Source organism: Acipenser ruthenus, chromosome 17 (genome assembly GCF_902713425.1).
Source record: "Acipenser ruthenus chromosome 17, fAciRut3.2 maternal haplotype, whole genome shotgun sequence".
NCBI lineage: Eukaryota > Metazoa > Chordata > Actinopteri > Acipenseriformes > Acipenseridae > Acipenser > Acipenser ruthenus.
The window spans coordinates 2,719,376-2,855,959 of record NC_081205.1 but is presented as its reverse complement, the minus strand read 5'-3'; the positions used below and the strand labels follow the sequence as shown (position 1 = coordinate 2,855,959).

Genomic DNA, 136,584 nt, shown 5'->3' with positions numbered 1-136,584 from the left:
TTTCGTAAGGGGAGTTGCATCAAGGTCTCGCTCTGAGCCATGTGGCATCAATTGAACTTATTGGTGTCATTCTTGGGAGTACTTCTTGGGTCCTGTTTGTTCCTTTGTTATATGTATTTATACAGCATATCCAGTACCAGTCACAATATCACACTTCATTTGGATTTGCTGGTCAAGCTTTACATTCTATGATAGTGTCCCCTCAGACAAACTTAACTTTAGAAACAGCAAAATATTTTTTCTGCCAAAAAAAAAAAAAAGGCAGGGCAGGGCTCACATAGTTTGAGATGTAAGTAAAGTATTTCTGTCCTCAGACAGAGACTTTTGCCAGTAGATTTCACTTCCTGTTCCTAGACAGCTGATGATCATGGCCAGAGCCCTCCTCATCATCTCCATTATTTATCTCCCTGCTTCCAAACCACGAACCCCCTGTGTCTCGTGGTAATGGATTGCACAGGCGGAACACTTTCAAACTATGAAACCACTGACCAGGTCCATTGTACATTTTATTATACCTATCAAACCTTTTAATGGATTATGATTCCACGACCAGTAGTGTACTATCCTTACATCCTGGTGTATAACATTGGTGCTGTGGGATATTCCTCCAATAACACCTCCCTCAAGCCCACCCTGCTCTCATCGCTCCTAGCAGGACCACCCATCCTGGCACCAATCTAGTGGCACCCAGATTTGTGATCTGCAGGGAGAGGCTGAGGGTTTGGATCCGGCCTCTGTGATCTGTGATCATTCTCGCGGCAGGGGCCTTTTCTGCGTTGACAGTAATTACGCGCTGCCTCTGACAAAGCCAGCTATGCAATTTCCTAACACAAATCATGACTTTCACACAAGAGGCTGAACAGGGACCCTGACTGATGCCAGGCCCCGGCTTGGGGAGCTTTTTAAGGACAAACCTGGTGGGGACAGATCGCTCCTTGTGGGGGAAATGCCAGCTCTATATGTGTGTGTGTACCGACAGAAGCACTCGAGAATGAGCTGAGTTTTAAAAAGACACACCCATAGCTTCAATGAGCGCCTTCCTGTTCAGCACTGGTGATTACCTCACTCCCCAGTGCCTGCCGAAAGGTTATGAACAAAAACTGTAAATACAGGCGTGATGCCATAACGCTGACAAGAATGAGCACGCTCTCTCAGACTTTGTGATTATCTGGTGTGTTATTGGAACAGCTTTGTAATTGGCTATCAGCAAAAAAAAAAAAAAAGAATTCTAGTTCAAACATCTGTCAAAGAACATCATATAGCACCAGATAGCTGTTTAGTGCCCTCATTAGAAAGATTGTTTACATCTTGGGTCATGGGCTTCAGCATGGTTAATAGACTCTTTAAGCATGCCATCAGACTTTATCTTTTAGTTTAGGGATAAAACAAGGAAAAGCATGTTGCTTTGAAGAGAAATGTTGGCTGGAGACGCTAAATCAGGATATCAAAGGAGCCGGGCTGAAACCCACTTTATTTTCACAGGCTGGGTGCGTTTCCAATGCTCACATGACATTCATATTTCATTCACAGCTCTTAACCTTGCAGGAATAGATTTCTTTGTAAAATGCACAATTCCACAGAAGTGATAAAGTAGCTCAGTGCTGGGTTGCAGTGTGGAATGTAGTGGGTTTCAGCAGCCTAGCAGTTAGAGCTGCAGTGAGGGTGGTTGAAGCCCTAGTTAAGGAACAATGAAACGAGATCCCGGAAGCTAGCTGTGGGAGGGAAAGTGTAAAACATGTCAAAGTCATCTGTAATGCCCTGTGTGTTTGCATGGACCCAGGAAGGAGTATGGATATGATAAGGATGTGTACTGTAGGAAGCACTAGTTCACCTTCATGGGACGGACTTGGCTCCATCTCAATGCTTCTGTTTTATATCAGGGTTTCGTGATAATTAGGTATTTTATTGGTATTGGAGTACCCATCCGAATATAGCATGAGATTCCTGCATTGTATTTAACGCATGGAAAATATTGTTAATGTCCCTCTCCTAGATTAGAGCAGAGATCTGCATGAACCCCTGGCTGTCCTCTACATCTCCTGGTCATGTCTGGCACGTGTCGCTTTTAATTTAGGACTGACCCGTTTTATTAACTTCTCTTTATTAATTTCCATGGTTATGGCTTTTGTTATTCCACAACAAAATATTTTTATGAGAAACTTGACAATGTAAAGCCCAGCTCTATAAAACAGAGATGTTCCATGATGTCATGCACAGGTGTGCAGGGGAGTGGTGTGCCGCTGTTGTCCAGTTTTTTCCATGGCTGTGTGCGACCTTTTCAGTAACAAGAAAAGAAAACTGTCACTGGGCATTTTCTGGATGAGCGGAGCGTGCTGACCCATCCCAACTTTGGCACTCCCCCTCGCACTGAAGTCATAGCCAGGGGAGGCATGAAACACACACAGGAAGCCTACTCATGTCTTCACTATTATTATTGGTTTAAAAATAGATCTTCCCGGAAAGGCACCAGGCACTAAGCAGAGCTAGAGTTAACCCTTCTGCTTTCTGTGCAAGGACTTGCGCCATGTTGGGTTTTACTTGTGGAGACATGAATGCAGAAGCCATTTTGCGGTTGCACCTGCTGTAGTGTGCAGTGTGGATATGTGTTTCTCATTAGCTTTTTATTCACTTGTTTTGCTAGAGGCAGACAAGGTTCTCTCCACACTCAATCCTAAGCCATGCAGGGCAGAGACTTTTGATCTCTTTAAATACCCAGACATCTCCGAGCTGAGATATTCTCGTCCTTCACACTCTCAAAACTGCACTGCAGTGTGTGATTATTTCTAAGATATTATAGTACCATTTTTTTTTTTTTAAATTGAGAATATTTCAATACTAGGAAATGCTCATGCACTGTATTATATTAAGGGGTCCTATTACAGTACAGTATGTGCCCGTTATCAGTTTCACAATAATAATAATCATTTAAAAAGTGAAATCCCACAAGTGTATTAATGTGCTTTATGAATTCTAAGCTGTGAGATAAGTTTAATAACCCCTATCGCATGTAATACATTTCATTTTTAATATCCGCTAAATCGGAACAGGAAAGCGATTGTGCTGCTAATTGCACCTATTTCATGTCAATTAGGAAATCACGGTATTACAGGAGGTTGATTCCCAGGCCTGTGCTTCTTGTAGGCACTCTGTTCTGCATGACACAGCTACCTGCTATTGTCTCGCCCTCTGACTGCAATTCCTGTATTACAGCAGCTCATTTCAACACTAGAAACAGGAGGGAGTGTTTTAAGTTGCCACTTTGTAAAGTGGCTTACAGCACACAGCAGTGGTGAGGGTCCAGGGAATTAACCAGTGAGTGTGTTGGTTATTTCATTCTATTTATTATTATTATTATTATTATTATTATTATTATTATTATTATTATTATTATTATTATTATTATTATACTGTAGTTTAAATCTCCAAGAAAATGACATGGTTAACTGCTCAGTGTTAAAAATAAAAGTGTGTATTACACACTCCGCTTCCGAATAGATAACTTTGTCTCCATTCCTGGAATGACCAGCAGACATTCCAAGTGAACCGGACTCCTTCTTGCTTTGTGAGGAGAGGAGGATCACTGAAGCTGACTTACAGAAGGTCTGATTACTTTACTATCAGACCCCATTTCCATATTATTTTCGATGCTTTGTAGAGAAGCAGAGGAGGTATGGGGCAAACTTAATCCATCATTAACTTCACTTCTAAAGTGGTCAGATTGCCTGCAAGAAAACCAATCAGAGACAAAACACCTGTGTGCACCAAGTGTGCAATTACTACTGCATAGAGCCACCTGTAGGAATACTGTAACTGCTCAGTGCTTTTATTGCCACCCATGTTTCACCCCATTAGGAATCACATATGATTTCAGTTCTTTGAAACTGAGATCCACTTTGACACACTATGCTAATTATTTCTCTTTGTTCTAAAAACTGAATGCAGCTTGAAGGCTAAAGGAAAAGCCCAGTCTTTAAATGGTTAAGTGTTTCTTGTGTGACCTGAATATCTGTGAAGCCGAAGCCTGTGTGAGCTCAGCATGTCTGTTAGAACCGGCAGCGCTGAGCCTCAGGGACTGGGCTCAGGCACCTGTGCACTGTGTGAGGTACTGACTGATCTGAAAATCCAACACATTTGAAAAAACTATCATATTCCACAGTGTAGCAAAAATGTCTGTAGTTCCTGAAACTACAGGTCACTTGAGTACTGTAGTATTCTTGGCATCCCCAGCAGGCAAGCTATAGTGTTTATTCAAATGGGCTGCCTTGCAGGATGCTGGCTGACCTTTGAGATGAGACAGATGTGTTAACAACCCCCCCCCCCCCCCCCCCCAGGCCTGCCAAATGCTGGGACTCTGGTTTGAAAGGGCCGCACAGGGTGGTATGAGCCGGGCAGGGGGCTTCCGGAACTCTCAGGACTCGGGTTCAAAAATACAGCAACTGAAATACTTTGCAAAAAAAGTAGTGTTCAAAGATAAAATTAAGTTTTTAAATGGTTTTGTCCATTTAGTAATTTAAGAAAAAACCTGTTCAGATGGATGTGAGTGTTGGTCAAGGAGACCATAGTAGTTAGCTGAGGATGATTAATCCTTGCTCGTTATAAAAAAGGTATATATACTATAGGACAGTAGGCCAAAATGCTATAGCTGTGGAATAATATAGTATATTAGAGTACAAGTGTTTTTTGTTATCTCCATTCCTAAAGAATCCCATGTACTGTACATTGACAGCACTTTACACCAGTGATGTTAATCCCACTGGTGTTTCCTCCCAGCATTGGTGTTTTATTTACCCTCTGATTAACAACATTAAGTAAAAAACAACTTTCCTTTTTTTGTGGGTGTTACTGGCAAGACTTCTACATTATCACTTATCTTTACAGTCTGTCATATTGAACAAGAAGAGCTGTATTCTGCAGTCAGTAGCAAGTTCACCCCTCTGCTTTGCTGGCATGACCTCTGAGTCTGTCCCGTCATTAAGAGCTTTTGCCCACTGGGGCTTGTTTGATGGGGGCTTGATCAGTGACATGGGATTGTCAAATATTCCAATTGCAAAACACCCATCAATTCCAAACACATAAATAGAATTGTTGTTGCCATTTCATGTTGCGTCTTTAGCAAAATCTGGTCACCCTGTGGAGTCTATTCAGGATAACCGCAATCCTCACGCCACCCAGTCTTGTGACGTCAGGCTGTGGCTCAGCTCTCCCAGACTTCACTTCTGTATTGGGTGCACGAGGACTAAGGGAACAGAACATTTTTATGATAACCGCTGGGCGAATAACAACGTCAGGATGGTATCCGCAACCTGTTACTTCTACTTTCTGAAGCCTGGGGTGCAGGCCAAGACACATTGTTGTGTTCATAGGTGGTTTCTGTGTGCTAATGCAGGCAGGACAGCTTTAGTAGGGCGGTGGTGTTTTAGTGCACTAGCCAGTGTTGAGGTGGGGAGACCCTTTGGGAGGAAGTGGCTGTAGTGTTACTGGGAGCCAGTTTAAGGTGTTAAGATGCTGCCATCGTCATTGCCCAACAAGTAGACGTCATCGCCCCTTTCAATTTCCACCATCCAGCTTTTTTGCATTGTTTTCCTTAGCACGGTGTACTATATATATATATATATATATATATATATATATATATATATATATATATATATATATAATGCATAAAGTATAAGAATTTAAACTGCACTGCTAAGCTAGCATCTCGCCCAGTCAGGAAGCAGTTAAAGAGAAAGTTGCTCCAGAAACAGTATCAGGCAGTGGCCTGGCAGTACCTTCTCAAGCCAGCCCACTTGCGTCAGGTGATCAGGTGGAGATCTTTCCCTTCACAGATGTAGCAGAGCGTGAAATAAAACAGAAACATCCAAATAATGTCCACAAATAATTATAATTAAAATCCCATATACGTCCCCTAATTGAGTGTATCAGTCTCAATACTGTCTCCTTTCATTTTCCGAGGCCAGTTAAAGAGGCTTTCGCAATGCTAACTGCTCCCCTGGGTATCTGCCTTAACTTTCTTCTACATTTTTCACTCAGCAGCGGAGCCAGGCATTAGACACTGCAGCTATTTCTCTCTGTCTGTGGCTGCTGCTGCACCTTAAAACATTCTCTGCTGTGGGGCTAATTACGTTGAAACCATTAAAACAGTCCCATCCAGCCTCTGAGGAAAGGTTATGTGGTGTGCCAGAATCAGACTTATTTACAGAGACCCGATCCTGTAATCAAAGCTGCTCTATTTTTCACCGGGGCAGTCCTGTCTGTGAGACAATAAGTAAACCCTCCCTATATCAGACCATCGTAAAATTGCTTAAAATAGTTTACTGCTGTATAACATTGCAAAATCCTTGTAAACTGTAGTTACACATTGTGAGCTAACAGATTGATAAGCATGGTGCACAAGGCAGACACATTTATAGTACAAGGATTGGAACAAAAGTAGAAACACCTGCAAAATGGCTTCGCTCTTTGCTGGACTGATTCATTTGTTTTGCAAACTACTTCCCTGACAAATACTCTGCATTATATTAAAGCTGCAGGTTTTAGTCATGATAGGCAACACTCAGACTTTGAGGGCTGATAGTAGACGATTGTGCCAGAGAAAATAGGGTGGGTAGTGTTCGAATTAAGATACAAACTGAATGGCTGTGCCCTGTAGAGCTGTAGAGGGGAACATGTACAGAGCTTGCTGTGCCTTTTCTTCTTTACCAGCACGGCTTTTACAGCAGATAGATGGTCACTCCAGTAAAAAATAAATTAAATCCCTTTCAACAAACACATGGCTGGCGCGTATGGAAAAAAAAGAGAAACATCTGGAACAGGTTTCAAAAAGAAGGCAGGGATTCTATGATACAGGGAGAGTGTGTGTCACTGCTCGCTGATATATGAAACATCTCTACTTAGAATGGATGCTGTTTTTAATATATCGGAACTGAATCATAATTGTATCACGAATATGATTCATACACTAACATGGTGTATGGTTCGGGGAAGAAAAAAAAAATGTTTCCTAGAAGCTACAATGCTACCGGCTTATCTTATGCTGCAAGAACACATTGCTCTTTAATTCTTTCCCAACAGATCTGTATGGAAGTGTTTTAATGAATAGCTGGATATGTGTAGCTCACTGAAATGATTAGAGAGTGGGTTAGAAACTAGAGTGTGTGAAAGGTAAGCGATTTCAATTTGTGGTTATACAGTAAGTCTGAGCTGCAGTGTGGGCTGTCAAGAGAAAACTTGATTTAGACAACTCCATGCCAAGAGCAGAGTAGATTTCAGAGTGCTATAATGTGTTAAACATCCAGCAGGTGGCGTAGGTGTACATTATACTGGCGATGTTGATGTGTTGGTTCTAAATCTTCTTTTACCTGGCTTAGAGCTTATATTGAGCTTCAATGGATATGCTAAGTACCAGCACTAAACAGCCTTCCTCCTTTCTTTCAAGCTTGATATCCATCCCATGCAGGCTGCATTTCATCTGCATGTTTGTGGAGGGGGTGAGGGGACTGGGGGGAGGTGGGTGCAGTGCCAGACTGGGTCAGGATCCAATTTCACTTCCCTGGAAGTTTTGCAAGTCTGATTTACATTTCATAGGATAGCTCTGTCAGGTTATGGAAAAAACTGAGAAAGGGTGACAGTGGGTGGGCTGATGTGGAAAAAGTTTAAATAGCGTGACGGAGTAATTAATAATATAGAGACCATTTTGCTCACTGGTGCTTATACTGCTTTTTACTTTGAGTTCTGGGACCTGTTGGCACCAGCAGATGTATAGATCTATTTTCATATTTTCTGCATAAGGGCGTATTTTACCAGTCTTCTCTGTCTTTGTAGACAATCAAATCACACATCAGAACACAAGTGTTCAATACATGTGCTTTATTATTAAATGCATTAAAAATAATATTTAAAAAGAGAATAGTAAACTTACAACATCAGTCATCAGAGTGCTATTATGGGGTCTTTAGTAGGATTCGAGGTCGCTTTAAAACAAGGGCTGTTACAAACTGTCCTAGTGTTTTATATCCAGTAGTCCTAATACATCAGCAAAAAGAAGCATACAGGAAAATCAGGGGTGGAAAGAGGCAATCTCTTCCTGCAAAAATGCAAACACACAACTACACACGTTATACAAAACACAAACTTTCCAACATAATCCAAAACAAAAAAAGAAATCATTTAAATCACTCAGAATACACATCAATGCATTAGTAAACATGTCAAACTCTCCTGAAGAATTACCACCAAATACCAAACACCAAACACGTGCAAAACAGAAAACAAACAGAAACACACTATGCAAATGAACCCAAGTGTAATCTTGCCTAGTCTACCACACACTCAGCGTGCAATTATATAGTACAGGAAGCTAAACCACTTAACACTTTCCTTCTGTGTATCGTCTCCTATCAATTAACAATCTGTTGATGCTGTGAATTTATGTTCCAGACTGTTTCAAATCAGCCAGGAGAATCTTAAAGATTAATTTTTGTGTAATCTTTTTATAATAAACCAATGACTTGCACATTTCTCTTATTATCTCTATAGCTACAGACACAGATTTATTTGAACCAAAACACTCAGAAGAACAGCAGTAAGTCATGCAGAGGATTTGTATAATTTGACTGAAGCCTCTTCTGTCCCGGTTCAAATCATCGCCGAACTTGCTGGTGGGCTGGTAACAGGTTCTGAGTTGTCATCTGTTCAGAAATTGTCAATACAGGGGTGTAAAGGGTTAACTGGCAGTGGCAGTTAGGATACAAACCCAACACCGTGCCCACCTCCTGCATGCTTTACCTCTGCTTCACCCTCATTATCTGAATCAATAACCCTGAATAAACTAACACAGAATAGGTTAAAGAAATATCATCTTTCCAACTGGAAATATCTGAAATTCCTCAGCGAAACCATAAAAAAAAACATCTTAAATTTGATCTGATTTTCAAAGCACATTTTAACTGGGTGATTCATGTTTTCCATGCAGAGAGCAGTACGTGTATCTCTCTCTCTCTCTCTCTCTCTCTCTCTCTCTCTCTCTCTCTCTCTCTCTCTCTGCTGAGGAAGCGGGGTGGTCTTATTCCTGTTTTTATAAAAAAAAAAAAAAAAGGTGCATTTCTTACAAAAGAAAAAAAGGTTTCTGTGAAAGACACGCTGCTCACTGTTTTCATAGGCCAGGCTTGGTTTGGAGGGCGTTTGCAGGAATGTCTGAAAGAACTAGTGGCCTGCAATTCCCATTGTGCTTGCAGGAGGGCGCTGTAGAAAAAGCAGTGATGTGCAAGTAAAATGTTTTTCTCAAACAAGATATAAGGCTGGTTTCACAGCCCCTGGTTACTGGGCTAGGACTACCTGACCTTGCCTGAAGCGAGTATTCTGTGAAACCAGTTAATATGCTTTTAATATAAAGAATTATATATGCTACAGGATCTATATATTTCATTAGTTGGTCCAGACTATATGATCATATACCAGGATCATGTACTCTAAGGGACCAGTGCTAATGTTGCTTGTATCAATAAGAGACAAGACAAAACCTAGGGCAGAATGTCATAGCGGTTTGGGTTTTAAACAAGCATTTAATTGAGTGTCTTCATCAACGGTGTGAGGATTCCCAGCCCCTTCATTATTGGATAGCATGTATTTGAAGAAACGCCTAGCAATGGATGTTGTACAGTAACTATGACAGGAGAACAAAAAAAAATCTTTATCATACCCAATCAGACAGATGTCCTACACCACAGGGATACATTCCCAAAGCTAGTACTGCATACCTCTCCATTAACACATTTCTTTTTTGCAGAAAGGAGAAACACGCCCACTAATGTTACAAAACCAGAAATAAACAACTGAGACGTAGGTACATTTGGTGAGTCATCCTAAGTGGTTTCTTTTGAACTGTATTGTGTTTTTTCCTTGAATGATGATTTGAGGAAATAGCTTTCAGAATGGGAATGTTGTATCACAAGTAAATGTTGTATCACAAGTAAATAAATTTACCGCCATTGCCGTTACTGTCTCATGATGTAATGCTTAGTAAGGGCATGCTGCGTTTTACAGATGAAGGAAAAAAAGAAAATGAGAAAATAACGGTCTTAAAAAATATCAAAATAACTATCTCACTGCTATAACACACACAAACACAGCTGTTTTACATCACAAAAATCCTCCACTGTCCTGCTACTTTCTGGATGACCTGCAGGACACACTGTGTGTTTTATGGTTATTTTAGTGTGTGTGTGTGTGTGTGTGTGTGTGTGTGTGTGTGTGTGTGTATATATTTATATATACAGTATATACAGTATATACAGTATATATATATATATATATATATATATATATATATACAGTATATACAGTATATATATATATATATATATATATATATATATATATATATATATATATATATATATATATATATATATAAACTTTTGAAAACCAAAAAGGCAAACATGGTAAAGCATTGTCAAAAAAACAAGATGATAAACCATTCTGATGCATGGCATGGAAAACTGCAAAATTACAATGCAAAAATACTATGGTAAACTTTTATAAGGGGTTAGAAAAAAAATAAAATAAAACACATACTATATTTGGACCATCTCAGTAACAATTTAAAATATTCACTTCTAATTGCATTTCATTATGATTTTTTGGCGTTCATTTCAGTTACCAATATAAGCTAGTATGATATAATTATTAATAATATTCCGTGATAATGCACAGCTAATATTTTTATGTCACTAGGGTCTCATGTTGACAGGAATATTTGAAAGTGTCAGAATGCAGTCTGCTCAAGTTTTCTCGCTGCCAATTTACAAACGTTTGCCAGAAGAAACACTTTGTAATACTTATTAAAGTGCTCAGTAAAAATATGAAGGTGTGTGAAGGTTCAGGTTATTGACTGGCACTGTATCAGCGTTTTTATTTGGTTGGAGATCATGACATCAGTTTAAAGACTGGGAGAAAAACAGTCGTATTTTTAATAATAATAATGGAAAAAAAATGCACGCCAAATGATGTGATGGTCTTCGGCTCAATCAATGATCTTATAAAATAATGCTGACTGTTTTGTTTTTATTTTATAATCACGCAGGGGTGATTTCTGATTTATTGACCCTTATTAACCTCATTAAGTGCAATAAAAAATACATTGGACTGAATTCCAATATTCAACAAGGTAAGTTTAGATCATTAAAATAGCTCCCAGTAAGGGACACAGAGTGGATCACCTGGTAAAGGCACAGTCGTATGCCAGGGGGAAGTAGGTTCATGTCCTGGCTGTGCGAAGCTGCTTATGTTCTCTAGGGATCCCACAGGGAGCATCGCTTTCCCTGTAGCTCTCCAGTGAGTTTGGGAGGCAAAATCGGGAACTGTTTCTCCTCACCACGCTACAGCAGACCTGACTGAACAGGTGCCAGGTGAGCTCAGGCAGACACCTGCAGGGCTGGGCTAGGTTGCCGGTTCTAAGTCAAGGCCCATATCGCTCTACAGCTAAAACCACCTGGGGTGCTTAAACAAACTGGATGGCTTACAGTTATTTGACACTGTGGAGTCTGAAGAAGACTTTGGGATACTTTAGTACACTAAAGTACTTTAGGTAACTGTTTTTTTCAGTGGGTCTCTTTATCTCTCTCGGAAAACTAGCAGGTGGAACCTTTTTGGCAACATTTAATCCCGTGCAGTCTCCAAATGATTTACACAGCTGTGAGCAGAGAAGGAAATGTATTCAATAAACCAACAGGCGGGACTGTGGCGGGTGAAATGCACCTCTCGCGCTGGCAAACAATTGCAAAGCAGCTTTCACTTCTAATGATCCCATTTTAGCAGTCAAACTGAGGACCGTGAAAACTGGTTAAAGAAGATCGTTTGAACACTGTTTTGAGTTTCAGTCCGTTGACGTAAGTCCCATGAAATTTCCTTACCTCAGTCACCATTCCATGTAATTTATCCACAGCCTTTCACTTGCAAGCTTGGCTTTAATGGGGTCAGCTTCGCTCCCAATGCATGCTAGTTCAAATCACTTATCCATCACACAATTGGAGAAAAATCCGGAGTGTTTCTTGAGAGAGGCTAACATTTTGATACAATCACCTATTTTCCTTAATAACTTAATAACTGAGTCAAGGGAAAATAATCTAATCACAGTGTTTGCTAATACAGTGATTTTTCATGCATTCAAAGCAAGCAGCAATACAAGGTGCAGGGACTACCTTTAGGCAAATGCAACAATTATAATGTGATGAGCAAAAGCCCTAAATATAGTATTTGCTTCACTTGTCCCCATCAATGATATCCTAGTCAATTTATACTTTTTAATGCCAAGTGCTTGTTAACTTTTGCAACTGCTGTTACCAAAGGAATAATGTTTTGCAAGCTGACAGCATCGCCGCATGAATAAATAGCGCCAGGAATATCACAGTAACCCTAAATATAAATGCGATTTCTAAGACAATGCTGCTGCATTACCATTGCATGTGTTTCATCTGGGAAGAGCTTTTGGAAGTCTTCTCTTCATATCCGCTGAGCTGTGATTGTAACCTTTTTGTAGTCCCCAAGCCCACACGTTTTGAATAGGCAACACCAGGAAGCAGTGCCTGCTCCAGAGGGTCTCAATGACAGTTCAATGCTTTTTAAGGTTTTCTCTGTGGTTGACCAGGGGCAGCGGGTGAACTGACCCATTACAGTCAGCTATTTTAAGCCCTGAAGCTACTCTGTGAGTGGGGGCATTAGCACTGGCCCGGGCGCCTTGGTTTAGAGATTTATAGCTGCCTGGCAGCTCTTTGCTGTATGGAAAACCTGCCCGCGGTGCCCAGACTGAGCGGCTGTTACTCAGCCTGTCATGTCTCAATATACTTGGCTTCTTGGATTGACACAGCTTCTCTGAAAAGAAAAAGAAACCATTAAAAAATGACTATGCAATCATTTCATACTATAAAAATATGGGCTACATTTGTTTCGAATTATTCCTATTAAAATGTTATGTGAGAATTATTATTTATTTTTTCATTTAAATAATACTAATGACAATAATAATAATAATAATAATAATAATAATAATAATAATAATAATAATAATAATAATAATAATAATAATGACAAAAATAAAATAATGAATAACAGCAATATTTATTTTATTTTTGGTTTGTTTGAAAAATCTCAGCCCGTTCAGTGTACCGCCAACAGAGCGCTGTTGTGCTGACAGGAAGGAGCCTGAAGTCATGTCCTGTGCCTTGGTGCTGTCCTGGTTTGGAGAGTGCCCCTTTTACCTTACTCTGGTACAGCAACTCTCTGCAGGAGAGCTAGATGTGTTCATTGAACGTACTTGAGTTCAGACATGGTTCCTAGCCCTTATCTCCAAATACCTAGACACCATGCTTAAAATAGGCAGGCAGGTGTACTGAGAGCTAAATATCTGACAGACAAATTAATAGCAGGGACATACCTTATCATTAATTTGTTTTAAAAAAAAAAGTATATTGTATTATATATATATAAAAAAACACTTTTAATGTGACATATTAATTTCTTAACACTGTGTAGTTCTTGCGTTAATGTTCCAGAAGGAGTTGCACGTTCTTTTAATGCTGCAGATTTTCTTCCCAAATCCTCTGCGAGCTGAGCTGAGCTGGGATTTGAACTCAGAATCCCCTGATCACTTTGGCTCTTGGTTCATTTGTATAGACCGCTAAACCACACGGGGGTCTGTTCGATTGATTTAACCAGCTGTAGAAATACATACCACTAAATACATCATTTAAATAAGGCCCTTTCTGTACCAAAGTTATGAAAGTTAAACATCTCACAGCGTTATGCGAGTCTCTTAAGCGTATTTCTGTCTGTAAAAATGTGTAAAACGCTAGGATGAGGGGTTACTATTTTAATGATTTAAACAACTGAGGTATTTGGATCCGCCATCGTGCCTGCCAAACTCTTATACAAGTCTGGTTCTAATTATTAATTTCTGTTCTTAGTTAACTTGATAGTATCCAATAATGCAGTGAGATTGAGCCTTGACCCTTGAGCCTTAGGCTCTGTGCTTATAACAGTAACATCAGGGGGAATTAGGCGTCCACTTCTTTTAAGAAAATAAATTGCATATTTTGTGCAAGTGATTGTTAAAAAACAAAAGCGTAGTAGTGAACAGATTACGTGCCGAGCGATAGCCTAAGCACAATTAGGGGGGTTGCATTCCTCATGTTGCTATAAATACCAGCCAGTTTCCTCTCTCTGTCTGCGAATCTCATTAGGACAGTGGAAAATGTCTTGACTGCGAAACTGAGCCTGAGACGCACTGCCTCAATCAGGGGCTCAGGCTAGGGGGTTGGGTTGGGTTGGGTTGGGGGGTGGTGCACGCGACCCTGCTTCTTCTCTCTAACTCTCAATGCACTCCTCTTCAGCTACATCTCTCTCCCTTCAGTTCTCCAACCAGCCCTCCTTTCCACCTCAGCTGCACTCTCTCCCTCTCTAACCCAGCTTATCCTACGCTGAGTCCCGATTCGGAAAACAAACCCTCTTCTGCAAGTAAGAGCCCAACAGCTGAATCCTGATGGCGTTTGCGTCTGATTCCTCTCCACAGAGAACAGCTCTGGGAATGCAGTAGCTATTTGCAAGAGCTGTACTCTGTCCTGGAACTTCTAGGTTTTAGACTATTGGTGTAAATCCTTTGGAAAGTGGCATGCATGCAGACAGTATATAGTAGGTTGCAGACCTGCCCAGCTTTTCTTAGGCCCATTCCAAATTCTGACGCCACCTGACTGCTGAGTATCCATCACAGAGGTTATACAGTCACTGGAATGGACAGCTCACCCTGCCATCTTACAAACTCTTGCCCAAAGGGAAGCAGTTTATTCTCTGATTGATGTTGTGCAAACCAGTAGTTGCACTGCGATTGTCAACCATGCTGGTTTTGTAACCAGGGTTTACGGACTTGATCTGGGCTGGCATTCCAGTAAGTGATGGCTCAATTTTGTAAGCAGACACCAGGGGATTATATGTTAGTAAAATAAAACACCCAGCAAATACCAGTAAGGAATTCTGGTTTCCCAGTTCGGCTTGTGTCCCGTGACAGGATCCCTCCCCATGGCTGTGGTGTGTTTCCTTTGTTTTCTGGCCACCCCTAAGTCAGCACTTTCAAGCTGCCTGCTTTCATTTGTGCTGCTGTGTAAAGGGGAAGAATCATTATTATTTGGGCCTTTTCAAGGAGGGTTTTATAAAAAGATTTCCATTAGTTTCTTATTAAGTCATAACAGAATAAAGTCTTTCTTAAGAACATTACATACAAAATTAAAAATAAACTCTTGGGGAAGGAAAGCCAACTAGTTCCACTTTGTAAATTAATTGGCCTAAGGGAAGTGTAATGTAGGGAAGTGTACTCTTCATGTAAATCTGAAATTATTAGGTTAATGAATTCCAGATGTCTTTAATTAAATAAGTCAGACGAAAGGAGAGTTAAGTCAATAAAAAAAAAAATCTACTAAAGCAACACAATGGAGCATAAGAATTAAACAGTTTTATTTTGTACGTTGGTTTGACATAGTTATACATACAGTACATGCTGCAGTGTGGAGTAGTGGTTAGGGCTCTGGACTCTTGACCGGAGGGTTGTGGGTTCAATCCCCAGTGGGGGACACTGCCATTGTACCCTTGAGCAAGGTACTTTACCTAGATTGCTCCAGTAAAAACCCAACTGTATAAATGGGTAATTGTATGTAAAAATAATGTGATATCTGTATACTGTGATATCTTTTAACAATTGTAAGTCGCCCTGGATAAGGACGTCTGCTAAGAAATAAATAATAATAATAATAATAATAATAGCTATGCTACAGGATTATATTTTACTGTAAATTAAAAAATAACGCCACTATATCCAAGGGAAACTGGAGCCAGTAGGATACTCATTATTCACTAGAAAAAGTTTGAAAATTGATGACAAAATGATGACAAAACTATGAAATTAGAATTGATAAACAGATAACTCACTACTCTCAGCCTTTCGTTCAAGTTAACTGAAAAAAATACATATTATCCGAACAGAGAGTTGATCAATGTCAATAACTTTTATAGTCTCTGTAAACTACGGCGAGATAAATATGATAATTTATGTCAGATTTATTTCCACTATATCAAAAACTTTTTATTTTTGTTTATATTAAAAAAAAAATAATAGTAATAATTCATTTTAGACTGACAGACAGATACTGCGGATTAAGAGTTTGAAAACTCCAGATTCCGTAGTGGAACGTGTTGCATGCGGAGCTGGAATTAGGAATGTTCTAAATGCTACATATGCACAGAACGGTTCAGCCCTGTGGTTTTCTGACATGGGTAATGGATTGCATGGCTGGACAGAATGCACGAATGGCTTGGTTTTCGCTAATGCTTTTTTTATTGGCATGAGTAATTGAGTCATTTCAAGTGATATTTAGAATGGAAAGTCTGAACTGTGCGGATGGGGCTTGTGTGACATGGATCAATATGTACATGCAATGTAGTTATATATATATACAGCACATGCTGCATAACAGATTCCAAATGCTGCTCTGGCTCCAGGTGGGCATTCATGCAGTCTGTTAATAGCTGAGCTAGAAGGTGCACTGTGATCTGCACGTCTGCTAAGACATACCTAGTTTATACAGTGTTCCCTCATTAGTTCGCTATTGGGTTGTGGTACATCTATACTTAATAGTCAACATGGTCTGGACGCAAATTAAACTAATTTGTGAAATAATTTAATTTGCGGATTAATCAAATTCGCGAATTATCTGAATTTGTGAAATATATTAATTTATGAGTTAAACAAATTTGTAACTTTTTTTATTTCACTGTATTTTGGCTAATCGGGGGGAAAAAATCAACAGGACATGAATTATAACACTGCTGGAATAGCTGTAAATGTGATTGTTTTATATACCCTTAACGTCTCCTTTATTCTGAGGGGTGTCTCCTCATTTGAAGGAAGTTTAAGAGAAGAAATTGAAATGCTGTAGGACACAATTTAAAAAGTTCCTAAGCCCAAAGGTTTCACATGGGTTGTTTTGTATTTCTTGGTTATATGTCTGCACTTAGACTCCAGAAAGGGCCTGCATCTCTTTAAGAACAGGTTTGCCCCATTAATGTTAAGGACGGGGTGGTGATGTCTCCGGTGATTAAATCGCCCCTTTGTGTTGTGAGGTCTGCAGCTGGCGTGAGAGCAGAGTGCTGGCTCTCCATGTCTGGAGGGCCTGCTCAGTGGTTTTGACTCTACACCCCCCGGGATGCCATCCTGAATCGTTTCAGCCCAGCTCACTCGTTTTGCACTAATTAAGATGTCAGCTCCATTCCTCAATTGCTGCTCGGGCTCCGATAACGAGCGCAGGGGTGTCGTGCGAGCAGGTGCTTGTGAATCCCATCGCATCCGCGGGGGCCTGTTGCTCCGTCGCACGAGCGTTTCGCTGAGGGGAAACCTCGCTCGTTTTGAGCCAGATACGTGCAAGCAGACATTTGTGCTGCACATTGCACTTGCCAATTGCTGTCCTCCCCAGGCCATGACTGGAGAAGTTCAAAGGAGCTGCTTGGTAATGAAGTAGCAATCACATTGATTTGGAAAATTGAGTCCTTTAGTCATCATCAGCTGAACAGATACACAGCAGACTGGAGCTCTCAGCGAAACCTCATTCCTTCTCCATGATCCATTGTTAACTTTTCTTAGATGTTTATATCCATGCTGTGTGCTGGGCATCCTTCTTATTATGCAAACACAATGAAAAATAAATATTTCCATCTCTGAGTGTTTGTTTTGAACTAGGAGAGGTAATTACGTCTAGGTAGGTTGAGATAGGTGGATAGGCTGACCCTCAATGACGTCTTCTCTTAAACCCACACTGAAGAGCTTCATATGCCATTTTAATATTATTGCCAATTATTTTGTTTTTGGTGTTTTTTGTTTTTTTTTCACTTAATTTACTTAACAAGTTTGCAATTGTTGTGAGACAGCCTTAACTTGCTTGATTCAATACAGAGTTTTTGTTCAATATTACTTGCTTTTATGGGAAAATAAACACAGGCTTTTTCCAGTTTATTGGATCAGTTTGAAGAGAACAAATGAATGAAGGCTTGTGGTGAGTGGAGTGTGGGACAGGGCCAGGTTGTGACCAGAGAAGAGTACAGGAAGGGGAGTGTGGTGGAATATAACCCAGTTCTGGCTCTCTTCACATGAGAGCCGTTTGTCTTGTGCTGAGTGACGCGCAGCATTGCCCGATCACTTGCTGTTTAAAGCAGATGCAGTTGAACTAATGGAACAATCTTTCATTTACACTTCTGTTTCCTCTTTTGCACCCTGTGTCAATAAACAGAGCCGTTCTGTTTAGGCTTTTCACCTCCCTCAATAACAGCAGTGAATTGAGTCAAGAGATCCTGGGTTTGAATCCTGCAGCTACTTTGTTTCCATTTTAGTATTCGCACATGAAACCATGTGTGTCTGTTTTCATCACAATCCCAAAGACTAACCACAGAAAAAGCACAGACTCAAATTTCCTACATTTGAATGTGAGCTTCGCATGCGATGGATGTGTGATTGTGTGAGATCGGCAGACATGACGTCATGGCAAAATGTTCACAGTTGTTCGCTCCAAAAGCAAATCCCGGGCCACCTAGGGAAAAATAGGGTGATCATCAATAACATAAAAAAAGATGTGTGTATATATATATATATATATATATATATATATATATATATATATATATATATATATATATATAATTTAACATTCTTTTAGTATAGCAAAATATGACAAATGCGTGACCTAGTGCTGTAGGATGCTGTAGGAAGTTGACTGGTGACACAGTGGGATTCACTTTTACTTCTGGTTCAGAATTTAACCAGTAGCCTTGCATGGTGTCAGGGGGCAACTGTGCTGAATTCTATCCCACGGTATACTTCAACAAAGAGTTATAGCTTTAGTATGAACATAACTTAACCCCTATTTTATTTTTAAGGTTTTACTTTGATATTACTGAAGGAGGGTACAAAGTCTAATTTCCAGGAAAGTCCTGGGACATGAGGCATTAAAAAAGCAAAAGGGAACATCTCAGTCATGCTGGAGTGTTGATTTCAAAACATCAGTGTGTTTTTCAGTAGCTCAGAAGCTATGTCGCGTGTTCTTTATTTCATGTGACGGATGCAATTTTGCAACAAAACCCTGATCCGGAATTTGAGGAGAGGTTTGGCCAATCTGTCCTTGAGTTACCACCGCAAAACAAAAACATTTAAATTCCACTAATGTGGAGTATTTATGCTGAGTAAACTATCACTCTTCAGGGTTTCATCTAAAGCCCTCTGAGCCGTGCCCCAGTCATGCAGGGCTTTATTCAAACCATTTGTGAGTGCGGTCGGCAGTGGGGGTGGGTGGGTGGGAGATCAGATAGCCCGGAGAGAAAGGCTGGGACTCTGAGAGTAAGAGGTATTGGCATCAGGATCCTAAACCACACGCAGCTTGCGTGATTGTGGCATTCCTGTAGCCCCGCTCCCCCCTCTCCTGGATCCCCAGCTTCAGCAAGCACCTGCACGCGCAGGTAGGCTGACCTAGTGACCTCTGACCTGGAGGGCAGCCTCAGTCGGGCTGCTTGGCACAGCGAGTGGTAGAGGCTCCAGGAGGCAAATACAAAAATAATCCCAGACACTGTATCAAAGCAACAGCAGCAGGAGCAGCCCGGATGTGTCTGGAATGTTATTCTCTATCTATATTTTATATTTGTATTTTACAGTCTACAGGTCTAATAATCTTTCCAGCAGAGAGAACACATTTGCCTGGCATTCTGGGTGGAGAATGTTAGGAGTGTTCTGCGCGGTAACACCCTTATAAAGGTTTACTGAAGTAATATACCATAGAAAAGTGGTAATGCATTTTTAATGCCACAGTCAATCCTTGAAAAGCACAGTAAAGTCATGGTAAAAGAATGGGTAACTACAACATACTGTGCAGATTTACTATTGAGGGTAACTAGATGGAAGCTGATGAGAAACATTATGAGGGCTGCTGCCCAGCTCACATATGGAAATAAGTTAAAAGTAGTGATAGTGAAATGCAGTCGGTGGCTAGACTATGCATTTGAGTAGCTTAGTGTTGACAGCCCTGGGATGCAGTACAGTGGTTACAGCACTTGGCTGAAGTGTGGAAAGTATGCGTGAACAGGGTAATGGGGATCAACACACATTTTTAATCCAACTAAATAAGAGTTTAGCCGGCACAGCTTACCTTATTTACCTGAAAGATCACAAAGTGATACGGTACTGTCTGCTATCATTCTGTGTTCGACACAGTTTCTGTTTATTCAGACTAGTTTTGACCGAGAGGTGTGCAAGTTACACCTGGACTGAGGGGTGAAATTCTCAACCAAAAAAATGCAGGTACTCATATGCGCAGCCGGTACACAATACATTTATGAATACAAAATAAGCCTTAAAAAATAACTGATAAAATATAACCAATTCATCATAAACAAGGAAGCTGAAAATACTGAAAGCTTTGTCCCCTTCTACATGTATCACTCAGTCATGTACTATAATATAAAACTTAAGTTAAACCTTAAATGACAAGCATTAAGAAATGTTACACTATGCAGTAACTGCTGTAGAGAGGGATTTTTGTTTCACGGTATCCTAAAAAAGGGGGGCGGGTGATACAAAATTTGTATAAAGAAAACAACTGTGCTGTGAACAAATGATACAAAAAGGTCTAAGTCAAACAATGTGTAATACGGGCTGAAATACCCCTGAAGTACCAGGCTCTACTCTTAAAAAAATGACTTGGCCATTTCTCCATAGTATTCTCTGAATTTTTTTTACAGATTATTATCGTGCAATATATTCTGCGTGCTTCTCTGTTGTGTTTCTGTGTAGATGAATTATACCATGATCTATTCCGGTAAAAATATTTGTATAGTTCAGGCAGAAACAGTATAAAAGCAGACATCAGGTTTTTTTTTTGGTTTGTTTGCTTTTTCACATCCCTGACATTGTGGTTCCTACACAATAACAAATATCTGTGGTTTACATATGCCTTTACATGCAAGTGCAAACTCAGATTTTACTTAAATAAACTGTAGAAAAGGGGGCATTGCACATTTACAGTCCTCATATCAGAAAATACTAAACAACAAAACTTTGATCACTGTACTTAACATTTACCTTGCAGGATGGGCCCGTTTTTGGAAAACGAAAAAGCACACCTGCATCTGTGTCCCGATTCTGACTCGCTTGCCAAATCTGAAGCAGCATTTTACTTTGTTGATCCTGTTTTTTTATGTTAATCCCTACTGTCCCACAAATTACTTTCCATTTTATAAATCAGTGCAAAACAAAGCATGTTGTAATAATTATTTCTAATATTTATCAACTGTGTCATTTATGGCAGACACTGACATGAATTTTTGCCTTCAAATTCATGTGCAGCAATGGTCTCCGAATTTAAGAAAATAATAATTACTCCAGGCCGCTGTTTTCACATCTCACTGCTAAAGTCTTCTCTCGTTGTTCAACCAATGAGCACTGACACAAAGCGAAAGAGGCAGATTTGTGACACGTGCCAAAATGAAATCTAATCAGAATGAAAGCTCGGCCAATCAACATACAGTGATTATACTGACTTTAATGGTGGCCAATAGCAGCTACGAGACAGAGAAGCAGTATGAGGAAACAGAATGCAAGCAGCATGAACTGTGCTGAATGAAAGCACATTTGAGAAACGTTGCGCTAGTGTGAATGAACGGAATGCAAGCGTGTTGGATGAAAAGCAGATGAAATGAGTCCCGGTACCCAGTACCGGCATTAAAATAAGACCCGATAGAGAGTACCGGTGAGTACCGGCAGAATTTCACCCCTGCCTGGACCCCATTTCAAGCAGAGACCTCATCAGATAAAGGGCCTCACCTCTATCATACTGCAATCCTTACATCAAAATCAGCATTCTTATGTAACACTGCAGTCCTTTATAAGATGAGGTTTGGGTTACTGATTTGGGTTTTGCACTGCAGTCCTGAAAAGCTGGACTCTATTCCTTGTTGGATTCGGAAACAACTTTGCTACGTAAGAATCCGGTTTACCTGTCTGATGCGGGCGCTTTGTCAGATCCGATCACCTGCCTGAGAGGTTCACTTGTGTGGGTGCTGAACTCTGTCCCCCTACCCTGGTTTGTAATGCAAATTTAATTTAATACTGAGCTTTTTCATCACGCTATGCAAGAACCTCAATAAATCCATCTCTATTTTTCTACACTTTAATGATTTACACTGATTGGAGTTTAAATTATTCCCATGTGTGCCCCCTATAAATCTGTTGGGTGCAGTTACTGCTCGCTCTCCCAAGTTGCTTTGAACTCCTCAACGTTGCCTGACAGAGAAGGGAACTGCCATATGGCGTAATTTCCTCTTCAGCGCATCTGTATTGCTGTCATTACAAAGGCCCTGCCAATTTTCCTCAGGAATCTCGCACTCTTTCCACGTTTTCCTTTGAAACAGCGCCTGACACGACAGAACACGCGATGCAGTCACACATCGGTGTAACCCGAGGAGCTACACACTACGCCACGCCACGCGATGCAGTCACACTACACAAACTTCTCCACGCCAAACCACAAAGTCCCGGTTATCGTTGGTATTGCGCCTAATTCTTTCATGTCTGAAGGTGCTTCTCAACTGCAGCGTGCTGGAAACTGTTGCAGACTGATCCAAATTACAGCACAGCAACCAGGAATGAAAAGGCCCCCGTCAAACTGCAAGGTTTTGAAATTGTTTACAGGAAACACTTCCAATTTTTTTTTTTGGGAGAACATTCCAAGCAGTCATAGTATTGTAGAAAGAGAGGCCCCCAAAAGGTGATCTTCCAGTTAGCAAGCAATAGGGCAGACTCAGTGGGGAACTGTTAAAGTTTGCTAGCCATTCCGGTTCCAGAATTCTACACTTTGAATGTGTCCAGTCTGGGCTACTAGATTATTTCGTGGTATCACCTGACAAACATATTTTTTCACTATAAATTTGGCTATAAGAATCCACATCGGGCTGCTGATCAAATCTAATTGATATCTGAGATTTGTTATGTATGAGGTTCATTTTTATAAGGTAACACTTTTCATCAGGTGTCACTAATTAAACACTAATCACACTGTGTAGTTAGATAGTAATTATATTGTAAATACAAAACAACGGGTGTAAATACAACCTAATAATGAAAGATATTTGCAGCTGCTTGAAATCTGCATTTTAAACACGCAGTTGCATTGTAACTACACAACCATCTGTGTACTTACTGTGTTATCACTGTGCCATTACAGTGCAATTACGACACACTTCATGTAAAACTTTAATATTACACTGCATTTTGAGGTAGATTCTAGCCCCTCGGACCCCTTGCTCAGAATCTTAACTGCTCACTACCAGCATCTATTCTTGTTTTGGCCCTTGAATGAGGCAGCCTTAGAGCAATTTGAATGTAACAAGTAGTATATAATTGAGGCCTGGCCTGATTTTGGAGTCAATCTTCTGAAGCCAGTGAAACTGCGAGAATAGGTGAAATTTGCTGGCAAGCTTGGGTGCAACATATTCTGGAGCTCCCAGTTCAAATAAGGACAGACAACAACACTTACTTAGAAATCACATTGTTAACACTGCTGTATATTAAAAAAAATATTAATAACAAAACACTTGTAGAGGTGCCAGCCTCTGTTAAAAGGAGCCAGCTGTTGTACATTTAAATGTCTGTCACTCTCTAAACACTTTCAAATGTGGGCCTTGTTCCAATGTATTTTTGATCATGTTTAGTGGGGGAATTACATAAATAATAGGTCACACCTGGGGGGAAAAGTCCAGTTGCATTGATATAAGGTTCGAGGATCAGGCTCTTGTTGGCATCTGGCTGGTATTTAAAAGGACCAGACAGTTAACTCCCAGACACAAGAGGGAGCAATGAGGCTTGATACTACCATCTAGTGAGAGCCATGGGAGGTGCATATCATAACTTGCATAATAGGCATGAATATTGTTTTTAGTGTTGAAACCTGTGTCCAGCGAGTTCCCTGACTTTTTGTCCAAAAAATATTTGTATTAAATATTTGCTCACCGTGGAACAATGCTAAGTATGTAACATATACTCCAGTACTGCAATACTGTATACAAAATGACTGTTAAGAGCAGTATTATTTTAAAGTATTTAACAAGTTGGGGAACTTATGACACCTCGTTTTCAAGAGGGTTGGAAACAACATGTATTGAAGAAATTGACATAGCCTGTACACACAAACAATTCTCATAAGAACAAACAGTATAAACAGTACTGTACACAAGCTTCAATAAGGTACCAACTAACTGGAAATGATTGAACGCCTATGGTAGGTAATGGCCCAGATAGCACAAGCTCAGAGTTGGCAGGATGACATGGGGCTCTTCTGCATTCAAACACCTGTGTTTAAAGATCAGGGTGGTGCTGCCACCAAGTGGCCTTATAGTGTACTTACTAATGAATTTTATATATGATTCGTCTGAAAGCAGGTCTGATTTCAGTAAGGAACACAGTATCCATCAAGTCCGCTGTGGAGATGTACAGTAACAGGGCACTCTTTCTTTCTTTTTAAATAGCCTCAGCTGTTACTAAAGACACATGACAGCCATTGCAATTAGGTTCATCTAGCCTCATCTCCTTGCAAAGCTACAGAAACCATGAGGATCCCGATTTTTAAATTTTGAATATGAAAAATGGGTTATCCGTTTATACAATCAGTACATACTATTGTATAATAGGCTTGTGGTGTAACCAGTTTACATTAGCAATAGATACAGAGCATGCATTCAGTGTCTCGATTATGTAATAGTTCTTCTTTGTGCAGATCTGGAAGCTGAATCACTTGTGGAACTTAAACTGTGCCTGACCTACTCCCCCTAGTGGCAAATGTAGTTTATAACAGACATTATATTGTGCAGGTTTTAAGGTTGGTTTTTTTCCTCATGGCAACTGTGTCTCACAGTTAAGTTCAGTTTTCCACTATAACAGCATTCTTCTATGTCTTTTATAGTAGAGCAGTCTTAGGAATTTTTAAAGTTTTTTTTTTTTTTTTACTGGTAATTAGGTCCATTGCATGTCCACAGCTTTTTGTCAATCACTTATTTGATGGGCAATGTTCAGATCCCTTAGAATCTGTGTGATTATAAGAGGTACTTATCACTTAATTAATAATTCTTTAGGAGTGAGAGTGGTGCTTAGATGTAGCTTATTCCCTCTTCTGTGCTCCAAATAATCAGATGGTTCCCGCTGGCAAATGATGGCAAACGGGACAGCAGTGTGGAGTAGTGGTTTGGACTCTGGACTCTTGACTGGAGGGTGGGGGACACTGCTGCTGTACCCTTGAGAAAGGTACTTTACCTAGATTGCTTCAGTAAAAACCCAACTGTATAAATGGGTAATTGTATGTAAAAATAATGTGATATCTTGTAACAATTGTAAGTAGCCCTGGATATGGACGTCTGCTAAGAAATAAATAATAATGCTGCATCTGAAGAGGTCACACACTGACTAATTTCCTGATGTGCGATCCCAGAATAAAGGGGCTTTGATAACAATGTATTTTCCTCCAAATTATTCACAGAAGACATTGCAAATGAGCAGTTTTCAGTAACATGCAGTTACTTTGTGTTTAGGTATAATGCATCACACATAAATATATATATATATATATATATATATATATATATATATATATATATATATATATATATATATATAAATGACATACCAGGTGAATAAGGAAACACCTGCTACAAAGATAAATGCACACAAGGGGGTGCTCTGTCTCACACAAATACAGTGCTTGCAAAAGAAAAACGTATGCTGTTGGTTTAGCCCTCTCCCACACAGTTCAATAGCTCTGCCTGCCGCCTTTTAGATTCTTATAAAATGTAAACACTCTGCCCCTTGTGTTTGTCTCAAATCTAAACAAGCTGTTGAAGAGAGTTCTGGATGCCAATCTTTTTTTTTTTTTACAGCACTGCTGGCTAGGAAAGCCTCACAAGGCTCACAAGTGTGTCACACAGAGCACAGCCCGACCATATTAGGTGAAGGCAAAGAGATGTAGCCTGAATTGAATTGATTTCTGTCCTTACAGTCCTGTTAAACAGGAAGCTGCTCTTTTTTTTTAGGAAAGACCTTACCAAGTTGTTATTGCTATTAGACAATGTGGTTTCCTAATTGTATTGCATTGGTAGTACAGAATAAATGAGTAATGGTGAGGACTGAAGATACCATTAATATCACCCTAGCGAGCGCTTGTCAATTTGATGGATATGTCATCTCAATTGAAATGTCACATTTGAGGGGCCTGGTATTAGGCAGTGTGCCACCACTGGGAAACTGAAGAAATGAAACCAGATTCTGCACGATGTGTATTCCTCTCACTGTGAAAGAGAATGTTTTTACAATGGACTTTTGAATCAGCCTTTATTTGGCAATAAATCCCTTTCAAAATAAAAATAGCCAGAGTTACAAAAAATCACATTGGGAATCCAATAGATCTTTCTTGATTATTGGGAGCCCTATCTGACATAACATATATATAAGTATAAAAATGCCATTCCAACACACCTGACACAGCATGGTGCAAAAACTTCACATGCATGGCATGTGGGCTTTCAAAGGGATTATGAAGTATTATGCACATACTGTAATGAATGACCCCTACTGGCCGAATAGGCGCATTGTACGTGTGCATAAAGACATTGACTACAAATACTGTACGAGTTGTATTATTCTGCAGACCACCACATTGAGTGACGTTATAGTTTTAGGGGCATGGGGGATTGGTTTCTATGGCCACCATTCACTTTTGAGATTTTAGTCTCCCTGGTTACCACGAGCCTCTAGGGCTGCACATTACTGATTCCTCTACTACTATATAGTGAGTGCGGCGCTTTATACGCTTCAGAACTCGAGGCGGTGTAGTGAGAGAATGTGAGCTGAAGCATGCAGTCAGATCGGGGAGGCACTGAGACCGAAAGAGTCAGTCAGAGCTGTGCTCTTTGAGTGTAAACCCGCAACAACACCACCATCAGAAACAAGTTCTGCAAACTGAAATATTTGGCAGAAGAATTCAAAACAAAAAAAAGTTAAGACTAAAGTTATTTAAACTCGAATTCCAGACACATCCAAACAGCACTTCTTCTCCAAGCAAATATACCAAGAAAGGGGCTGTTTGTTTGTTTGGAAACTGACCGGGGTTGCAACAAACAAAGCGAGAAAACAATTACTGTAAACATACGGTATTTGAATATAGGGGAAAGATACCGGATCCTGACTGGACATGTGTTGCGTTCTTTGCCCTGTTATAATTAACCTTACAAAGCGAGCATTTTAATTATGCTTTTGTAAGGGGGAAGACAGCGTCTTTAAACTTTAAAATACAGCCAGTCCGCAAGGAACAACACCATGGATACCTCAAACAGCGTGAACTACACCGCAACGAACTGGAAACCGGAGTCGGTGATAATCCCCTTGGTGTTCTCGCTCATATTTTTGGTCGGGACGATCGGCAACAGCCTGGTCCTGGCGGTGCTGTTCCGAAGCGGGCAGATGAATAATAACACCACCAACTTGTTCATCCTTAACCTTGGGGTTGCCGACCTCTGCTTCATCATTTTCTGTGTCCCGTTCCAAGCCACCATCTACACCATGGACGAGTGGGTGTTCGGTCCATTCGTCTGCAAGGCTGTCCACTTCTTCATTTATCTGACCATGTACGCCAGCATCTTCACGCTGGCAACGGTCTCTCTAGACAGGTCAGTAGCCTACCTACCTGAATCACGCACTAAAGTCCCAGTGCTATTCTAGTAAAAGTGGTAGTTTAGGGCTGGTACGTGAAGCGATCTGAAAAGACATAAGCCCGATACATGCTGCTGCAAGGGAGCCGTCTCTTTTGTACAGCGGTATCGGTGCTATACTTCAGTGCGGAAGGTCCTCCGCTTGTGAGAACCCCCTATCTGCGGCAATCGAGATCGTGCAACATCCCACCGCTGCAGAGTGGTGCAAGCAGTTTGTAAAGACAAAAGTTTATATATTAATGTGAACAAACAAGACTGTTCGTATGGTCTGCTAATTTTAAGTAAGGCATCCAGAAAACTAAACTGGAAAAATATGTAACAACAGACTCCAGTAATTCATATTTCATTGTAAAATTGAGTAGGGATTCTGTCAACTATAATAATATTGACAAAACTGCCTGTGGATATTCGTACACAGAATAAATTCTGTGAGACGGATTCCTTCACAGAAAATTAATTACACATGAAAAAAAGACTATACTGGACATGTGTTCATTGGTGTTCGTTACAGACAAAAGATACATTTTTATAATTAGTTAATAGTTCCCGACTAGTGATTATTTATGCATTACATTGCATACCCAGTTTTGATTTTCTGAGGTATTGGCGATAACTAAATATAAACCCCTATACAGTTTCTAAAAAGTGTCTGTGTGTACAGTACTGGTCACTCACCTCACTCTATCACAACCGGTCTGGTGATCCAGTGCACTTGTATAAAAACTGTGCAATTCATGGTGGAATCATAATTCATCAGTCATGCAATGGCAACACATGCATAGTCAATGCAGAACTACTCTTACTAGCAATATCTGTGTCTCCTATTAACAGAGCTTCACATTCCTTTATTTTATCTTTCTGTTCTCCAGGTACCTGGCGATCCGTTATCCCCTTCGCTCAAGGGAACTCCGTACTCCCAAAAATGCGCTGACCTCCATCTGCATCATCTGGGGGCTGTCCATCATCTTCTCTGGCCCCTACCTTACCTACTACAAGCAGATCGACATGAACGGGACGATCGCCTGCATTCCGGTCTGGAGAGTCCCGCAGCGCAAGATCATGGATATCTGCACGTTCGTCTTCGGGTACCTGATCCCGGTCCTCATCCTCAGTCTGACGTACGCACGGACCATCCGCTACCTGTGGACGGCCGTGGACCCCCTGGAAGACATGTCTGAGTCCAAGAGGGCCAAGCGGAAGGTCACCAAGATGATCATCATCGTGACTGTGCTCTTCTGCCTGTGCTGGCTGCCCCACCACCTGGTCATCCTCTGCCTTTGGTACGGCTACTTCCCTCTCAACCAGGCCACCTACGCCTTTCGCATCCTCTCCCACCTGATCTCCTACGCCAACTCCTGCCTGAACCCCATCGTCTACGCGCTGGTGTCCAAGCACTTTCGTAAGGGCTTCAAGAAGGTCTTCAGCTGCATCTTGCGCAAGAAGGTCACCAACAAGGTCCACGTCGTCCAGGTGGCCCACACTGTCAGCACGGTAGAAGCTGTCTCCACGGAGCTGTCCCACATCAACAAGCCCCAGCCCAGCAGCTCCAGCTGCAACCAGAGCAACGGGAGGCAGTGGGGTGCAGGGGAACAAACCAGCAACCACAACAAGTCCCCAAACACCTTCATCACCTTCAATGTGACATAGGCTACCCTGTCCCGACTCCCTGCCTTTAAACAGGCGCTGAGGAGCTTACCTTTTCGGGATGCACAGAGAAGTGGCCGAACAGGTCATTGTTCTGGTCTGGTTTCATTGTTGTAGTTTTACCAGCGAATGTATTCAGACTAGCCGAGATGCTTAATGTCTTTTCAAGTAGTGCTCAGACCCAGTTTCACAGCAGGATGGTGTTGTTTAAACTTGCCAATGCACAGTAAAGTGTGCTGTTCAAAAGGCATACTTCTAAAAGTTTACTTAGTAAACCATTATAAACTATGGTACATGCATAGTATAACCATGAGTAAACATGAGGAAACTGACAAATTACTCTGCAAATTTACTCTGGTAAACTTTTATAAGGCTTTGTCATTACCTTCTATCCAGTATAGATCAATTACAATGTACAATTATTTTAGAAATGTAGTAAAGACAAATAATTAAAAAAAAAAAAAAAAAACATAGCTCTCATAGCCCGTATATTGTAAACACTTAAAACAAAATATCTTGAGAATTAATTTCTTCAGTAATTGCATTTTAAAGGGAAGTTTAATGTAACTGTATGCATTATTTACAATATTTGGCCACCAGGTGGTGCCAAGCATTGGGCAAAACTCTATTCATTCGGTAACCATGAACATTTAAAGGGGGAGCCATTTTAGCCTCACAGCATTCTTTAGACTTTGCTAGGTGTGTGTTTCCAAAGTGGTGTTATGTAAACATGATGTAGGTATGCTAACGTGGTGTGTGTATGTATCTATAGGATAAGGCTAGCACTGGCTTCCAGTCCGATTCAGGATAGATTTAAAGGTGTTGCTTTTAACTTATAAGGCATTAAATGGCCTTGCACCGTTGTATTTAAATGATATTTTAATACCATATATTTCTAGATGGCCACTCAGATCACAGAATTCCACAGGTGGTAGAGCATTCAGTTATAGGGCCCAAAACTCTGGAATGATCTGGAAGGGAAGTTTCTTATAAAGTTGCTTATAAAACAAGATTAAAAACACACTTTTATAATGGAGTGTTTTTATGCTAAAATGATGTTCCTTTTATTCTCTGCCTTGTTTTACTGTTCTATGTGTTTCTTTTGTATTTATTGCTTTTCTTGCATTCTGTTATTAATATTTTCAATGTTTTTATTCATGTGAAGCGCTTTGCGGCAATTTTTATTGTGAACGCCTCTATATTAAAAATAAAGATTATTATTATTATTATTATTATTATTATTATTATTATTATTATTATTATTATTATTATTATTATTATTATTATATATCCTGCTGGCTCACAATGCATCCCCTGAAATGTATAATCCTGATGTTCAGAGAGTGGTAGCATTTCTCCCCTTATCATTCCCGCCACTTACGTTGGAAAAGGGTGCGTTTTGGGGGTTTGTCTCCGATTCCAATTGTGATTTATTTTTCAGTTTAGAGAAAGCAGGATCACACTATGGGCTAGATTCTCAAAAGCTATTTACACCAAATTGTTATTACCACATTGTTATCAGAAACACTGACACGATAGTGTTACCAAACCATACAATAATAACCCTGCCATTTCAGAATGGCAACTGGTGTTTTTTTTTTTTTTTTTTTTAATCACAGAACAACATTGAGCTAATAACAGTTTGTAGAAAAAATAATATGAATGCTACTTAACCCTAAAACGTAACACTGCGGAGCTCTCCACAGTATTTCTGTTGTATTTAGTGATGCTAATAAGGGGGTGGATTCAAACAGAGCCCCCTCTTACACTCAAACCCCATCTAGAGTGCGACGGTCAAATGACTTGAGGTCAAAGGCTTTGCTTGTTTCCACGGTTATTATCTTCACAAGTGAGGCTCAATTTTACTCCCAACATGCCGACTCCAGCCATAATATTCAATAGAGATTTATTGAATTCCCAATACACCCAAAACATCTTGACTTCCTCCACTAGTTGTGAAAGAGTGACCGGTCAATAGAGAAGCAGTTCTTGGGAGGATTTCATTTCTCAGTGTTGGTCTGTAGGAGGAATTCAAGGGGGCTATGGAGAAAGCAGGTAATGTCAGTTTGAATGGGTTAAATTGAATTTGTGTGTGTGTGCGCCTGTGTGTGTGTGTGTGTGTGTGTCACATCTTAGTAAGCTTCTGGAGTGCTGCTTTTTGTGTGCATGCTGAGCATTTCAATGCTTTGCATCAACCACAATGGAACAACTTTAGCATTAAAAGCAAACAGAAAACAGAAAAAATGGGGACTGAAAGCAGACTGCATCCGTCTCCGTACATCAATTGTAATTATTGTTTTTGGAAAAAAATTGAATTGGACGTTAAAAATGTGGGGCTTGGATTGGAACTTATTTGCTTGGTCCCTTCCTGCTCCGCGAAGCAGTAAACCTGTCACAATGAACCGAATTAAAAAGAATGCATCTGGCAGAAGTATTTGTCTGAACCTGCAATAATTCTATCAGCTGTAATAACAGCCATGCACTTGGTTTAATTATGGTTCACAGGAGAATAATCCTTTCTCTTGCAAAAACAAGTCAGTGACCATTTAAAATGTGATGTTTTGTTTTTTGTTTTTTTTTTCGAAATGATCACAGGATTTGCTTGAAATCACTAGCTGATCCTTAATTAATACATTCAATGACAAATCTTTTGACTAAAAGTATTTCTCAATGTCTTTAATGTCTAGTGTAGGAAATGGAAGTACTTGAAGCTGCAAAACATTCTATCCCTATGGTAACCATGGATAACAACACAGAAGGGAAAGGTATAAAGTAAATGTGTCTAATTATATTCAAGTATCCCTGTGTGAAAATAATATATACAGCAACGGTGTATAACAGCTGTGCTTTGTTTTTATATTCTGTGAACTCAGAGGTAAACATTTCAAATTCTAAAATAAACAACAATCCTGGTGGTTTATTACGATTCAGAATGTTTATCTACTTGTACATTACACCTAATGACTGCATCTTATATACATGCTAAGTGTCATCCTCTTAGAGCTATTATGTTACAAGTGCTGTGGATTTTTCTTTTTAAGGTCTTGGAAAAAGTCATTGCTGCTTCTACCCATTCACAGCATGGACAGCTTTCCCACTGCGCTATGAATGGGAGTCTTTTGGGCCATATTCAAGTAATAAAATGAATGTATATTTCTGGAAAAGGCACAAAAATCATAAAACTAATTATATGTAACTCTGCAATCTAGACTTAATGAGAATAATGAGTGAGCATGGGTAAGGATTGTAAAGAATAATGAGGTCTGGTAAAGCATATTAATAAACATGGCAAACACAGGGAAAGAGAGGTAAAATTGCAAAAATAACTTTTATAGGGACACAAAATGTGAGACAAAAAAACAAAAATAAAATTCAAGTAAACCAGTAACCCCATACAATTTGTATAGGGTTTCAGACTTGGAGTAGCAGCTCTCAATTATTAGGAAACCATAGAAACCATTAAAAACCATCCAGTCATATCTGAGCATTGGAACCCATGGCAGCACTTGCACAAGACAGGCAGTAGACAAAGTGTGTGTTGCCATGGTGCTCTTTAAAAGTTGTGTGTCAGTTTCGAAGACAAATGCTTTTTCCACGTACATTATAGCTCTTAGCTGCATAACAGAGGTGCAAACTCATGCTGTGTTCAATGGAAAGAACAAACCAGCATTTGCTCTCCTGCTTCACTGGGTCCATTACCTTAATGGATGTTATTTATAAAAATGAGACGTTGGAGGTGCAGTTCCGTGGTTTGAGTTGTACAGCTTAAATTAGGTCATTGCACCCTGCCCAGAAACCAGTAATACATTTTATTGTCAGAATGACATTCATCTTTACACATTGATCTCTCAGCCTGTCTATTCCTTTGCATTTGGTGCTGGGCAGAATATCACCTGATAGGTTTCTAAGAGAAAAGTCCCCCTGGTTGAATCATCTTGAGTCTTACTTTTTCTTGAGATGCAAAGAGAACAGAGGAACATTTTCATGTATATCAGACAGATCTGTTCTTTTCCATGTTGATTACAAGAAAAAAAAAAACATTTCTAGAACCCCTGAATTCATTTTATGAAACTTTTATATACATCATAATGTTTGTAAGTAGTATCTCATGTGATAAAAGTACATGTTTAAAAAAACCTGCCAAACTACAGAGGTTCTGACCCATTGATCGGTACTGGGTTAACGGTCGGAACCTTTGTCGGCCAATCAGAGATCAGAATTTTTTAAGGCAAGTTTGTAATAAGGAAGGGGAAGTGTCAGCTCCTGTCCAGTGATTACACAAATCAAAGGAGATCCATGCGTCAGGAAGTGGGAAGGAGCCTTACACATAATAAGATGATCTCTGCAAGTCGTGATCGTTCTCCTTATTTCCTGACTTGAATGCAGTTACGCAATGTGAAGAACTCTACTAAACAATTCCAAACCAAGCAGATAAGTGAGTATCTGACCCAGTAAGCATGTGATGTGAATTTTTGCTTCATTACTGTGCAAAACTTTAAACTTGAGGAAGGCTTCAACAAAGCGCCAATGACATGGTGTTCCTTAATGAGGTACAATGAGATTCTTTTCTTTTTTTTTAAAGCTCACTATAGAACTATAAAATTCAACAGAATGCCTTTCAGTCTTTGGCAAACCCTTGATCTTATCATGCAACTATTCCTACAGTCTGTGTTCCGACATACCTGTTGCTGTCCAAGGTCCTGACTTGTCCTGTACTTTGTACCTGGACTTTCTCCATTCTGCTGGGGATTCTGAAGGAAGCATTGCATTGGCTCTGGCACTCCCGTGGGTTTTGGAAGCAAAATCAGCAGGGATTGATTCTTCTCATCATGCAACAGTGGACCCTATCGGCCAGGCACCATGTGAGCTCAGGTGGACATCTACAAGGCTGACCTTTGTTCTCCAGAGGCCAGTAGCTGGCTGACATCTGTTGGGTCTAAAAGAGGAAACTGGCTGAACCTGTACTGGAGCTGTGCAGGGAATTGCTGCGTTGAGGGGAAAAAATTAATAAATAATTGGACACTGTAAATTGAGAATTTAGCCCTGTATGTTACAGTACAATTGGTCGCTTAAAAAAAAATGGGACTGCTGCTTTTTTCCTAGACAGTTTTCATTCTTTTCTCAATTTGCCATTGTCCATGAGAGAATCGAAAACTGTATTTTGAAAGCTTGCCTCAATACTGATTTATTGATTCATTGTTGTTCTTGTTGAAGTATGAAGATCTACTGTTGGTTTTATATGAAGTTGTTATTAACAAGAGTTAATCAGACATGGTTTTATTCTGATGCTCTTGTATACAGTAAAAAGCAATATTGAACAACAAAGCTTTATTACAGAACACAGCAAAACCATTTCAAATAACCTACTGTATTAACCATGGATAAAAGCAGCCTACACATATTGTACAATATGAAAAAGCTTTGCGAGGTCTTTGAACTTTTAATGGATTTTTGATTGTTGTCTGCTGTGTAGGCCATTGTTCAAGGATTGAGGAGCCCGAGTCATATAGGCCAGTAAAAACTATATTTGACATTACAGTTCCATTCTTCATGAAAGACTGCAGCACTTCAGATGTTTCAATGAAGGGCCCAAGATGTCGTTATAGCAGAATAGTGGAAAAACATCAAGAAGACCACTCTCCCAATGGTTTGGCTCCAAGGCACAAGCTTTTTGCATTGCACTAAAAAACTCTGACTATTTTTCCAAGCAACCCCTTGTCATTAAAAGTACAGGCACTCTATTCCTCCACTTTGTCTCCGGGAAGAGCTTTCTCTTCCATTTCCCTTGATTGCTGTATGTGTCGGACTGAGCCTTTGTTTTCCACAAACCTAGGATGTGGGCTGTACAACTCTTGAGTCTCCTACCCAGGCTTCTAAACCCCTTTAGTGGAAGAAGATGCACTTACTATAGCTATTCATAGTCGATTTAATGTAAATAAATCTACTACAAAGGGTATGCATGGTTTGTTTTTTGAAAGGAGGTTTGTAGTCTTGAAACACAGTGTACCTTTTCTTCCCTTTGTTATATTGTTTATTCATTTATTATAGAAGTATACTATTACTTGTTATACAGTAGTAGACTAAAATGTGAGCATGACATATGCTGACATTATAACAATGTTCAATAATTATGAGTTCACGTGTGATAGAGGCCTAATTATTATTTTATTTCTTAGCAGACGCCCTTATCCAGTGTGACTTACAATTGTTACAAGATCTCACATTATACATTATTTCACATTATACAGATATCACATTATTTTACATACAATTACCCATTTATACAGTTGGGTTTTTACTGGAGCAATCTAGGTAAAGTACCTTGCTCAAGGGTACAACAGCAGTGTCCCCCACTGGGGATTGAACCCACAACCCTTTGGTCAAGAGTCCAGAGCCCTAACCACTACTCCACACTGCTCCACACTGCTGCCCTAATGTATGCACCAGGAATGTTTATCATCTATTGTCAACTAAACTGAACTGCCAACGTAAAGGATGTCTGCCCAAGTTTATATTGAACCTTGAATCCATAGTGTGAGTAAAACCTAGTCAAGCACTGCAGAAACACAATGGAGTGCTATACTGTTTTATTAATTTATCACTAGACATTGAGCAAGCAGCGACCCTGTACTGTACTCACTCAGACGGGACAAAGCCTAGAGATCAAAATGGCAGTGACAGGAAGCTTGACTGTGTTACAAAGCTTCCCAATCAGCATACACAATTTCACCAAGGCAACACATCACCCTGTCATTCCATCACAACAATGTTGCTGCTCCAGAGAAGAGACAGGAGGTACTGCAGGAGAATGGATTTCAAACCCAAAGCTGACAGCAGTAGCTATATTTACTCCCGCTGTCTGCTTTGATTCCCCGAATGGTAGAGTGACACACCTTATCATTACATCTCTTCTTGTTGAAAGCTGAAGAAATTTACATTTTATTACATTTCTTTGAATTATAGAAAAACATAAAACATTTTAACGTTTCCTGGAACAGTGGGAATGTTACAAATATTGAAGCTTTAAAACACACACACACCAACACACACACACACACACACACACACACATATATATATATATATATATATATATATATATATATATAGAGAGAGAGAGAGAGAGAGAGAGAGAGAGAGAGAGAGAGAGAGAGTGATGTTTAAGCTGCCACAATTTTTTATTTTTTTATTTTTCTAGTATTTCATGTGAAAAAAGCATGGTATTTTTACAGTTCTGCCAATTAATTAAAAACTATTTGGTCTGATTACATCATGCATTATATATAGATTACAATGGTAATGTTAATTATAATGATTCTCGCAGCTAATCCTAGAGCTACCAAAGCGTATAGCTTCTGGCACAAGAAGCACTTGACTTTTTATTTTATTATTTCGGTGCCCAGCTGCTGAATATATAAAGGTAACCTAGACATCAGGAGATGTCACATTGACAATGTCACACTGAAAATGACATACTGCACTCACACTCTAATGCCTTCATTTCCAGTGCTTGGCATATCTGGTAAATACTGATCAACTTGGGGATGAGCAAATTACATTGCTCATAATGTGCTCTTGTGTTTTTACTACTCTATGATCAATTACATATGCATTTGACACTTTGATTTACCATTTGAAATTATACATTATTAGGATTACCAGGCAGGATCAAACAAAGGGACATATTTTCAGAGCTATTTACTTCAAAACATCATTTGTGTAATTTTTTTCTGGAAGGAGAAAAACACCAAATACAATTTAAAGCAAATAAGAAACAACTTAATGTCTATTTTCAAGACCCTTTATATACAAAATGAATGTACAAGCTGAATTGTTTAATTCTCGTTTGGAAATTGTCATTAACACATTTAATTCAACTTCATTCAAGCCCCTGATTTAAGAGAATGCCTGTTAAATTGAGTGTTATATTGTAAACTCAACATTTATTACATGACATTTTTGCCTATATAAACAATCAATATAAAAATAGACTATTTTTCTTTATTCACATGTAACAGGATGGAGCATCTTAACCACACTACAAAAGAGCTGAGCTCGTCTGCATTCGTGGTTTAGGAGCTGCTTTTAAACTCAGACAGTGGAGAGCACAGAATGCATAATGGCTGGGGTCTGGGGGGGGGGGTGGATAGAGTAAAGCAACATTTGTTCATTTGTTCTCCATTAAACAATTCATTGTATTTTCATTTAATGGTAAGTGGTACTGTGCTACTATTCAAATTCTCTGAGATTGAAAGACCTTAGACCTTAGAAAAATAATCTGCGCTCCATTGACTTTCTACTCTTCCTTGAAATTTGTGATAGTAACAGGATGATCCTTTTTCGTTATATGTAGAATATCATGAACTTTGGCAAAAGTGGCATCTCTGGTGGCTGTACTATTGTAGGAAAGCATGTGAATATTTTGTGTTTTCGTGCTTGTCAGATAAACAAAATCAAAAGGTGGTAAATGTGTTACCATACCTATTCCATATCTCATTGCAGTCTCACTGTGCTTGCTTATATTACGCAGTGCACTTTTGTGGTTGCTGAGTGCAATGCTTTCACACACAGGTGTCTGCCTGTTTGAACCTTTTTGACACATCATTGCTTTTTTTTCTAAAAGTTTCAACCCTGCATGTGTTTTGATCGAGTGATTTATATTCAGCAGGGCTTGGCATGAACTGCTTTTCTGCTACACTAATTGTACCAGAAACTTTTCCTTTTAGCTGAAATTTACAACAATTAAGGGATACACAAACAGTGATGTGTATAATTACTGTTGAATACAATCTAATCATTTTGATAATGAGCACATCAGTGCTAATGCACTGTGAATAAAAAGAAGTATGTTTAGTTGGTTAAACTTGAAGCTGTGCCATCACTGCTTCCCTCCCACCCTCTTGATACTGGAATGTGTTGTTTGTTGAATTCACTACACTGATTATGCTAAGAGACCCTGGAATGCTATGCTTTGCATTAGAAACCTCAGAACTTTCATCCACCAATCAAGAAGCACCATTCCAGGGCACTAGTAGATGAATAGTGACAGTATAACACTTTTTCGGAGCCCCGCGACTTACTCTTTAAGTGCACTTATACTCTGGCAGGATGGTGGTCAAGTTCTTGAACAGGGCTGTGGAATCCATACAAATTGATGCTTTGGGGTTAACAACAAATGGATCGGCAATGAGATTCTTGATTGCTGTATCCAATTGAATCAACGACCAGTGATTCCACAAAGCAGTTTTGTTCTGTATATGGAAAGCCTACATGCCTACATGTCACCCCCATGATTCAACAGAATCTGTCTGTTTGAATCTTTTATTCCAAAAGTTCATTACCATACAATGTAAATTAACAAATTTCTAAACAACAACTTGGCAGTCTGATAATAATTCTATAATAATGATAATAACAAGGTGGCTCTCTCGAGCATCCTCACCGAATAAAAGGAACGGGAATTAGAATGAGTTCCACAGGCTTGTTTTTATCATTTTAATGCATCACTTCAAGCTGCAAATAAGGCATTTCTGATTCCAAACAGCTCTGGTCAAGAAGACAGGAGTGGAAGCTGAGATGGTGCCATTTGCATTCAGCAGATTATAGGAAGCAAACATCTGAATGTTAAAGTATCTTTGAAGTTATTGTGTTAAATGTGGAGGGAATGACAATGTAATTCCACAATCATAGATGTGCTTCATAAGAGCACTCACAATAATATTATGTTAAGCCTAGACAATGTCATTTTATTATTATTATTATTATTATTATTATTAGTAATAATAATAATAATAATAATAATAATAATAATAATAATAATAATAATAATAATAATAATATTCTTCTTCTTCTTCTTCTTCTTCTTCTTCTTCTTATTTTCAAATATATTTATACTGTACATACAAATCCATCCGTTTACAACTGTGATGTAAATGTGAGGGTGTGCACCAAGCCATATTGAATCTAAATGAAACTTCTCTAATTTACACATTTCCAAATCTTTGTATCTTCTGCAGAGTCTTTTCATTGCTGATCAAGGGAGGCCACTTAATAGAACACCAGAGGCAGCAGGTTACAAAATCCAGCTGGGATTTTGTAACCTACTGTCAATTTGACAGTGTTTCAATGGGGCAGATGTGTTCAAATTGACACTGTGTGAGCTTCATCAATCAAAGGGACTACCAGACTGAGATGCAACAGCATTGGGTACACAGGCTTTCCTGCTTGTATCAGCCCATAGTTTAGAATTGTGCTGATACCTTCTCTTGTGCACAGCCTTCTTCAACTCATACCAAAGATTCTCAATGGGATTTAGATCGGGACTTTGACTTGGCCATTCTAAAACCTTGATTTTATTCTTCTTTAACCATTCTGAAGTATATTTTGATGTGTGCTTTGGATCGTTGTGTTGGAACGTCCAGTTGTGCTTTAAACCAAATTTTCAGGGTTTCAGATGATTGGCCAATATTTTTTGGTATGCTATGGAATCCTTTTTGCCATGTATTGGAACTAAATTTCCTGTGCCATTAGAGGAAAAACAGCCCCATAGAAGGATATTACCACCTCCATGCTTGACAGTAGCTATGGTTTTCTTTTCTTTGTATGCCTCACCAGACTTTCTCCAAATGTAACGACTATCAGCATGACCAAATAGCTCGATTTTTGTTTCATCACTCCACAAAACATTTGAGCAGAACTCATATCCATCATTCAAATGCCATTTTGCAAAATTAAAGCGATTGTATTTGTGACATTTTCCTAAGAGTGGCTTTTTCCTTGGCCTGCGACCATTGAGTCCTCCACCACGCAATACTCGACCTGTGGTTAAAATGGAAACCCCAGTCCCACCTGTAGCCAATTCACTTTGAATATCTTTGGCAGTCAGTCTCGGACTGTTTCTCACAATTATTCTACTTGTTCTTGGAAAGAACCTTCTTTCTTCCAGACCGAGGGAGCATTGTGACAGTACCATGAGTCTTGTACTTCTTGATAATAGAAACAATAGTTGAAATTGGGATACTTAAATGCTTATTGTATCCTTCTCCAGCTTTATGACAATAAATAATGTTCTGCCTAAGGTCTTCAGATAGCTCTTTACTTTTTCCCATATTGACTTATTTGGTAATGACAGCAATCATCCTATGCCTAACCCTTTTATACTCGCTAAGAATGCTCACCTACAATCCAGCATTTTGTAGACTTTTCTAGAATTAGGTTCTGCATTATCATATTGAAATGTCTTGCTCCTTCTAGACAATACTATCATAGCATCAAAGAGTATGAATACTTTTGAAAATAAAACATAACACATTTTTCAACTAGAAGCCTTTCTCAATGTCTTTCTCAATGTGTCAATTCCAGTTGCATTGAATTGGTGATGTCATATCTCTATAGAAACTGTTTGTGTGAGGGAAGGCAGGAGTTCGTGACCTTCAATAATCCTTTTTTTCAAGCAGCCTGAAATACGGGCTTTTAATGATTTATTTTATTTGTTATTGCAGATTCTGTCAATGACACTAGTGTAAACTCTTGTTCTTCATATAGTTCTTCCACAGTAAGCACCCTTCTTTTCATTAACCACTGTGAAAGTCAATAACTACAATTACATACCTACTGAGAATCCAAACAAATCAAATCCAGATGTCTGCAGAGCTGCGAGAGGTAATTGTATATTGACTGCTCAGTGAAATGTCAACCAGCGCAGGAAAAAATGTACAGTCACCTTGAATTGGATTTCAGGCTGTTCCATGAAATAGCAGGTGTTTAGGCAACTAAATATAGATCCATTTCAGCCCTAGTTCTGGATGCACACTTAACCAAAGCAATCTGAAACAAGTCCCATAACCCTGGTAATTGCATTTGCTTTTACCATACAAGACACATTCTGCAATACCTGTGCAGTAGCTGGAAGTTGGCTTCATGATGTGCATTGCTGCATTAAATCTAAAAGTTGAAGAATCCATGGCATTCTGACAGTAATAATTAGTCATTTACCTGCAGTAGGACATGGATTGATTTAGGGTTAGGAAGCCAACATTATTTCAGGCATTCTACTGGAAGCCATAATACTAGTACAGTATTTCATGTTAGAAATGTCTCATTTTTCAATTTGTCAGTTTTTTGTTATGTATATGAAAAACTACAGAGCGGTTACATTACATTATTCAGCAGGTTTCTTTTGACTTTATGAAGAAAAAATTCTTATTTAAATAGTGGGATGCAAAACTGTTGCAGTATTTTATTTTTCACTTACCATTTGATCTGATTGTCTGTTTAACATGTTCAACCCCCTTTAAAATGATTTTAACTGAACTTGGTTATACTATTTCGCTAACAAAGGTGTCTGATTGTGTAATCTATATGTATCTTAGCCTGACTGTGTTTAATTGGTTCGGTAAGGGGCGGAATAATCATGTCCAGGATCCCATTACCGTTTCCTTTCTTGGACAAACTAATGCTCTCTCTGCCTGGTGGTGACGCATTCCTGCAGCAGATCACTACAGGAGGTTAATGAGAGGACTGAGACCATGGCTATATACAGAATGGCTTACTCATACAGTATCGAGTCTGTTCCATATTAAAGAGAACAAGGTAGATGCAGTGGTACCAGTGTAAACTGCAGGGCACTGACAATACCCTGGTGAACATGTGTTATTCTTCCATTACCCATTTGTTTTTTGGGTCATCTAATTATTGGGTAAAAACACTGTAACCATTACATAAATAAATGATGGATAAATATGTTGTAACATTGTTGACAGAGACAGAATGATTCTTGGTGATAAATCTCCCTCCCGACCTGTGAGGGCACTGTGTAAAGGGAATAGAGTGCCCTGGACTGGATGGCCAGACAATTCATTCCCAGGGTTAGGCGGAAGTCGGCCATCTAGAAAGGGGGAGGAGCTACGGTACACTAAATCATCGACCCGGAAGGGAAACGATGTGGCAGCTGCGGATTGGAGGAGCGGTTGCAATCGTTAACCAAGGGGGTGTGATTGACGGTACATAAGGGGACGTAGCGAGGTGATCTGTTTCTTTGTTAACGCTAAACCGGAAGGAGACTCATGTTGTAATCGTGTTTTGTTTGTTTTGTCGTGTCTAAAACTGTTTGTTTGTTCTTGTTAGACGGCTAACACGATCCGGAGCTGTCAATGAAGGCCAGCACCAAACCCGGACAAGACTTCATTCGTGTCACGATTAAACTGTGTTTGCACCATGACCACTAACTTGTGTCACGATTAAACTGTGTTTGCACCATGACCACTATAGCACTCACTGTGGACTTGTGATCATGTTTGTGTTAACTGTGGGTATTTAAATACTGGGACTATTATTTCGGGACCAACCCATGGATTAAACAGAGCAATATGCAAACGCTGTGTATTGCCTGTTATCATTATTGTTTACTGTTTGTCATCAGACTTTGCATTACAAAATAAACCTCCATTTCACCAGTACTTTGTTGTTTGTTCTTGTCTTGAGCACTGCATCACCTCTACACCTGCACACTGCAACCACACATAGCAATACATGGGTACTGCTGCTACGTGGTATGGTTACAGTACACAGTTTATTATGTTGCCCTGTGTTGTTTTTTAGTAGAGTGCTTGGATCTGAACAGGAATATTGAACTATTCTCCTCCTAACATTGTTTGTAAAGATATAGTCTGTACAGCTTGGCACTGTCTGGGACGATCTGTTTGTCCAAATGGGAGGATGTTCAGGATTCAAACAAGGAGAACTGGTAATCACAAATCTCAAACCAACTAAAACTGAATAGCTCATCACTGACTTATCCACCATTCAAGAGTTGAGAACATATTACTTACCTTCTTTTTCAAAGACCCCAATCTTAGTGTCAAGTGCATTCAGAACAGCTATTTGATCATCACGTGGAGCCCCCTGCCCATGCCTGCATGTTAGCACCAGAGACCCCCTCCTTTCCCCTTTATCATCCCATTGTGTGGATCCTCACAGGGTGAGTTGCTGTCTGTGCTGTGGTCCTGACTTCTCCGGCGCTGCTTGAAATATTCATACCGGCCTCTCTGTGCTGAATGTCACGGAGGGTCATTTACACATCACAGCCCAGGAGAACCAAGTACAGGATGATAATGAAAAGGGTTAAGGTGTCAACAGGCTTTACATTCCCTTAATAGAAAGCTTTTATGCACAGACAGCTCTGTTGAAAACCTATGAATTTGTCTTCCACCTGCAACATTAAAACTTCTGGAATATTTTTTGTTTTAAAACTGAGACGCATTGAGGGTAAATAAATGTATATCCAACAAAAAATGTTAACTCACATGCTAATGACTTTGAAACCAACTTCAGAATGTACGTTTCTCCTTCTAAGGAGTCGTGATTATATGACTGTGGCGGATAGTACATTTATTCAAGAGTAAAAGCCAAAATCAATGCCACATAACTCACATTATCCTTTGATGAAACTGAAAAGCAGCTTTTACTTTTGTTTCTGAGCTTTCTAAGACGTAATCTGTAAGTCGATAATGAGTGCACACATAACCATTAAGTAATCAACTGACTTCTAACCAGGGCAGCAGTAGCTCTGTGTTGGGCATAACACATATTTTCATAGTTCATAGCTACAATAAACAGAGATAAACACAACGCTTTAACACACGGTCATATTAACCGATCGCAGTTTTTAAATGCATTTTTCTCCACTGATTTGGCAGCTAGGCACCTGTGCTTTTTTTTAATAATCACTCACAAGCTTTGCCCCATGCTAACCTTATTTTTGACCTTCATGTGCAGTTTGGCTGTGCACTGTATTTTTCGATATGTGTAGATAAAGGCGAATAACAATGAAGTCTGGGGATTTTTTATTACGTCTATGTCATTTGTTTTTAAGGTTTTATTTCAACATTGCATCAATGTGCAACACAAGTGGGCAGTAAAAGTGATGCGACAAAGACATTTCAAAAGACGACAAGCTTTCCAATACAGGAGAAAAAAAGATGTTCAATCAATGTATTTGCCTAACAACAACGTTTCCCCATACGCAGTGAAATGTCGAGGTTTGCAAACTACATGCAACCACATCTTTTTTTTTTTATTTCCTCCCAAATTTGGTAAGCCCAATTACTGTTTATTTCAACCCGACTCAATGCTACCACCCCCGCGCTGACTTGGGAGACAAAGATGGACACACGCTGTCCTCCGAAATGCGTGCAGTCAGACGTCCACTTCTTTTCACTCTGCAGGCCTGCCATGCAGCTACCTCAGAGCTACAGCGTCGGAGGACCACGCAGTTCTGGGCAATTTACAGGCAAGCCCGCAGGCGCCCGGCCAGTCTACAGGGGTCGCTGGTGCGCGGACACTATACGTACCCACACAAAGTAGAGTGTAGCCCCCTCAAGAGCCCCCCTCAGCTCCCTCACCGGGGAGAGTCTAGCGCAGCTACTGAGATTAACCCTTAATCCGCAGCAATAATTGACGGAAGTCAGAAATGGGTACAAATGCACCCCACATACATAATGCTATTATGTTTTGTACTATTATTTAAACTGCTCTGTACTGAATAAATGCTGTTTTGAAGTGCTAAGCATTTTAAAAAATACTTTAGATATGGGTTTAATCACATGGATATCCCGCGATCTTCAAAGAGTTACGAGATATGCACTTTATAAACACGTTGGGGTGTATCTGCACCTCTTCCTGCTGATGAAGGGTTAAGTACAATTAATGTGCAGTAGCTCTTTTGCTTCCTTTTTCTTATTTCTTAACAAAACCTTTTTTTACGCCTACTCCTGCATTTCAGTAATCGCAGAGGCTTTTAAAGGTTCTTGCCGGTTCTAAAGTGTCTTGAAGTGCTGTGTGGGTATGAAATGTTTTTATAACTATGTATTTCACACAGACAACATACGTGACACGTGGCGTGGAATATAGCAGACAAAACTCATGCTCTGATTGGTTGAAAGTTTCTCAGCTGTACAGGTAAATAAAAAAAAAAAAATATATGAAATGACAGAGCCGACACCCTGTGATCTGCTTGCGATGACTTTCACATTGTATTACTCTTTGGTTATTTCAAGTCTGTTTTGATTAAGTACATAATGTTTACTGTTCATAAAATAGAAATGCATATAATGAGTCCCCCCCTCCCCATCGTCGCTAGTTTTCTCAAGAGTTTTTAAAAATACCTTTTGACTAGAGCCCACTGGTTTTAGTGCTATGTACCTATCAAGCATTTATACTGCAAGTTCACATCTAGTTGTGTTTGACTCGGAGGTGCCCACGCTGGTTTACAAAAGAAATGTTTTTTTTAATTTGAATGAATGAATAGGCAAGATGTGCCAGATACATTGATTTTCAAATTAGAAAAGAGTACCTTGTCAAACCATGTCATTGTTAATTCAACAGTCAACAGCCTCCCAGAACAAAAAAAAAAAACAGGGCCAATAATGTGCAGTAAAGAGGACTACATGTAATAGGACTGCATTGTCACATCTGTGGCTTTGTTACGAGCTCCTTTGTTTGGAGAAAAATGCAATTAAAAGCATTTATTCAAGTAGAACAATAATTAATAAGTTGAGATACAATACAGAACTAGGCAGAGAGAGAGGAATTCATGCGAGTGTAAATTTAGGTCGTAGCAAATCATTTATTTTCCCTTTTCACAAAAGAGGGTTTAAGCAGCGGTACTTGACACTGTTTATTTTCTGCCTTTCCTTTGTGATTTTAATTGATGCTTTTAACTGTGCTGCCGAGATCGGATCCGGGGACAGTGCAATTTCTCAACAGGAGCTTTCTTCTTTGGCTTGGGTCGGCCATAGTTTATCCGTTGAGAATCCTTTCCAGTCTCAAGCTCTGTTGTTACCAGATTCTTTGAAAATCCACTATCCAGTATATACAAGCTCTATATAAAGACCCGCTCACTATAAAGACTGCAGTGCAAGTCAGTTTCAAATCTTCTGTATAGTATGGATAGAGTTAGGGTCAGGGTCAGGGTCTGGGTTAGGATATGATTGCTCTGGAGAAGGATCCACAAAACCGCTCGTACAACTGAAAGCAAACAAGTACAACAACATCCTACCAATATAGCTGTGATTCCATGATATAGGTATGGATATATTGAATAAACAGTTGTAATTGTGATTCATTCAAGCATTTAATTTATTGAGACATACAAAACAACGTCAAAAAATGTGCAAAATGAAAACCTGCTCAACAAATTCCAGTTAAATTCTATTTCAAATAATTTGCATGTCTTTAGCACACTTGATTAACAGAATAAAATATTTCTTCTTTAAGAGCAGCATGCCGCTGATTAACTGCATAGCTAATTGGGTAAAAAAAAGAGAAGCAATAAAGAAATGATTTGTTACCTGTTGTGAACATTATATAAGCAGTGTGGAGTAGTGGTTAGGGCTCTGGACTCTTGACCGGAGGGTTGTGGGTTCAGTCCCAGGTGGGGGACCCTGCTGCTGTACACTTGAGCAAGGTACTTTACCTAGATTGCTCCAGTAAAAACCCAACTGTATAAATGGATAATTGTATGGTAAAAATAATGTGTAAAAAATAATGTAATTGTATGTAAAAATAATGTGTAAAAAAATAATGTAATTGTAAGTTGCCCTGGATAAGGGTGTCTGCTAAGAAATAAATAATAATAATATGAAGAAAAGCAACCCAGGTTCCAGCAAACAGTCCACATGAGACCAAAAGCACGGCTTGCATAAATTTGAAAAGGTTTCATTGCAAGCACTTCTCTCCTTCCCAGGAAGCACATGCTGCTTATTTATTCCCTGCTGCCTTGCCAGCCCTCCCTTTGCCCAGCGGTGATTGCTGAACATGTGGCTTATCAAAATCCTCATGTATTTGTCCTTTCTTTACTGGAACTGAGTCTAATCAGAAAAATATACAACTGGCCACGAAGCAAATTCATTCTCAATATTAATGTGCATTGCAGGCAAGCACTCAAACTGCCCATTACCTTCCACACTGCAACCCAGCACTCGAACGCACAAAGTTACTTAGGCCCCATTGTGAAGGTACAGCAGGTTCATTGTGAAATCGTTTGAAGCACTACATAGATTTTTTTTTGTTCACAGAGTTTGGTAGGAGTTTGGTAGAAGTTGGAAAGCTGAGAATTTCATTTTAATTTATACTGTCACAATCTTTCCAGGGGCTTTTTTTCATGCTGCACGGTCAGCATGCAGCTTGGAGTGAAATGAATCTACTGCACAAAGGGAAGTTTTAATCTATAGTGCTGTATTTAAACTAGCTGCATTGTTGAGGTGATATTGGGCCCTATTCACAAAACAGGACTGTTTAAAGGAATGTTGGTTAAGGATTGTTTTTTGCCATGTTCATTTTTTTAATTTAGCCCAAGGGAATGTCTATGAAAAAAAGAAAACAGTCCTTATAAACTTTCCCTAAAACAGCCCTTACAGTTCTGTAAATAAGGACTAACGTTGCTAGTGCTTAAAAAACAGAACAGCTGGAAACAGGAATGGAACAATGTGTTGTGGAGTAATGTGACCAAATGATACATATATCCCCTATAATCATCAGGCAGTAAAGATTTAATGAAATCTGGCATGGAGTGTACATATTTAAACAGAGAGACAAACATCTCAATGTGCAGGAAGACAACAAACAATGCTGTTCTAGAAACGTCATCAGGATACGGTGACAATGCGTGCCCTACTCCTGGATATCAATATTTAATGAGCTCAATAATTGCATATGCTGGTAGTCCATAAAATCTGAAGTGTCTGCCTCCAGTTAAATGAAAAATGTGAAGGGCCTGATGTACAAAAGCTTTTGCATCAATTTTACATTGCCCTCCTTCAGCAATAAATAACTATTATAAATACTACATTCAGCTACGCTTGTATCTTGGTAATTAGGTTGTTCCATGCTCAAGGCCCACAGTCAGGATTATTGGTTTAATTGATTTTTTGTGTTTAAAAACAAATAAATTTATCCCAGCACTCAATTTCTGCCCCGTCAGATTCAACCAATCTTCAATTGTAGTGTTTTAGATGTTATCAAAGTTTCAGCATTAGAAGCTGAGATATTGATAGATAGGACCCATTAAGAGTCTCTGAGATGGCACTCTGAGCCAATCAGCAATATTGACAAGAGAACAGAAAGAGAAGGACCAGGGCAGTTCAGCTGGTCATGTCTCAGGATGAAATTGCAGAGAATAGCTCTAGTAAACAGCTGTAGTGTGACACTGGATGAGTTGGGAACCACCACTGTAAAGCTATATTCTTGAAAGAGTCCTTTTATATAGGGTGTCTGAGGGTGTCAGGGGGGTCTGTGTCCTGCCCATGTAAAATTCTGTGAACCACCCCCCCCCCCCCCCCCCCAGGATTAAAACTAAAGAACCTGCATATTTGTCATGAAGTCATATTTTCCATATTTGTCATGAAAAACCATTTCAGCTTAACTAGCCGGCTAAAGCAGTTTTCAATAAGGATGCTGCCAGCCTTAGGACACTAGCACAGTAGGGAGCAAGCCCAGGTTTAGTAAGGAGTTATGCATTCAGGTAAGCTTGCCTGACATTAGCGTACAAAACATATTGTCCTTAAAATTGTACCATGCTACCAAGGACTTCCCATAAATTGTAGCAGCCCTTGATTTCTGATTATGCCTTAGTACAGAATCAGTGCTATTGTAGTGCCGCTGCCTTCCCATTCCAGATCATTTTGTAAGTGAACTCCTTTGCATTTGTTGCAATATATGCTGTATATAGAGAGACACAGAAAAATATATTGTGTTTATAGAAAAGGGGTTTTAAATAAAATACATTTATTACCTAAAACCTATGAAAGCTAGCTTGAAGGATTATGACAATTCAATTTGTTGAGTGGCCTGTGGCATCATACCATTGCGAGGTTAATTATTTTATCACCAGAAAAAAACGCCAGCCCCTATATTAACAACAGTGGGCTTGAGAGACACATTTTTTTTTGCAAACAGAAACAGGAGACATGCTTTCATCTCGCCTAGTCTAAACAGGAGAGAGGCTCTGACCACACTAGGATGGGTCTAGTTGTACAACCATGATTGCTCTTCCTATCTTAGTTCCTGTCTGAAGAAAACTGGGAGGCTGGGCTACAGGCGTTTTTTTTACAGTATTTAGGTTGGGAACATTAGGAACAAGAAATTTACACAACATAGTTTTTTTTTGTATCTCATGTCATAACTGATGTCATAGAAGGCAGTGTGGTCCAGTGGTTAAAGTCCAGGGCTTGTAACCTGACGGTCACTGGTTCAAATCCCACCTCTGCACTGACTGACTCACTGTGTGACCCTGAGCAAGTCACTTAACCTCCTTGTGCTCCGTCCTGCGGATGAGATGTTAAATCAATGTCCTATTGTAAGTGACTCTGCATATAATTCACAGTTCACAGCCTACCTCTGTAAAGTGCTTTGTGATGATGGTCAACTATGAAAGGCGCTATATAAAAATAAAGATATTATTATAATGTTGAGCATAACAGCCCTCTGACAAATTGTGTTTTTATAGCATCACACCCACGTCTAGCACCTGCAATAACAGTATTTGTTTTGTAAAATCCCTGAAACTCATTAGTGCTCTTTAACCATGGGGCTCCAGGTGTGTTTCACCACAGTAGCAGTTTTCCAATGCTGCTGTGCATCTTTCTAATAGGGAATCTGGCACAGGATCAAAACCTTGTGCAAAAACATACTGCAGTAAGAAAGAATAGCAGCAAATGGACTACAGGCTTTGGTTTTCATAATCCCCTAGGCAACCAGAACCTAGCCTCTTATCCCATGTTCTGCCTATCCCTGTGTATGAAAGAAATGTGTGATAATGATAATACATTTTAGAAGGCTTGCAATCCTCTTTTCTCATTTCCCTAATAGTGGATTTATTCACTCTGTTGATTTGAGGGCTCTATGCTATAAAATCTGCTTTATTTAGATTTAAAGGAGCTGAAGAACTCCATACGCTGTATTTAATTGAATCAGCTGAACCAGGCTTGCTTTTCACTGCTTTGTGGTTAATAGATCAGACGGGTTGACCGGTTTGAAAGGTCAATGAATTAATCATTCTGTTTTTAAACAATACACAGCTAAAGGGCACTTAAACAGTTTTCCTGACTGGCCAATGCATTTATGAAGCAAGAGTTTCCATAAATATTACATTTAAGGTGCAGGTTAACTCATAAGCAATGTACCAAAGCTACATATTTATATTCCCAGAAAAGATTAAGAACGTCCTAGTGAACTGGAATCAAAGAATTACCTGGTGCCAGGACAATGGGAGATCTCTATTTGAAGAGTTCATGTAGCGAATTGCACGGTATACAAATACTGGATGTGTATGTAAATCATACCAGAAAAGAGATGACTTGGTTTTGTGGTTATCTTTTTTTCTATCATCCAGAGGTGAAAAAAAAAGCAGCTGGAAGTTGTTTGCTTTAGCAGGTCACCAAAGGGAGCCTGCTATCTCATAACAAGTAACTCTAAACCCCCTGTGCTCAAACAGGGCCAGCCTAGGTGGTCTAGTGGTGGTGAAGTACAGCACAGTGGGTACAGCTGAGGGACTGGGAGATAGTGGAGCCTAATGGATCAGAGCTGAGGGACTGGGAGATAGTGGAGCCTAATGAGTCAGAGCTAAGGAAAAACAGTGCTCATTATTATTAATAGTAATACCTAAAATATTGCTTCATATCAACGTGTAGAAATGATGTCATCCTGTTAGAGAGAATTTCTCCATTTGTTAAGGGGCACATTTTGCTGTTAGAAATCAAACTTGCAACCAAATGACGTGCTGGCTTTTAGTCTGCTCACAAACAGGCTAAGGGAGTTCTAACCAAGGTGATAATTAATATATTTTTTGTTTGTATTTTTACAAAATTACCTTAATTATTTGCTCAGATACAGTAATTGCATTAGCTTATAATTGTATTTTGCTGCCATTGTCGATATAATTGCATAATTATATTTGCAGTTCTTATTTATCGGTCTCACACCAAAGCTCACTCAGCAGTCACTCTCACCCGCCACTAGAGGGAGACTGTCACAAAAGATTCAAACCTGTTCCTATGATATGGAAGATCAAGAACGAGACGACATAGAAAAGAAGAAAAGTTTCGCTGCAAAGGTGGATGAAGTCTGCTTTACGCTGTATATGCTTGTCCTGATGATTTATTCAGCAGTCTTGCTTTAAATGTTCCTGAGACAGCAATGTTAACTTAACCAATTTTTTGTGTATCGCATTCCCTGGGAATTCAGTGTAAAGAATTGGGTTTCCTTGGAGAGCTAGATGCTTGTATTGAGTAGTTTAAATTGTTACAAAAAAAATACTTGTGCTGCCTTTTGTTGAAGCCTTATGAGTACTTTGGACAACTGAAAATATTGTTTTAAACATTATATGTTTTATTCCTTCTACACCAATCAACTTCAAAATGCAGCACCAGTGATAAAAACATGTTCAAAAAAGACATTGAAGAAAACAACATTGGTGCTAAAAAGACCATTCTGAGCACACAGATGGAAACAATGACAGCTACTGATAATGTTATAATGGAAACAATGATAGGTATTGATAATGTTACAAAGTAACTGCATGTTCCATAGTCCCTCAAGTAGTATTATTTATTATTATTTATTTCTTAGCAGACGCCCTTATCCAGGGCAACTTACAAGTGTTACAAGATATCACATTATTTTTACATACAATTACATTATTTTTACATACAATTTATACAGTTGGGTTTTTACTGGAGCAATCTAGGTAAAGTACCTTGCTCAAGGGTACAGCAGCAGTGTCCCGACCTGGGATTGAACCCAAGACCCTCCGGTCAAGAGTCCAGAGCCCTAACCACTACTCCTTGATTTTAATGTGTGAACTTTTATGTTTCTTTTCCTACATACTGACCTGAGTAAAGTCAGAAGTCAAATTGGGGTCTTTCTGTCTGTTTAATGTTGAAAATATGAAATCAACTGCAATTGTGTTTACAAAGAAATCTGCAACAATACAACATTCCAGTGTTCTCTATGGGACAGCATACCAGATGTCTTTAAGGTCTAAAAAGAATGATTCTCAAGAAACATTGTGCAATATATTTGTTTAATGTTTAACAATAACTAATTTACAAAAGTTAATCTTGAGCGTCTCTTAAGGGAGGTGGAGGCAGCGCGGGCTGTGCCGAGCAGGGCAGGCGATCAGTCGCAGGCTGAGGTTTATGCTGATGTATCAAACAGTCTCTCAATCATTGCCTCCACTTGCTCTGGTCTGTATTTGTAATACTTTTCTGGGTTCTTAGTAAATGAGATGTTGGTATATCTGCGGGAGTAGAAAAGACTGTTAAAGGTCCCTATTCCAGTCAGACTTGAGCACCGTGATAAAATAAGTAAACAAAGGTGTTCAAGACAAAATGAAAGTGCACATACCTCTGCAGAAAGGCCCTGTACGCCTGCGTTATCATCCTCTTCTGCGCCTGGCGGATGGCATCCCTCTGGTCTTTATCAGGGATGGCCCACACCTTCTGGATTTTACACAGCTCCTCCAAACCATCATTAAAACCCTGCAAACCGCAAACAGAAAGAGTCATCATGACACTGAACTTGTGACTGCACTGTGATCCCAGCTGAACTCTTTCAGCACTCCAGGGTTGTTCTGAGCAATTTTCCAACACAAATAAGAAGTGCACACTGGCAGGTGAGCAATGCTTTCGGGTCTTTAGTTAGGAGGGTTAACAGAAGTGCATGGCATCCTTAAGCTTCTCCTCTGGCAGGTTTATTTGGACATTTCTTTTAAATGTGGAATACAAGCAGAGCCCCCCCCCCCCCCCCCCCCCCAATAATGACCCATGCAATGCCCTCTATACATATATAACATTGCTTATCATACCTTAAATTTGTCTTTAATCATCTGTCGTTCCTTATCTTTTAACTGAAAAAGAAGATCTGTATTATTGTGGGTCACAGATAAAGATGTTTCTCCAGCCCAGCCAGCAGCAGGTTTACTAAGGGAATATGCAATGTCAGGATGAATCCAACAGAAAGGTGCTTCAGGCTTGCAAGCACTCCTGAGCTTTGTGCATTAGCGATAGAGAGTATTTGATACTGCACTGCCCCTTAATGTACACCAGGCTAGTGCAGATAGAAAAACAATGTAATTTACTCAATAAAGCATCAATTGTCATTGCAGAACAGAAAAAAAACACATAAGCAATTCAATAATAACATATTGTATCGATGAGCGCATAATAAATCTGAGAATGTCAATGAGATGATTGCTGATTTCAATGATAAAGTATTAAAGTGTGATTGCTCACCTTGGCCCCAGGTTGGAAGGCAGGCATGTTTCGATCTGTAATATATTCTGTCACCTTTAGCCAGCTGCAATAATGCAAAGCAGGTCAACAGAGGTTTAAGGGTTGTTCGCTTTAGAAATTGGTTTGTTTAAAATATTACCTGGCAATAAAACACCCTTCTGGAACTAACTTACAGGCAGAGTGCTGCTTTTAAAATCCTAATAAAACCACCATGTCTTGAGAGTAATGCAAATAATGGACATGCTTTTTTTTTTTTCTCAGGCCAAAGCGACCTCTTTGAGTCAGACTGCCACATTTCACAACATCGTTTTGTAATCAAGCTAATGTAAATGTAGCAATTTCTAGTATTTTACCTAAGAAATACAACTCTGTGGCAGATGTAGCAGTCTACAGCTATGGCCAAAAGTTTTGCATCACCTAGAGTTTAAGGATTGAGACATAACTAAAAAATAAACTACATGAACATAATTTAGATATTTTATTTTACAAAATGTAATCAAAGAAACAACAAAAAATGATATCGCAAAAGTCTACCATAAGCCATAATAGTAGTAGAGTATTTCACATTTTTCAATTTGTGTCCGTTTTTTGTTAATATTGTTAACGTAACATTATTCAGCAGGTTTCATTCGACTTTTTGGCCATAGCTGTACACTGACTGCCTTCATTCCCAGGGTTGCCATTTCCAGGCTGTCTGCCCCACAGCTTGCACAGTTTAAAAGAGTGCTAACGAAGGGGAAGCTCACCTGCGCTGATAGGACTGGATCTGCTGCTCAATCAGCTCCCTGTACTGGGTCTCTGCCTTCCTTTGGGTCACAGACACCAGCTGGATCAGTTCAGACCTGGGGAGTCATGTGACACGTAAGCACTGAGTGCATCAGACTCAGAGGTGAAAATATCAGCCAATCACGGTAAGACTACATGAAGTGGTTGTAGAGTGGGGGGTGTCTTTTTGAGGAAATAAAAGCCTGTCGAAGTAGTACAGACAACATGCTGCCCCCTGTGGCTGGCTTGCCATGGTGAATTAGTTTACACCGACCCAAGGAGCTGCTTTTGAGCACGTACTTCTCTAGAGACTTGAGGGTGTAGTTGTAGTTGTTGTGCAGGAAGATGGCACTCAGTGCGGTGTCTTCATACACTTTGGATTTGCTCAACAGATTCAGCTGCAAGTTGCCCAGGACTTTGCCTTTAAAAGGAAGCAATACAGGGCGGTTATTGACATAGTGAATGTAGTGTGCATAAAAGCATTGTCCTTTCCTAAATGCAGTGCACATTTTCAGTATCACACAAAAGCCATCAAGCCCTTACTAAATCTGCTCTGAAATAACGTACTTCAATCATCTATAATCTACTTTAATTTAAAAAATGATTTCTGAGACCCATGCCAGGGTGCAGGACTAATGGGAGACTAGCCTCATTGTCTAATATAACCCTATCCGGTTCCTAGTTGTGAGGGTTACACTTACAGATGTATGTACTGAGGAGCCTCCTACTGAACTCGGAGCTGTAGCTGCTTGCTGATGAACTTGTTTCTGAAAACGAAAGTATGTTGGTAAAGGAGTTAAAATGTTTGCATGCACACAATATGAATACCTCCAGCTTCATTTTCCATTTTAGACTCTTGACGGACATCAACCCTATTTCTGAGTGTTTGCATACACTGGTTCAGTATGAATGGTTCCTGAGTTGTTATAGTTAGTATACTCTGCTTTAATAAGAGCCACAGCTCATACATCACTAAAATGCAAACACTGATCAACATACTGAATCTCATGTAGAGCACCACACAACCTAACAGCACAAACACACACATCGCTGATATTTTCTCTCTCACTACAATCACTAATATTAAAAGATGAGTCAACATTAAAACGACCAATGCATAAATTCATGGCAACATTGCATTCTGTAAGGCCAAGGTATTAGAAATATCATTGGACAGCTTTACATTTCAAGCACTCCAGCAGCTCAAGTAGCAAGCTGTAAAGACAGCTACTGACAATCCATGAAATACACACAAGTGTAGGAACACTAAACATTAAACTTTTTTTTTTTTTTTTCTGAAAATATTTAAAGACGGGTCTAATATGCTTTACGTTGATCTAAACCACACAGATTCAGTGATACTAACGGTATATTTAAAGGCCCTAAAAGGAGTAACAAAAATTGGTTACAGCTTAAAGAGAAAGTCTTTTCCGCTTAAACTGCAGCTGTGACAGACGGTAGAGAAGGGAGACACAGTCCATGTGTTTTCTGTGCTTACCTCGGGGGTCTAAGGGAATATTGTAAGTGTCCCCAAGAACTACAAGGTACGTGCAGAGCCAAGAGAAAGAAAGAGAGAGAAAGAAAGAGAGAAAGAGAGGCAAAGTGCACCAGGTTAGAGAATCTCATTAGTACAGAGTTAGCAGACCCAAGACAGACAGGTGTAAGAGAAGCAGCGCTGTTAAACCTTTGTTGGCTGCGTTTTTTGTACAGTATGCAAACATGTAACGAGAGTGAATGTGGCTTACAGGTTAAATGGGAAAAAACAGGTCAAATAAAAACCTTGACAGTCCAGTTAGCTTACACCTCTCATAGGGACACAAACTGTCTTCTACCTTGAAATCGGCTTGCCACGACAAAGATGTGACTAAAGTGTGTTTGCTAAAGAGACTGCAGGACAGTAGCTTGGGGGTTTCAGCCATCAAAGGGTTAACCAAGTGGACGTGATGTAGCAGCAGCAGCAGAAGCATCAGCAGAAGCAGCACTTTGGAACCAGAGGTATGAAAGGAGCTGAAAGCAGTGATAGAAATGGAACAGCGGGAGGGAGGGACTGCTGAAGATATACCCCATGGAGTCATGAGAGCTGGATGGTTCATATTCCTTCTTCTCTTTGCTTACAGAGCAGCCCTGCAGATTCACAACTGGGGCTTTAAACATTTAATAACATTGTGACCCTTGCAGCTGGAATCTCTAGACTGCGGTTTCCTCTGAATCAAACAGAAGCAATCAACGCAGTGTTCACAATTTTAGTAAGCGTGAAAAGCCAGCAGTGTAAATCTATTGAGCTTCCCTTTAGCAAAAACTTGAATCTATTTTAATGGCCTTAGGGGGACCTCTTTCTGTCAAATACGGTTCTAGTTTTAAATGAAATTTAGCCCAATTTCCATCTGCAAATGAATCTACCCTGGCTCACGTTGAACTGTCCCCAAATGAAAACTATTACAGAATAATGATTGGTCTTCACTTTTGATGCAAAGTAGTGAATACTTCTACATTATCACTTGTGTGTTTGAGTTGTGAAGAATTTCAGATTTGCAGCGGGATGCATTTTGGGAATTTGCCTTAGTGCACTGTTTAAGTCTTATAAAATGATCAGAATTAGGCCAGAAAAAGGTCTACCACCTACAAGTATGCCCAGGTATCTCTCTAGACATGTGCATGGGATCTAATGACTGTTCTGTGGTCTATGGTAAAGTATACTGCCAGTAGTTCCACACTGAACCACCCCTACCTTGTGATGCCAGCATTGCCCCAGCCGTCTCCTGGAAATCCAACAACTGCTGGAGGAACAGAATAGCCTAGAAAACAAAAAGCCAGGGACTTGTCAACACACACACAAACTGCAGCACATCACAAGGCTTTATTCTCATTGATTTAAATGCCTGTGATTTAAATGTTATATGTTCTTAAACTAATATTGAAGCATGTATTTGATTTTTACAATTTTTTTTTTCAGCACGCTTGTCAATTTAAATGAAAAGGATGAGTACTCACATTGCTAGTCAGTTCATGAACTGTCCCATCCTTGGGCATGTTGTACTCTTTGTCTGGATCATTCTGTTCAAACACAAGCACAATATCACATTTTGAGCCACCAATTTTGCTACGCAGACAGATATCCAAGGACTACTATCAATTAAAACCCAAACTCTATGCAAAGCCCTCCGTGGAGAGTGGATTTAAAATCCAGTCTCAAAAATAACTGGCTTCTATCGTGTCATTTTATCCATGTCCTTCTAGTGGCAAAATAATTGGTCCTGGTGCATACTAGTGAGAAGTGCTATATTCAAGATGTGCCTGATTTTAAATGGTTTAAATGGTAATTCTGAACAGAAGCGGAAGTAATTTTATCCCATTTCTGTGCCACAAGCACTGCTATTATCCAGTCTCCCTCTGAAATCCAATCACAGTCCGATTATGAAGCACAGGCTGCAGTACATGTCAAACTAGTTATTAAGTGAAACAGGAAATCCCTTTTCCAAGTCTGAATAGTTTACTGACAGCACTTCTTAAGCACACTATAAAAAACTGTCATCACTGTCTCTGTGCAGCACAAGCATGCCTCCCCCCACTGCAACCCCTGTATGAAAGGTCTTCCAAATGGAATCAATATTGTACCTTGATGCTGTCAGCAAATTCCTCCAGTGCTTTGGCTCCTATGGTTTCCATGGACGTTATCAGGGAGGGCAGCTTGTTCTTTGTGCTGGCAGCTGTGCCCTAAATAAACACACACACACACACACAGGGACGGTTAAGGCAGGGGTGGCCAATGCTGGACCTGGAGAGCCACGGGGTCTTCTAGTTTTCGCTCCTTCCAAGTTCTTAATTACTTAATTGAAACAATGGGTTGGGTTAAAGTATTAAAATAAACTTTGTAAAAAAATCAAGACTCGAAGTCTAAACCATGAGCATGCAAAACAAATATTCATTGCTCTGGCCTAGACTTCCTGCTACAAGTGTTTCTACATTCCTTGCAAAACTGGAGACACGTATTACCATAACGGAAAGCATGTTTAGCAGCCCTATAATACAGGAGTGTCTGCAATAAACTCTATTTTAGGAGACTGCACTTGTTAGGATGGGCTAATGGGATTTTTCCACCAAACAACAACTGGTGCTATTTATGGTGACTTACTTTAAGAAAAAAAAAAAACATAGGTAAATGGCAGTTAGGCAAGACTCATGGCACCCTCCTGTGGCAGTAGCCATGTATTGCAGAGATCTGCAGCCCCAATACTGTACCTGCAGGACCTGGTCAAACTCAGGCTTGGTCTGCTTCAGGTGCTTGAGGATGGGGAATATGGTGAGCACAGCAGAGTAGTCATGCCGCATGATGGCTCGACGGGCTGCCGACACAATGTTGTCTCCTTCCAGCATCAGATTGTCCAGGGCCTCCTGTTTCACAGCAAACAATCAATCAGTAGAACACACATAGACCTGTAAACGTGCAACGTCCCATACAATTTGTTATTAAATATTTTCATATAGTAAGTAACACTTTGTTGGCGTTTACTGGAAGACATTACCAGTATAACAAAAATGCAACATGGGAAAAAAATTTATGATTTATATTATTATATATATATAACCTCCTACTGCTGCAAGTTGTATCAAGACACCCTTTCTAGCAGATGGAGCATGTGTCTACAACGGATTTTTATAAAACAGTGCATGAGCACCTTTTATAAAAATGAATAATAATAAGGAGAAGAACTGCCGTTTAGGCACATGTCCCAGTTGTAACGTTACTGTAATCATTGCTCTGACCTGGATGAGCGAGTCGAAGGTCTTCTTTTGGTGGTGCTCGGGGATGATGTAAGTAAGCAGCTGGTACTCACTCTGCGCCAGCTTCACAAAGGCACTGATACAGTGGATGTAGGAGTCAATCTCGATATCCAGGACGTCATCCTTACCTGTGGGGTACACTGCCCTGGTCAGCACAACCTTGAACTCCTGTGATTAAACTTTCTATCCTCGGTTCTCTACAGTATAAACTTGCAGGGCTTACTCTACTGTGCAACTTTAGTCAAACCACAGAAACTGTGTTTGCTGGATGATATGTGTAAAAGACTTGGGTTTTATTTAGGGTTGTATAAAATGTACTCTGTGTAACCATACTGTATTATAAATAGATGAGACCTCTTATGGTTTTTACTGCCAATATCTTACTTTCAGCTAAATCTATCTAAAGTTTGTTCCACTAGAGAACACATATGCGTCTTTGGTTTTCATTTTCTAGAGCTGTAGTGGTGCGGTTAAGGAACGTGGGTGTTACTTCAGTCCAAAACCTGACATCATAAATTTTTTTGAAGGAGTGATCGCTTTGGGAGGGGGGAGGGGGAAAGGGGGGGGGGGGGGTAGTTTAGAACTGAAAGGGTTAAAAGGCATTTGGAAAGTGCTGTCCTCTAGAAGAAGTTTAAAAAAATTAAAATAAAAAGGGTCTGTACAAGAGGGGATAGATGGTCGAGAATACAATGTCGAAAGTCCCACCCCCTACCCCTAAGCAAAGTAGATATTTAAGCCCTCAAATACATGGTTTCTCTACGTACTGGTAACCCTAGTGCCCTATACTTACCTGCAGCAGCCCCGTGCCTCTCATTCAGGGCGTCGGAGAGGTGTTTAACCCTCAGGTCGTGATCGTGACCTAGTTGGGTGCCAGAGCAGTGAAGACAGATTGGAGGGGTTTATCCTTGGGCAACTGCTTAGGCAAACTGGCAGGCCTGAGACTTCCTACAGACAGACAATGACCCGCGGGCACCCAGCTGGGAAGAAGTGGGGGCTTTGTACACAGGTGTGTGTGCTCATGATGGTAGGTGCGTGACTGCAGTTACCTGTACATGTGTGCTTACGCATGCATAGGAATGTAAGCACATATTTATGAAAGGTGTGTGTAAAGTGTATATGTTGCGCTGCGTTTGATAGGTGACAGATACAGAGGAAACAGCAATGGCAGTCACAGGAGCTTCTGATTTCCAATGCAAAATGTACCTTTTAGGGTCTAGCTTATTGCAGTTTTAGATTGAAAATGCAATCTATCTACTTAGCCTTGTTAATAGACTACACAGCTGTGTCTATCCTGCTGGACCGACGCTACGATTCAAAGAAAGAGAGGCTTTGGTAATATCCAAGGATAATCTACATCAGGATTTCTTCTGACTAGATACATGCTGCATCATACACCCCAGGTCTGCATAATACCAGAGTTTGAATTGTTGTAAGTTCCCTAAGCTCCTGTGAGGCCCTAGTGGCTGACTGTCACCCATCACTTGCTGGAGGTGTGACAAAAAGCCCCTCTGCACAAGACACACACCAGAGCGTTTGGTAAACACTGCACCGAAAGATGAGAACGCATTACCTTCCATAGGCGTGAGGTTAGAGCCCCCCTTTTTCCCATCCAGCCCATGCTGAGAGTATTGTTTCAGGAGGTTCTGAGCCTTACGGATTGTGCCTGTTCCCATAGAACAAGAGGAGGGGAGAGATAGGGACAGCAAACAAGAAGGGAGACAGAAAGAGACAGAGCACCGGGGAGGAGGATAAGAGAGAGGAGACAAGATCTAGGAAGTGAGTGATACAGCACCACCACATCCCTCCACCACACCCACATTCAGCACTAGAGACCCGCGGCTTCAACTTGACAAACACTGACAGGCATGTACAGAACAATTTAAAACAATCGAAATATAAACAGAAAATATAAAAACAGGTTAATTAAAAAGAAATAAACTGCATCATTATCACACAACAAGCCTTTAGGTTTTAAATAAATGATATAGATGTTCTACTCATCAAAATGCCCCTGACTTAAAAGTACTCACCAACTTTTTCAAAGGCAATTTAATATCGTCAATGGCAATTAGACTGCGTTACACTGCAATTTGAGTTATTCTGCGTTTCACAGTGGGCTTAATGACTGTACACCGGAACATGTGACCTGCCCAGTTTAACCATTATCATCAAAAACCTAAAATGGAACAAACTGCTTTACAACAATGTATTTTTAATACCTGTGCTGAATCAAACACACCAAACAATACAATTAACATGTTTACACAATTTAAATGAGTAAGTTAGTACAAACACACCAGTGTAAAGCTGAACAGAGCATTCATACACTATTGTCCCTGCAAGGACCTACCTTGATACAAGAGTGCATGTGGTTTTTATAAGCAGCGCTACACGATGGCTGGTACCTACGCTAATATATTCATTAAAACAGACAATGGAAAAAATGCAATCAAACAAACACTGGCTTATGACGCAACTAAGCAAAATGAATTAACCATTACAAACTGGTGAAAGCAAAGCTGCAGGGCTAGTGAGAATAAGACGAACATAATGTACAACGCAAACAATGCAGATGCTTGCCATTAAGGAATTGCAGCATGGTAGTGAACTAGCCTTCCATTATACAGAGTTTACCTGTAAGGTTTTAAATATGACCAAACTATGCCAGTTTAGTCTGCATACCACTTATGTACAGTAAGTGCAATTTTTTTTTTTAATGCAAAAACATCTGTGGTTTTGTGAACTTTATCCATAGCCTTCCATAATAAGTGAGTGCATAATAAGATGCAGCTCCCAAAAATGTAATCTCCTCTCCTTGAAAATAATGGGAATAGCTTTTTTTTTTGCCAACAGCTTAATTAAAACCAATTTCTAGATGTATGGATTGATGGAGATCACTATTCAAATTGGCCATTGTAATTACTTCAATACAGGACCAGGTGGTCTCCTTGCACATTATATACAGAAATAGGAAGACCACAGATTGCTGTGTGTGTGTACTGCATGTATGCCTTGCTTCTAGCACATGGAAGTGAATAGCTAATATTAATTATGAAGCTTATGCTGTCCCTGAACTTGAATCAGTTAAATATAAGCAAGGCACGAGAGCACACTGAAAAGGGTCTTTACCTGGGATGAAGACTGTGATTCATAAATGAAAAACAAAAAGGATAATAAAAATCAACAAAATAAGGAAAACAGAATAGTTTAAGTAGTTGTGGTGGGGACACAAACCACATCACTTCTTTCTATGCAAGGATCTGTGGATTATTCTAATCAAAGCATGAAAACACTGACAACCAGAAGTATGGACGTGGCAGCCTCTTACAGTATTGAATACACATTTTAATAACTTATGTGCAACAGATATCATAGCTGTTTCTTCCCAAGCGATCTAGAATGACATTAAGAGAAAAAGCCACCTGATGCAGAGCACCAGTGCACCGAAATGAATTATTTCCAGAAACTGACTTTACCCTTTTATGTCCAAGGAAAACAAAAAGGCCCAGAGGGACTTCTAGATTTTAAGTTCTGTGATTTACAGTCTAGGCTAACAACTTTATTTGCAAATAACTGGACCCTGTTTTCTTAGTCTGGAGCCATGCAGACGGGAGTAAAGGGAAGGTGGTCAGCCCCGAGGGAAGGCTTTTGGGAAGATTCTGGGAAGGCGGCCCCGGCACTGACCTGGTCTCTTGGGTGGTTTCTTGGTGGGCGTGTCTTTGCGCTTGTTCTGCACGGCCGGGGAGTACAGCACCCCCGAGGAAGAGCTGCTCTTGCGGAAATGCTCCTTGAGGCTCTTCACCGAGCGGTCCAGCTGACTGGAGCGGATCTGGAAGTACACGTTCATGAAATCTGTGGGCAGAAACACCATGTTAAGAGATGCCCCCGAGAGCTCATTGATGTCTTCATAAATTGTACCTGTTTATTTATTTTTTATATGATGGATATTCATGCTAACCTGTCTCCACCACACTTACTGTTGTGTTGGAGAAGGACCTCCCTGGACCTTTCTGCTGCAATCAGCTCGAACGCTGATCCTCTAACTAATGATCCAGATGTTGGGGTTTGTCTGCTCTCCCATTTCAGGGTTCCCTTCTTCCTTCCTGCCTGCGCCTCCTCAAACTCTAAACCTGAACCAGAATTAATGCAGCCTCTTTTTGCTTCTTACACTTTTTGCTTTGGGAATTCAAACTTGAACATTCCCCTATTTTCTCCCTTTATATAATACTTAAAATCATCCCATAAGCTCAAGTTTTCTCGCACTTTAGCTTCATTCAAACAACAATAACATAATTTTAAAAGATATTTCGGAAAGACTACATTAAATTGAGTGAGTGTCGGCTGTGCTAAACAGGCAGGTTTACCCTGGTTGCGGCCGTACTCCACCAGCCAGCTTGAGATGCAGATGATGTCCTGCAGGACCGTCTCTGGAAGGTGATCCAGGGTGACCTCCTCCTGGGTGTCCAGCTCGTCGTCCGCCCCAATCATGTCCAGGATCAGAATGGGCGGCACCGGCTTGCTGTAGCGGGTCAGCAGGCTATGGAACTCTGCCTCCAGCAGCTCCTTGCCCTTCTCAAACCGGACTTTCTGGGGGAGAAAAGGGACAGCAGGTGTCAAGACGAGACCAACTACAGCTGAGAAACAAATTAACTCTGGAGATCCAAAGGTAGTCAGGCAGTCACATGACAAGAGAGGCTAGAAATTGTCCCGCGTCAGGCCTGTGGAATTCATGTATGAACCAGCCTTGTACATTTACCTTTAAAATGCGAGGCAATGTATTTGCAATACAAGACAACAGGAGCAGAGCGTATTTATATGAACATAAGAAAACAACAGAGGGAACTGGGTGACAGGCTAGAGTAGTCAAGCAGTTGTTTCTCTTGTATTGTGTTAGTTTGTGTGCTCTTGAAATGCATGAATGATCTGCTGCCCTGTTCTGGTGATCCATGCAGGAAACACTGATAAGAACGTCACAGGGTCACTCACCACTGTGTTGAGCTCTGGACTGTCAGGGTTGTTGTCCTGGAAGTACTCCACTGCCTTCTGGATTTTAGCAATACAAGCCAAGTATTCATCGAGCCGCCCTGAGGGACTGAAGCAAGACAAGGGACAATGCATTTAAGAAAGTGCACCCCCCTCCACTGTAGTCCAGTACCACTGTACCATTTTCAAAGCGATTGTAAATCTTCCATAGGCATTCCACATACAGTAGCACTGCCTTACCCCTCCTTGATGATTTTATCAGTGTCCTTGGCCACGTGGTAGTAGCTGATGACGTGGTCCATGCAGGACAGGGTCTTGTCCACATTGTCCTGCAGCCGCTGCAGGTTCTCTGTCTGCTTGTGGACCGGGATGATAGAGTTCTCCAGCTGCATTAATCTGCTTTCAAAGGAGGAGAGGATGGAAACCTGCATGGCAGACGAACAACATGACAGTGTGGTTGTCAAGTACTTCAGTTTTACTTCCAGACTCAATTTGGAAATGAAAAACATAACACAGACCTATAAGAACAATTCTACAAATCTATGTATTTAGAGCAAATCCAGACCAGAAAACACACTGAAGAGAGTAACATGCATGTGGGAGCGTGTAACCATTTTGAAAATGTTACCCCAACTAGAAACTGACCACTTTTTTATACTAACATGAGTGCAGTGGGAATAGCAGTAGCGCTAATGAGAACCAGGTATTTGATTAGAAAGAGATAGCAATTATATATTTAAGTGCGTTTTTGCCTTGAATACAGTTTTATTACTGCTTAAACATAATGAACTGGTCATTTCGGATTCAGTAAAATACAGAATCTCATTATGTTGCAGCTTAGTAAGGCATGCACAATGATGTCTGTTTTACGGTGAATGTCCATTTAATAGATAAGCACAAGGTGCTTTAGATCAATAACACAGTGACAACTGATTCTTACCATGCTGTTTGTTAACTGGTCGCTTTTCTCCAAGTTCTCTCGAATAAAAGAGAGAGTGTCCTGTTCCTGTGAGAAGAGAAGAGTCATACTCAGCAGAGATGGGAATAAGACTCCCATTGCATTGCTATGGGAAACTTATTTCGATCCCTGCTCAACAACAGACACTTTGCTATTGGATATTACAGACCCCGCAGAAGTATCTTCAAGTAAGCAGACTGGAATTCTGAACAGACCCATGACAAAGTCAACTTTGTATTGTAACACTTGAAATGTATTTGCTTATGATTGTAAGTCGCCCTGGATAAGGGCGTCTGCTAAGAAATAAATAATAATAATAAATAATAATAATAACTTTCTGTGATGAATCAGGACACGGTTTACAGAAATTAGAAATATATAATTTACTTTACTGCTATATTTCTGGAGGCGATCCTACCATAATACATGTACTGTGCATCAAGTACACATGATAAGACATGTCATTAATACATAGCCTACTACAAACAATTATGTTATTTTCTGCACTGCACAGGGATGAAGTAAGACTCCTATTGCACAGCAGCTTCACCCATTCCAGGTTTTACTAGGAACTTGATCAGCCACAGTGTATAGTAGGTAAGAAGCTAGTGTGTATTACTAAACTCATGGTAAAACCAGGAATGGATCAAACTGATACGCAATGGGAGTCGTATTTCCATCTCTGTTGTGTTATAAAATATCATAATAAGCGGGTTTTTACAATGTGTAAAACACACAGGAATTCTATAAATTCGTGCGGTATACTTCCTTTTATTGAAATCAGTTGCAATATGTACACTAATAATACTACTACGACTACTACTAATAATAATACAAAATAAACAGAGTACACCAATTCCTACCTCAATAAATACTTGACGGTTTTTCCAGAGGTACAACCCATAACAAATAACCCATGGAAATCGTCGCCTCACTTTTTGTTAGATAAAGTAATCGACACAAACCTGTTTGAGTTTCTCGTCGATTTCCCTTTTCCTCGCTGATGCATCTTGCGTAGGAATCATTTTGCCGAATGGTACAGTCGGTGATCTATCTGAACGCTATTCTCTTTTTGTTATTATTATTTTAACCTACATTAGCAGCAAAGCCCTCCTCACAACACCGGGACTTGTGCTTCCTGCCTGTCAGCCGCTTCACTTCCTCCATCCGATTCCTTTCGCCAATGACAAGCACGAGGCGCCATCTTGGTAGTGGCAAGACGGATTTACAACTACACACAATTGTGCCACAGTGTGTCACTCAGTACCACTATACTGCAGTGGCTATTGCTAAATATTAGTTAGCAGTGTAGGTCCGCACCATATAAATGCTGTTTGATGTATATTTAAATAGATAAATGTAAACTTTTTTAAGTCAGGGTAGGGAGCTTTATGATTAGTTACACATTACCCTTTTACATACATATATATATTTTCTTTCCTTGGTACAGTTTGAGACCCCATAACCTCCCCTTGCTGCATGGCTGGAACTACCTTCCCTGAAATTAGGGTTGCCACGTCTGAGGTACAACAAACAGGGACCTCCGAACAGAAGGGGGGTTGTTAAAAATGTAAACTCTCTTTAGAAATCCTATATTCGTCCAATTAGGAAACATTGATAATATTATTACTAATATAGTATTGACAGCCAATTCACATCGTCCGTACTATTGCAGTAATATCGTATACGATTTAACTTAAATTTATGGTTCTGGCATTCAGTGTCCTGGGAGCATAATGAATTCCCTGGACACCTCCCTAAAACCGTGACGATCCAGGCAAAAGAGGGACAGGGGGCATGGCAATCCTACCTGAATGTCTAAGCTTAAAGGATCAACGCGGCGTGCCTGTGCCATCACAGCACCACACGTGTGTGCTGCCAGGCTGAAGACAGAGTATGGGACCCGGAAGTCCCTGATCCAGAATCCTGAATCCTGCATTAATTACTCACTCACAGCCTTCGCTTCAGCGCCGACTCACAGAGGTGGAGGGGTAAACAACGAGACCACATCATCCTGAAAATGGGCAACTCTGACTCTAAACTTAACTTCAGAAAAGCAGTGATACAGCTCACCACCAAAACACAGGTAAACGAAAAATAAAAAAAAGACAAACTGTAGCTGATGCAATTATTTAAATCATTTTAAAAAGAAGCCTTTTGCTAGCCTGCAATCATTCTGAGACAGGAATGGACCAGATGGCACGGCAGCAACATAGGGATGTCATTATGAAATAGATTGTTGTTAGATAATTCTTAAGAAAACAAAAAGACAGGGAAATAAACGCTTTGTTGTACTTATACGATTCTGATATATTTATTTCTATTTGTTTAATTAAATTGAATATACGCATGGATTTCAAATTATTCTTATTTATGTTTTTGTTTTTTGGGGGCAAAATGCGACGTTAACTGACGAACAACGTCTTTTAACAAAAACAACTATATATATATATATATATATATATATATATATATATATATATATATATATGGAGCGTTAAGTTACACGATTCTTTATCCTTGCAGTTCATGATAATGTTCAGATTATGAGAGGCCTGTCCTGCATCAAACCGGGTGTAATAATATACATTCAGAATTTAAAATATAAATTGACAACGATCATTAACATGGAAGATGTATTAATTGAATGTATTTATAAATAATAACAATAAATAAATACGTTACAAAAAAACCCACTCAATTCCTGCGTTTGTGTTAATATCATGATAAAAAAAACAGGGCAGGTGCAATCGTGTTTTAAGGTGGTCCTGATAAATAAATCGATATGCTGTTGAAATGTTCCAAATGAAAGCCATAATATTTTAAACGAGTAACAGAAATCCACGTGTTTTCTAGCTGCTTAGTTAGTTCGAGGGGATGAATCGTGCAAAGCTGTGTTTTGTTTATTTTACGGCTGAAGTGTTTGTAACCACCGATCAAGTGCCCATATTGCGACAGGTACGGGGGTGCCTTTAAGGTGGACTGGAAAAGATACTAGAAAAGCAATCTAGTCATACATTTAAATATATAGTAAATTATAATTTATAATAATAAAAAAAAAAAACAGTAGAACAATAATCTTGCCAAGTTCCTTTGACTGCTTATGTAATTTCTGTACAGCCTTTGAAGTTTGAACAGAAATAAGAGACATGCAAGGAGGTGGCACAGACTATATTTGCATTTTGCGGGTTACTCTGTGCATTGACGATTAGGAACTAGAGTGTTACATTACTGTGCATGCAAATAAAGAAATGGTAGTCGCCAACAGTGGCTGTGTGAGGGAATTTCAAATAAGATATTCGAGTATACCAAGAGTAGACCTTTCGAATTCCTGAATACTCGACCTCTAATTACTCATGACAGTGACAGGTCCTTAGGTAAATACAGTAACATCTAAGGCATGTCATGTGTTCAAAGTTAAAAATAAATAAATAAATTGTAAGTAAGAAATAAGAATACACAGCAGAGAGGTTTTAACTATAAAAACATTCAAAAGATTCAACTGCGTTTTTTAACAGCTTTTGAAGACTTGTATAAAACGCACAACACGACTGCTTACTAACAAAGCGAAACAAAAATAGGTTTGCTCAATAACATCTATGCTATAAAATCTAATATAAAAAGGAGACTGTACCTGTACTTGCTGATTATATAATATAATAATCATTTTTTTTTTTAAAAAGGAATCAGGAGACCAATACAGCAGAACTCAGACAACAAAGGGTTAATATCGCCCGGGTAGTTTGCAGTCAAAATCCAAATTAAAGTTAACTTTTAACAAAAAAACAGAGACACCTCACATCGCTGACCACTGCGCCCAGTAAAAGATGCAAAACATGTTTGTTTTTTTCCAAAGTAGCAGATGGGTGGTTGCTTTTTAGATGATTGAACATTTAACCAGTTACAATGCTAAATACTTGTGCTGCAGAGATTATATTGCACGGTGGTCTCGTTTCACTTGTCAGAATGCTTCCACGTCTTGTTTTTTTTACAAGATGCAATTTTCATTGCTCAAGTACTCCCTTAGCCAATAGCAGAGCTAGGTAATGAAGTGTGGAGTAGTGGTTAGGGCTCTGGACTCTTGACCGGAGGGTTATGGGTTCAATCCCCAGTGGGGGACAGTGCTGTTGTACCCTTCAGCAAGGTACTTTACCTAGATTGCTCCAGTAAAAACCCAACTGTATAAATGGGTAATTGTATGTAAAATAATGTGATATGTGAAATAATGTATAATGTGATTATTATTATTATTATTTATTTCTTAGCAGACGCCCTTATCCAGGGCGACTTACAATTGTTACAAGATATCACATTATACATTATTTTACATTATACAGATATCACATTATTTTACATACAATTACCCATTTATACAGTTGGGTTTTTACTGGAGCAATCTAGGGAAAGTACCTTGCTCAAGGGTACAACAGCAGTGTCTCCCACTGGGGATTGAACCCACAACCCTCCGGTCAAGAATCCAGAGCCCTAACCACTACTCCACACTGCTTGATATCTTGTAACAATTGTAAGTCGCCCTGGATAAGGGCGTCTGCTAAGAAATAAATAATAATAATGAAGAGCGCCCGCCTCCCTGTCAATTATCAGTGAGGTGAGAATTGTAGTGGCTGGTCACTTTTAACTTTGCCACTTGGTGTACATGATCATCACATTCCTCTACACCCCTATTGAATGCAGTAGCCTCTTCTCTTTTGCAGCCTGTGGAAGCGACAGATGATGCGTTCTGGGACCAGTTCTGGGCGGACACGACCACTTCAGTGCAGGATGTGTTTGCACTGGTGCCAGCGGCTGAGATCCGAGCCGTTCGGGAGGAGTCCCCCTCGAACCTAGCCACCCTCTGTTACAAGGTACGGCTACCGATGAAACTTCAGGATTTCAACACAAATGTACAGCATTTTAAGCAACTTCCTTATAGCAAGTCAAGTACACAAGCTCAGCCGGCAGTGTTGTGATGAATGTGTCCTGATGAACTCCGAGGAGCTCAGAGCAGCTATTATGTTTGCACACAGGACAAGCTGTCAGTCAGCACAGCGCTGCTGTTTTCGTTGTGTGGGGGTTGGGGTTCAGAACAGCAGGAAAAGGGATGGGACTCTCCATTTCCCTTTCACAGGCCAGCTCCCTTCATGTGCAACTGTGTATGAGAGGAGAGAAGCACGACATGGACAGAGAAAAGCTTTTTTTTATTTCTTAAGACTCCCCAAAAATAGGTTAAAAAAAACATTTTCTTACCTCCTGTTAGCATTAGCACCTTTAGCACTGCAGCTTTGGTGTTGAAGCTTTTTAGTTTTTAGTTTTTTTTTTGCTTGCTTGTTTGTTTTTTTAATTCGGGGTATAGAGACTTTGTAAGTACAACACTGTAATGTTTTTTTCTCCTGGTATCTAATCGATTTCAGTGTTATGGATCGCATGTCCCAATTGCAGCTAGACCATTGCTTAGCGATCTTTTGATAGTTAATGCTGGCCAGGTCACGAGGCGTTACAAATCCACCTGTCTGAGGTAGCAGACAACTTGTTTTTCTGCACAGTCAGGTTTAAACAAGCCTGTAGTGGAGATGGACAAGCAGGACAACCTCTTTGTTGCTTGGTCTTCGTCCATCTCCCTGTAAAACACATTCACAGCGTTCTTCTCTTTCTTTTATCAGGGCTAGTCTTTACAGTGAGTTTAAAAAAAAAACCCTCTATCCTTTCATCTCTGGAGCTCTAGTAAAAAGTCTTGTGAGCGTAGTGTAGAGGAGAGAGGGGAGCTGTCATGACTGCCTGTGTCCCTGGCAGGCGGTGGAGAAGCTGGTCCAGGCCGCGGAGTCGGGCTGCCCCTCGCAGAAGGAGAAGCAGATTGTGCTGAACTGTACCCGCCTGCTCACCCGCATCCTGCCCTACATCTTTGAGGACGCAGACTGGAGGGGCTTCTTCTGGTCCACTGTGCCAGGGGCCGGCCGAGCTGGGGTGAGTCTCAATGGGCCAGGTGGTAATTGAGTACATCAGCGTATGCTGTATATGTTCACTAGCTTTGTCATGCTTTTCACCTTGACACAGGTCCTACTTAACCCTACTTAACTTAAAAGTGGGAACCAGGTCACAACACCACCATACATGTTAATTCAGGATGTGGATATATTTCAAACGCAACACTAAAACAGAAAAAACACCCTGGTTCTTTTCTCTGTAGTAGGCCACATGTTCTGATTGCTGCTCGAGTGAGTGACTTTGAACTACAACACGTGGGGTGGTTTAGTAAGCAGGAAGCAACAGCTGCAGCATATCATCTGTGGTGCTGTCTTTGAGTATAAAACGCAAAAAAACAACCAAAAGACCTTCAGTAGAAACAAAGGGGACCCGTAACTGTGCTAACAGTGCTAGTGCTACAACATGGATTTTAAAAACTTTGTTAGCACTCCTTTGAGTATCTAACACATGCAGAATGCTGTTGTGTTCTACTAAAACTGAAAACATTGCAAAAGCTAAAAGGATCTTCTTCATGGTTTTGTCTTGTTTTCTGGTACTGCTTTAAAGCTATGAGGATCGCTGTAACTAAAATGTAATCCCTTTTCCTGCTTTTTAAAACCGTTTCTGGAAATTGCAGTCCAAACCTTACTTCAAAGGAAGAGACCTCTTGTGTTTCAATCCTGACCTCATGAATGCCTGATGAAAAAACGGAAGCCTGCACACAATCACATGCTTTCACACAGCCTTGTGAGGAATGTTGGATCTGACAGGCATCGTGATTGGGTTTGTGTCAGGTCGGTTAAGCTGCAGTTGATCAAATGGGAATTCTGACAAAATCTAGAAAATAGAAGTGTATTGCAGAGTAAGAGGCATATCTCGATTATAATTGAATATGTTTCTTTTGAAGGTTATCAATTTCCCTAGCAAAGACTTATTTGTCTTGGATTATAAAAACAATCAGCAGGAGTTTTAGTGAGTTGAACTTCTGGACAAAACAGTTCTACTCTTCATTTTTATTTTTTATAAACACTCAATAGCAAATTCTCAGTTAAAAAAAAAAAAATCCTTAAATATTTAATCCTGTACACAAAGGGCCAGATTTCAGTTTTAAACGAGTCTGTAGGTAAAGAAAGGTAAGTGAAAAGGCAGCACAGCTACAGGATCTCCTCCGTTGACTTTTCTTCTTTAGGGCCCACTTTAGTCAGTATAACTAGTTTTACAACAGATAAGAAATGATAAAGTCCTGATAAGTGCCTCGCTATCATAATTAAGCACGGGTGCCTGGAGTGTTGTGTTCCAGTCATTTATTTATAAGTGTTTTTCCAAACCCAAGCTTCTTCCCCCTTTCCAGTAGTTCCTCGTCTGGAAGAATTTGGTATTGATTTTGTTAAGGATAATTCTGTTTTTAACAGAAATGTCCCTTTCTTTTAAGGTTCCAGAAGTTTATGGAGTAAGTGAAGCCACTCCAGTTGGCATTATAATTGAGTCGGGCACATTTTATAATTCTGAATATCGATTACACTCAAAAATGTATGAGGAAAAATAAGTTTAGAAGTGGAATGCAAGCAACATCCCATAAACATTAAATAAACAAAGAAATACATATGAAAATAGCTTTAATAGTTTACCTTTAATCAGTCAATGATTGAAACCTCTGGTCTTCAGATTTAATCTAATGAGACATGACTCATCAGATTAATGTGAGTATGTAAACCGGGTTTAATGAAAAAAGAATCCCTCCCTTCCTGTGGAGGCTGATCCATGCTATTGCTGATTGACTTTTCCAGTGGCTTGTGTGTAATTCAATACCTCAGAAATCTTTTGCCGTCTCTCGTTTTCTCTCTGAATACCCAACAGTATAGCTTCTGGTGGCAGAGTGAGGGGGCGTTCTGTGAGGAAAGCAGAAGGAAGGTCACCCTCATGTGGAATTCGTGTCAGATTAATATTAGAATATAACATTGGGGTTATCCTTGGTGTAGAAGCTACTTTGGATGAACCTTGTTGAGACAGTTCCAGAGTAGTTCCCTGTACTTGCAGTAACATCATGGCAAGTATATATAATAATGTGTTTAGTTTTCACGACAAGTTTGCCCTTGATGATAACACTGGCATGTTGAGTGCTTTGAAGCTTGTGGCTCTCTGACCGTAGCTCAGTGTATGGACAGAGGCAGTGTTAACTAGCCTGCTGAGTCATTCTCTCTCCCGGATCTCAGCCCCCCTTCCCCAAACCTCTGTGGTAAACACAGTCTACATTGTGTCCGGTCTGTGCTGTTGAATTACAGGCCATGTTTAATATCACATTGTTTGATTGGTCTTTTTTTTGCTGATTGCCCTGTGTACAGAACTTGACGGCTAACAATAGATTATTTAGGTGCATTTTATTTATGTGCTGTACTTTTCATTTAAAATGCATGTAATGTTGTTTGTACCCAGTGGGAAAACCCGACAGACACATAATGATTTGCATCAAACTTTTACCGTTTTATTTCTTGCATGTTTTTAAATGGATTTCAGATTACGTCACGTTGTGTGGTTTCTGAAAAGAAAAGAAAGATTGCAAGTTGGTGTGACTTTAAAAGCGCTTGTATGAAATTCCCTAGCCTGTGCATCACCTGCTCTGAATAAGAGTGATTGCACTGAAATTGAATCCCTCTCACACCCTGTCCTGTGTGTGTCCTGCAGGCAGACGATGGTGACGATGACTCTGGCCGTCCCCTGGCCGAATCCCTGCTGCTGGCGATCGCTGACCTGCTCTTCTGTCCGGAGTTCACCGTCCTGAGCCACAAGAAAGGCAGCCTGGTGAGTACCGCCTGAACCCCTTCACTCGAGCAGAAATAGCAGAACACAATACGTTTACCACTGTGCTACAGAACTGACCAGAAACAACCAACATGCATGTAGTAGCTCCTAGACTGACCAAGTCGATCTACCTGCATCATTGACAGTGTGTGTGTGTGTGTATGTGTATATATGTATATATATATATGTATATATATATGTCTCTGAATGTGTTCATCTGCATAAGAAAATATGTGTTGCACTCAGCTGTACACGTGTCCTGCAGACCAATGCACGATTTACTGTCAGCTAATCCAGCTTGAGAGGGAAACAAGGCGCTGAGAAAAAGGAAACAGGAGTATCTGGTATATAAAGGAAGAAAACAGGAACAATTCATTTGCTAACCGTCAATTTAAAAACAATAAAAGCTTTGATGAATAAATAAACAGATTTTTCTTTTTTTTTTCCTCTAAGATGTTTACTAAGTCTGTTGCCTCTAACTTGAAGCTGTCGGTTCAGTCTTATATTTTTTTTCATACGGATGTAAAAAAAAACAAAAAAAAAAACAACCCACAAACCTGGATAGTTAAGCTTTGGGGGGTTGTATTTAACTGTTCTTTTCTCATTGCTTAAGACAAGTAAATCTTCCTGGCTTATTCTATTGCTTTTATTTTCTCTCACATCACTTCAAGTCCCCTGCAGACTTGGACCTATCCAGGAGGAAGATTCTCAATTCCCGGTTGTTGCAGAGACGAGCCAGCAATGTCTCGAGTTTATTCCCACTGTTTGCACGGCTTAAAACCTTTAAGAGACACTATTGTCCAGAAGTTTCCCTCTTCCACATGTTTAAATGAAAGACTGAGCCCACAGCGTTGATTGATTTATAGCGATGAGATTACATATTAGCTAAGAAGAAATATTAAGAAAGAGTGAAAAAAAAACACACCTCTGATCCCAAAGTGTCCTCTCATGAGTGAAACCCTGCGCTCTGTCACTGTAATGCACCTCATTTGTGTCATTACCTCTGAATTGGGTTGAGTCTGTTAATCAGTAATGTGTAGCTCACAGCTGGAGCTAAAAGGCTCTGTTTATCAACCGGGTTGAGCGAAATTACTAATCTCTTAAATAAACAGCGGTGCTGGTCAGGGCAGTCTGACATAGCTACTGACTTTCTCACTAAAGGAAATGTTATGTGCACTGCAAGGCTTTTATTTAATTGAGGAAATCTGAAGGCGAAATACTGAAGGGGCCATGCAATGCGATACCTTTGTTACACAGCTAACCTTGTTATGAAGCTGCAGCAAGATGGATAATGCTTAATAACAACCTTGATGAGGCAGTGTAACATGCCTTGTTTTTCAAATCCCATTCTCTTAATGGAGCTATATAACAGTGCTACAATGGTTAGTTTCAAAGTGTGTCTTCCCTCAATGAGTATTTTTGTTTTTCAAACAGAATTTCCAAAATGTTTGAAGAAAGGGCTAATCTAGTAATATCTTATGATAATAATAATAATAATAATACTAATAATAATACTAATAATAATAATAATTGCACAAATAACACCAGTTCTTTTTTTATTTTCTGTGAGATGCTCAAATTTGAAATGGTCTTGCTATTGACTCTAAAAAGGTGTTTTGTTAACATGGCAAAGCACAACATTAGTTTTACTCATGTCTGTTTCGTTTCCCCTCTGTTATGAATAACTTTTCTGCAGCTGAGATTTGCCTAGTAGTTTGTCTAAACCAGTTTGAGCACCACAAACAGTTTGTCTAATACAATTACAGGTGGATTTGTCAAATCCTAACTCCCTTACGGCTGTTGCACATTCCTGCAAGACCAGTTTTAAAATGGAGTTTCTTTAAAAACAAAAGTGTTGCTACTGTAGCTGCCAGAGGTGTGTATCACAGTGCAAGGCAACACCTTTCCCCTGCTTTCTTCACAGGACTCGGGACATTTCTGCTAGTATCTTGGATATCTTGCATTATAATATCACTGTGATATCTTGTTTGTCTTTGTTATGTCAATAGCTCCACTGTAAAGTTAACTGGGAGACATGCAAGGATTATTTTTTCTCATGTTACTTTTGTAGGGAATATTATTTTGTGGCTCTCTAGAAGATTGCTTTTTTAAATATATTTTTTTAACTGTTTGCCAAAAATAAACTGAATATGTAACAAGGGAATGGCATTTTATTGTTCTATATAATTGATATAAATAAACTCAGTCAATAGTATACCATATTTCTGTCAACAGGATAGCATTTCAATAGGTTTGAAGTTGTTAGTGACAAATGTTCCATATTCTCATGCCCCTTATCGTGAAGTCTGTGTCTGAGCTTGTAACTTGACTCTTGTGGAATGCACTGTGTGCTTGTGTGAAGTCAGCTAATGGAACTTAGCTAACCGGGTCTATCTTGTGTCTAAAGAAAGCAGAATCAGGCATTGTTCGAGATATGGTGTAGACTGGGGTTGTATATTATAACTCCTGAGATTCAGAGAGTAACTGGAATCAGATGGCTAAGCCTGAGAAAGTATCTGCAGGTCACGTGTTTTACTGGGTCACTCCTGTATTTTATTTATAGTGGCATTGTGAGTTAATGAATTGAGCCCAATGTGATTCCATGAATACAGTTTTAAAATTGCAAGAATAAGCAACACATGTGAAAATACAAGGACCCTCTGCATTGTTGCCGCAGAGCTAAAAGAATACATACCATAGGATATTGAACCCCCCTAGCAATGCTGATAGCCATATATAGACCCTGATATTGATGTGATACGGTCAGGTGGCTTGTTTAAGATAGAGATGACGTTGCATATAGAGTATTTAACTATAGTATATATTGCAAAAAATAAGCTAATATTGAGTGTTGAATTCCAACCCCCTGCTGTGGCCGCTTATGGGGTGGATATGAGCTTGAATCATAGAGCCCCCTGAATATCACTTCTTATTCCCAAGGTTCTCCCAGAGAGGATAAGATGCCCCTGAAGGATTTCGATTTAGGAACTCTGCATCTCATTTGTGCTGCTATAGTTGGAAGCCTCCGGCTGGTGTGTTGTGTTCCCAGGGTCGTGACTCACTTTATCGATCCCTTCCTTGCTGCTGTTGGAGAGATGTGTGTCCGGGAGTGTGGGGGTGGGTTTGCAGGTTGTGACATGCCAGAGAGGCACAGATGAGTCATCAATAGAAAGGAAACAGAGCACTACACTATGGCATGCCAGCTCTATACTCTATACAACTCTAAACAGTTTGAACCCCCACCATTGCTGTTACTGAACTCGTAAGAATCAATATCTGACCAAGTTGTTTCTCCCTTGCTTGGCAGCTGTGTTTTCCTTTCATAAAAATGCAGGTTGAAGTAAGGATAAGCAAGATATGTATGTATGACAAACAGTCCAGAAGGACAGAAATAAAATGCATGGATTTATGGAACAAGCTAAGACTTCTTCATGGAATATCTGTTAATTAATTTATTAAGTTTCTTGTAGTATTTATAAACCTGCTGGCTGAACTCACAATGAACAAAGCCACCTTTAGTGTTTAGTGTTTCCTCATTCATACACTTTATTGGGAATGTCAGTTGCTATGGGGATATATTTAAATATTCATAAGTGTCTCTTCTAAGAACACCTGTCGTTGCTCAATTGCCGTCTGCCAGGCTGGTTTTGTGTGAATATCTGCAGCTTGTTATGAAGGTCATGATTAATCAGGAGTCTCCCTCTACAGGACTCTGCTGAGGACATCCACTCCATTGACAGCTGTGAGTACATCTGGGAGGCTGGGGTGGGATTCGCTCACTCCCCACCACTCAACTACATACACGACCTCAACAGGTGGGTCAAGCAGCTACTGTCCGCTCTGGAACGAGTGGTCAGTGCTGAGGACTGAGGGACAGCGTGGCCTTTGTGGTTAGAATAAAGGAATGGGAACGTCTGTTAGTTTAACATGTACCAGGAGACCTGCTTATGCAACTATGATTTAACCTTGGTTAGGACAATCTGAAGTCATTGAGAGAATCAGAATCTGGAGATATTATAAGTTGGCATGTTTTTTTTTTGTTTTTTTTTCATGAACCAGCTAAATTTGTATTATTTAGCGAACACAGTTTATCTATCTATTCATCTATCTCTTTCTAAATACAAGTAGCTTTTGAGTTAAGGTAGGAGAAAGCAGAACGTCTGATTTTTGTATCCGAAGACATGTCAAAAAACATTTTGTTTGGATATTTGTCCCAGCACTTATATATATATATATATATATATATATATATAATCACACACACACACATATATCTCCTGTTGCTCCTGAACAATCTCTCTTGGTTCTCTTTCTCAGGACAGAGCTGCTGAAGCTCCTGCTGACCTGTTTCTCGGAGGCCATGTACCTGGCCCCCTCCTCCGAGAGCAACGTCCTGAACCCCTGGGTGCAGTTCTTCTGTTCCACAGACAACAGGTGAGCTCTCGCTGCTCCAGGGACTAACACTACAACTGGGTCTTCATTCACACTGCCTGCTGTCCACTGGCTTTCTGGTCAGTTATGCACCAGTGGATAACAGTAATTAAGATTAGTTGTTGCAGCAAAATTTCTAGCAAGGTACCTTGTGCCTTGTCTACTTATCATTAACGAGAGAAGGAATCTGTCCCATTCAGCCAGTATGATAAGTATTGATAACTTCCCTTATAAACGTTTCCCACAGTAAAAGCATAGCAAAGCTTACTAAAGCACAGTGAAAGCATGGTAAAGCACAGGTTAGCATTGTAAAGAATAGCGAGCTACAGTAAAGCACAGTAGTAAACATGCCAAACGAGGGTAAACTATGGTAAATGCATAGTATAACCATGGGAAAAGCATGATACAACTGCAAAAATGCAGTGCAAAAATGAACTTTTCTAGGGATTCTACTGTGTTTCCCTAACCCCTCTGTGTTGCGCTAGCCCAGCCTTTGTGTGTGTGTGTGTGTGCTTACTCTGGCCCTGCCGCTCCCACAGACATGCCTTGCCTCTCTTCACCTCCCTGCTCAATGTGGTCTGTGCCTACGATCCTGTGGGCTACGGGATCCCGTACAATCACCTGCTCTTCTCGGATTACCGCGAGCAGCTGGTGGAGCATGCAGGGCAGGTCCTGATCGTCATGCTGGAGCACGAGGGCGGCACGGCGGCGGGCAGCCCCACCCTGGACGGCACCACCACCACCACCGCCATGGACGACCAGGACGTAAGAGCCAGGGTTTCATTCAGGAAATGCTACGAAATCGTAGATACGCACATTACAGGCGCCCACATACAGCAAAGAGTGGTTTAAGTTACCATTGATAGCTGCTTAGTAAAGTTAATCAGAATTGAACCTGCTGAACTTGAGCCATCCCCACCTATGCCGTAAAGCTTTGCTGCATGTGAGCTCTAGCTGAATATTTCTTTTTTTTATTTCTATTTTCCTTTCCTTGTGTGTAGCCCGTGGGACCTGATAACCTGTTTGTCAACTACCTGTCCAGGATCCACAGGGAGGAGGTAAGGTATCTATCCGGATAACTCTGCATACCTCATGTCATCTGCCTGAGCAAGGCCCGCCTCCGTTTTGCAAGTTTCAAATGCTTTCATCAGTGTCTGCAACAAAGCCGTATTTCAATCGCTTCCCTTATCACCCCCAGGATTTCCAATTCATTCTGAAGGGAGTGGCGCGCTTGCTGACGAACCCCCTGGTCCAGACCTACCTGCCCAACTCCACCAAGAAGATCCAGTTCCACCAGGAGCTGCTGGTGCTCTTCTGGAAACTTTGTGACTTCAACAAGGTAGGGCAGTTTTCCAGCTCGCTTGCTTCAGTCTTCAGCACTTTGTATACAACAGCAGATCTAGTGTATTAGCACCCATTGTGTTAGTGAGCATTCCAGTTGAGACCGGAAACAGGGCTCTGGAAATTCTACAAGTTTAACACAGCTGTCCTGGCTTACCTTATCAATTCAGTACACGTACATTAAATCAGTGTAAACCATCTCAAAACCTTGTAGCAGATTGTTTTACTGCCCCTGTGTGTTAATATACATGATGGGAGGGAGCCTAAAAGGACTGGTAAGTGCACTTTTCCAGACAGTAATGGGGCACGTCTCTTCTTTCAGAAATTCCTGTTTTTCGTGCTGAAGAGCAGTGATGTGTTGGATATCCTGGTTCCAATTCTCTTCTACCTGAACGATGCCCGGGCAGATCAGTGTAAGTACACCCTGACTGCCTCTTTCTCTGGGCTCACATTAGGAGTTTATCTCAACCACGGGATAAAAAAACAAAAAAAAAAAAAAAAAAAACCCGCTGTGCTGTACTGTGCCACAAACAGACAGGATAATAATATTCCCCAGCAGATTCTCAAAAAATCAGAATACACAATTGTATATTGCAAATATCTTTTGATTCTCTTTTGAAAGGTTTTGCATTTTAAAGAGGATCTCTTAACAAATCAGAGCGGCTAAACGTTTGCTCTTTGTTTTGAAGCCCGAGTCGGCTTGATGCACATCGGAGTGTTTATTCTGCTGCTGCTGAGCGGGGAGAGGAATTTCGGGGTGCGATTGAACAAACCCTACTCCGTGCGAGTGCCAATGGACATCCCAGTCTTCACTGGGACTCATGCTGACCTGCTCATCGTAGTGAGTAGCTGTGCTCAGGACACACCTTATTGAACATTAAAGCCATTACAAATAATGGGTGTAAAAAAAAAAATTAATAAATAAAATAACAATTACCTATGAAAGTGACACCCTGCCGTCTGCTTCCCAGATTTTTCACAAGATCATTACCAGCGGTCACCAGCGGCTCCAGCCTCTCTTTGACTGTCTGCTGACGATTGTTGTTAACGGTGAGTGAGCTTCTCGAGTCACTGGCGCCACCTGCTGGGCACTGACAGAATTATTATTATTATTATTATTATTATTATTATGTATTTCTTAGCAGACGCCCTTAGCGACTTACAAGATATCACGTTATTTTTACATACAATTACCCATTTATACAGTTGGGTTTTTACTGGAGCAATCTCGGCAAAGTACCTTGCTCAAGGGTACAGCAGCAGTGTCTCCCACCAGGGATTGAACCCACGAACCTCCGGTCAAGAGTCCAGAGCCGAACCACTACTCCACACTGCTCCACTGACAGCATTGCATGCAAAACCCCATACTTTGTTGAAATGTATTTGCTTCGATTGTAAGTCGCCCTGGATAAGGGCGTCTGCTAAGAAATAAATAATAAAAGGCGTTGTCATTTTGCTCTGTGATTGTCTGTCGTCGTTCCCCCTCAGTGTCCCCCTATCTGAAGAGCCTCTCCATGGTGGCAGCTAACAAGCTGCTGCACCTCCTGGAAGCCTTCTCCACCAGCTGGTTCCTGTTCTCCGCCTCGCAGAACCACCACCTCGTCTTCTTCCTGCTTGAGGTCTTCAACAACATCATCCAATACCAGTTCGACGGTAAGGGAACCATTGCAGGGAGCGCCCATCTCTCTGTTTGTATCTGTATTCCCCTGTGGCATCTTCAAAGCTACACACACACACACCAGTCTTACTTTAATAGTAAGGGAATGCCATCTGATACTAGTTGGATGGTAAGGAATCTCTTCTTTATATCTTGTTTGCTTGGTAAAATGTTAAATTATCTGACACGAATAAATGTGCATTATGTGTCATTGTGAAAGCATAATATACATTTATTTTGCTACATATTCTACCATGGAGTGTTTTTGGAATTCTGGATACGATCTAAAATTAGAAAAAAAATAAACAGTCTGCAATGTATGATCCACTAGACTTCTATAAACTTATGTCAGAGTTGTGTGCAACTATTCCTCAACTATCACGGGAAAGCAGAAGGACTTCTGTATCTTTACAAAGAGCATGACAAAGTGCATGTGCCTATCCCTCAATGCAGTAGCTGCATTGAAAATAAATGAAACTCAAAACTGTAGGATTGCTATTTATTTCAGTGTTGCAGAGCATTTCCTCCCACTGACAATATTGTTTTAGAGCGCCTTCATTCCTGATTGGTAATGTGTGTGTGTGTGTGTGTGTGTGTCTCCTCCAGGCAATTATAACCTGGTGTACGCCATCATCCGCAAGCGCAACGTGTTCCACCAGCTTGCCAACCTGCCCACCGACCCCTCCTCCATTCAGAAAGCCCTGCAGCGCAAGAAGAAATCCCCAGAGCCCATCTCCCGCACCAACTCCCAGGAGGGGGTGTCCATGGAGGGCTCGCGGCCGGCCGCCCCTGCTGAGCCAGGCACCCTGAAGATAAGCCTCATTGCCACACCAGGTACCCAGCACGCACAGCAGAAGTGGCTGTCGTACATAGGGAGGAAATCACAGAAAGTAGGTCACGATGCAGGAAATAGGGATGCCTGTTTAGTGGCACCGTTTCTCAAAATCCAGTTTGTGTGGAGTGATATCAGTCATGAAATTTCCTTTTTTAGCAACTTGATGGCTCCTTTTCTAACTCTCCGCCTCCCCTCCCTTGCTCAGGTATCGACAAGCTGACGGAGAAGTCCCAGGTGTCAGAGGATGGCACAATGATCTCAGTGCAGCCGACAGACTCTAATCAGAGCCCTTCACATAGCAGCGGGGCTGCAGGGGCCAGTGACACGGAGTCCAACGCTGGGGCCGTAGACGATGAGGTACAGTAGTGACAGCAGGCCGCGGGGTAGGGAGAGTAAAGGGTAAAGGGGATGAGAGACCCGAGATCTGAAGAGCTTTTGCACAGCAAGGTTGAGACTAAATATTAGCTCAGGGAATGAGTCCATTACTTTTTTTTTTTCCATGTATTTATCTATTGTCTTCAGAGTGTTACATGCAATTCACAATGCCCTCACTTGATGTCGCTGTAGGTCACACATTGATTTCTATGTAGGAGGTTCTTTCTTTAAACACATCAAACTGGTATTTTCATTTCGTCACTGTCTCCCTCCCTCTCGCCCCTCAGGTTTTCTATGTCAAACCAGAGAGAAGGCGTCTGTCCAGCACTTCCTCTGTGAGTCAGTGGACCCCCACCTCAGACTGGGTGTGTATAAAATATAGAGATTGTGGGTTTGTGCTGTACTTGTCTTTTTGTATCTTTGAACTCATGAAGTAGTATTTGGGATTTTGTATGCACATGTGTATAAATGCTCTTCCACAAGCCTGACATGTTGTTGTTGTTGTGTGTGTTCTTGGTAAGCGGGTACCTGTACAGTTTCCTTCCTTCCTGTGATCTTAAATGCCCGTTTATAAACCTGCAGGTATTATCCTGGAAGTGCAAGCTGCCTCTGCAGACCATCATGCGCCTATTGCAGGTCCTGGTGCCTCAAGTGGAGAAAATCTGCATTGACAAGTGAGCGAAACTTTGTGTTGAAAGAGCTTGCATTCAAAATATACTAGATTGCCCTTTCTAATTGTTCACAGTGAAGTTAATTTATCAATCAGTCAGTCTTTATTTTATATAGCGCCTTTCATAGTGGACCACTAATTTTATATATTTTCTTTCTTAATTTAAAACTGCTTAGTATGTTCTTATTCTTGGTTCACTTTTATATCTATTAATTGTATTGCTTTTTATTATATTTACTTTAACGTAACTTGTATTTAACCAGTGTACTGTAGTGTTACATTACCTAAATCATGTGTGATGAGCACGTGTTGATTGGGGGTGTTTTGTTCCACAGGGGTCTGACGGATGAGTCAGAGATCCTCAAGTTTCTCCAGCACGGGACTCTGGTAGGATTGCTGCCAGTGCCACACCCCATCCTGATCCGCAAGTACCAGGCAAACTCCGGAACTGCCATGTGGTTCCGCACCTACATGTGGGGAGTCATCTACCTGCGGTAAGAGGAGCCAGGGGCTTGCAGTGTTGTGCAGAGGATTGCTGTGCTTGTGCAGCAGACAGCGATATGGTAGTAAAGTGTAGCAGCTCCAGAGCTAACAAGGTGAACAGTCTTCTCACACCCTTTGCTATGTTTGAAATACTGACTCTATATATCATTTCTTATACACTTGATAGAGAGGTATAATAATTATGTACAATATTACCCTGGCCCCTGGTTTGGATCGACAGACTCAAGGCTGCTGTTTTTACCAGTGTCTGTAGGAGTGTCACGCTAGGAGTTTTTCCCATCATTCTCCGGCTCAAAATGTAAGCTCTGGTTGAACCCTTATTTGTTCTCTCAAGCCTTTGGAGTGTGATTTACCTTTTAATGTTTTTATATTCTGTTTTGTTTTTTATTCTTGTCTTGTTTCACAGGTCTTTTTATTAGTTTTTTGGATTGTGAAGTGCTTTAAGCTGGCTTTCCCATGAAAGGCGCTATATAACATTGATTGATTTAATCGTTTCACTTCATTTCTGTGTTTGCTTGTATGTTTGTTTGTTTTTCTCAGCAATGTGGACCCCCCGATCTGGTACGACACAGACGTGAAGCTGTTTGAAATCCAGCGAGTGTAGAAGGCAGCGTGTCGAAGCCGGCGGCAGAAACGGGACGGTTGTGTTTTTTGGCTTCCCTGCAAACAACAAACTGTTCAGTTTCTAAGAAACATCACATCACTCCTATTACTATCTGTCAGGGGGAATGAGTCTGGCTAAAGGGGGAGAGGTAACCCAGCTGCTGTTCTTGCTGTGAAACAGCTGAGGGCAGTGATTCAATAGCCATGTCCCCTAGGCCGATCATACTGAGACCAACAGTAACGTACTGTCAAAAAAAAAAAATTAATTCGATTCATAAGCAGATGAAATTATGCGATAATGATGTGCCATTGAGCAGCAGTATTATAAAAAAATAATAATAAATTCAATAAATACCCAAGATTTTGACACAAAATATTCCAATATTCTAATATCTCCCCTGAACCTTTTTTACAGTAACTCTTGTACATCACTTTTCGCGCTTTACTGAAAACATGTAATTCCATTGAAGAGCCACAGAATGGAATTGCACAGTCCAAACAGGCAAAGCAGAACCACTGACCCAGAGAAACAGTGGTCATGTTCATCTTTGGCAGCATTTACTGCTTAAAGGAAAACCAAACTGGGTGCTGTTCTCCAAAGAGATGATCCTTCACTACTACTGCGCAGGAATTTAGTAATGAAATAGCTGTTAGATGAGAGCTCTCTTTAGTGAATAGCAGTACTCCTTCATTAGTTATTAAACACAATGTAATAGTGTAGCAAGACTTCTGTGTTGCTGCCACAGAGGAAGAAGTATACTGTGATTTCTGAAGTGGGTGGCGGTTCTAGGGAAATGTTGACTTTTTGGGCCAGTCTAAATTCATGTCATCGTAGGTGATAGATATCTGTTGGCCACTAGGGCTGGGACCAAATCAAAACTTTGACAACCCGCTAATCACGCTTAACAAAACTGTATTTAATAGCGTTTTCTTTTTTTTTGTAACTATCTTATTTCTTCTACTCATAAAAAGAAAACGTTATTAAATACAGTTTTGTTAAGTGCGATTAGCGGGTTGTCAGTTTTGATTTGGTCCCAGCCTAAGTCACTTTGGTTCACCACAGCTTCAAAGGTCAGAAGAGGTTATACTGCTGCTGCTTTTATTTTAATGGGGCTGGCGTTTGTGAAACACTCCTTTCTGACTTTGTTAACAGGCTTGCGCTCTGCAGAGCAGGATGTTAAGAAAAAAAAAAAAACGGCTCACAAGACCAAGAGCTTTACATGTTTTGTAGTCAATCAACTCATAATTTTGCTGTGCTTTCATTAAATGTTCTTTTGCACTTCTGTTGTGTGGTTTCCCCTTCCATTTGCTTTCGGGGCGTTTAACTGCTACCTTATTAAAGGCTGCGAAGAAACCTATCTATCGGCAGAACACTTCTGAAAAGGGTTTATTAACATGAACTTGCACAGAAATGTGTTGTATGTTTCGTTGATAAGAGAGAGAAGTTCTTGATGTGTGCTTTTAAGATTTAAAACAAATGTTGCCTTTTTTTTTTAATTAAATCCGCAACTCTGAACTCTGGACTTGTGTAAAAGTCACTTTATGTTCATTGTTTTTTTCTTGCTGTTTTTAATCTTATAAATGTACTGTTTGGCTGCACCAGTCCTTTATAAAGTATTCAATACTTGACAACTTCACTGTAACACTAGACCAGACTGGGATGTAACCATTAAGTCACTGACAAGATTAGCAGTCTGCTGCATCTGTAATGCTGCTGCTGTTGTGGTGGTCTGTGTTTTAAAAATGCCAATGTGTTAGCTCTTCACAAACTACAAACAAAATCTATATATGTGTGATGTTTAAATGAATATTTCCTTCAAGATATGTAGAGTATATTGTAAATTATTTATAAATGAAAATGTTAAACTAAACTTGTGTGTCCTTTTTATTCATGTTAGGCACACATTTCTTTTCAGTCAAATGAATGTTGCTGAGCCAGTGGATTTAACCAGTTCTGTAATGTCTGTTTTCTCAACTTTTGTTATTGGCATTCAGTTTCTCAATTTCCGCTGTTTCCACCAAAAGACTTGTCTGATTTACCTAACTTATCTGGGAATGGAAAGTACTGTAAAGGGGATTAATTAACATTAACTTTCTTAATGAACAGCGCTGATTGAATAAATTTGGAGGTCTATTAATGCAGGTTCCAAAATGCTAGTTTACAGAACATGCTTTTCCAAAATCGTGCTTTCTGCTACTATTTTATATTGTCCCAGGTAAACCATGCATTCCTTATCTTAAATGTTCTATTTAAAAATTGGCTGAAGTTCCTCTTTTCTCCAACTCACTATTCAGATAAAAATAAATAAAACAGAGAGCACCTTTTCAACTGTGGACTCGAATCACACTGGTTCTTTGGTATAGAACTACAGTTACTCAATGGCAAGAATTGTTTGCCTATTCATTTCAATGGGCTTTGTGATGTCATAGCTGTGACGATGTCTCAGGACATCACCACGGCTTTGTGATGTCATAGCTGTGACGATGTCTCAAGACATCGCCACGGTTTTCTGAACCATTTTTTGTTTGTTATGGCGGGATGTCGCTAATCCCGTGTCTTGCAACCCAGCTGATGCACGCCGATATCCCACAACCACACACCAGTCGTGCTATGTTGCTTAAAGGACCACTTTAAAAATCGTTGGCAGAAGTGTAGATTGAATTAGTTCTGAGTGAGTTTCCCAGGCTGCAGGACTCGGTGTTGTGAGAGAAAGGTTATGAATGACCCTTCACTTTATTGCTGGGGAATGCACCCAGCTGTAAATAACAGTTGACAGGTTTGCTTGCACGCTGTTTACACTGTCCGCTGGAAATACATGTTCTTGTCACAAAAAAGTCAAAGTTCACTTCTAAATGGCATGCTGCTGTAAATAATTACCTGTCTGTAGGCTCGCTATGGTTTTTGCTGGATTGAAAAACCTTTGCAGTGAGGAAATGGGTAACTTCTAAGGTAACTTTTTTCTAAGAAGCAGTGCTGTGTTCTCTCCTCCTAATCCAAGTGTAGTGGTAGAGCTGTCTGTTTCAGTGGTTTAAGCACTGACGATCCTGTATAAAATATATATATACAGTTCAGTCAAGTAGGAGTGCTCTGCAGTGCTACTGCAAAGAAAGCTAAAGTACCTGCATGGTCTGTTTCAACTACTGCCTTCATTACACTGATAAACACGCAACACTAAACTTCTTTCAACTTGAATTGATTTCTTAGTTTGTTAACAGGCTGCTTTCACATAATGCAATATTAGGCAGTGCAAAATCAGTGCTAACTGGGGTTCTGTAAAACCAGCCAAATGCGTTTCATGTTTATTAATCTGCATTAGTGTTGCTGTTTATAGTTAATACCGCTATTACATAGACTATTGGTTAAGAGTGCTGCCAAATAATAAACGCTGCTGGAATTACTTGGTGCACATTCTTTGTCTGTTTCCTTCGAATGAGACAAAGGATGAGAAGTACTGCTTTTAAAGAGACAAGGCTGGGTGGGGACACTAATGACTGATGAAGCAGCTCTTTCACAGGACGACCGTTCAGCGCCACCACCTTCTGTATCTACACTGATGTCAGGCTTCAGGCTGTAAGTGCTCTGTGTGAATTGTCAGATTGGGTTGCATTACTGAAGGAGACTCGTGTCCCATCGCATGCCTTTTATTAACAAAGCAGAACATAATGTTTAAAAAGTGAAAAACCTTACAAAGAGCTTTTAAAAAATAAATGTGTGTAAGAGTGGAGTAGTGGAGCCAGGCCTGTAGAGAATGCCCAATGGTCCTGTTCCTCCTCCAACCCTTGAGCAGCTCCTTCAGCCAGTGAAGAGCACCTCCAGAAGCCCCCCCACGGAGTGCATCCTGTAGAAGACCCCCAGCGGCTGGCTTAGGTTTAGGAGGATGAACCAGAATGAGAACCCGTAGAAATCCTTCCCCACACCGTTCTCAAACTGCGGGTGTGCTCCGAACGCAGGGATCACCCAGAGCTGAAACAGAGCATGGTGTGGCCAGGGTTAACAGCAGACAGGACCAGGGGGTAGGGAGATAGATTTTGTGATGGTGTTTTAGTGTCTTTGATTTGAAAAACATAATAGTGTTCTAGAAACCATTGGAAATATATTTCATCACAAAATCTCCAATAAAGGAACAGTTTACTTTCCAGGTGTTAACAGCCCAAACCAAGTCTTCAGCTGTGTTTCTTTGTAATCGAACTGGATTTGAAAATAAGTTGATACCAAAGCAATTATTTTGATATTCAATTTGTCTAGGCTTGCTGAAAAGTAGGTCAGAATGGAATTGAGAAAACCATCTGAAACACACTGAAAAGCTCGCTCGGTCCACGCCGGCATATATTATACACTGTGTAAGAGACCTACCATAATATTAGTCGGCACAAGGAAGGCAGAGATCTCTTTCAGAACTCTCCTTCTCCAGTTCAGTCTGCTTGATGCAACTTCAGCTTTTATTTCAAGGTTCATCTGTTGAGTGCCCTCCTAGAAGTAGAAGATAATGTGATACTAATAATAGATAAGAACAGAGAGTCAATACATAAGCTTTTCACCTCTGGAAGCCTGGGTTGAAATAAGAGGAAAATGGTTATGTAGTCTCAGTTTAGCTTCCCATAAAAGGTTATTGATGTCAAGCCTGGGTGTGGGGAAATGAGGAAAATAGGAAATTATATAAATAGACTGCTGTAGGATAGAGCGCCACTGATTTGCACAGTGGTAGTTGACAGGCATCACAAGATTTCACGCTTTTATATAAGCTAATAAAAACCACACACTTGCCTTCCCACGCAGTGAGCCGTAGCCCCCTCCAGCTCCTCTGCGGCTCTCGTCCTCCTCCAGGCCTGTCACTCGTCCCCCCTCCCCAGTGCTGGGGTGCCGGTGCAGCCCCTCGATGATGAAGAGGGTCTGGAGGAGCAGCTCATTCAGGCTGAGCAGGGAGTAAGACAGGTCCAGGCTTTGGAGCAGTCCACTGAGCCCTGTTGTCAGTGCGGCCACTAGGGAGAAGTATGAAATGGAGAGCTGGCCCAGAGCAGCCCCCACCAGCAGCAGCGCATCCAGGCTGCGTGTGGGATTGAGACCGGCATCCAGAGCCTTCTCTTCCAGCTTGCAAATGACCACGCCGGCCAGAGAGCAGAGAGACATGGCAGGCAGGATGGCTAGCTGGTAGCTGTAAAACAGCACAAAGGCAAGCTGGCGCCCTGCGGCGCTGCCCACCTTCACCTGGTACACAATGAAAATGCAGATACCAGATAACAGGGCCACCACCCCCAGGAAGGGTCCCAAGATTATCTTGGAAGCCCCCAGTCGGAGCTTCCCACTCAGGGTGGGGTGGTGGGGCTCCACACGCCTGCCTACGTTCTTCCACATCACGTAGAGCATGCAGCCAGCGGTCAGGGAGTACTCCATGTTGAAGGGGAACAGCACCTTGTAGCCTTTCTTAAAGCTAGCACACGCAGGATCCAGCCCGCACTGACAGCGGGAGACGTTACTCTGTCCTGAAATGAAACAGATTGTGTTTTTATATCGGTTATGCTGCAGTTTGTATGAAAAGAGCCAGAACTACTTCTACATAACGCATTTATCAGTATATGTTACAGTAGGCGTTTACTGCAATGTAAAACCATAGCATTGCGCAAAAATGCAGTGAAGTTATGATAAAGCACAGGACAATCACAATAATTCAACACATGGTATAACACTGGTAAAAGCAAAATTCCCATGGTAAACCGCTTGTCAAGGACAACATACCGATATAAGTGTCCTGTAGGACTCCCTCCTCCTTCTCCACTTCCATCTCTAAGTGGACAGTTTCATCAGTCACTGCAGCGAACCAGAGTAGCAGATCTGCAGTGAGAGTCAGCACCAAGCCTAATCTGCAGCACAAACCCCAGGAAGAAACAGACACTTCAATCACCACACTTAGCTGTCTATCTATGGCTGTATATTTGTAACCAGACGCCTGGAAGACGGACGACAACACCTTCTATAGCAATGCGATTGTTCTATACACACTTTAAGGGCGTCATTGGAATTATGGACCCACAGTAGTATCGTTTTCATTTTTTGGCATACCAATGGTATCACTATTGTATTAACACACAATCCACTGCAGTACCGTATCAATACCAGACAGTCCCAGCACGACTGTATCAGAACCCCTGTACACTATTTGTTGTAAAGCCATTGCTGCTGTTGTTATAATGGTAACTAGATACATAACTTTTCTGTAAAGATATGATATAGCAGATACCTGGTGAAGTTCTTCTGATCCTGGGAGCAGTCCTTGGAATGGACCCATAATAAGTGTGTCTGGAACAAACAAGTACATTTAATAAAGCTTGATTGCTGTATCACATACAGCACAACTCTGGGATCTTCTAAGCCTGCTGCTGTATGAGACTGGGAAAGGGTGTGAGATTAAAGCAGATAATAGGCATTGGTATTCTGTACTTCCTTATTCAATTGTGAGGTTTTCTTTCCTAATTCGTCTTTTTCATGGACATGTGTATCTATGCCCTTTTTGGTTATTTTTCCTAATGTTAAAAGATTTCCCCCAGCCTGTACCTGTACAATGACGAAGAGAGCTTCAATGAAGGGGTAGAGAGCTTTCACCACAGGTGTGCATTCCCATTTGGAGAAGTGATAGCCCATCTTGAACAAATGGAGCAGCAGACTGCAGGCAGCGAACAGCAGCAGGGCTCCTGTGAGTGGAACGATGCAGAATCAAACATTAAAACCTGAAGTAGTGAATGAAGTCTTTATGAAATATATGTCACATTTGCCAGGTTTCGATACCATTGAACTCAGTAAGATCACACAAATCATATAATCGTGATTATTAAAATCTGGATAGAATCTGATCAGACATAATTAGACAGTGATCTTAGTTCAAATACCCGCTATGCCGGCAATGTTATATTACCTGCATTATATTGCGATTAACAGAGGACTAGCTGGATCCACAGAAAGAGAGACAGACAGAGACAGATGTGAACAGGCTCCCTCAGTACAGTACCTTTCATCAACACCGTGCCTGCGTGGTGGTCTGTGTGTGGCGCTGTCTCTGGCTGCCACCTTGCCCTGATCAGGTACCAGAACATCCAGAGCAGGCTGAGTCCCATCAGCAGAGCAATGAAGATCAGTGACTGCTCGTACCTCAATCCACTGGGGTTAAACACTCCACCAATCACCAGAGCGGCTCCCAAGAACAACAGATTCAGAGCAAAGAGCCCAGAGAGCAGCCTCCCACTGCTGAGGGCCCAGCCTGACCCCTTGCTGGGGTGGGGAGACCCCTGCTTCTCTTCTGAGCCTTCCTTCTTCACACTGGGGGTATTTAACTCCACAGCCTCTTTGTGCTCACCAGCCATCTCTCTCTCTCTCTCTCTCTCTCTCTCTCTCTCTCTCTCTCTCTCTCTCTCTCTCTCTCTCTCTCTCTCTCCAACTCTTCAGGCAGTAAATTGAGAACGTCCTCTTCCATCAACTTATATGTGACTCGTCACACACATACGCAAGGTCTGACATGGCTGTTGACAGCTTTGAAAGATGTTTCTGGGAGGCTCCAGCGTGTTCAGAGCAATGTTTTTTGTTAGCATTACCACAGCTTCCTCAAAGTGCGTTGTATGTATGGAGTCATACGGAGCGGCGAGAAAAAAATAAATGAGATTTTATAATGCAGTTCACAGAAAAAACTATAGTGTTACCGGTACTAAATATTGTGTGGGGAATGAGAGCCATATGCTGGTTTTAATGCTGAGGACTGCAGTAGTACTATGCTATTTATGTGTATTCGTGGAGTTTAATAGCCAGATTTAAAGGCATGTCCCCAGCTCAGCCCTATATTACCAAGATTTCACTTCAATTTAATGATTTTATGTTGCTGTAATTTGAATTAGTTTTGTAGGATTTCACAAGTTTTGTTGGATTTAACAATGTGTTGCACACTTGAAAACCACAACTAAAAATCCTTTCCAGGCCATTTCCTATTTTTTTTTTTTCAAAAATGAATAAATACTGTTTTTAAAAAAGAGAAACATACAATGAAAAGTTTTCGAGCACTTTAAACAAATCATTTCTGAAATAAAACTCAGACGGGACGGCTCTACTGATTGTGTAGTGGACAAAAGAGTTACAAAATGCTTTTATGACAGAGAATAAAAACACATCATGAGTGTGAAAAGGGCACCATATTTAATTTGTTTAATACAGCGTGTGAGAAAATAAAGATGCTAAACATACACAGTACATAATGAGTTTCTTTCTGAATTGCCGTATTTGACAACTGCAAATAATAATCAATCAATAATGTTGGTTCAAAATCCTGTTTATCCAGGATCATGATCAAGAGATTTATTAGAATGATGAAATCTAATGAAAGAAAGTAAAATAAACTTGCAGTTAAGGCACAGACAGGAGTCTTTCCCACGTCAAAACACAACCCAGCTCGGACTCGCTCAATCCTCAAGCTTTTCCACATGAAACTAAGGTTGACAGAAATAGGTTGAAAACAAATAGCATTTGTGTATCGATATTTAGAGGCATGAGTGTGTAATGAATTGGTACCTCAGTCCATTGATTTGAATAGAAAGGGAAGGGCCTGGACGCGAACCGACGAAACCGGTTCACTGACGAAAGCCTAAGTACGTGTCTTATGCTGAGGTCAGTATTATTAACCCCTCAGCCGCTTGGAGGAAATTCATCAGAGGTGTTGTGTCACACCAACAGTGCACTTTCATACAATTTTTATGAAACTGGAACTACAGAGTACAACAAACAACACTTTTTTGTATTTGTATTTGTTTATAAATTTATTAAGGCACAGTAGACATTAAAAATCATTCTGAATAAATGATTAAACACAAAACAAACAACATAAAGATATAATTAAATTACTTTGCAAATATCTATTTATAATATATGTAGAAATTGTTAAAAAATAGTAATTGTATATGCAATTTATGTATGGAATGCTATTGCTTGTATGGGAACATATTTTTTTAAAGAAAAACTTGACCAGCAGGGACACAAGCATCTCTTCCCCTTGAAACATGCTGGCCATTTTGTTTATTCTAGAAGCCAAACATTTACACTCCGGTTAAATATTAGCGCTGAGCTGAGGACACAAAGCCATTTTTTTCAGGAACAGTGGCTTTAAACCTGTTTCCTGGAGACCAGGAGACCTAGTTTGAGCCAACTTTGCTGTATCGAACCCCAAGTCTCCCCTGGTGTGCCGCGCAGTGGCCTGAAACCTAGTCTCCTGAAACCAAGTTCCAAGCGGCTTAGTGTTTCAAAGTGGCTTAGTGTTTCATTTACATATATGATTAGTTTTTGTATAAGGATCAGTAAAGAATATAGGAATTAGGGCCATTAAGAATACTCAAGCTTCAGGAGTATTTGAGTGGCGTGGGGAGCCCCTGGGAAACAACCCATCATAATGTGGCAGACATGTGACTAAATAAAGGCAATGGTCCAGTAACAGGTAGGAACTGTAGATCGACAGAGGGCTTCAAATTCCAGTACTGAAACATGAAATAATTTTTTTTTTAGTTTAAAATTTGATTTTATAATGCAAATGCTGTATTTGTATGCACTATACAGAAAGGTACTTTCCCACTTTTAAGAGTTCCTCAGCTGGACCATGTAAGCCCCAGTCAAGTTTTCTGCAAACTTCACTTGAAAGGCTCCGGGAAAGAGAGCATTAAGATGTAAGATAGACCTCGAAGAGACTGGCAACCGAGTGCATCCGGTAGAAAATCCCAAAAGGAAGCCCGATGTTGACAATGGCGACCCACATGGAGAATCCATAGACCCACTCTTCCAAACCATTGTCAAACTGTGGGCGGGCACCAAACGCCGGTATTATCCAGAACTAAACAGGAGAAAAAAAAATAAAATAAAGAAAAAATCTGAGCTGATGTTAACCAAAAGGGTTCTTATATTAAAATACTCACAAGGAACCCGGACTAACTGTGTTGGTATTTTTGCACCCCACCTCCCCCCCCAACTTTCCCCCTGGGGTTATATTGTGCATTTATCGATGTTTACCATACTGTGTTATATACGTTACCATACTTCCCTGTGCTTTATTACACTTTGCTGGGAAACTAAGATTTCAGCTGTTTAGAAAGAAAGAAAGAAAGAAAGAAAGAAAGAAAGAAAGATTCCACTTACTATCACATTGCAGAGGAGCAGAAACATGGAGATCTCCTTAAGGGCCCTCCTCTTCCAGGACATGCGGCTGGATGATGAGTGGGTGGTGCTTCTGAAGCCGTGGCTATGAGATGAGAGCTCTAGGCTGTTCTCAGCTGGTGAGGGTTCATCATTATCATTCCTGAGGGAAGGCGAGTAAGGGTTGCTGCGGGAGGTGCCTTCGTTGATGAAGACCACGCTCACCACAGGAGGCTCTGCATGGTAGGGTTGTTTGTGGAGCCCTTCAATAATGAAGACGTTCTGGAGACAGAGCTGGAGAATAATGAGACAGGAGCAGGTCAGGTTGAGCATGCTGATGGTCCGGGTGTTTTTCTCGGCCACTATGGCTACGATAGAGTAGTAGGAGATGAGAAATTGCCCAAGTGCGGCACCCAAGAGCAGGGCAACGTCCAGGCTTCGTGTTGGGTTCTTCGTGGATACCACCGTTCTCTTGTCAAACCTGTAGATGATTGAGCCAGCTAAGGAGGCCAGGGACATCAAGATGAGGCCAATGATGCTGAAGGTGTAATACATGATCAAGACTCGCTTCTTTGATTCATCCCCTGTGACTTCCACCTCATAGACAATGAAGACTCCCAGTCCAGCTATCACCACCAGTAACCCCGCAATCACTCCAAACACGATTCCCTTGGCACGGAAGCTGATTTTGTGGTGGCTGCAGTCGTCAATCTCCCTGCCGATGTTCTTCCACATGACGTAGGTCATGGCTGAGGCGAAGAGGCTGTACTCGATGTTAAAGGGGTACAGGTAGTAAATGCCCTTTTCAAAAATTCCACAGGCACTGTGGGTGCACTCGCATTCTGATCCACCAGCTAGAATGATAGTAGAGAATTCATTTAACTCAGAAAATGACATTTTCAGACCCATGGGTCTGAATATCATACTTCACAAAATAGTTTAAAGTGTATACAGTGGTTTACTTTCTTTAGCACCACATACACCACCTCTTACACATTTAAAGACAGTGTGACTGATCTAGACTACATTACATATGTCTATCACAGGCAACTAGAATAGAATATGTAACTACAGCAGAAGAGCAGCTCCTGAACTCATATTCAAAAAAGCTTAATGCAGGTAATGTTTGAGTACTGTAATTGCAATAGAAACTCAGAATGATAGCAAACATCACAAACACACAAAAATGAAGAATTTGTATATCCATGCCAATCGAGGATACTAAAGATAAACCATCAAGGTACCTTTAAAGAACATGGATCCGTCTCGGAGATGGCTGAAACTCCCATTGGGCTTCAAGTCTTCTACTCCAGTCTGATGGAGAGACTCGTCAGCGACAGCTGACATCCACAGCATGAGGTTGGTGGCCAGGGTCAGCATCAGCCCACATCTGTAAGGGAACACTCAGGAGTCAGGGTCGAATTTCCAAAGCTCAACATGGAAGCACATACAAAGGCAGCCTACAGTACATGGCTGTGGCAATCCAAACATTGTGTTCAGTTATGGAATCCTTGAAAGCTTGAAGAGTAATTTCAAAAGTCATTTGAATTGATTCTTCAGATGTCCTGTGTTTGTTTATTTCTGGTTTAGTGATAAGTCTGAGCGGTTCTGGATTCTGTTGATCCAATATTGAGTTATCATCATTCTTTTCTAGATGTGCCTTTATCTGATTCTGAGCTTGCTTTGAGCTTGCCTGGAAAATCCTAACTGCCCGGCATTGAAAAGACTTCCTCATTCAATTCAAGTCATGTGACAGTGGGATCTTTTCAACTCTTCTGGTCCAAACTAACTGAAAAGTCCCATTGTCACATGACTTAAATAGAACGAGGAAGCCAGCTTCGAGCCAGGTAAATACAGATTATGAGAAAAAATAAGATCATTCAATACATAGCAACAGAACTCGGAATGCTCTTAGACTGCTTTCATCATAAAAAAGAAATGTAAAGAACCAATTCAAATGAAACTTTAACCAATATTGTGATCTAGTGGTTGCCATATTGATGCACTAGATAGATTTGGTACCATAACAAGTTGTGCTTACCCTGTGATGTTGCTCTCTTTTTGAACACAGTCCTTGGAGTGCACCCACAGAAAATACGTCTAAAATATGGGAGAAGGAAACAAAATGATTAATGCAGTAAATCGCATTGCAGCAGTCTGTAGTAACCCAACTGTCCCCAACCATTTAGAATCATGACACACTCGTGCCTGCTTCAAAGACACTTTGAAATCAGACTTATCTGTTTGCTACTTCAGTACTGAGAGATCAATAGCTGGCTTCAGAATGAGTTTATCATTACCTGGACTACCACAAAGACTAGCTGCACCAGAGGGAAGGTGACTTTCACCGGAGATTCACAATTCAGCTGGCCGGTGGAGTAGCCAATTTTGAAGATGTCCATAATCAAACTGGCCACTCCAAAGAGCACCAGACCGCCTGGAATACAAAATGAAGGAGAAGTCTGTTCTGATCTGCACACTACAATACAACACTGTCTATGTCAAGAAAACTTGCTGGAAATGAAGTTTAGTGCATTTAAATGATGCCCGCCAATATAGGATATTTTTGGTCCGGCTGCCCTGAATCCCACATTGCAGTGGCTATGTGAGAACTTACTATATCCAATCTCATTAGCCACCGTGTTAGCAGGGGTACTTTTGTTACATCTGGCATGGAAGGAGATAGGGGAGGATAGAAGCGATTTTAGAAATGGGTTGTGTTTGCAGATATGCAGGGATGTCTGTATATATGGTGACCATTCTGAACGTCATACATTAAGTCATGCACTTAACCCGGGCCATAGAAAATGATGTTGATGTATGGTCACCCTAATGTATTTGTATGGCACACTATCCTATATTCAATATAGTGTAGCATACAGCAGAGGATATAGCATTTCATTTTTTAATGCTGGGGCCCTACAGTACCTCTCAGCCAGATGGGCCCAGCATGGCTGTCCTTGTAGAGCACAGCCTGTGTCTGGCTGGCGGTGTGCACCATGTAGAAGACCATCCAGGCTGTGGTGAGGATGAGGAGAATGGTCAGGTAGATGTGCATTTCCTCATCGGAGAGGACCTTCACCTTGCTGAAGGCTGCCCCGCAGACCAGTGCACTGCCTAGCAGGAGGATGTTCACAGCCAGGATCCCTGAGAGCAGCCGGATGCTGTTCCTGCTCTGCTGGAGCGGAGCAGAGGGGGTGTGAGGAGCCGGAGGCTGGGAAGAGTTACCGAGGGTCTGCATAGCAAGCTCCTGCCCGGCTGGTACAGAGCTCACCCCATTGGGGTTGGCAACAGCGATATTGGACTGGTTACCTTCCATCATCCAGCAGGGATCTGGGTGGTAACTAAAAAACATGAAAGGGCGCAAACTGATGACCCTGCACACCGCAAGCAAGCATGTTAACCACAATGCAAAAAAGACAGGCTCGTCTGCATTTATGGTTTTAGAGCTTTTAATCTCATCTCACCAACAGGGGACAGAATCCGTAACGGCAGCGTATCTCACAACACTGCCCTGTTACATGTGCAATTTAGGCTAGACTCTCCCTTAAAAAGAAAGGTTAAGAGGACATTTTCTTGATCCTCTGTTTCATGCATTTTCGTTACATCAGCTTTCTTTATATCCAAATAAATATCTGTTTAAACTATTTATTTTTGCATGATCACTACATAGAAGGTAAAAATATACACCGGAATCTACAGCATGTTATACACGACTATCAAAAAGAAGTACATTCCAGACCTATATTATTATGGATATACAGTATTACAAAACTATTAAAACAAGTAAGAAATGTTTTCTTAACAATTGGTAGAAGATAAAACATTATGAAACAGTCTGAATTCCCTTTAAAGAAAAGTGAAAATGTAGGTAAGTTGCTAAACCTCCATGCCCTTTGCCTACTTACTCTGGCAGATACTGGCAACCCTTTCAAAACATGCAGCAAACACCCCTGGAAAATTGAGAAACATGTCTCTAACTTTTTACAGAGTATAACTGCACATTCACTGGTCTAGAATATCCTGTGAAAGTATCTGTAAATTAACTGAACCATTTTTTTACTTACAACTGAGGCTGTTTTCAATGGTTATTCTGTGAATTGTTGTCTCCAGTTTGATATTCCCACTGGCAGCAGTGGCCCTCCTACTGTACTCAAGTCCTCCAGCTCCTTACCTGGGTAATTTCGTGCACCGAGTTTTTTAAGGGTCATGCAAATACATATCTTTTATTTTAACCTGTTATCATACGTTTTCCCTTTCAAAGCCATCAAGGAAGTAAGCTTAAATAATATTGACCTTTTTTTTTTAACTTCTCACAACCATCTTATCCGATGACTAACTGTACAATCAGAACCTTTTGTAAACTAGAGTGGTTTACCCAAACTGTGTCTGGAAGATATCCAGCATTTACCTTTACACAAAGGTGGCGATGATGCTTTTTCACTGTAATGCTTTCACAAGTCTGCCAAGTTTCTTAAACAAATAGTTTGAATAACCAAAACATCTTAAATATTCTACCTCAAAGTCACTATCGACACGTAGCTTACAAGTCGCAGGTTAGAATAATGAAATCTTGTTGTTGCTCAAGGGACAATGGCACCCTATGCATGAAGTGATTGTACTGTCCATTAATATTGACACAATGTGACTCCAGATACTCAATCAGCCATTAACTTAAATGAATGTACTGTTACCTGTAACCAGTATATATATATATTGATAGATAGATAGATAGATAGATAGATAGATAGATAGATAGATAGTAAAAGCACTCCCTCTCTTTTTAAATGAACATAATATTCTGCATAGCTCAGAGAACAAATTCATTCTCAGCTACAAGTGTTTCCCTTATCCTAGTTTAAAACTGCATTGTAATGTAACAGTGTCTTATTGGATTTGCTTTATCTTCTCTGATTACACTCGACTAATAATAAAAAATACAAAAAGTTAGAACTTATGAAAAGTATGCTGAATTTCCCCAAACTTGCAAATTCACTTCGACAAAATTGAAGAACATAGTACCTGTACATTTTCTATTTTCTAAGAGAATGCTAGTGCTAAATCAGCCGTGAAAGAGCAATGCAGGCTGCTTACCTGTTGTAGTTTATGTGAGAGTTCCTCTTTTTCTGTAACCCCGCTGTGTGTCACTGAATTTATACCCATCTTCTGTGCTTCTGATTTACTACACCTTACTAAAAAAAGAACAGGAGACAATTTAAACAGAACATCATAAATGTAGTGCCTTGTATGAGAAAAAGGGCATATTTATCTCAACCACAGTTTTGTGATAGCATGTTCCAAGTATTACCCGTCTTTGATTAACTTAATTACATTTGCATGACAGTAGAAACATTCACTGTAAGCACTGTTTTAAGGATTATCTTTTGTATTTCCTTAGTGGTTTGTGTGTGGGGATCAATGTTACAAAAAAGGACTAAATAAGATTAAATGCATTGGTTTGTAGGAGCCATAACTCTATGTGCTTTACAATGCTTAGCTGTGCTTTACAATGCTTAGCTATGCCTTACCTTGCTTTCACAATGCTTTATTATGCTTGCTGTGCTTTTACTATGGGAAACTTTTATAAGGGTTCAGCTCTTTAGAAAGAAAGAAAGAAAGAAAGAAAGAAAGAAAGAAAGAAAGAAAGAAAGAAAGAAAGAAAAAAGACTAAGTCAAAGGCTATTTTATTAAACATATTTATAACAGCATTGCTATTAATCAACAAAGAAGACACATGATGTGCTTATAAATTATTATTATTTATTTCTTAGCAGACGCCCTTATCCAAAGCGACTTACAACTTTTACAAGATATCACATTATTTTACATACAATTACCCATTTATACAGTTGGGTTTTTACTGGAGCAATCTAGATAAAGTACCTTGCTCAAGGGTACAGCAACAGTGTCCCCCGCTGGGGATTGAACCCACAACCCTCCGGTCAAGAGTCCAGAGCCCTAACCACTACTCCACACTGCTGCCTAAATGTGAACAATCATAGCAAAAACCTCCTGGACCAGAGAGAGTTATTTTTATCCAGGTCTGTGAAACAAACCCCACTAAAGACAGAAATAGATATTATATTATTTATGGACTGCCATAAACAAACCTCATTGATCAGGCACAGAGCAAACTGTTATAGGAATGTGTTATTGCTGCTGTCACTCTCTATACCTCTCTTTAATTATGCAATGCTTTAATTTATGAACTATTCAGAGAAGTAGCTGCAAAGAAAGTAGTTTTGGACACATAATAAATATATTTTGCATTGATTTTTTTTTTAATTGCTTTATATGGGGGACTAAAGTCACCCAATTTGAGGTCGCCATGCATGAAAGGGTTAATTAGACTGTCCCCTGCTTACAAAAATTGTATCCGTCAGAGAAATGTATATATTTATTTTAATGCTTTGTATATATTTTCAATTACAGTAAAACGATTTTTTTTTAATCTAACACTACATTCCACAGAAGACTACATTTGAGAAAAGTGAAAAGCTTACTTATTATTTCCTGTTGCACTGCGAGCTATTTAAGCAACAGATCTAAAAACTGACATTGAAATCCTTAAACTAGGACCCTGTCTGGCGTTTAAAATACAGTGCAATAGCACATTGATTCACGTGAACTTCTCAGTGTTTGATTTTCATATCTGTTTTAATGATTAAACTATTGTGATATTGAGATCCACCGCTGTAGAATACTGTATAGCATCGACCCTGTGTCCCAGAATCATGTTCCATTTTATTATAAGGTACGATGGCTGTTTATTGCCATAGTTTATGCTTTCATTTTAATCATTCATTATTATTATTATTATTATTATTATTATTATTATTATTATTATTATTATTATTATTATTATTATTATTATTATTATTATTATTATTAGTAGTAGTAGTAGTAGTAGTAGTCGTAGTAGTAGTGTTCACATTTTCCCAAAACAAACACACAAACAAAAATATTACAAAGTGCCATCATTTACAGTTTCATTTTACTTTTCTAACAAAAAGATAAGTAAATTAAGAAGCAAACAGATAAATAAAAGTGTGTACGTGTTGTGAGTACTTGTGCATGCGTTTACGTATTTGTGTGTTTTACATTGTTGCACTGAATTGTAGTTTAAACATGTATAAATAGTTTAGGCAAGGAAAAACTGAATTACAGGAGAGATTTCTTTTCTTTACTGTGGCTACATTAGGACCCTGGAGAATCTTCCACAGTAACCCGCAGGGTATTCATTTCCAGAAACCACCTCTAGAAACCACTCCCCGCTGGCCTGGGTATCTCAAGTGTCCGTGGCAACCGTCCTGCCTTGCTGCCGCTGCGCTGGGAGAGAACCAAAGAGCCTGCACCCCCAACCTCCGCGCCCGCTTCTGGGGTCCATGGCTGGGCCCTCAGCGGAGAGATAGCCCTTTTTCCCGATGCTTGGACGCAAAGGAGGCGACGATCCGTTGGCACCATGAACGACAGGTTCCACAGAGCGGCCCGGGACGGCTACCTGGACCTGCTGAAGGAGGCCACCAGGAAAGAACTGAACGCACCGGATGAGGATGGGATGACACCCACACTGTGGGTCGCCTACCACGGCAACCTGGAAGCGCTGCGGCTCATAGTGGCCAGGGGGTAAGAAGAGAAACTAATTCAATTTTAAAAAGCATGCAATTTAAGCTATTTGTTAAGCATATTGCCACAGTATTTCGTATTGTGCTTATGTTGAGAGCATATCGGTATTAAATGGCAGTTTGATATTATGAAATCATACTCCTATTGCAGTAAAGCCGAGGGGGGTCCACAGAGTTGAAAGGTTACAACCTCACAAGCTCTGGGGGCAGAGACACACATTGTTAGAGAGATATAGTAAGGCTGGTGATAGTGTTACAAGCCCTGAGGCAAATGTATTCAGTTTACATAAGAGTGTATATTGATGCCAGCTATAGCCAGTTTCAACAGTATGTATGTATGTATGTATGTATGTATTGTGTATTAGTTATCATTTATGTCCAGATAGTGTACTGTACATATGTTTAAAATTTGTTATGAAAAAATGTCTATCTATATATTGCATCTGTTAATTGTCTCTTAATGTAATGGGACTAACCCTTGACATGTATTACTAGGCTAGCACAAAGCAGACTCATATCTGATATTAGCAAAGAAAGCCTAATAGACCATGATACCTGCTTGTATACATACATTAGGTAACCTCATAGCATAACAGAACAATGAGAAACTGGCACTGCTGCCACACTCTGTCCCAGCAGTGTGTCAGTGTGATTGGAAATATGAAGCAGGAGGCTGGTGTAGATCGTTATCCTGTGTTTGGATTGTTGATGATGTAACCCGGGAAGCAGGGTTACCTCGCCACTGATCAGGCTGCCTGTTTCTATGTATAACGAACAAGAGGAAGCATTTCGATCAGAGGCTTGTGGTTTACAGGGGGGTCGTACTTATCAAACGGAAAGCCATTGCTGTCACCCTGGCACAGCAAGCAGTTTGGAGGGCTTTGGTTTTAGGTGACACGTCAGAAAGGTGTTCAGCATTGTTCTAGAGGGATACGTGACTGTTTCTCAAGATTACCACAACTGCCAAATTGTGTGGTTGGTGTTTTGATGTTCATAAGTGAAAGCCTCCAAACCCAAGCTTGAGGTAAAAGGTATGAAAGACCAGTGAAATACCCAACTGTGCTCCCAGGCCCTTTGGCAAGTAATCACTGATGGTAAAAAAAACAAAATAACCTATGTAAACACAACTGTCTTCTGTGCGACCTCCTTGCCACTGTTTATGATTAATACAGAATATCTGCAAGCAAACAACTGTTTTTCCCTCTGTCAGTCCCCTGTTGGCTTCCAATGAAGTGAAGTCACAACCCTGGTGACATAATTTCTACAGCAACTAATTATGATGTCATCAGCAGATATTCTTTTACATTGGCATATGTAGACAAGAGATGGCAAGTTCTGATTGGGCAGAAAGGTGTTGTTTAAGCGCTTAATACTTTTGTAGGAAGCACTTGCTTTTCATGCATTTCTGAAACACACATACACATGAAGATTTGAGAAAGCAGTGTGTTTCCTTGAGCAGATTCTATATGGATGCAGTGGGAAATTTGACACTGTATACACTAGACTAGACCTGTCCATGGTGCTGAAATATTGCAGTGTAGCAATTTAACATTAGCTGAATAGGGGGGTCTTTGTTTTGTATGCAGTGCATTGCTCTTAGTGGCCATATACAGTAATTGCTGAATAATAATAATACTGGATAAAAGTGAAGAAATATGCTTTGAGGTTAATATCCTTCAAGATTTGTTTTACATTTTCCAGTATCAATGCAGTATTGTGAAGGTCGGTTTTACAATACTCACAATACTTTGGTATTAAATATTGTATAAAATCCAGTTTGGCTAACACTTTTTAGAAATTAATAATAATAATTTTAAAAAAAAAACCTTTCCTTGATCATATTTTGCTATATAAGATTGTAGAAGATTCTCACCTGACAGATGTTGTCAACAGATCACCTCATTCTAACTTCTTAAAGACAATCTATGTGGACACTGTGTTAGCAACGTACTATTGGAATGGTGCTTGATAACAGAATGTTAATTGATGCTCTTAATACAAATACATTGACAAAAACCACACAAATAATAATAATAATAATAATAATAATAATAATAATAATAATAATAATAATAATAATAATTTTGGGGTTGTGAGTATACACTTTTCGTGTTGGAATGAAATCCTTTCACAGGTGCAATGGCCAGTGAGGCACAAGTAAGCAAGGCATTTTGGAGAGAAAGGGCATGTTTGCCGATCGGAGACAAATGAAGCAGACCATAGTATAGAAAGCAATCACAAGTACACGGATTGCAAAGGAGCTCTTTAATCAAACCGAGATCTGTCCCCATTAAACTAGTAGCAGAGATAGAAATAAACTAGACCAGTTTAATATAGATAGGAACAGGGCACAGAGAGAAGTCAGCCTGAACACATCTCACCTAATGACAATGTGGAAGAAATCGGAATATTGACATTTTATTAATATTAACTTCTAACGGAACATTCTTTTTTTTTATTTATAGTGAGTAAGATGTTGGTAGCATACTGGTCCATCGGTAGCTAATTGTTTTAAAGTGGCTGGATATGTTTCCTGATGTTCTTCCTGAAGCATCAGTATTTTGTTTTGTTTGTACAACCCCTGTAGGTGAACATTTTTAAAATCATAAAAAGGGAACAGACACCCATGGCAGTGGTAAGTATTGTATTATAACAACGTGGTGCAATAAGCTAAACAACAACAGACCTGTGTCTGCAAACTCCCCGGATGTCTAAGTGGTATCTATGAGAGCGACAGACACCATAGCAATGTTTCAGTGCTAGCATCCTAAGCTGACAGTTTTATTTGCCATCCAGTAGCATTCGGATTGTCCAATTAACTTGCAAAAATACAGGGCAGTGTGTAAAGACAGACTGCACTAGACAGGAGATAAAGGTCAGGATGAAGGATGTAAATGACTCTTACAAACACAAGCCTTTCTCTCTTGAGAAACTACTGCTACTGGTATGTAACCCTTAAATACATTATTCTAGGAATTTTTCTTACAGAGCTTAAGGAAAAAGCTGGACACATTTTCAGAACTTGGTGGTGGGGCTGGGAGGCTGTGTCTCAGTGGTTATAGCCGACGGACTGAAAGTGAAGAAATGGTCTGGCTTAGTGTGGTGTAGTGGTTAGAGTTGAGTTGAGATTTGAAAGCCGTGTTGTCTAGTGATTAGAAGGGAATGCATACATTCAAAGTTGACCTCTGTGGGAATCCATGCATTACAGCTGGGGAAATATTGTACAGTATATGTAGCTAAATGATTTGTTAAAACCTGTAAGAGTTTCTTGTTGTCTTCCATTGTATCTGTACATTAACTCCTCTGTTTGTGTATAAGAATTATTGGCGATTTGCTGTGAAAGCTAGTAGTGAAATCAGCGGTTAAATCAAATGGTAATCCCTGCCACAGCATCTTGGCAGTAAAGATTTAGTGACCCTGCACAGCTCTGACTGATTGAGGCAACAAAGCTAATTTAATAAAGGAGCAGGATTCATTTTCCAGAATCTACACCGGTACTGGAATACTGGTGCAAGAAATATGGACATTATTTATATTGAAATGGACCATTCTGCATTTTACCATGTTTATCCTGGGCATATCCAGTGCTGTGGATTTACCTTCCTTTACCAAGAAGTCAATATTTATTACTAAAGTAATCTGTAAATATGAATCTAACTCAATCTGTTGTCATATTTTAATATCTTCCCAGATATGGGGCATTTTTTAAAGTCATAAATGTCTTAAATTATATTTGCATATTTGTTATTGAAATAAAATAAAAACGCTGTGTTACTCCGATTTAAGTAAAAGCTCAAATGTCATGTACGTTCAATCCGGGGTCAGTAAAAAGCTTGGTGTGAGAATGTGTTTGGTGTGGAAATGTCAATCCCACAGCTCTGGTGTCAGCACTGATGGCTCCAGTCCCGGCTGGTCCCTTTAAAAGCAGCTAACTCCTGCCCATCAATAATTCATTCCCCTCTGCAACGCTTTGCCTGCAGCACATGAAATATTGATCACGTCCAAGCATGGCCTAGCAGGGTGGGGTCAGGACAGAAGGCAACTCCTTTAACACAATCACGGTTGTTTTTCTGTTCTTGCCTACTTGTCCTGGATCCCCTCGCAAACGGGGAGAGGCCACTTGTCTTTAACAGATAGCTGTTATCTCTGGATAGATGGAAAGCATGGATTACACCTGCATGGTGGGTAGTTGCATCATCAACTTAAAAGGTGCCCCATGTGGTCATCAACAGTGTTCAGGGGTGTTATTTGGCCTTCCAGGTGACCAGTGAGTAGCCTGTGAGCTGGAAAGAGTTCAGGTGATTAGTTGCTGTGCAATTGCTGGGAATGGATGGACTTTGAAGTTGTTGTTCTATACAAGAATTTGTCTGGCTGTTAAGCACCAGGCAATGATTCACAATACATCATTGTGCCTGTATCTCCACCCCAGGGAAGCACACAGGCACTCCTGGGTAATGATCTCCTTTTATTCCCACTAAGCAGCTATTGTAAGAAGTTTTTATGGAGTCGGGTATCAGACTGGCTCTCTCACTGTGCGCACTGTATTGATTTTAATGGGTTCTGTTACATTAAATGAAGGTGAACACTTTGGGTTCACCATTAAAGACAAACATTTGAAATGATTTTTTGTTAAAAGCCTTGGCAGTGTGTTATTCTATTAGGGCGTGGTTATGAATGCTATACCATTTTAGCATACACATGATCCCATATATCCTTGAGACAGGCTGACAAAATTAGTTTTTCAATTCCTAACCTAAATACTTGCAGTATGTGTACAGTAGTTAATATGTAATAAACTGGTTAATGTCGAATCATCGATGCCATGTTCAAGATGCTTATTAATGGGTCCTTAAACTTAAGTGCGACTGTATTACCTGTAAACAGCCATTGGGAATGCCATTAATGTAAAACGCTCCTAAGACCAATAGGTGAACCCGCTACCTCCAGACAGCCCTGTTATTTCTCGTTTTGTAACCCGTGTGCTGTACATGTCTCACAGGTCTGTGTTTAATTACATTCTCCACTGAACTGGGAAACCCTCATTGAAGCCACATGTTCTTTATAGTGACTGACAGTGACATGATGAGTGGAGCAGGCTGCGTGAGGCTGCAGTATTGCTAATCTGACAAAGGCAGTAATGCAATCGCCCAAGCTTGAAACACGATACCTTAAAATAGATTAGTGCTACTGATAACTCACTCTTAGTGCTACTGATAACTCACTCTTAGTGCTACTGATAACTCACTCTAGCAAAGCAGCAATAATGCAGTGAGAGGCAGGTCGTGGTTCATAAGGTAAGGAGGGAGTGACACATGGAGTCACCTACCTACTCAAGGCACACCTAGGGATTCATGTATTAAGATGAAGGTCATTTTGAAGTTAAGTCTGTGTATTTAAAGATTAAGCAACTAGAGAGTTGTTATACTGGTCTGTCAATTGAGTCCACATTGACTTAAGAGAATATTTATTGCTGCCTGACCTTGTACAAGTAAATATGAAATCTTAGGTAAAACTGTGTGAATGTATGACAAAAGTGTACAGTTCATTGAAGGAGGCACCGGCAGAAATGTTCATCTACTTGACTTTTGCCTGAGAATTTGTATTTTAAAGTTATGGATGAATATGAAATCTTGAATTTTTTATTTATTTTTTTAATCTAGGGGCGACCCGGACAAGTGTGATATCTGGGGGAACACTCCTTTACACCTGGCAGCTGCAAACGGGCACCTCAACTGCCTTTCCTTCCTGGTGTCGTTCGGGGCCAACGTCTGGTGTCTGGACAATGACTACCACACGCCGCTGGACATGGCGGCCATGAAGAGCCACATGGAGTGTGTGCGCTACCTGGACTCCATCGCTGCCAAACAGACAGGGCTGAACCCCAAGCTGGTGAGCAAGCTGAAGGACCGGGCGTTCCGCGACGCTGAGCGGCGCATCAAGAACTGCGTGAAGCTCCAGAGGAAACACCACCAGCGCATGGAGAAGAAGTACCACAAGGAGGCTTCGGATGCCTCGGATGCCATGAGCTTCTCCAGCTACTCCAGCAGCACCCTGAGCCGCAACCTCCACCACCTCAACATGGTGAGCTCTTCCTCCATGCCATACTCCCAGGCCACCCTCCACGCCACTGCCAAGGGCAAGACCAAGATCCAGAAGAAGCTGGATAAGAAGAAGCAAGTGGACGGGACCTTCAAGATCTATGAGGACGGCCGCAAGAGCGTACGCTCGCTGTCTGGCCTGCAGCTGGGGAACGACGTCATGTTTGTCAAGCAGGGGACCTACGCCAGCCCCAAGGACAGGATGCGACGTAACATCAGGGACATGTTCCCCAATGATGAGGATGCTGTCTCGCGTGCCATAAGCGACCCTGGGATGCACCTAGACTCTGCCTACTCGGAGGTCAGCACAGACTCTGGGCACGACTCTCTCTTCAACCGGCCAGGGCTGGGCACCATGGTGTTCCGGCGGAACTACGTCAGTGGTGGGTTGTTCGGTATCGGCCAGGACAGCACCAGCGTGGGAGACAGCGAGCTGGAGGCCAGGATGGGCAACGTGCGCATGCGTAGCCGCCTGCAGCGCTCGCCCAGCCTCAACGACAGCATCGGGAGCGCCAACAGCCTGCAGGAACGCAACCTGGAGCAGTTGCCCTGGGACGAGATGGAGCTGGGCCTCAACGATGATGATGAGCCTGAAACCAGCCCCCTAGAGACCTTCCTGGCCACCCACAGCATGTCAGAGTTCATCCCCATCTTCAAGAAGGAGAAGATTGACCTTGAGGCGCTTCTGCTGTGCTCCGACAACGACCTCAAGAGCATCAACATCCCGCTGGGACCCCGCAAGAAGATCCTGGATGCTTGCAAGCGTAGAAGAGCAACTATGGAGGACCCCAAGAGGATCGAAGACACCGAACTGTAAGTATCTCATCAAGACGTTGCTGTGCCTTTTAAAACCTACTGAGTCTGTTTTGAGAAAGTCCAGATTTCACTATGAGTTTGTAGTTGACCTCTGCAAACAATGCTGTGTACAGTATGGCTTTATTGAGTGTCATTACATTGATTTCAATTAATTTGAAATTGAACTAAATGATTTAACTGTGATTAACTTATTTTGTTTTTGCAGATAACAACACAGAAACTCGTCAGTGGGAGACAGAGAAAGGAAAAAAAAAGTTGCCAGACAAAATATAAATCAGCAGATTTGTTGTTTGGCTTTTTATTAAATTTTTTTGCCAAGGACTGTTCTGCAAATCGTTTAGGGGTCTTGCGAAGGTTCTGTGGAAGCTGGTGTATCAGTCACATGGTGTCATGCCTGTTTTTAAACATCCCTGGGCAGAGGCTGAGCCTTCAAGCAAGCTGGAGCAGCGTGAGCAGAGTGCTGCCCTCCAGTGGCTGAGCTGTGACTATACATGAAAGATCCACCCCATTCCATGCTGTTCATAGAGGTCTTAGGAACTCAAGTTCTCCAGCTCATTTGGGCAATAGGATGCCTGAGCATGCAATACTGTGCAAGCATGTATCACTAATATAATAGAGAGTATATGAAGGGAGTGAAGTTAGCCTGTTTGGAACTCACGGTTGTTTGCCCGGGACATTGTTGTTTTAGTTCCAGCAGAACACCCCAACCTACAGTATTGCCCCTGTGGGGTAAGTCTTTTAAACTCCATGTGCCTCAATCCCGGTCATCTGTAAAACTGGGCATTTATGTATTCATTTGAACTCTTAAGACTGTAATAATTTCCAATTCTCAGTTATAACTCAAACAAATCATGAATATAGACAGCATGTGGACATATTTAAAATGGTAAACCCCTTTTACAGCAAGTTTTGTATCTATAATTATGAAATCAAATAGGAACACAGTTGGTATGTACCTTATGTATGTATGTATGTATGTATGTACAGTTGTGCATGTACACTTGTGTCTTTGTAGTCTGAATATAATTGTCCTTAGATATGTCCAATTGAAACGCTGTGTCACAATGTAAACGTAAAACTATTGGGTATATCAAAACAGTAATGATATCAGACCATGCTACTCATTTCAAAATTTACACCGTGTTAGGAGGGGAGCACCTTAGCTTCCCCGTCCCCTCTGATTGCAGCCACCCCTCTTCCTCATGTCATGCATTCCAGTCTTGTGTATATGTTGTAAGTATACCTGTGTACGTTATGTGAATATACAGTCTTCCGTGCATGCGTATGCTTTTCATGTGCACATTGTTAAGTCATGAGAAATCAGTTTTGTAGCAGACATAACAATGTATTGCAATTTCTGATCTTTTTGGGGGGGGAAGAAATGTAAAACAAAAAGCAGAATACACTGGTTAAAATAACCACCGCACATTAAAAGTTAAATGTGTTTTAACTTTTCTGAAGAGTTCTTTATTTCCTTTCAGGTGAGTTTGAACGACTGAGCCTTTGGACTGGGCACTTCCTTTCCTCCTGGGATGACTTTGGCATTTACAATAAACTCTGTCCATTTGTTTTTAGATTCAAAACAATCATTTACAAAAGGACTGATGCCTAGAAAACATAGTATATGAAGACCCCATGATCCTCAGAAGATGCAGGAATCAGGTGTGGGTGATTTGCAGTTGTGACAACCAGGCATTTAAAGAGCTTTTCAGCCAGAATGTGCACTCATGTAAAAGCTCTTGTGTGAGCATGGCACGTAAGAGATGGCATTTAAAGCCTACTGTAGACAAGCTGCTGGCTGTTGGTACGGGAATGCTACAGGCTGGTACATTCCACTGTCATGTGACAGTGCAACAAAATAATCAAACAGGTGTGCGCTTGGATTGCACCTGTATCTTTTTGTGCGCCTTCCTCTTTCAGCCACTAGATGGTGAACTACTTCCTTTTCAGGACTTGTTTTGGCTGAGCCTGTCTTGTCTCACACTCCTATCAGTGATTTACCATGGTGATTATGAGCACAAAAGACCAACTGAAATTTGTCTTACATTTTTTTCACACTCTGATGTGTTCAGCTAATATTACATGAAAGGTGTACAATGATGTTATTGGTAGTATATGCATCATTTCTGAAAGTGTAAATTAATAGACCCTGTATTGATACACAGACCAGGTGCTTTCGACCTATGTTCACTCATTCAGGTACTGTATTCGCTGAATTCCTTTCACAAGATTATAAAAAAGAATATAGAAGGATCCGGTCACTTTGCAGCAAAGACACATCACTCCTCCCCTTTCCTAACACCCCTACGTGACCACGGCAAGCGCTGCAGCTCAGTGGAGAATTGATTAGCTAGCAGTCTGCAGCACAGAACAAGGGCATTAGGCTTTCTCCAGGAGGAGCTGCAAATAGATTTTGAAGGCAGGACATGCACTACTGCTGTCCGCCTCCCTGTCTACGAATCATCCAATCTGGAGGACTGCTGTGTTCATCAATTCAATATCTGGGAGGGTTCTGAAATAGAGAGGGTACAATGATAGGGAGGAAAGAGGAGGGCTGAAGGAGGAGGTAGGGGCATGGGGAAGGGGGAATGGGATAAAGAGGGTTGGATGTCTTTCTATTGTTCAGTTCAGGACAGTCAAATTATTCATCTCCATCCTTAGCAGGAGACGTCCTTTAACCTTATTTCTTGTTCTTTCTTTCTGTTTTTTTATCAATAGCTGACACAGCCATCATTTATTATTATATGTGTATGAATGGAGACTCTATCGGACGCTGTACTGCAGAATGAAGAAGCAGGGGCACAGAGGGGGATCGGGGATGCAGGGGAAAGGAGCTGGAAGAATTTGGAAGGGGAATCCTTATTCCAAGAGAGTGCTGGACAGGAGATCCCAGGAAATGATAGGCAGTTTCAAGACCTGTCCCTTCTGAATGGAGCTGGAGAGAGCAAGAAAGGGAATGCTGAAGAAGAGATGGTACCTGCGCTAGTGCAGAGGAGTGGGAAGTACAAGGGAGAGGAGATGCAGAAGGAGACTGTGATGATGGAGCTAACAGGACTGGTCCAGAAAGCTGTTAATGAGAGCAGCTGGTGGGAGAGACGGGGTATCGACTGTGCAATACTCACCGCAGCTTTCCTCTCCTTACCTGCAGGTGAGTTTTTAAGGATCCTCAATAAAATATGTCCATCTGTCTATCTGTCACATTCTACATTTTCACGAATCTTTCCTAATGTCCTGTTGACCTTTGTGGCTAAATGTGGATGTAATTCGACATTATGTAATTATGAAGTCTGTGCATATGAGGACCCTGTGTATGTGTGTGCACTGGCTTACTATTAGACTATGAGAAAGGTTACTTAACTTTTGCTCCAAACATAGCTACACACAAATACTATCTGGGGAGATGCCAACACAAGACTATACAGGATTCTTAATCCAGACAGCTGCTCTTGTTTTTTAGTTCCTAGTTAAGATCTAACTGTATACAGGAGTCTAAGTGCAGACTGGTTCTCAGTACCTCAGGATTTACATCTTACTGTAGGTGACATTTTCAAAAGACGTTAGTTGTACAGTTGTGCAACTCATTTGTAATGCATGTTTATAGACAATCCTCCATAAAATATATACATTATGTAGAAATAAGATCCATCACTGTTTTCATACAGTTACACCATGCATTAAATAATGTACAGATCACTTCCCCAATCAACAAGGTCAAACCACTTCTACAGTATGTGAAAAATCGATGCTTGTGCTTCTTTGACCAAGGCAATCCTGAAACAGGGTTGACTGGTTGATTAAGCCCAGTTATTTTACAATGCTGTGTTTTGCAATCAGATTTCATAGGTATCTCAAAAAGTGTTTCTCTCTGACCCCTGTTCAATCTCCTATAAGAACTGGCAGCTGGCCTTTGTCTGCAGGGATGGTAATAGGTGGTAAAATATTCATTTAGTGGGACTCGTTCATAGCTTGCACTTTTGCAGATACACACTGGAAACAGAAACTCTCTTTTGTAGCATGCAGTTTGAAAAGCATACTGCAGCATTCAAGTGGAAGGTCATTTCATTTGAGTTATTGGGCTTCCTGATTGATGCCTTTCATATGTCCTCTGCAGCTGTCATCTTCCCTTATCAATCACTTTCAGCCATATGTAGACTGATCTGGTATTGACTTCTGGACATTAGCCATTGTCTAAGGACACTAACAAAAAAAATGAAAATGAAAAAAATTGAATTGATCCAAACTGCGGCACATTTAAATACCGCCATGTATTTATTGAATTCATAAACGGCACAAGGTAATGAAAAACAAACACCCAATAGGGCTTGATTGTCTTTTTAGTTTATCTGTGAAAAATTGAAAAAAAAGCTGTTAGATTAATAATTTGATTGTTTAAATGATGGCAGTGTTTAGATCTGACGCTGTTTGGGTAAATTAAATAGAAACTCACTGGTTATCATGCATTTTGTAACATTGCCAACAAACAGAACTGTTGAGCTTTGATGACTAGAGGCCCCAAATCAAGTGCAGAGTTTAGGGAATGCCACTCATTATAATCAATTGTCCTGACTAAATCTGTTCCTGCTCACCTCTCCACCCCCTGTATCATCCAGGTTTCCTGTTGCTGGGTTGTTCTCACACCCTACTCTTCTCATTGGGAATCCTGGTCATGGGGACGGCACACGCGGTTATTACCGTAAAGGGGACTCACCTAGCCAGCCATGGGTCGCTAAGCGAGTCCCAGGCTTGGGGCCGATTCTGGGCCGTTTTCTTTATTGAGGTGAGCAGGCCCTTTTAAATACCAGAAACTGCTGAGCTGTTCAGGATGGAATAAAGTCTTTATATCTCTCCAGACTCTCTGTCTGCTGTACCAAGATAACAAACTAATTCATATTTAATGCAGATTACCCATCCCTTTATCTGTCTGCAGTAACTTTGCCATCCTGTGTATCTGCCTGATGGAACTGCAAGGTGTTCTAAATGTTGAGATAAGATATCCTAGTCTTAATAGTTTACCCTTAAGGAATCACAGAAGCAACAATGCAAAGAGGATGCTACAGAAGAGAAAACGCTGTCAAATACGGCTGCAGAGCCCGGTCAAGATTAAGGCTGGTTCGCGACAACTGCCATAAACCAATAAAAAGCATAGTACAACCATGCAGCATTGAAACCCTACAAATTCATCGGCATCTGTTGAGGAAATGGATTGTGATATGCATTCATATCGACCAGTGATGCTGCGCTGTTTGAGGAAATTCACTGTGATAATATATTTATCAGTTGTTTCAGCTGTACAAGGTTCTTGCTTGCTTGTTATCTCAGCAGAACATGTAGCGCAAAGCTCTTAACTTGCATAACCTGAAGATACAGATCTAGGAATGATTCTTGGAGCACAAAGGAAAATGCATACAAAATACGTACGTGTTTTATGCAAAACACAGGAGATTCAACACAGAGGAGACCTATCTACAGTCTTGTTAAGAGCATTAAACAACAATGAAAGCTTTAGCAAAGCCAACAATATTGACTACACAATTAGACTACTTCCCTCAGCTTTCGGCAGTACTCTTTTCAGTGAATCAGCAGTGGAGCTGACAGAAAGAACAGTGTATTGACTCTTAATGCAGAGATACAGTATGCAGAACCCAGCCTTGTGGATCGAACTCTTTATTAATTCTCTGCAACTAGTCCAGTGTCAATGTGCTACTATCATTTTTTTTGTCCTGGCAGCTTAAATGCTGATAAACATAGTATCACAGCCTTACTGCCAAATCAATGCAAGGGTTTCAACCGCTAAATGCAGGTAGTTTATCCACTTTGCACAGTGATTTTTCCCTTAGAAACTTTTTTTTCCATTAAAAAATAATATGGATTATGTTACATTTTCTTTAAACTATAGCAGCCATATTCAGAAGCAACTTGAGTGCTAGTGCTCAGCTAAATATGAGCAGCTATTAACTTGGAACACTGAAGTAAGCACCAGCACTCAGGTGTGTTTCTGAATACTGGAGAGGCAGTAAGTGACCCTGTGTGATGGTTTGAATCGTGACGTGTGTCTCTCCTCTGTGTCTGTCTCCCCCAGCTGTGTGGTTCGTTCACTGCGAGGGCGGGGGTGCAGGCTCACATCAAGATGCACCACGCCCACACCAACATCATCGGCCTTGGAGACTCCAGCACCTGGAAGCTTCCCTTCCTCCCGCGATACGTCTACATGTTCGTGGCACCGCTGGCTGTGCCCATTATCACCCCAGTGGTGGCGCTTGGTACTGACACTACTGCAGCTGTGAGGGAGCAGGGACTGACTGATTAACTGACTTTACAGGAAACGTTTCTAACTAGGCACCAAAATGAAATGAGTTGCTAATGATAATTAGATTACTTTTTGAAGGAAAGAGCTTCGCAAGCCATAATTTCACCGTACATCCATCATTGTAACTACATAACCATCTGTGTAATCACTATGCAGTCAAGTGTAATAAAGAGGCACTTCTAGGAAAGTGTTTTGTTATTTATATATGTTGCGGAGTTAGATCACACACTAAATCATTTCCACAGCCTCAGTCGATAGTAATCTGGTTATGTTACTCCAGCTCCCACCTCTCCCCTGTTCATTATTGAATGATCTTTGCTGCAGGACTCCTGAAGGACCTCTCCATGGGTATTGCATTGCGGGCGCTGTGCATGATCACACTGGGTCTCTACTCCCAGTACTGGCTCCTCCTCCACCTGTCCGGATTCCAGTCCCCAGTCTCTGCCCTGCTCTGCATGCTGCTGTGTAGAGCCGCCTTCTCCCTCCCCTACATTCATGTCAACATCTTCCAGGTACCAACTATATACTCTCCTGGTTTCTCTCCCTCTGTTTTCACAGATGTGAGCTTTACCAATTAGAGCAAAGAAAAAAAAGATACATGTAGGACATACATTAAAGCAGGGTTGGTGATTCAACAGCCTGTCGTATGAAAGGAGATGGACAATGAAAATAGGTGTGCAGTTTGGGATGTATGGAAAGCAAATACCAAGTGCTACTGCAAGTGGGTAATGGATGCTAGAATGTGAGCCATCTGAAAGGAGCTGATGTGAGCTGATGTTTAGTATGGAATGAGTTACTGCTGGGAAGCGAAATCTCTCCTGAACAAGGGAGTTCTTCCTTCTGGCAATACTGCTGGTTCCCACAGAATAATAATGAGCTATGGGAGAGTTTGGCAGCGTTTGCTCTACCAATAAAACAGTTGCAATACTTTCAATCTTTATCCCAAGCCTCTCTGAACAGCCTGTCAGTGTTCTGCTGTGGCTTCAGTCTGTACTGTGTTTTGTTAGTGACTTGTAACCAATGATATATGGAACAGTTGCTCTCTCATATGTTGGAACAAAGCATTTTCAAATCCCATTCTGTCAGTATAATAGTCTGACATCACGTAAGAAACCACACGATCATGGAAAACGAATGCAAATATTTAGAATGGTTCACCACAACTCATCTGTCTGAACACCTGCCCTTGTGCTTTGTGCAATACATTTCCATAACCACATAGTATGCTGCAAGAGGTATCCTTTGTATTTTACATGAATGTTTGACTTTGCCACATCTAAATACTTTTCTTCACTTACATACATAAACTGCCTTAATTCATCTATTAGATTTTTGTTTAACAAGCAATGCCTCCTACATTGGATAGTAATGCCTAATTACAGCACACATTGCAGATCTCATGGTTTTCCTTGCCTGGGTGTATTGAGCGCATGCTTCCCTTGTATTCCAGCACATCGGACTTCCCATGTTCTCTCCCAGCCGGAGGCCCAGCAGGATACATCAGATGACGCACGGTGTGTTGAATTTACCCAGAAACCCTCTGCTCGACTGGACGTTCGGACACTCCCTCATCAGCTGCCACGTGGAACACCATCTCTTCCCGTTCCTGTCTGATCACATGTGCCTGAAGGTGAGTAAAGGACCATCTGTACGATCTGAAGTCCTCGTACACCTTTTTGCGTGGATACAGATATCAGCTCTGTTGTGGTTCTCCCCAGGTGAAACCCATCGTCTCATGCTACCTCCGAGAGAAGCGGCTGCCCTATCAGGAGGACAGCTACCTCTCCCGCCTGCGGCTGTTCCTCAGGGAGTATGAGGAGCTCATGGTGTTTGCTCCGCCCATCACAGAGCTGGTGGGCATCCAGTGAAAAGGGGAGGGGCCAGGAGTTCAGTCAGCCCCTTCCAACGTCTAACACTGTGGACTGGGAGTCCATAGTTTTGAGTAACACTAAATCAAGACTAAAAATGTGAGACTAAATATCAATCGTTGCTGAATAATGCACAGGCAATACTTTCAAACTCTATTTGTTATTAATCTATTGTTATAACATATGGTAGGCATTAATAATAGACTATTAAACACCATTTACAATTCTAATATGAGTAAGAAACAGACTACTCACAAGCTCCTAAATTAAATGTCTTATTACTGGTATCTTTATCTGGGATGTTTTTACTAGCAGAAAAAAAAAACGTGCTCATGTTGTAGTCTTACCACATGTTAATTACAAGGTAATAACACAAGCAATAATCTAGCAACATGAATGTTTAATGGCAATGCACAGTAAAGTACACACTGGTCTGATGCACAACAGTATGCCTTTAATGATAAGCTTTAAAGACAGCATTCACATGCACAGTAATCACTGCAGATGGTGTTCATACTGCAAGGGCATTTTTTCCTCTCTGGTATTTCCTTGTGGAATCAAGTTACATGCAATAAGTTGCACAGTAGGTTGATCACAAGTGTTACATTATCCTGTGTCTTTAATGCATGCTGGTCCACGCTATTGGAGAGTGGGCAAGTGGAAATGTCCTATAGGGAGAAGTGGAGCCCACACACCTGCTGCACCTCTGATGATGTTAGTCAATGTCTGCATCCAATGTAAAACATTCTCATTTGAATTGGATCTTAATTGAATTGTATCCTGTGTTATGTACATTTTGAATGTTGTCTGATTCTACACTCCGTCTAAAGCACATGTACCTTGTGTTTATAATTTAGAAACATGTATTTCCTGGTTCTATTATATCAAATTAAACTGGAATAACGGAACACAATGTAATAGAAAATAAAATTGGGCTAACAATGTGTTACTATATGCTAATATTGTATGTATGTATGTATGTATGTATGTATGTATGCATGCATGTATGTTTGTATGTATGTATGCATGGTGGCTTATTTACAATAGTCAAATGAATACTACTTATATTCCTGTGTGTTTGTTTGTTCTTTTCAGCTGAAACGTATGATCACTTTTCAAAGTTATATTTTACCACCGTGTTGCTTCCTATGCAGAATGGTACCTTTTTCGGTCGCCCTTTTGTCTGAATCCATCTGCAAACAGTGCTTCCAAGAATTCTCAGCTCTTCAATCCCCTGTGAGCGCCTGTGTTTCATTATCTTCCAGTTGGCTTTCGCATGTATTTATTGTGGCAAGGAACCACGGGACAGAAACAACAGGGAAATGTTTCAGACACAAGCGGAAAACAAGAGTCAGGGTTTACAAAGTGTATGTTAATTAAAATCATGTCTTTTCGAATGGCTATTTATACTGATTCCTAATCAACTCATTTTGGCAATTTTAACTCAAATACCAAACACTGTGCAGCTGGCGTTTTTATGAAATCACATGACTTGAGCTCAGTTTGTTATCCCAAGGAACAATACTACTCAAACAATCAACAAACCTGTCTGCTCCCTATTTAAGATGTAAATAACATTATGTATGTGCCCAATGAGCTATTAATGTAAAACTTAGACTGTTGCGTTTTCATTGTGCATCAATATATATTCATGAAACCTGGGCTCTCAATTCACTAAGTAATCTGAAGAATGTAGTCACAGCTGGTGGAAGGATAGGGGCTGACGTGAGAATGACCCTGCTTGTCTAATTCAAGGACTGCCAAGGGTTTGCGTAAAACACAAACATGTATGCTTTTTGCTTCGTTTCTCAATCGTTTTACATGAATGGGTGGAACGTTTGATAAGAACGGCAGTCAATGGTAAAGCAATCTTTACTCAGCACTTTGTGCCTTTCTCCTTTTGTTTTTCCAGTCTATTAGCACTTCTCGTTCCACACTGTACACCTCTTTGCATTTAAAAAGCCTCATTGTGGTTTCTAATCTCCAATAGCAATGCAATGGTTCTGTATGAAGGGGCAATGACAGCTCAAGGGCAGTCGCAATAGTGAGAACCACAGATAGAATGGTATTATTTATTAAATATTTTATACCAATTGTGATAATCAATGTACACAGAAAACCCACTGGGATACTTTTTAATGCTTGCTCCACAACAGGTTTTATTGTGTATCTAGCAAAGGCCTCAAAGAGTAAGTAGCGGGGCTCCGAGAAATGTAATGTTATACATCCTCACATGCTGCTACAACTGATTAAATAACGTACCTTATTTTTCTTTTCATTGTTAACAACATGACAACTTTTTACACTTATAACTTTAAACTCTGTTTCAAAGCCCATTTAAATGGCTGCTCTAGTGCACTGATGATAGTGTTCGGATTATTGCTCACATTGTCAAACAGATAGCACAGCAATAACGATCCATGGTGTGGTACAGAACAGAAAAGGCAGAGCACTTGTTGTTATGTTTTTTAAACGCTCTGCCTGCAGTGATTTAGAGGACAGGACAGCCATTTTGAAAAGACCTTTGAAACAGAGATTAAAGTTATAAGTGTAAAACGTTGTCAGGATGTTAACAATGAAAATAAAAATAACAGGTATGTTATTTAAACAGTTGTAGCAACACGTGGGGACGTGTAACGATATATTTTTCGGAACCTTGCTACTTCCTCTTTAACCTGCACATAGAAGGAGGTGAAGTGTTCCTCTATTATTCTTTTATAGAACAGGAACTAAAAACACATTACTCGGTAACTAGAGAAAGGACACAAAGCATACCAGATAGTGTGTTACATTATCTAGTAGTGATTAACAAATGTCCAACAACAGCAGTTTCCCTCTGTGTGTGTGTGTGTGTGTGTGTGTGTCTGTGTGGGTGTGTACAGTTTCAGTTTCTGGCATTTGAAACTCGCACCTCCCACATGCTTATCAGCTGTTCCTCATCCTGTATTTCCAATGAGAAAATCAAACAGTATTCCCCTTAGGCACTCTGCATACTTTAGGTGTGGTTAGCAGGCTGTGCCTTGTCTACATTCTCAGACTCAGCTCAGAGAGTCAGAGAGAGGAGCTCTGAAAGCCATGGCAGACCCCAAACTTGAAGGAATCCACAAGCAGCTGAAATGCCCTCTCTGCTCAAACACATTCACGTGGCCTGTGACCCTATCCTGTAGGCACAACTTCTGCAAGGCCTGCCTGGAAGAACGGCAGGACAAAGTGGAGAACGAGGATAGCTACAGCTGCCCGGAGTGCCAGCACACCTTTGAAACCAGACCCCAAATTCAAAAGGATCCACTCCTTAATGGAACAGTGGCGGAGCTGTCGAACAAAGAGGCAGACGAAATCAAGACGCCCCCCTCTGAAGAGAAGGACAAGGTCCTAGAACAGAACGAAGAGGTCATAGAAAAGAAAGAAGAGGGCATTGAAAAGAAGGAAGAGGTCACAGAGAAGAAGGACGAGGTCATAGAGAAGAAGGACGAGGACGAGGATGTGGTCTGCGACTCCTGCATCGAGACTCAGTCCAGGGCTGTGAAGTCCTGCCGCACCTGCCTGGTCTCTTACTGCGAAGCCCATCTGAGACCTCACCTGGAGAAGAGCAAGTTCCAGAACCACAAGCTGGTGGAGCCGCTGCGGGACATCGAGCGGCGGACCTGCGAGGTCCACAACTTGCCCCTGGATCTCTTCTGCCAGGAGGACTGGAGCTGCATATGTCAGGAGTGTGTAATCGAGGAGCACAGTGGGCACAAAACTGCTCCCTCTGGGGAAGCCAGGAAGGAGGTGGAGGTAAAACAAGGCTGGGCTCGCACAGCTTTCACTTGATAAAAAAAATCTGTTTTGTTGGCTTTTAAGAAGGGTAGAGTTTTAAATGTTTTTTAGGTTTGAAACCAAGTTGTGAAGGGGCAAGGGTTGCAGTTACAATAGTATGGGCTAATTGTACTGTAGAATGGTACCTGGTAACAATTTTATATTTAGAAAAAATTATTCTATCACAATGGTATGAAGCACACTGCCACTGATAGTAATTTTACAGTTCAGTGGTACCACATCAGTACCCGGGTGCTAATGTGTACAGGACCATTGTGCAGTATTGGTTTCAAATCCATCTTAGTAAAGGATAATACACAATATAATGGTATCGTAGTAGTATTTCAGAATTTTCCCTGAACAGATACCAGTTAAGGTTTAATGAGGAATCCATCCCACAAGTGCGCTGGTACCCAGCATATATATTAATTTGCTGTTATTGCAGAATGGGGAATGCCAAGAGTGGGTCCGTCAGTAGAAAGCCATGACTTTAATATAACGTGGTAAATGCACAGGAGTCAAGGGAGAGCCTGTGGGGGTTCTGGGATTGATAACACAATTGTAATTACTTTACATCATGTGAGTCTGTTAAGCATTAGACAATTTTACATAGTAAACACAGTGTGGACAAACTGACACAATTGCTATGCAGCTTGTTTATCTTTACAACCTAGTTACTATAACTCTATGGAAACTGTTCACAGACTAATATCCCATGAATCACATGATGTTTCTGGTAATTCTGCTATTACTAATCCTGCTTCCACACCCAGTGACTGCACGTATATCTTAAACCATGGCTGCATTGTAACTACACAGGCATGTGTGTGCTGTAGTGTTACCTGCACTGGCCTGACTGATGATCTGAACATATAGCTCCTTGGTAAAAACTGAGCAAGTTTTCAATACAGAAGGACAGTGCACCACACAGATGCAAAGCAAGAACTGAAATCAACTGCACACCTTTTGCAGTGTCTAACTCTCTGTTCTAGATGATTGTTGTATACAACAAGTCTGACGCATCACCCACTCACACACCCTCACCCATGCACAAACAAACACATGACATCATGCATTGCCAAGCTAGTTTAATGTTATTTGAAAAGCCAATATAAACACAAATAAACACTATCGAGTATCTGGTATGGTATAGAAATACAAGGCTGTTTGCTTCCTACAATCTCTTCAGCATAGTGTTCAGTGACTCGTGGTTTACCAAGTACTGTAGGATCAAACGCTAACTTAGTTATATAATATGTGGATGATTTGAATGGTGTGGCAGGTTTTTTTTCATCTATTAAAATGCACTGGGAACATCCACGCTTTGAATAGCAAATATGTCCATCTGGTGAACTGCATAGCACTTTTGCAATCTGATAGTGACTTTACTGTTCGATATACGATACCTACAAGTGGCTTTTGCATGTGGGAGTGCCCCCCTCCTTATTTTACATACAATCACCCATTTATACAGTTGGGTTTTTACTGGAGCAATCTAGGTAAAGTACCTTGCTCAAGGGTACAGCAGCAGTGTCCCCACCGGGGATTGAACCCACGACCCTCCGGTAAAGAGTCCAGAGCCCTAACCACTACTCCACACTGCTGGTGTGGTATGTCCAAACCTTACCTTCAGATCAGTGGGGTTTCTTTCATGTTTAAAGTGCAGGTGTCTCATTACAGGTTTGAGGTGCTATGTTCAATCCAGGCATTTGCACAGCCTTGACAGACTTTTTAATATTGTGACTCTTTTCCATCTCCAATGGTGCCAGAAAGTGAACAAAAAAAGGATTAACAAAGATACTTAATATGCACAGACATGTTTCATTCACAGACTGCTATGTGAAATTTCTTTGTGAAACTAGACCCTGGACTGTAATAAATCATTCAAAAATACAAGTTCCACAGTTCAAAGTTAACCAGTGTAGACTAAGCCCAAGCAATGCAAATGATATACATTAAGTTAAATGTCAGATTTGTTTATAGCACAGGATGTCATGCTAATTTTAAGACTGCCTGTCTTAAAATTACCCAAACCTGTTGAGGCAAGGGGCTTGGTCTGGAATGTGGAGCTCAAGATTTAGAATCCTGATGCAACTCATTACACATTACCACTGACATTGAAAGTCACAATACACCCAGTCACTTCTGCACAGAACACTGTGCTTACCTGGTTGCTTAAGTGGTAATTGAAGGAGAGTTTGTGAACACGACAAATGTACAAAACATGGTCATTCGTATAAAGTAATCATTAATTTCTGTTGGACCCTAAACTTATCATAATGATGTATTTGAATACTATTTGAACGACCCGACGGGTGTGGATGGGTCCTAACTTGGGTACTTTGTGAATAGTGCTGCACTGATACCAGCTCCTCCTGCTCTTTAGAATGAACTAAAGCAGACACAGATTGAGCTGGACAGGAAGGTGAAGGCAGCAGAGACCGCTATCAGCAAACTGCAGACCAACGCCACCTCCATTGAGGTAAGCAAGCATGCAATCATTGATTCACTGGTACGCATGGGGTTCTTCCTGATTGCATTTCCTGCATTCCTTTCCAATACAGGAAAAGTGTGCATATTGCATCATGCAAATGCTTTGTTCTTTACTGCTGGTATTAGAATCCAAGGCTGGTGTGAGTCAGCACCTTTCAGGGTGCTGGTTAATGACACTGCAGAGCCAATGACAATGCACTATATAGGCCACACCCACATGTGTCATATAGAGGATCATTCTAACCGAACTAACCCAAGTTAGTTATCTGATAGTTCCTGGGGATAACCTGTTACCTGCACCACTGTTGTCTGCTTTGGAGACACACTCGTCCATTGTCTGTAATGTGAATTATCATGGGCAGACCTGTATACGGGTGTATATATCTATTTAAAAAAAGCCCTCGAAGTGAAACAAATTAAAAGCACATAAGAACACCTTTGCACTGGCCATCCCTCAGATGGAACCGCTGTCTGTTTTTCACTTGCTTGTTTCTAGCAGGTATGTCATTATTCTCTGAGCCCCGTTAATGATTGTTCTCCTCTCTCCCGTGCAGAACTCAGTGCAGGAAGTGAAGGTCAGCATTGACCAGCAGTTCTCAGAGCTGCTGGAGGCTGTTGAGAAGGCTAAGAAGGAGGTGATGGAGGTCCTGGAGAGTGAGGAGCGCTCAGCAGTGAAGCAGGCAGAGGGCATCAGGGCACACCTTGAGCAGAAGTGTGCAGAGCTCAAGAAAACCCACACCCAGATTCAGAAGATGACCAAGAACAAGAATGATGTGCCCTTCCTCCAGGTACTGCAGTGTACCTTCATAGACTATGCCAACCTAAACTATCCTGTTGTGACTACTGGTCAGAGCTAGGGTTAGGGTTAGGGATAACCTTTGGGAAGGGTCATTCAAATCAGAATGGATAGTCTGTGCTTATTGTTCTGCACTAACATGAATTATTGCATTTGTTACAATAGAGCAGTTTTTTTGTATATATATATATATATATATATATATATATATATATATATATATATATATATATATGTGTGTGTGTGTGTGTGTTCCAGGAGTACAGCGAGTGGAAGAAGGGGGCCTCCGATGACACCCTACCCAGCGTCTACATCGGGCTGAAGGACAGACTCACCTCCTTCAGCAGAGTGGTGTCCGAGGCCTCGCAGGCCATCCGGGATGAGCTGCTCTCCACCTTCAAGAACCAGCTCAAAGAGCTCTGTAAAGATGGTGAGAGAGAGAGAGAGAGAGAGAGAGAGAGAGAGAGAGAGAGAGAGAGAGAGAGAGAGAGGCAGGGAGAGAGAGGGAGGGAGTCAGCCTGGAAATGAAAGCTTCTTAAGGGTGCCGCCTTTAAACGTGTATACACCGCCATTTAGTTTAAACACGAACAAAGTAGAATGTAGAATGAAATGATTGTTTTTAGCGATGCGGTCGTCGACATTTTAAAGAAATTATTTGTCATTGATACAGTCTTCAATAATTCCTTTAATACATACTCCATACCTGTAAACACGGTTTGGGTCTGTTTTATAGCAAGTACAATGGCAAATGCAGGAACACATAATTAACAGCAAGAAGAATGATTTGACCACAGAGATGTTTTTTCATATTACAGTGCAAACCTGACCAGTTTGAATTGATTAGTGGCAGAATGTTTTGCATTACATAATGTAACATGTTGCTGTTCATCCTAAATGAGGATATTTCAGCCCCATTACAAACCCAGCAATTATGTTAACAACAGAAACCTGGGTTTCCTGGGGATAATTGCCAATGAGTCACAACCAGGCATCCATCAGTTATTAAAAACCTTTAAGAGCCACCTTTTTTCTTTCTGTGTTAATGATTGAAAAGGTCATTTTTTAGAACTTTTTTATATTTCAGAAAAATGTGGAATTAAAACCACAGTGGCTGTAATCCGCTCCCCTAAGCACCACTTTTCAGCCCCTGAACCAAAGACCAGGAGCGATTTCCTACAATGTGAGTAAAAAATATTGTCTTAAGTGAGGGAACTATGAAATGTCAATGCGTAATGTTACATGGTTTAGACGTGTCTTATAAGACCTTGTGCAACCAATTCAGAATTCTAAAATGTCTTTACAGAATAATAGAAAACATCAAAAAATAGAGGGCAATCCTTTTTTTTGGTTGTCATGTCAAGTTTGGAACACACAATAAAATTAGCCTCATTAATACAAGCTAGTCATGGCTTTATAACAGGAATGACTTGCATGGCCTAAACCAGGGAAAAGCAAATTCTAGTTACAGATAAATTTCTATGATGCCAAATTCTAGTTACAGATAATGTTCTATGATGCCTTGTTGTATTACGTCAGTAACACAATGATCACTTCTTAAATGTCTTAATCAGATACCTCCCCGTTGAGCTTTGACCCCGAAACGACGCACCGGTACCTGCGGCTGACAGAGGACAACCACAAGGTGACCAACACTGCCCCCTGGCAGCACCAGTACCCAGACGTACCGGAGCGGTTCGAGCACTGGCGGCAGGTGCTGTGCGCGGAGAGCTTCTACCTGGGCCGCCACTACTTCGAGGTGGACATCAGCGGGGAGGGGACCCATGTGGGGCTCACCTACAAGAGCATCGACCGCAAGGGGAAGGAGAGCAACAGCTGCATCACCGGCAACGACTTCTCCTGGTGCCTGCACTGGAGCAGCAGGGACTTCTCAGCCTGGCACGGCGACTTGGAGACTCCCGTCAAGGCCGCCGGCAAGTTCACCAGGATCGGCATCTACGTGGACTACGCTAGGGGGAGCCTGGCTTTCTACGGCATCGCTGACTCCATGACTCTCATCCACAAGTACCAGGCAGAGTTTAATGAGCCGCTCTATCCTGCCTGCTGGCTCTCCAAGAAAGAGAACATGGTGCTGCTGGTGAGCCCTGGCGAGGCGCTTCCTCAGAGGAGCCCGTCACCCCCTCCAACACCGCCAAGCGCGGCCGGGGTGCAAACTGCACAGTAGCATGTTTGAAAGGGGGTTCATGCTACCTAGCACCTTTTAGACTCTCTTATCCTCTAGTTGCCCCATGCAGCACTCCATGATTGAGAAGTCTTTTCTCACTGGCCGTTCCCAAATCACTTGCCGTAGATAAAAAGCTACTGTCATGTGATAATGTGATGAGATTGTGAAACGAGTTGCACAACCAGTGGCTTAGATCAGTGCCCCCTCTACTGGGTTTATTTTGTATTACAACAGGTGTCTCTTACATGAAGACGCCACATGTAACTTGGAATTATTATTCAACAAAATATTTTCTACATTTCTGCATCTATGTATTCATTATGCACGACACACACCTGTTACAAACCACTCAGTATTAGGTTTTTATTAGTACGACCTGGTTATTGTAATAAATATTTTGCAGTGCTCATGGTCGATAAAAACAGATCTTATTTTTAATTGATATTATATGTACCAATAATTCATATTATTTTTGTATATCCACTCTGTATTACTAAATGTGAGGAATTGGGGTGCATGTAACAGAAAATAATAAAAAAAAAACACCTGCATGTCTCATAACTGATAAATATAATGTCTGTTATGTGATTTTGTTTAATGTTATTTTTAAATCCTGGGGATTAACAGTTGAGGCTGTCGCTATTGGGTATAAGCTGTGAAACTTCCTTAGCAAATGATGTTCAGCGGTAACGCATTACTGTACAGTACTGGCATACCAATGGTACAGCAATGATGTTGATTAATGCACACTGGTGATCTATCGAGGTACCATGATACCATTGTGCGTACCACTGGGTTTGCTGCTATTATAGGTTATGCTGTGGTTTCTGTGAGGTAATACACTAGGACCGTAGTGGTGGTGTTTTTCAAACTGTGATTACCCTGTTACGCTGTTGAAAAGTGGCTTGTATTTTAGATTGGATAAAAACACTAACAATTTATTGATGTATAAACAATAGTGTAATAATTATGATCATAAATAAAATATATTTAAAACATTGTCCAGCTGCTTATATAAATACACACACACACACACACACACACACACACACACACACACACACACACACACACACACGTATTTAATAAAGAAAAAACTAATGTAGGTACATACAAATGTGAATAACTGATTTTAAAAACATTTACAGCAACTATTCACATTTTAATGTACTTACAACTTTTCTCTTTTTGATTTTGCTCCCTTTGGAACATACCATTTATCTTTTGTACATAAATTACCTTTGGTACAAAGAGCCACAACCAAGATGGCTGCCTGATTAGCCGTCTCCATGTTCACACAGTCAGTGTGGTAGTCAAGCTGTCCAGAAAGGTTGCACTGAGTGACACACAACACCAAAAATATACGCTTGTATTATTTCTAAAAGTTATAATAAACCATTATTTTAGTTCTTTTAAGAAAAGACAGACTGCGGTTCATGCATTTTTAAAATTTATTTAAATATGATCACCGGGGTCCTTCAGGCATCAAGAAGTCAGCTCTCTTTGAGGACACGTTTTCAGGAAGTGTAGCGACACCAAAATGATGAGACAGGTAAACATCCAGCAACTTAAATGGTTTATATTCTTATTAACGGCAGACGTTTATCTTAATAACGAATTACGTCTGCCTCCGTAGTGGCAATGGTATGGGGTGTCGCCGTGACCTAAGTAAACAAAGCTAGCGTACCCTTACTGTATTTAAAAAAACCGTTGTAATGTTTAGTTCAGTGTTAATACCTTGGTCGTATCGGGTCGTTTGTCGCAGTAATACTTTCCAGAGTTGATGTCACCACTTGTTTACGTGTACTAGTATTTTAATTTATGCAACTTCTTTTTGCGTCGACATTGTTTACTGATCTGCTCACGAGGATGTTCGAGTAAAGTAAATATGTACCCCTAGTTTATACAACAACAACAACATCAACAACAATAACTTTATACTTACCGGTACGTTCTATACACAACATTTTGACAGCTGGAGAAATTGAATACCTCGCGTTGTTTATTTATTTATTTATTTATTTATTTATTGTTTGTTTGTTTGTTAACAATTCCTTAACTGCTAGTGAAAATGCCAATACTGTGGTACCGCTTTTGTACGGTATACTACTCGATATCTGTTTGTTTGGAGTACGAGTTGTTGCAGTTGACATTTGTATGTATTAATTCAAACAGGAAATGGAAATGGTGCATATCTGTCACCAGACTAACTGGAGAATGTTCTTTGAGATGGACCACTTGTCCCAACAAGCAGGTGTTTGTGTTTGGCATTCACCAGGCCGCATCTGTCCTGAAATACAGCAGTATGTGTGAATCTCCCTTTGCGTTGAATTAATTAATTAATTGTTGCAGGACTCCAACGATGACTCCGAGGATGTGTCCCTGTTTGACGCGGAGGATGATACAACGAGAAAGTCCAAGAAATCAAACATCAGGTAAGCTCACCTGTGCGCTGTAACAGCACAGTGCCAGCCATTACATTACACACAAAGACAGCTGTATCTGCGGTCAGTGCAGACGGTTGGAGCTCAACTGCTGCTTGCTGTTTCTGTGTTTGCAGGCACCCACTGGCCTCTTTCTTCCACCTGTTTTTCCGAGTCAGTGCGATCCTCGTGTATCTCCTGTGTGAGATCCTGAGCAGCAGTTTCATAGCCTGCATGGTCACCATTATTCTGCTGCTCTCCTGTGACTTTTGGACTGTAAAGGTGGGTTTTAATGAAAGCAAGATTTCATATACGGTACTACATTATTAACAAAGGAATTGTTAGTAATGTAATGGCTGTTTAATTAATCAAATTGGTCTTATGTTTAAGTCTGGGATTGTGTAAAGGCATAACAGTGGTGGTGTGCAGTGAACAGAATGGAACAACCACATTCTCAACAACATTTCAATTAGGTATATTTAAAAAACAAAGGATAGTGTTATAAAGTACTTCTCTAAGGCCCCTTGGGTTAGGTGGATGATAATGTTAATATTTTTTTTTTTATATAGTTGTCACGACTGATGTTTTGGTTTGTAGGCTCAAACGGCTGTGTGTGTTTGCTTCACATTGTTTCATTCTTTGCCAGAACATTACCGGCAGGCTGCTGGTGGGGCTGCGCTGGTGGAACCAGGTTGATGACGATGGGAGGAGTCACTGGATCTTTGAGGCCAGGAAGGTAAAAAATAAAAAAGATAAATGACCCACATATATAACAGAACTGTAGCTTACTCATGCTTCAAGTTCCTACAGCTTTTCTGCATTTAGATTTTTCAGTGAGAGACTGGAAAAGTGTACCACCTTTTTTTTTTTTACTTTTATTCCTTGTATAAAATATAGAAAAGCTGTATAATTAAATTTTTTTAACGTGATAGGGGTTTAAGTTTTTTGTAATAAACCTTTTCTTTTCTCTCAGCCTTCAACTCGGGGGAATACAGCCTCTTCAGACTCTGAGTCTCGTATCTTCTGGCTGGGCCTGGTGATCTGCCCCTTTATCTGGGTCATCTTCATCTTCAGCACGCTTTTGTCATTCAAAATTAAATGGCTGGTAGGTCAGCTTTACTTGAGTTCCTGCTGTACCTGATCTGTGGTTAATAGAGAACTCCAACTCTTATTTTGTCGAAGTTGCACAGACTTCCCCTTTTAACAGAGTGCTTGTGTTTGTCCTCCAGGCAGTGGTGATCATGGGGGTTGTGTTACAGTGTGCCAACTTGTACGGATACGTCAAATGTAAAGTGGGAAACAAAAGCAATTTGAAAAGCATGGCTACCAATTACTTTGGACGACAGTTCTTCCGACAGGTATGTGTTCCTACAGTTTTATTCATACATAAAATATTTATTAATAATTTGAAACCTTAAAATGCTAATTAATTATTTATTATTGTTGCAAAAGTATTATTTTATGTGACATTACCTTTTACGTTTTAATTAATTAATTAATTAATTATTTTCTAAACAGGCAGCTAAGGAAGAAGGATCCTAAAGCCCTGAAAAACACAACTATGATGCCACTGTAATATAGAGATATCTCATTACAATATTTTCTTAAAAGATTAACTTTAAACCATAGTATTTGTAAACAGATGCTGTAGCAGGGTGGGGTTGGAGGGAGGGGAGATGAAATGATCATTATGACGTGACTGGCAGTTTCCTGGTATATCTAAATATAATTTGAAATATATCCACTGGGGGGTGTGGGGGTTGCAATCAGAGTTGGTGAAATTTTGTTTAAGCGTTCATTTCATAATGCAGATCACATACATAATGACGTTGCATATTTCTTTGATTGTATTAAAGGGTTTGGGGTGGGGTTAGTTACATTTGTAAATATTGTTTATAAATAATAATAAAAAATAGTAACTGGTTTTATTGGCATTTTTGTTGTACATTTTATTAGAGATGTCTAACATGAAATAAATGAAAAAAGTGACGTGGATTTTTTCTGGCAATAGATTGCTTTGTAATGCAATTCTCCACAAGGTGGTACTGTTTTACCAATGTAAACTCTTAGTTCCATGTGCAAGTTTTAGTAGTCTACATGCATGTGTTTAAATGACCAACTTTTCATGCCATTTACAGTCCTTTCTTTTATATATAGGGAAGTGTTGTTGAGGGTATTGCTAGCTCCTTTCTGTACAGTTTAAGCAAAATAGGTTTTACATTCGGCTGTTTGCCAGCAGGCCCATTTTACATTTGCTCCCACAGAAACTACCAAGAGAGGGAAAAGCAGGTGAAGGAAAAGGAACGTGTGTCTCTATCTAGTCCCTACCTATCTTATCCAACGGCATCAATAAAGCAAATCTCTTCTGTTAAAAAGCATACATGACCTCATCCTTCAGCGGGGCATGTTGCCTGTTGTTGAGAGCCTCACAGTACACCTCCCTGAGCCAGTAGAAGCACATGGAACCTCTTTAAAAGGTTGTTGGAGTGGCCCAGTGCCTTTATAAACATCTAACTATAATCCCTAAAGTCCCTAAAGACACCGAGCCAATATACCTGGGCAAACAATGGCAGCTTTGAAAGATTCTCTGAGGGGGCTTTTATTTTATTTTTTTGTCATCCGGGATATGTCCTGACTTATCTGTAAGGCAGGCGTTTTACTGTAGAAAACACTAACAAAAGCAAGTCAGTCAGAAAGAGCCTATGTCTGTTATTGTTTAATAGAATAAGTGCTGGAGCTTTCCTGCTGTTTTCACAGGTGAAAGCACTAACACCAGTGTGTTTCAAGAGAAATCCGAAACTAAAACAACTTTACCTTCCCAGGAATTTTAATAAAATGTAAGAACCTTTTTCATTACGTTTTTTTTTTTTTTATTAAATCAAGACCTCTCCTTTTCTAAATTCTCCAAAATGCCAAATCTATACAGTATATAGTATTTCTTGTTTTTGTCTTAAAAATCTTGTTCTGAATTGAATTCTTTAAGCTAGCGGTTGGAAATCCCATCCCAGCATTTGAAGGATTGAGCAAAACAAAATCTTAATCTTTAACATGCTGACATTATCCATCTTGAGCATGTCTATACTGCAGCTTCACCTTCTTTACAATTGATGGGTCGGATCATGTGTTGGGATAAAGCTAAAAGATACATACACCCGAAAAACGACATACACTGTAATACTAAGGAGAAGCATCACAAATGATTATGGTTATAGGTCTATTAAAACCCACTATTTTTTGGGTGGTGTTTTTAAAAAAAGAAAATTCTTCAATTGTTATTCAACGTTTTGTTCTCTCACCATTACAAAGGCGTGCACACATAAAATTATAAAGAGTAGAGAGAGGCGACTATCTGTCTCCAAAATCTTTTGTTTTTTTCTTAGGAAAGGAAATAATACGTTCCTAAAAATATTCACCTAGCATTAGATAACCAAGCTTCTGTCGCCACCCTGAGCTCCATTTCCTCCCTGCAGCAACACACCACTTCCGAAGCAAGGTCTTGGCACTGGCTGTTTGCTAGAGCGCTCACAGTGCGGAGGAAGCGAGGGATAAACATGGGAGATGCTGCTGATTTATAGGATCTAGGGAGCACAGATGTTGCAGGGTGGGGATGACTGTTTGAGAAGTGCAAAATGATTCAAACAGGGTGGGGTTCCTGCTTTACTCCAGACCCAGTACAGATATGTCATCTCTCTGAGGGACAGTCTTGTGTGTCTGTGCCAGCCCTTTAAACCGTCACAGCTCCCTGGAGTGCTGATGTGAATAATAACGTGTGTAGCGTGTTGATAGTGGTATCCTCCAACCATTCTGGATATTGAAACTCATCTGTTGTATCTCTACAGAAACCATAGCTTTATAATACCAGGTTATTATTCGGTGAAACCCTGCCACTAACACCAAAGCTGTTCTTAGACCACTCCGTTACGAATAATGGAAAACAATGAACCTGGATCATCGATGGTCCTGATATGGTTGCATTAACTCGTACAGTGCATAGGTATTGCATTGGAATACCAGGGCGTACTGCCTCCAGTGTGCCCCTGCACGTCATGCTGTGAGAGGGAAGATCTGGTTGTTGCAGCTCAGTGGTTTATTTTAAGGTGTATTTAGGTCTTCTGCTATTTAGATTACTTTTTTCACTTGTTCTGTAAGTGGAGTTGATGTGGGATTCTTTCCAGATTTGGAGTGCGTTTTGTTTGGCATTTTTTCCAGACTGAGCTAGGTGGGGTTTTCAGGGATATCGCTCCTTGACGAGGCTGGGACCTCACTTTCTGGACAGGATGTTTTCTATGGTGTTTCCTGTGGAAATCTCAGAGTAATTTGAACACCGTCCTGAAAAATAAGAGCTGTGTGGTTTGCTAGCCGGGTTCAGTTTGTCACAGGGCTGCTTTTAGAAACTGCGTGCAGCGCTTTTGGTGTTGGCTTAAAACTGTTTCCTTACTTTAAATAATTGTAATGCCATAGCCTTGGGCACTATAGAGCAAAGCTGGATTAATACGCTGTTTATTTTTGATAGAGACCATGCCTTCCTGTCTTGTTCTCAAACCCATTAACATGAATCTTTTCATAAAGCAGTGACTTCTCAAAAGGCTAAAAAAGTCTCCATTCAGATCTCGTGATGGAACATAATTTTATTCATCCATTGTTTTTGCAATGGATGAATACAATTGCTGCTTTTGAAATGACAGGAACAAGTCCTTTAACTGACCCACCCAAAAACACTAGATGGTTCCCAAGATCACATCATTATTTGACTTGGAGACAAGATGACATGATACCCTCCAGCAGAACTGAGTTTAATGGAGGTTTCCTAACCAGGCTTCATATTCTCCATCCCAAGCAGTTTGATAGAGATCATAAACACCTCCTGTCACCGCAGTAAGACCATTGTGGTTCGACCCCTGGACCCTGCAAACCCATAACAATCTCTGTCTGAGACCAGAAGGAAAGCTCTTCTTAGGGAAGATTAGCCTGGTTTGGTTTGGAAAATCAACTATAATAGTTATCTGCTCAGTCTTAACTGTGGGGTAAGGAGGCAATGATAACTGAGAAGATACATTCTAAGAGGCGTTGTGTAGCTAAGAAAGATTATTCTACTTAAGTATGTCAGAAGGCCCTTTCTAGAGCTGTAGGTGCAGATTGGTATTCAGACCACCCAAGCTCACTGCTTAACAGTAAACAAGACAGGTAACTTAAAATGAAGGGGGGCACTCACTCTGTGTCTGTATATAATAGGTACAGAGCTAACTGGTGGTCGTTCGCTGCCACTGGCAACTGTTAATAGTGTACCTTGAATGAGAACAAGAGGGAGGGGTTCAGTTCCTATATACAGGACTATACTGTTTTTTTAATGCTATACACTTTACAGCCACTAGATGGCTCTCCTGGAACTCTGATCACCAGGAGTTACAACAGAGGGACCTTCCCGCCAAGTTCAGGACAGTTTTGTACTGGCTCCAAAAAATAATGAAGAAATCTGGAATACGTTAAAGCAACTTGTCAGTCTAAACCTCATTTGGAGCACGAGGAGAGAGGATCCAAGCTGCTAGGTGGGGGATGTACTGGGTGTTACCAGAATGCAAGTCTCTGTTGGTGACCTTAATCCCCCTGTGCTGATTTTGACCCCCCACCCCTTCTCCATGTGTGGAACACGTAATCTAACTGAGATGTACCACACCAAGTAGACAGCAACTCTCCCTGGTCTGACTTATACTGTGTTTCATATTACATGCCCATTTTTTAATGAACTTTATTTAAGGCATTGATCATAAAGTTATTTATCAATCATTCACATTTTTTTGTACCTACATTACCTTTTTCTTTTTTATTTTGCTACACAGCAGTTTTCCTTTTTAAAATTTTTTAAAATATATATATATATATATATATATATATATATATATATATATATATATATATATATATATATGTATGTATGTATTTGCAACAAAATGCAAATTCTAATCAGATATGAAGGTAGTGGGCTAGAGAATGCACTGGGCTGCAGTGTGGAAGGCAGAGGGATTGATTAGCTCAGTGGTAGGTTTGAGAATCTAGTCTTAAATGTGGAAGGTATTGGGATTGAGTCATAAGTAGTTCAGTGAATAGACAGCTGGCCGGCTGCATTGGAAGGCAGTAGTCTGAGGATCGGGTTTGATTGCTGTGCTGATAGTGGACCAGACTGCTGTAGAGGGGGCCATATATGGGCACAGAAGTACACTTGGCAGTGAGAAGTGCCATTTATTTACTGATCTTAATGGACACTGCTATAATTAGCAATAAGAAAATAGCTGATTGAACAGGCTGGCATTTGGGCACACATTTCTAGCTAACATGCCAACTAAAGAACCATGCCTTTGAGACGAGCCAGCCCACTTTAAACACACATTACTTTGGGGAGAGGAGAGTCCAGGTGCAAACCTCCAAATTGTATTCTAGAGCACGTCAAGTCTCTGCATACAGGATTTGGCTCCCAGTAGTTACCTAGTCTTTTTGCTGTCTGACATGGAGAATAAAGTCAATGTGCTTTTCTGTTGCTACACACTTGTTTTTTTATATTACTGTACTGTTTTTGATCAGATGCTGGAAGCAAAAGAAAACATCTTGCTGTTGCAACACCACAGTGTGCCTCCTCATAAACTGCTGTCACAAGCACACTCTGCTTGTTAAGCTACTCTGCATTGTTTGCAAGTTGTTTGCTTACACACTCAGATAAGTATTCCCCAGCTTTGCACTGGAGTCAAATAAAAATGTTATTGAAAACCAGTATTTATTTATGTGTTTATTTATTTAAACTAATACTACAAATAATAATATTACATGTTTAGGCTCCACAGCCTCACATAAGAACATAAGAACTTAAGAAAGTTTCCAAACGAGAGGAGGCCATTCAGCCCATCTTGCTCGTTTGGTTGTTAGTAGCTTATTGATCCCAGAATCTCATCAAGGAGCTTCTTGAAGGATCCCTGGGTGTCGGCTTCAACAACGTTACTGGGGAGAGGAATGCATTGGTGCTGCTTTACCATGTGGAACAGTTTATACTTTATGGGTGGAACAATAGGTTGTGTTTTGTACTTTCTAGGTACCATTGGCAGAACATGAGGTTTACTAAACAAACCCTGTTCAGTTCTGTGTCGGTATCGTTTGGTTTCCCTCTTAAGAGCTGCTCTTGTGCACAGCAGGGGGCCTGTTATTTTGGGGAGTGTATCGTATGTGCTGAGACGAGGCCCCTGGAATGGCCGCTCCTCTCTGGCGTTTTTTAACTTGTTTAAGGTCTTGGCCAACACTCGCATCTGGCCCCCTGGGAAATCTTAGAGTCCGCAGCTGTGCCGAATTCCACAGCCCCGCTCCCCCTTCCCCTCCCCACCTCCAGTACCCTCTGCCTCTCTGGGATCAGTCTGGACACCCCCCTGCCTGTGTTTAAAGGTGTGCAATTCCCTACCATTTACCAGCTTGGACCCAGTTCAGATTCTGATATCTCCATGCTAAGTCTTTATAAAATGTGGGGAAGTTTAACTGCCCCTGTCTGCATGGCAGTTTTTCAATTGGGTCAGAGTTTGACTGATATAAACCAAATAGAAATGGTTTTTATGCTGCATATTTGACATTTAT

At 40.6% G+C, this 136,584-nt stretch overlaps 9 protein-coding genes across 23 annotated transcripts; 6 read left to right on the top strand and 3 right to left on the bottom strand.

Annotated features, from left to right (window-relative positions):
• Positions 1-26,919: 26,919 nt before the first annotated feature.
• Positions 26,920-29,938, top strand: LOC117423605 (galanin receptor 2a-like). Its single transcript, XM_034039666.3, has 2 exons — positions 26,920-27,783; positions 28,695-29,938. The coding sequence occupies exons 1-2, from the start codon at positions 27,434-27,436 to the stop codon at positions 29,470-29,472; spliced, it is 1,128 nt and encodes a 375-aa protein (XP_033895557.1). The 5' UTR covers positions 26,920-27,433; the 3' UTR covers positions 29,473-29,938.
• A 22,115-nt stretch (positions 29,939-52,053) lies between these two features.
• LOC117423504 (exocyst complex component 7-like) lies at positions 52,054-67,183 on the bottom strand. 11 transcript variants are annotated; one of them, XM_058989782.1, is made up of 21 exons: positions 67,055-67,183; positions 65,227-65,292; positions 64,527-64,711; positions 64,290-64,395; positions 63,668-63,890; positions 62,988-63,155; positions 60,874-60,966; positions 60,094-60,162; positions 59,286-59,431; positions 58,761-58,913; positions 58,137-58,235; positions 57,513-57,575; positions 57,250-57,316; positions 56,020-56,058; positions 55,223-55,288; positions 54,822-54,942; positions 54,503-54,598; positions 53,757-53,820; positions 53,330-53,371; positions 52,870-53,003; positions 52,054-52,762 (listed from the first exon to the last, which is right to left on the bottom strand). In XM_058989782.1, exons 1-21 carry the CDS (start codon positions 67,181-67,183, stop codon positions 52,660-52,662), a joined length of 2,232 nt encoding a protein of 743 aa, XP_058845765.1. In that variant the 3' UTR covers positions 52,054-52,659. The 11 variants fall into 11 exon arrangements, with proteins under 11 accessions (XP_058845765.1, XP_058845768.1, XP_033895292.3 ...); XM_058989785.1 differs by lacking the exons at positions 56,020-56,058; positions 67,055-67,183 and adding exons at positions 60,641-60,653; positions 66,210-66,508 and having other exon boundaries at positions 60,094-60,200; positions 60,823-60,966; XM_034039401.3 differs by lacking the exon at positions 67,055-67,183 and adding an exon at positions 66,210-66,508.
• Positions 67,184-67,203: 20 nt separating this feature from the next.
• LOC117422931 (protein HID1-like) lies at positions 67,204-86,291 on the top strand. Its single transcript, XM_034038179.3, has 19 exons — positions 67,204-67,330; positions 69,960-70,109; positions 71,035-71,205; positions 73,888-74,004; positions 77,713-77,819; positions 78,322-78,438; positions 78,975-79,200; positions 79,437-79,493; positions 79,634-79,774; positions 80,099-80,189; positions 80,466-80,617; positions 80,748-80,826; positions 81,265-81,429; positions 82,040-82,267; positions 82,474-82,625; positions 82,931-83,008; positions 83,226-83,317; positions 83,649-83,807; positions 84,358-86,291. The coding sequence occupies exons 1-19, from the start codon at positions 67,265-67,267 to the stop codon at positions 84,419-84,421; spliced, it is 2,412 nt and encodes an 803-aa protein (XP_033894070.3). The 5' UTR covers positions 67,204-67,264; the 3' UTR covers positions 84,422-86,291.
• Positions 86,292-87,963: 1,672 nt separating this feature from the next.
• On the bottom strand, positions 87,964-91,774 carry LOC117423604 (proton channel OTOP3-like). Its single transcript, XM_058990472.1, has 7 exons — positions 91,422-91,774; positions 90,971-91,107; positions 90,657-90,715; positions 90,155-90,279; positions 89,186-89,901; positions 88,775-88,891; positions 87,964-88,384 (listed from the first exon to the last, which is right to left on the bottom strand). Exons 1-7 carry the CDS (start codon positions 91,771-91,773, stop codon positions 88,214-88,216), a joined length of 1,677 nt encoding a protein of 558 aa, XP_058846455.1. The 5' UTR covers position 91,774; the 3' UTR covers positions 87,964-88,213.
• Positions 91,775-94,100: 2,326 nt separating this feature from the next.
• Positions 94,101-97,889, bottom strand: LOC117423603 (proton channel OTOP2-like). Its single transcript, XM_034039664.2, has 6 exons — positions 97,499-97,889; positions 96,871-97,007; positions 96,612-96,670; positions 95,815-95,960; positions 94,574-95,424; positions 94,101-94,271 (listed from the first exon to the last, which is right to left on the bottom strand). Exons 1-6 carry the CDS (start codon positions 97,887-97,889, stop codon positions 94,101-94,103), a joined length of 1,755 nt encoding a protein of 584 aa, XP_033895555.1.
• A 3,724-nt stretch (positions 97,890-101,613) lies between these two features.
• LOC117423756 (pre-mRNA splicing regulator USH1G-like) lies at positions 101,614-109,453 on the top strand. 2 transcript variants are annotated; one of them, XM_034039887.3, is made up of 3 exons: positions 101,614-102,196; positions 107,856-109,106; positions 109,315-109,453. In XM_034039887.3, exons 1-3 carry the CDS (start codon positions 102,033-102,035, stop codon positions 109,316-109,318), a joined length of 1,419 nt encoding a protein of 472 aa, XP_033895778.3. In that variant the 5' UTR covers positions 101,614-102,032; the 3' UTR covers positions 109,319-109,453. The 2 variants fall into 2 exon arrangements, with proteins under 2 accessions (XP_033895778.3, XP_033895779.3); XM_034039888.3 differs by lacking the exon at positions 109,315-109,453 and having other exon boundaries at positions 107,856-109,110.
• A 1,207-nt stretch (positions 109,454-110,660) lies between these two features.
• On the top strand, positions 110,661-118,351 carry LOC117423758 (fatty acid desaturase 6-like). Of its 3 annotated transcripts, none has more exons than XM_058989781.1 (7): positions 110,661-110,771; positions 111,828-112,257; positions 113,720-113,886; positions 115,189-115,369; positions 115,741-115,928; positions 116,867-117,046; positions 117,135-118,351. In XM_058989781.1, exons 2-7 carry the CDS (start codon positions 111,864-111,866, stop codon positions 117,282-117,284), a joined length of 1,260 nt encoding a protein of 419 aa, XP_058845764.1. In that variant the 5' UTR covers positions 110,661-110,771; positions 111,828-111,863; the 3' UTR covers positions 117,285-118,351. The 3 variants fall into 3 exon arrangements, with proteins under 3 accessions (XP_058845764.1, XP_033895781.1, XP_033895780.1); XM_034039890.3 differs by lacking the exon at positions 110,661-110,771 and adding an exon at positions 111,445-111,675; XM_034039889.3 differs by lacking the exon at positions 110,661-110,771 and having other exon boundaries at positions 111,689-112,257.
• Positions 118,352-120,270: 1,919 nt separating this feature from the next.
• LOC117423099 (tripartite motif-containing protein 16-like protein) lies at positions 120,271-127,549 on the top strand. The gene is made up of 6 exons (XM_034038533.3): positions 120,271-121,061; positions 123,469-123,564; positions 124,130-124,363; positions 124,630-124,801; positions 125,456-125,551; positions 125,943-127,549. The coding sequence occupies exons 1-6, from the start codon at positions 120,360-120,362 to the stop codon at positions 126,551-126,553; spliced, it is 1,911 nt and encodes a 636-aa protein (XP_033894424.1). The 5' UTR covers positions 120,271-120,359; the 3' UTR covers positions 126,554-127,549.
• A 451-nt stretch (positions 127,550-128,000) lies between these two features.
• tvp23b (trans-golgi network vesicle protein 23 homolog B (S. cerevisiae)) lies at positions 128,001-130,900 on the top strand. Of its 2 annotated transcripts, none has more exons than XM_034038394.2 (7): positions 128,001-128,105; positions 128,906-128,988; positions 129,114-129,258; positions 129,623-129,712; positions 129,950-130,081; positions 130,206-130,334; positions 130,495-130,900. In XM_034038394.2, exons 1-7 carry the CDS (start codon positions 128,094-128,096, stop codon positions 130,516-130,518), a joined length of 615 nt encoding a protein of 204 aa, XP_033894285.1. In that variant the 5' UTR covers positions 128,001-128,093; the 3' UTR covers positions 130,519-130,900. The 2 variants fall into 2 exon arrangements, with proteins under 2 accessions (XP_033894285.1, XP_058845763.1); XM_058989780.1 differs by lacking the exon at positions 128,001-128,105 and adding an exon at positions 128,126-128,500.
• Positions 130,901-136,584: the final 5,684 nt, after the last annotated feature.

Coding starts and splice junctions, on each gene's coding strand:
- LOC117423605 (XM_034039666.3), top strand. CDS start 27,434: ATGGATACCTCAAACAGCGTGAACTACACCGCAACGAACTGGAAACCG. Junction 27,784..28,694: donor GCAACGGTCTCTCTAGACAG/GTCAGTAGCCTA, acceptor TCTGTTCTCCAG/GTACCTGGCGATCCGTTATC.
- LOC117423504 (XM_058989782.1), bottom strand. CDS start 67,183: ATGCAGGATTCAGGATTCTGGATCAGGGACTTCCGGGTCCCATACTCT. Junction 60,967..62,987: donor GAAACCACCCAAGAGACCAG/GTCAGTGCCGGG, acceptor CTATGGGAACAG/GCACAATCCGTAAGGCTCAG. Junction 54,599..54,821: donor ACCCTCAAGTCTCTAGAGAA/GTACGTGCTCAA, acceptor ATGACTCCCCAG/GTCTGAACTGATCCAGCTGG.
- LOC117422931 (XM_034038179.3), top strand. CDS start 67,265: ATGGGCAACTCTGACTCTAAACTTAACTTCAGAAAAGCAGTGATACAG. Junction 78,439..78,974: donor TTCTGTTCCACAGACAACAG/GTGAGCTCTCGC, acceptor CCGCTCCCACAG/ACATGCCTTGCCTCTCTTCA. Junction 79,775..80,098: donor AACTTTGTGACTTCAACAAG/GTAGGGCAGTTT, acceptor CTCTTCTTTCAG/AAATTCCTGTTTTTCGTGCT.
- LOC117423604 (XM_058990472.1), bottom strand. CDS start 91,773: ATGGCTGGTGAGCACAAAGAGGCTGTGGAGTTAAATACCCCCAGTGTG. Junction 88,892..89,185: donor ACGGCTCACTGCGTGGGAAG/GCAAGTGTGTGG, acceptor TTCTACTTCTAG/GAGGGCACTCAACAGATGAA. Junction 88,385..88,774: donor TTGTGCCGACTAATATTATG/GTAGGTCTCTTA, acceptor GCTCTGTTTCAG/CTCTGGGTGATCCCTGCGTT.
- LOC117423603 (XM_034039664.2), bottom strand. CDS start 97,889: ATGGAAGGTAACCAGTCCAATATCGCTGTTGCCAACCCCAATGGGGTG. Junction 95,961..96,611: donor AAAGAGAGCAACATCACAGG/GTAAGCACAACT, acceptor GTTCCCTTACAG/ATGTGGGCTGATGCTGACCC. Junction 95,425..95,814: donor CGGATCCATGTTCTTTAAAG/GTACCTTGATGG, acceptor CTATCATTCTAG/CTGGTGGATCAGAATGCGAG.
- LOC117423756 (XM_034039887.3), top strand. CDS start 102,033: ATGAACGACAGGTTCCACAGAGCGGCCCGGGACGGCTACCTGGACCTG. Junction 102,197..107,855: donor CGGCTCATAGTGGCCAGGGG/GTAAGAAGAGAA, acceptor TTTTTAATCTAG/GGGCGACCCGGACAAGTGTG.
- LOC117423758 (XM_058989781.1), top strand. CDS start 111,864: ATGGAGACTCTATCGGACGCTGTACTGCAGAATGAAGAAGCAGGGGCA. Junction 113,887..115,188: donor GGGCCGTTTTCTTTATTGAG/GTGAGCAGGCCC, acceptor TGTCTCCCCCAG/CTGTGTGGTTCGTTCACTGC. Junction 115,929..116,866: donor TTCATGTCAACATCTTCCAG/GTACCAACTATA, acceptor CTTGTATTCCAG/CACATCGGACTTCCCATGTT.
- LOC117423099 (XM_034038533.3), top strand. CDS start 120,360: ATGGCAGACCCCAAACTTGAAGGAATCCACAAGCAGCTGAAATGCCCT. Junction 121,062..123,468: donor AAGCCAGGAAGGAGGTGGAG/GTAAAACAAGGC, acceptor CCTGCTCTTTAG/AATGAACTAAAGCAGACACA. Junction 123,565..124,129: donor CCAACGCCACCTCCATTGAG/GTAAGCAAGCAT, acceptor TCTCCCGTGCAG/AACTCAGTGCAGGAAGTGAA.
- tvp23b (XM_034038394.2), top strand. Junction 128,989..129,113: donor TCCAAGAAATCAAACATCAG/GTAAGCTCACCT, acceptor CTGTGTTTGCAG/GCACCCACTGGCCTCTTTCT. Junction 129,259..129,622: donor GTGACTTTTGGACTGTAAAG/GTGGGTTTTAAT, acceptor ATTCTTTGCCAG/AACATTACCGGCAGGCTGCT.